The sequence below is a fragment of the Erpetoichthys calabaricus genome, chromosome 2 (genome assembly GCF_900747795.2).
Source record: "Erpetoichthys calabaricus chromosome 2, fErpCal1.3, whole genome shotgun sequence".
Lineage (NCBI taxonomy): Eukaryota > Metazoa > Chordata > Cladistia > Polypteriformes > Polypteridae > Erpetoichthys > Erpetoichthys calabaricus.
In genome coordinates this window covers 88,919,482-89,051,622 of record NC_041395.2, presented here as the reverse complement: position 1 = coordinate 89,051,622, position 132,141 = coordinate 88,919,482, and the positions used below count along the sequence as shown (strand labels likewise).

Genomic DNA, 132,141 nt, shown 5'->3' with positions numbered 1-132,141 from the left:
GGGTTTGAGAAAGGATGGAGGAACATCATAATCGTCGCGTCCCGGTTGGTTCCTGTTGTACTATGCCACCCAATCCCCCCCTTCAAAACCCAGGACGATGAACTGAATTGTGCGGGTTTAATAATGAATAATAATATCATAATCTGTCATCAATTACTCACTCCATTTTTATCTAAACTAACTCTATAAAATAAACACCTTATCGTTCAGTGGGGAATTCAGACTGCTTTTCAAAGTCTAGATCACACATTTGAGTTTTATTTGTAATGTGCACATTTGTTCATTATATTGTATTTACATAAATCTCCAGACCCCCACTTGCTTTTTCCACACTGTTTGATCATATCAGATGTAACCCAATCCAGTATCTGGGAAAGGGGGGTTAAACCGGTTCTACCCACAATGCCAAGATACCTGACCTTGTCATAATTCACCCAGAGATGTGATTGTTCTTTCAACTTAAAAAGCGTTGGACGCTGCTAAGTTTTTTCATCGTTTCCACCCTGCATTTATCGAAGCTCTGGATCATCAATGTTTCGATTCTCGGATGAGCTGTTCCTCCAATACAATGTGAGATAGCTTCTGTGGTGGTAGTGATTGCAGTGCTAACAGCTGAGAACAGGAATATTAAATATATCCCACTATATGTTTCATCCAGTAATTGAGTTTAACGCGTCTCTCTTCACAGTAGCGTACATTCTAATTGGACAGTACTAGTACGGGTCGAGTTGTGTCTTCCAGCTTTTCCATTCCGTTTTGGAAAGCCGCATGTGTGGAGTATGCCTAGTCCTCTAGGGGCATCTGTTTACTGTAACAGTTCAAAGAAATGGTTTTCAGATTAGATTACTCATTAGTCTAAATTGAACCAAGGGGTAGGAATACTCTGTTAGACTGGCATCCCTTCCAGAGAGGGTTAGTGCTGTATTAGACTCCAGCGACTTTGATCAAAAAAATGTTTTTTAAAAAGATATAGAAATGTTAATGTTGATCCAAATACATGTAACCAAAGAACTGAAAGACATTCTGTATTTCTTTATGCAATATTAGGGTCAAAGTTTAATCATGTTCCCAGATAAAATTATGTTGTGAGTAAAACTAACACACCCAACACTCAAGAGCATCATAAATTCCAGTGTACTAATTTTAGATATTAAAAAAACACATAACATTTATTGATAAAATTTACTGATGTGTTATAAAATAACAAATCATGAGCTGTTTCTGTCACATGCCTACTATGATTGTGTGTAGTGGACAATTGTGTGATGTTATTGACTTCTCAGTTATATAAAATAAACAATGAAGACCATTGCCAAGGCATCACTTTTCAAAGTACTGTATTTTTATTTTATACACTGTCTTGAATATTTCACACACTCAGGCTTAATCACCTCTTCATTTTATTTATCACATGAAAATAAATGTCTTAACAGTGTAGGCTTAAAGAGATATAACCCTATGTGGACTCTGAATACCCTAGGTAGTAGGTCTGACATAAGCAGTTTAGGCAGTTATCTAGTGCAACTCTTTGGCAGGAGTATATAGAGTGGCAATAAGGCTGTGGCACAGACAATCTGCCAATCCATAACCATTTTTGACATTCAAATGCTGTTAAAAGGGTGCCAGTGAGCACTTGATGAACGGGACATGTATTAGGGAGGACTGCTGAAGGGGGATCTGAAGTGAGCAATGCCATTCCTTTAGAGCGCATTGACTGAATTCTCTTCAAAAAAAAAAATCTTTAAAATCTCATAAGGGTAAGAAACACAGGAGTCCCAGGGAATCCAGGATCCTCTTCAGAACCTCTAAAACCCACAAAATGAAAAATTGGTGGAATACCTGAATATTACTGCCTGTTACTGGGTATAATATACTGAAGTATTACTTCAAAAGAAGCTCATTCAGTATGTTTATATGCACAGACATAGTTAAGTTAAGATGAATAACCCGGTTTTGGCAGAAACCCGGTTTATTAGATAGATAGATAGATAGATAGATAGATAGATAGATAGATAGATAGATAGATAGATAGATAGATAGATAGATAGATAGATACTTTATTAATCCCAAGGGGAAATTCACAAATCATCCACGTTTAAGTAATCTTCTGGAGTTCTCTTTTGTCAAAGCACTTTGACATCATTAAATGGTGCAAAAAAAGAGTTAAACATCATCCTCAGGCCCTGTGCATCTAAAAATAAGCATGACATCTGTAAATATGTTCTTGTTTTTTATAAATATTGTAATGGCCAGCATTGTCTAGAGATGGGCGGGTTCTGGACAGATGATTGACAGCAGGGTATTCATCTGTGTGCTGAGTTCCAGGAACTCTTGGAAGTTTCTTGTTGTAATTTTAAAGTCTGAGAAGGCAGGTGGAGACTCCCATGGCATTTTAAATACAGATTTTCAGATGAAAACAGGGAAACTGGGAAATGGGGCACAGCATGAGAGGCGATCGGGGACAGTGCAAGAGTGGATCAACCTGCCTAATGAAGTGACTGTTATTTTTACAGGGTGTTTGCGAGTTTGATTGTGCTGGAAGACTGTTGTACGTTAAACGTTTGTATAAGGTGTCCTCCTACCCATTCTAGTGTTGGGCTCCGTGGGGGAGGTTTCACTGCCATCTGTTTAGAACACAAGTACCAATTGAGTCGATTTCTGAAATATTGAGAGTATTAATCAGAGTAAGGGTTTACATGGCATTTTAGAAATCAGGGTGTGAATGATCAGCTTATTGAAGCTCATGTAAACTCATTAATTGTTGGAATGTTTCCTTTGATTTTAGCATGTTTTCCCCACAAAATGACATGTTTCTGCCTTCTGTCTTCTTTTCGGATCTGTTGCAGAGTGGTGTTAATGTCATTTTGCTTAGCCCAATTCTGCACCAAAATGAAGGAAAGAATGCAAAGTTCTCAGCTCAAAGGTTTGTATTTACTTTAAAAAAATAACTAGAAAAATGGAAATGTCTGGGCGGCACGGTGGCGCAGTGGGTAGCACTGCTGCCTCGCAGTTGGGAGACCTGGGGACCTGGGTTCGCTTCCCGGGTCCTCCCTGCGTGGAGTTTGCATGTTCTCCCCGTGTCTGTGTGGGTTTCCTCCAGGCACTCCGGTTTCCGTCCAAAGACATGCAGGTTAGGTGGATTGGCAATTCTAAATTCGCCCTAGTGTGTGGGTGTGTTTGTATGTGTCCTGCGGTGGGTTGGCACCCTGCCCGGGATTGGTTCCTGCCTTGTGCCCTGTATTGGCTGGGATTGGCTCCAGCAGACCCCCATGACCCTGTGTTCGGATTCAGCGGGTTGGAAAATGGATGGATGGATGGATGGAAATGTCCTAAATGAAGAAATTACAACAGAACAGGTTGCTGTTGTTTTGAGGTGAACATCAACGTCACTACAGCAAGTGAGTTGGCAACTTCTGCTCTGACTCACAGAAGTGTGTGTGAGTCACAAAAAGAGTCTATTCCATGTGTTGCTGGTTGAAAGGGCAAAGTGGTGTAGCTTTTCTTTGCATACTGTTTATCTACGTATGATACTATTAGTTTATTTTCAATATGCATATTTTAAGTGATAGCACCACAGTTGATGTCATTGTCCAGCTGACAAAAGAGCACAAACAGGAACCCCTGGTTACTGTGGGGTATTTCAAACACTGAACCACATAGTATGTAGCTTACTGCTTAGCTAAACTTTGTTCACTGTCCTACTTTATCATGTGGAATGGTGACCTAAACCTAAAGGCCAAGGACTTGGAGCTACAAGACATGAGCAGAAATGGATAAACTCTTGGTACTTACATTAAGCTGGGAGTCATTTTAGGGCACAAACTTCATTTGATTGTGTGTGTGTAGTGGGCTCTAACGTTTAAATAATATTTCAGAATAAGTGGCACAATGTCCCCAGGAGTCAGTTCTGAAAGCAAAATCAGAACACCAGTCTGATACTTTGGCTCAGCAGGAAGAAAAAGGCAACATCAAGCATTTGCACATTTAAGGTGTTCTACTATATTCTCATGTCCAATTAAACATTTGTCATGGACTATCATATATTCCCTAATAGCTGTGAAATTCTAGTTGGCCAATGACTCGGAAAACAGTATAAATGGATGCTTTCTCCCCAAAGACTGAGGACTGGAGGTTTCAGACATGGGTGTGCCTAATGGTTTCTCACAGAGAAATAATTGGGGGAAGATTAAGGGGGTGTGACACAGGAACTAACTACTCCGTTTCTGCCTCTACAACAGGGCTTCTTAAACTGAGGTCTGTGGACATATAGGGGGGTCCATAGATGGGTTTCAGGGGGTCCATGAGGGTCAGATAAAATTAACATTTATATTCACTATACAGCCTGGTACTGTTGATTTAGAGTAGATATAGTAGTAGTAGTAGTAATGGTAGTAGAAAACAGTAGTAGTAGATCTGTTTTAATTTGCACAAGAGGATTATACGAGGGGTGGCACAGTGGGTAGCGCTGCTGTCTCAAAGTTAGGAGACCCAGGTTTGCTTCCCAGGTCCTCCCTGCGTGGAGTTTCATTGTTCTCCCCGTATCTTTGTGAGTTTCCTCCGGGTACTCTGGTTTCCTCCCACAGTCCAATGACATGCAGGTTAGGTGCATTGGTGATTCTAAATTGTCCTTGGTGTGTGGGTGTGTGTGTGTGTGTGTGTGTGCGCCCTGCGGTGGGCTGGTGCCCTGCCCGGGGTTTGTTTCCTGCCTTGCACCCTGTGCAGGCTGGGATTGGCCCCAGCAGACCCTCGTGACCCTGTAGTTAGGATATAGCGGGTTGGATAATGGATGGATGGATTATACAAGTATTTCATAATTATAATGAATGCCCATTACTTTTTTGCATAAAAAAAGTTAGATTGTCTTGTTTAAAGTTTAATAATACTTTGTGTATGTTATATATGAATGACACAATCAAATCTCGATAAATAAGGGACATTATATTCTTTGCATGCAAAGTTGTGTTTATGCGAATATTTCTGGGGAAGGGGGTCCATAGCCTTCATCAGATTCTTAAAGGGGTCCGTGACTCAAAAAAAGGTTAAGAATCACTGCTCTAGAATGAAGGAAAGTCTGCAGGAAGACCCTCTGAAGTCACATCTAGAAGAATGACTATGACTCTGCCCCTTCTCTCTGCTCTGCCAGTGTGAATCCAGCTAAAAAAAGGGACAGACCTTAAGACAGCTACCCTGAACCTGGCAACCTTTACTTATTGTGCTTGTGATTTTGGTGCTCTTGCATCATATTTTGCTTATGTTTCTTTTTGGGACATTAAACTTCACACCCTTAAGGACCCCAACTGATCACTTTTTTCTCTATGTTGTATTCTTTTTGTGATAGGTAGTATAAATAAAGTCCATTGTAATAAGGTCCAAAAAGAGCAGTCAGGCATGAACTATTTAGTCTTAATGAATAGTGGACCCACCCTTTAATGAATTTTGATAACAAAACCCTTGGCATTTGGAGCATTTTGTGGCGTAACCTATTGCACTTCATAATTAGGATGGCACCAAAAAAAATGTCGGCATATATTTTCCTTTCTTTTCCACAAGAAGGCTTTGAAGGAATTTGAGTTTTACTTGAAGAGTATCAGCACACGCAAGTGTATTTGCAGTAGTCTATTTGCTATGTTTTAACAAGTGTTTACTTATTACACTTTGAATACTTTTTTAAAGGATCATCAATTCATGATGAATAGACGCACGTCATTCTGTGCATAAAGGACACACAGTAGAGGATTTTTTCTTACACCCAGTAGTGAAAATATTTCCTTTTTTAATCACCACTTGGAGACCACAATGTTCCCAGGGGGTGGAGGAGTGTTTCAACATCCACATGTACTACAAAAGACACTGGGTTTATTTACCTGGACAACTAAGAGACCACAAAAGCTATGTAATTAATAAAATGAACAAATCTATCCTCACCGGATACTTGGACTCCTGCACCCACTCATAATATTTTTTTTTATCTGTTTTTAAGCTCAGGGCCAAAAAAGTTCTACAGAGGGTAGAGAAGTGCTTAGAATATCACTGGCACAGAGCTCCATTCTTTTCAAAACATATATAATACTCTGTTTTGAAGACCTTAGCCATCATGTAAAGACCCCATTGCCTGTTCTGATGGACTATGAAGGAAAAGAAGGGGTAGAGCACTGTAAGTAAAGGGGATGGGAAAAAGGTTCTGTCTTGCAAGGGGTGGGCACACCTCTTATGAGAAAAGTGACAGGAAAATAGAAAGAGCAGTAACAAGCAGGAGTTTTTGAGGGATGGAGAAAGACAGAACCCAAGTGGAATCAGACAAACTGACAGATAAGGAGAGCTTTCATTTCATTTATTGCTTTGAAGGTGTGTCCCATAACCCAGATAGTGGAGTGTAGGAAAGGGCACCGTTTGCTGTGAAAAGAAAATTTTTGAAACTCTGGTACCTTGAAGTTGTGTTGGCTTAACACGCTGGTCATTACACTGGTGTCAGAAGAGACATGGAAGCAGAAAAAGCCAATCAGAAGCAAGTTGCCACATCCTATTCTGGAGAGAAGTTAGAGACTAAAACCAGTGCCTGAAGGAAAGTACAGACATTACATGTGGCAGCAGCAGTACATGTGGAGAACAACAGTGGGCAGGTGTCTTCTTTAGTGAAGTCGAGCTTTAATTCACCGAATGCTTCTGGAAATGCTCAGTGCCAGACAAGAAGAGGTAGCTTTCTGGGTATGGGAAGCAAAAGTGCTGCCCCAAGGTTGCAGTGGATGCTCTGCATATCTAACCCTACTGGAAGACTACAAACTAAAAGATAAAGAAGTAAGAACACAGAGTGAAAGTGGGGGGCTAGTCCTTGAACACACTGCAGGCACCTGCATTGCTTGGACCACCATTAAAACCAGGGTACTTTATTGGAGATGAGAACTGGGAAGGTTACTACAAGCACTCCTGTATTTTGGCAATGGTGCTTAGATGGCACTCTCAGAAACAAGCAGGACATTTAGCTGCCATTTTGAAGGGTGTGCTGCCCTGATAGACCTGACAGATGTAGGAGAAGAAAAACCACTTGAAGTGGACAGGCTAGTGGCTGCCTTGGGGTGACAGTTTGGGTGAGTGGAATTGGCTCAAAGCATAAGGCAGTAGCTAAGGCAGACCTATGCTGCAATAGAGAACCTGGAAACTATATGAACCACTGTTCGTCTAGACAGGCAAAGCATTTTTCAAAATTAACAAGAAGACATGCATGAACAGGAGAAGCCAACAGCACACATGACAGTGTTATTCTCCTAACCACGAAGTTCATTATGCCCAGGGAAACTTCCCCTGTGTTGGTGATGCGGGAGAGTAGGGCACCTGCAGCACGTCTGTTCAGACAGGAAGACAGCTGAAGTGGGTCTCATGCAACAACTATAAGTAAATGGAAAGAAACCTGTGTAGCTGGAATCGCGTGGGCCATGAATTTAGTCACATCTTTAGATTGTCTACAAGGACAACTTATGCCACCTATAGTGTCTGTTATTTGTTAATTTACTGCCCTATCACTCCAAGGTGAGGAGCTCAGAAGTGTACATGGTTCTGCATGACCATGGGCCTGCAGTCAGAATAATTTATTAGATCATGGTTGATAGTATGATCCCTCATAGCAGTTTACAGAGACATGGCAAAAATAACAGGTTGGGGCTCATATGGAGCAGGTGGTTACTAATATTCTTGGACTATTTTTCCCATTGCCCCCGAGGTTACTGTTTTATCCTGGTTTCAATAGGTTACTTCATTAAGTGGCCTGAAGTTTATTCCCTACCTGACCATGAAGTGAAGACTGTGGTGGGGGCTCTCATTGAAGAATTTTTCAGAAAGTCTGGATTGTCAGCTGAACTGTTCACAGACCAGGGCAGGAAGTTTGAGAGTCATGTATTCCAACAGGTGTGCCAACAGTTGAGCATTTGAAAGACCCATACTGTCCCCCTCCACCATCAGAGTGGTGGGTTGGCAGAGTGATTTATACAGACTCCCACAACACAACTGGCCTTCACTATATGTCAGAACCAGAGAAACTGGAATCAGCAGCCAGCCTTAGTGCTGCTTGCCTGTCAGTCTGCTGTGCAGGAGTCCTCTGGGTATACACCTGTCCATGTTGATGTTGGGCACAGAGCTAAGCACCCCGCTGAGATTGCATTTGGGCTACCCTGACATGCCATCTGAGGTTTTAGGTCTTGTATATTGATGCAATTGCAGGAATGGTTAGATGCCATCGAAGGTTTTGCTAGGGATTATCTTTGGACAACAGGTGCCCACCAAAAACATCACTGATATAAAAGCCTTGCATCAGCCTTTCCAGAATGATGGGTTGGGTATTAGAGAAAGTGTGGTATTCGGTGCAGCTGCCTCCACCTGGACACCAAGTTTTCTTTCATCAAGGCTGACTGGTTCACTGATCGGGGAAAACTCTCAGCAGCAGAAAATCAAATGAAATCAGAAGAACTCTATTTGTGAGACCAACCACATTCTCCTCTCCTATCCTCAGATCTAAGTGGGCATCAAGATATCTGCCAGCACTTTCAGGGCTGTGCCACTAATGCAAAGACAAGGAGCTAAACATGGAGGCTGTATGATGTGGCGGGAACTGCCGATGGATTATGAATGAACAGAAAAGGTAGAGGACTGTAAGTAATGGGACTGGTAAAACTGGGCAGATTATGTTTAGCAAAGTTCCAAATTTGGAGGTAGTGTTGATGGAAAGTTAAAGTTGGAGTGTAATTGTTTGTAGGATGAGAAGACGTAATCTATGTGCAAATCTCTAAGTGATTTAATCCTGTATGTTTTCCAAACATTTAAAAACTGCATACGTTTGAGAGGGTGGAAAAAGGTGGTTATCGTGCAGAGGTGCCACAGATAAAAGCTTCTCTATCTTGAATTACTTCCTACATTGGTTCCATATTCTGAGTGAGTGAAGCACAATTGGGTTGTTAGTATACAGTATTGGCTATAACTCATATTTACAGGGGTGCAAAGCAAGGAATATAAATAAGTACTGCAGAATGTCATTTCTATTGTGGACCAAGCCTGTGTATGTCCATCTATTTGTGTCAATGTCCAGGTAATTATTATTAATTATTGATTTTATACTACAGCAACAGTTCATTTCTGCCTAGTGCTGGATTCTTCCAGGATAGGTACCAGTTCCTTCTGATCTTGAACTGAGTATGTTTAAAATAAACAGATGATGTTGTCAAGATATCTGAGTTTATTATAAGATAAAAATTAAAATAGACTCTGAACTTAATGTTTTGTCAATTCATTCTGGTTTGGTACCTGCCCCCGCTGGCTGCTGCCAAGCACCACACAACCTTAATCTGGACATAGTATATTTAGGTATTGGCTGAACAGGAGGGCAGAAATCTAATTTCTTATATAGATAAAAATCAAGTGCTTTTAGTAAACAATTAACTTATTTTAGTTTACTTTTGCAATCATTTAAGTGACTCTGACTTGAATAAGGGGGCTTTGATGTGTAGAATCTGGAGCATTTGATCTGTTTAAATATATATAAGAGCAATTATTTTTTTCCCTTTTTGCATTTAAATAGAATATTAAATACTTAAGTTTTTTACTCCTGGGGCAAAATCTAAATCTAATATATTCTGTTAGCGTGAGGACAACTGAAAGATTATCTGCATTGCTTTTGTTCTTAATAAAGAGAATTAATACGGTATAAGTAAAGAAAGCCCTTGTGCTCTCTCATCTGGAAAGAAGCTAAAGAAATTGAGAAAGCAATAGATTTCACAATAATGGGGAATGCATGTGTCACGATAATTGGCCTTTAGACAGTAGTCAGAACCAATGTGGTTGAAATTAGGACCTTGGGAATCTTAATTTGTCATCATGTAGAGGGAAATCTGAAAGGACCAGCACTTCACAGCCTAGTGGTGACTGCACTCTGCATAGTTATCAAAATCAGGCCTAACAGCCAATTAAGATAAAGGAGAACTCTGTGTTCTTAAAGACTATTCGGGATTTTAACTGCAAGAGGGTGCCATCACTTATATAATTTGTAAAAGGTACACTTAGTTGAGCCCTGTGTTGTTTTTTGTATGAAAATAATGGTGGGGCCATACAGACCTGGGATAGAGCTGTCAGAAGGAGTGTGTGTGTGAGTGAGAGATAGAGATGATAATGAAGCACTTAAAGAGCAGAACTTATGAGACCCACTTCATTACTTAAATCCATTGGTTTGGGTATTTGGCTGCTGGTGATCTTGGTAAGAATCCTGGTTTGGAAATGTTGATGGAGTTGGGGAAAAGTTAGTGCATATTGTGTTATCTCTGAGTCCAGGTGAGTGTTGCGAAGTGGAGCCAACAGCCTTAATATTTAGGCAGTAGAGGTGGCATAGAAAAGATAATAAGAGGTGTGTAGAAGGAGCTATGGAAGATCAGAGCAGCAGTGGTGCTGCTGGGCTGCTGAGGAAGAAGACGGCCTCCAGTAAACCTCATCTGAGAGAGCGAGAGACAAACACTATGCTTCAAAATGTATTAAGCTATCAGTGCTACTAATGATAAAATGTCAGCCAAAAAATGGCATAAAAAATCATACAAAATAAGAACATCTATCAACACATCATTTTGCCATACGGGACAGCCATTAAATGACAGTATTAAAATCTATCTTGGCATTGAATGCTGAACACTAAAAGCAGAAATGCAAATGAATATTCCAATTTTTGTATAATAGGCAAAGTGCTAAATCTTACTGAACATAAACAATCAGCATGATTCATGATAATCATAACACCTACTCCAAAATAACAAAAATGTGCAAGACTATATACTCAATAAATTGCATCGTAAAAAAATCAACCACTGTGTTGATTTTAAGGGCTCTGTCCTTCAAGTCCTAAGACAGAATTGAAACGTTCAGGCTGCACACGGCAAACACATGTGCAAATGCATCTCTAGAAAACTTCAGGAGCAAAGGACATATACCAGCCACCACAAGATAAGAAACTACATTGGGCATATCAATAGAAATTGAAAACATTTAATTATGATGACTAAGTTTAGTTTGCATAAACATTTTCATAATACTTTTATTACTATTCGGTTTGTTATTATTTTCTCTCTTCTTGTCTTTTTAACTCTTATATCTCACACTGAGTCGACTGCACCTTCAGTTTCATTGTTCCTTTGTAAAAGTGACAATGACAATAAAGATCTATCTATCTATCTATCTATCTATCTATCTATCTATCTATCTATCTATCTATCTATCTATCTATCTATCTATCTATCTATCTATCTATCGAAGTTTACTTATTTGTTTTTTCAGAACACTGCCATCTGTTGGGGAATTGTGGGATCTGTATTTCCTCACTTGCACGTAATGCACCACTGTTTGTTGCACACAGACATTCAAACTGACTAGGGGTAACACAGTGGTGAGTGTGAAAGGTTCAGTCCCTCCCGTAGTGGCTGTTAACATGTTGTTGTTTTTTTCTCCAGGTACATATGTTTTCTCTCACATCCACACATTAAATTGATGAAGTCTCAAAATTAGGCCACTTTGAGTAAGTGCAAATGTGTGACTGTGCACTGTCAAGAGTTAGCTCCTGTTGTTCACCCATGACTGTCAGGATAGGCTTTGATTCACCAACCCAAAACACTTTACAATGAAAAAAAGTGTCATTTTTGTTATATCATTATGTTCAAGAAGAGACAAAACTGAGTTGCTCTTTAAAAAGAACAATCTTCTCCTCATAATGTATTTTAATAATAACAAATGCTTCTGGGAAGAATATTTTATGTATTCAGACTTAGCTACTGGTAAACTATCAAACAGGCAGAAATAAATGTTCCTTTTGATTTGTTGACATAGATAGATAGATAGATAGATAGATAGATAGATAGATAGATAGATAGATAGATAGATAGATAGATAGATGATGCACTAAAGTGAGTGCTACAATATGTGCTGTACTTCGGTATTCCCAGTCATACCAAAAATCTATTTTAAAAAAATAGTGAGTTGAATTCATTCAGTTTTCACTTATTTTTATTACATATAATACACTGACACATACATAAATTTAACTTCTGTAAAATTAAAAAGGTTATTAATAATTTGGAATAATTTATAGAATTAATATACTAGGAGGGGAACCCAAACTGTAACTGTAAAAAAAAAAAGTTATTATACAACCTTCAGCAATTCCATTTTAGTCACCGTTCAAATACACCACTTGAGATATAATACCCTTGCCCCAGTACATTTCCTGTACTCATCTTTTGTTAGCATGTCATTTGCCTACTGTGACTTTTCCTTTATTTCTAACATGGTAGCAAACTGTCTGCCCTTCACTCTCAATTATAATTTCAGGAACAACAGAAAGTTACAGGGACCAAGATCTGGCAAAGCAACAATCACATTGTTTTTTTGGTCAATAACTCTCTGCCTGACAACACAGCGTGTGCAGGTGCCTGTCATGGTGCAAAATGCTATTTTGCACGCGCTGCTGCTCCAGATGTTCTTTCCTGATTCTTTTCCACAGATGCCTCAGCAGTTCAGTATAGTCTTACTGATTAATATTCTTTTTAACATACTTAGAAATTCTTTATTAACAAGTCTGTTAATGTTAAAAAAAAGTGATGAAAGTCTTGAGGTACAATATGACCTGACTTGCTTTTTTCAGCTTGTAGAAAGAAAATCACCCAAGTCACCTATACAATTGTAAGACAGATGTGAGAAACATGCATTGTGATCAGCTTAGCCTGATGACACTTAACAGAGTTTTTAACAAGACTATAGGCATGTGAGACCTCATGACATAGTTTATAATTACACTCTACTACTGTGCTATTGACCAATTCAAGGAATTCTTGGGCCCTTCCTTGTACTATATTGTAAAATATAAAAAATAACCCAATATTTTTATATTGTGATCCAGATATTGTAATAACTCAATAGCAGTGTTTCTTAAACCTTTTTTCTTGTGACCCAATTTTCCCTACTTTGTGTCTGTGAGACCCAGAACTGTCACCTACTGTCATTCATGGGGTGAAAAATCACTGCCACTGCACTTTATAGATAAACAAATACACAAATAAACACACAATCTTCTGAACAACCACTAGAATGACTACAAAAGGGGACAAATTAAGACTGGCTTAAAGTCTTCTTTGTTAGTGTGTCAGAGAGAGGATGTACAGCATTGTTCATAATGGCACTCAGTTTTGTTTTAATTTCTCCTTTGCTACAACCTCCAGGTGGTTAAGAGTGCATCCCATAACTGAGTCTCCCCTTTTAATCAGTGTGTTGATTCGGTTGGCCTCTCTTGAAGTGATGTTAACAGCCTCAACACACATCTGAGTAGTAACATTTCTCTAAAATAAATCTTTCAAAGAAAATGTAAGTGATTTCCATCCTACCAAACTGGCAGTGCCTTATCTCTGTTGGGTTTTTCTTGGTTATTCTTTCTTACAATATATATACATGCACAGTATATATAGAATATAACACATTCATATATATAGGGTTAGGCTACTCGTATATATGATTAAACAAAACAAATGCATTGCTGCCTTGACAACCCGGTTGTAGGCTGTGTAAAGGTTAGTGTTCTTCACTTCATTTGTCTGCACTGATTTGACACTCCTACATTGTGCCTGAATGTGTGTGTGTGTGTGTGTGTGTGTGTGCGTGTGGGTATAGTTGTGCTTGTAAGTGAACCCGGGGATGAACTAGTATCCCATCCATGGTGGGTTCTCATGTGCACAATGCTTTAGGACAGGCACTGATCCAAAATAACCTTGTGTTGCATTAATTAGATTTGAGAGTGTTATATTATTTGTATATGTATATGTGGAACTCTCTTTTAGAAAGAGAACTCAGACGAATGTAATTGAAATGGAACTTGATATACTTGACATTATGTTTAGAAAAAACATGAAAATGTATTGTTTTACAGCCAGGGTTCACAATGTTATGGTTCAGCCAGTTTCAACCCCAACTCTAGTTTCTTTTCTTTTTGTTCATTTATTTTGTTGTCTTCTAATTATTCTCTTGTAATTTATGTTATTGAACATGTTTTTTTGTTTTCTGTTTTATTTCACTTTTTCTTTGCGAGTAATGTCTTGGTTATATATTATGTTGTCTCAGTTCTTTGCTGAGGCATTGGCACCTGCTTCTGTTGTTTGACTTCCTTTTCTTAGAATCTCTTTTGTGATTTTATAAGTTCTCTCTGATTCTTTTCATTTCTTGGATATTTTTTCTTTAGCCCTTAGATAACAATTTTGTCTTGTGGAAATGGTTTTTGTTTGCTCTTTGGTTGCAACATTAGATAACAGTTTGTTACTGTGTTTAACAATTTTTCAAATAAACTTTTGTTATCATTGCTTGGAAACTCTGTTTTTGTTCTTTCAGTCAGAAGTTTTATGCTTTCCCTCTTCCTTTGAGATTCTTACACTGTGGCCCCTTTAAAATGTGTAGGCCACAAACCTGCTTTTTGAGCTTTGGTGCCAGTCCTACATTATGCTTTATAGATCTACATCAATTTTTTAAAACAAGCATGGACTTCAAGTTTCATTTTTGTGGGCCTGGACATCATAACCCACAAGACTACAAGTTAAAGAATAAAAAACAGTAAAAGGGACAAGGAAGAAATAGTAGATAAATATCACTAAACAAAATTCCAAAGAAAAATCATGTCTGTATAAGTTCCACATAGCTGTAAAAATTCTATCTCAGCCTGAAAGCATTTCCATTGTTTTGCTTTTTTAAATATTAATTTTCATTATTCAGGATATGATAAGAAATAACTTTGAGTCATTGTTCATTCAATTTCTAAACCTGCATATTCTACAATAGTATAAAATGTAAAACCCTGATTTGAAGATGGTTCATATCTTCAGATTCAGAACAAAGGTGAGGAAAATGGATCCTTGTTACATTTAGATAACAATTTATGTTCTTAAGGGTGTATTTGGGTTCTTAAAACATCATTTGGGTTGTGCGTTGTGTAATTTCATAATAATCCTAACAAGTCAAACATAATAAAAATAGCAGGTCTAGATGTGACTAAAACATATGAGCAAAAAATGATGGCCTGCATTGGATTCATGGACTAGAAAAAGAGTTTTTCATTAGATTATGGAAAAGCCATAGTTGCACTTTCTTACTGATCCCATCATACATTTGCCATATCAACATTTTTCAAATTCAAGGAACATTCACTGTGTTATAGTTCTGTAAAGCAGTGGTATTCACTGTACAGCTATAAATACATTCTCAAAATTACTTAATGCCATTACGGATCACAGGGACTACATCAATGTGCAGTATGACAATTAAGCTAGATTTTACGAGAACTTCTTTTTATTTAAGTATTATTTTGCTGAATATATTTTAGCAGTCATCAAACATACCTTCACATTCCACAATCCAGGCACTGTTCTTCCCTCACCTGCATGGAGGTTTCCTTTGGATATTCTGGAGGTCCTTCCAAAGACATGCATATTGTGTTATTTGCAGACTCAATAAATAAACTCTAAATTTGTCCAGTAGGAGTGTGCGTGTGAGTTGTTTGGTAGTTGGGTGCCCTGTCCAGGACTGGTTCCTGCTTTATACCTGATGCAGCTCCGATAGGCTTCAATATCTATGACCCTGCATAGAGCTGCAATATTCTGATTTTTATTTTTTAGAATATAACAATGTAGTTTCTGTTGCTTTATGGGATCTAAAATACAAATAGGCCAACAGCAGACAATTAGTATTTTCATTCATCCAGCTGCTATTTTTAAAATCATTTTAACAGTCAAAAATTAGATTGGCTCAATATAAATGAAAAACATTGTTTTTAGTGGAACATGCCATCCAATGAAAAGACCTCTTTCTAGCATGTCTTAGTAATTAACAGTGGTGTGAATTTCTAAATGCTTTAGAAACATACTTAGTAGGAATCATATCCTTTAGTGGGCAGTAATTAATTGAGCTTATATTTTGTATTAGTTTGCATGACTGACAAAGCTCTCATCTTTTAATTAATTTAATTCCTTTAAACCATTCCCGATAACAAACTATTTAAATTACTTGCCCCATTAATAGCAATTATTACATTTTAATAAATCTGTCAGTGGTGTCTGTGATCAGTTGAGAGCCGAAAATGACCGAGAATGCGCCCCCTGGTGGAATCCTGTGTTGCAAATTAGTCACCAGATATGAATATTTTGCTTGAACACTGGCATTAGACAAATTCGAGAATATGGGTAGCACCCCAGTCCCCGCACTGATCAGCCCAACCCAGTTTCCCAAAACCCTACCTCAGGTTTGGTTACAAATTAGCTTTTAAGGTAGTAAGTCTCAAGTGCCGCACTATCCAGACTTCTCTTCGGACTAAAACTATAATGCACGGCATTTACATCTTAGATCAGTTCACTGCTCATCAATCGAGGAAACGAAGGAAATACGATAAAGTGAAATGAAACAGAAAAATAATTGTTAAAGAGTGAAACAGAAGATTTTGCGGGATTAATTATGTTCTGAACCCGAATGCCTTTACACCGAAATCTGCACAAATAAAAGGTAAATATAAAATAAAAAATAAACATATAGGAAGCAGTCATTTGAGTATTAAAATTGTATAGACTTAATGCGTTAAACTTCAGCAATTTGATCAATTCTTTTCAAATATGCTGTTACAGTAAATAGATTTGGGACAGAGCCAGTTTTTGTTTTTTAACTGCCCACTTATACCGTGGCGCCATCTGCTGCATTGTTTCCAGTACTTGTAATTCATTTTAAAAGCGCAGCCACGCACCACACTTAAAACTGAATCGTCTACAAACGATCAAAGAAAGAAAACGATTTGGGAAGTTAGAAACAAGCAAATGAAAAAAAAGTTAGCCAAGATGGCATGGTTTGCATTTCAGTTCCTTTTAATACAACTGAATATCATTTAATGCACGACTAAAATAACGCTAATTTATAAAACACGTATACAATAACGTCAGTAAAAGTGTCACCATATAAAATCAGACAATAAATAACTTATACAGATCTATTCAGGATGAATCAGTTATGTCTACATTCTTACTTTCTGTAACATTATCTACACTCACCTGTTATTATTTACAAAATACTACTACTACTAATAATAATAAAAATAGCAGCTAGCCTGCATTATAATATTAATAATAACTAATAGTGTGACATGGTGGTGCAGTGTTTAGCACTGGTGCCTCACAGCTGCAATGGCCTGAGCTCATTCGAGGTTTGACTACAATCTGTATAGCATTTCCATATTCTCTCAATATTTCTGTTGATGTTTCTCTGAAAAATCCAGTTTTGTACTTTATCTTTATGTGTGTTATGTTAGGTTAAATGATGACTAAATTGACCTTGTATAAGTAGGCTTGTCTCTTTGCAATAGTTTGTCATGTAACAGTCTAGCTCAGATGTGTGCCTTATTATAGATTGGTGACTTGTCTAAAGCTGATTTTGCCTTGCAACCAATGAGGCTAGGGGCTAGTTGGCTTCCAGCAATGTCTGCCCTATACCCAACCAAAACACCGACTCCCCCCAGCCCTCCTACTGCTACCTTCAACATTTCCACCACATCCACAACCATGATAAACTCAGAATAGATTTTTCAGAGCCAGTTAATCCCACATCCTTGTGGACAGCATTATAGGCCCCTGGGCAAAGTAGTAAGCTGGAGCCCCTGTTTTAATAGCAAAACAGAAACATACATAGGTATCAGAAACATTGTGGGCCCTATGCTCCTGGGGCCCCTGGCCACTGTGCCCATACATTAAGATGACCCTGCAAAGTTAATCCAATTTAAGGTCAACACTGGATACAAACAAGGAAATAGCCCTGGACAGGGCACAGTTCCGAACACTCACACTCGCACAGCACAAATTTGGAATTTTCTGTTCATTATCTCTGCATATTCAGAAAAATGAAGGATGGGAAATAGTAAGTAAATATTTGAGCACTTCACAGTTCCATGAAACTGGGTTCAAATCCTACACACACACACACACACACACCCACACACACACACCACACAAACTGGTCTTTTGTAGTATACATATTCTCCAGGAGCTGTTTCTGGGTTCTCTGGTTTACACATGTTAGGCAAACTGAGTGACCAAACATAGCTTGGCACACCATCCAGGGATGCATATTGCCTTGTGTCTAGTGATGAAGAAGTAAGTTTTGACTTTCAGGTACCAGTGGATAAAGGATGTTTAGAAAATGGATGGATCGATGTAAAATACAATGTATCAGTTTTCAGGCATAATACTTAATGAAATAAAAATTGACATAATAGTTAGTGCTGCACTCCTCACAGGTCAAGCACGCTGGATTTGAGACCCACATCCATTTGCTGTCTGTGTGGAGTTTATGAATTCACCCAGGCAGTGTCTTCATGGTTCTCACATTTTCCTTCCACATCCACAAACACATGCAGGTTGAGCGAATTGGCAATTCTCAACTGGCTGTTCCTGTCTTGCATCTGGTGCTGTTGAGACAGGCCCCATTCCCAGGAAAATGACATTGGAGTACATGATGTGTGTACACGTTTGCATGTATGTATGTAATAATTTTAAATCAGGATTCACCTTTAAAGGTCCTGTAAGTTTATTATAATGTATCAGAATTACGGATAAATTATTGTTCCATTATTTGGCAAAGTGCCTTGTCAAGTATAGTCTTAAAATTGAAGTATGTGGTTGCCAATGTTTTCTTTAAAGATTCATGCAAGCACTAAACAAATAACAATATTACATAAACAAATTGTCACAGTGTTAAATGCTATAGAACCGGATTATCTGCTATTAAAATATGTTTCACAGCCGAAGTCCTCTGTGTATGTAATCTTTTCAACTATATCTAATGATTTGTATGTTATACTGATAGCTCGTTTGGTTAAATACAGTGCAATAGTTTGTTTCATCCCTTTTGTGATTAGTATCACATACTAAGAATACATGTAAATAAATTAAAAGATCGGGAACTTTAATTTACTATCATATTCAAATGTTATCAGTTGTCATCCTGTACACTCATATATGATTCAAATGAGAAAATTATCTGCATGAGGCTTTTCGTCACCTACAAGTACAGTACAGGTAATGCTTGCTTGCTTCATGGACACTGCCATGAGAAAGTATTTAGTCTTCATTTTCAATAATTTTTTAAAATTTGAAATCATTTTAATTTACAAAGCTTTGCAAATCATGCTAAATTAGCCAGACACAATTTAATGCAATCAATAATTTATACCAAAACCAAATTATGAGATTTAAAAACTAATCATCATATTTCTTGTAAACTCTGATCAAAAGAAGAAAGTACTGGCTAGAAATCCACAACCTTCTGATGAAAAATTGTCACTGAAGTGATGGACTCTCATCAATATGCTTACAGGAAGAACCACTCCACTGCCTACGCCATCTCTTCTGTGGTTCATTTGGCTCTTTTCCACCTGGAGAGGAAGGACTCCTTTGTCAGATTACTTTTCCTGAATTTTAGCTCATCCCCCAAACACTGGTGACCAAACTGTCCCTGCTTGGATTAAACTCAGTACTTTGCAACTGGATTGTGTATTTTCTAATGAACGATCAGAATCCACAGCATTACATCTTCTACCATCATTCTCAGCACTGGCTACCCCCCTGGATGTGTTTTGAGCCCCCTGCTGTATACTCTAATGACCTATGACTGCATATCTCACTCTGAACAATCACGTAGTGAAATTTGCAGATGACACAGTGGTGGTAGGACTTGTTACTCAAAATGACGAGTCAGCATACAGGTTGGAAGTTGCTAAACTGGAGGCTTGGAGTAAGGACAACAACCTTAGCATCAAAGTCAAAAAAACTAAGAAAATGATTATGAACTTTTGCGAGACTAGTACTCTCCCTCCACTCTCCTTTTACATCAACGGAGAAGAGGTTGAAATTGTCACCTGCTTCAAATACCTATGGGTGTGTATTACAACTGACCTCTCACTGAGCTACAATACAGCTAGTCTTGTAAAGACAGCCCACCAATGCCTCTCCTTCTTGAGGAGGCTGAAGCAGGCTGATATGTACTCCTCTATTCTGACCTCTTTTTACAGATGTGTGATAGAGAGGATCCTTACCTCCTGTATTACAGTCTGTTATAGCAGTTGCTTGGACGCACACAGGAGAGCACTCCAATGTGTGGTTAAGTCTGCACAGCAGATCAGCAGCAGTAGCTGACCTGCTACCAAGGACATTTACATCAGCAGGTGCAAAAGTAAAGCCCCCTCCATTATGGAAGATGTCACTCAGCCTGCGCATGAACTGTTTGCCCTCCTCCCATCAGGCAGGAGATTGTGTAGCTTGTGGGCTAGCATTTCCAGGTTGAGGAACAGCTTCTTCTTGGATGCTGTCACACTAATGAATACATCATCACTACATATGACTGTACAGTCTCTCTGACTTATACTACACTTTGCATTTTGTTTCAGTAGTCTCATGAACTAAACTATTTGCTGCTACTAATTACAGGGCATACTACAATATTTGTTTTAGCTATAGTTATCTTACTTTATTTTATGCATTAATATGATTTCATTCTATTATTGTATTCATCTGTGATACCTTTATCATGCAGTTTATGGGGTTAAGGGGATACCTATGGGGTACTTTTTATTATAAAATTTTTATGAGGTTATTGTGGGCACTGTTTAATTACTGGGACCTGAGTCCTGAATTTCATTTCTGCATATGAATCTTGGAATGACAATAAAGATCCTTGAATTTGTATTTCAACAGGACAATGATCCAAATGGAGTGTCTTAAAACAAAGAAACCAGGTGCCTTGTATTGTCTCATTTAGAGGCCTGACATTAACTCCATACAATATTTGTGGCAAGACCCCAGCATTGCTGTCCTTCAAATCTCCCAGGTAACTTTACACAGATAGATGAATTTTGTGTGCAGAAACTAATATACTGTACATTGCTCTTTCACCATGAACAAACTTAACAGACACTTACCCAAAATCATTAATTTCTGTTTTAACTTCCAAATGAAGGTCAACTGAATGCAAACCGAGGATGATCGTTGTTTAAAAAATGATGGCAATTCAGTTTAGTTGTAAAATTCTGTTATTTTATTATTATTTTTCTCTCATTTAGAATTATATGCCATGAAAAAGAACATATTTCTCACAAATTAAATGTCATAGTCATATGCATTAACATCCCAGACTGTAGGATTTTTAAAAAAGTTAAAGTGTTGGGAATTAATATTTTCTTCAAGGCACAATATCAACTGCTGATCATTAGGTTACTCAGTGTCTCGGTAATAGATTGTTTCTACATTTTGCACTTAATTCTGTCATTTTATATCAATGGTTTTCAATTTCAGTCCCAAGGGAGCTCAGAGGCTTCAGATTTTTTTCCAGCTAGTTTCACAATAAGTGAGTTTAATTGATCTATTTTTTTTAATGGGCTGGTCTTTTTTCTTCTGTTATTTAGAAATGAGCAGTAGTGTGAGATTTTGTCAATGTCCTAGTAATTGTCTCCCCTTTGTCATTGCCTATTAATTAATCCTTTTACAGTGGAGTTAGCTCCCTTAACTGTATCCTAATAATGACAAATAATAATGAACAAGTTAGATGCCAGGGCAAATAACAAAGATTTGACACCACAAATTTCAAAACTAGGTTTGCTCAATTTTATTGGAATGCAGCAAACATTTAAATGCATTATATGTGGATAATGTGATCTTTTCCAGGTGTTTTCACTGAACAACCAATTGTTTTCAAAAGTCCTACTTCTTGAAAAATTTTTGATGATTATGATACAGCTTCAAGATAACCACAAATATGGTTTCAGTATAACTGTTTCATGTAGGAAACTGGAGAAACATGAAATTAAACACCCAAAATTCAATAATAGTTAATTGCTTAATGATGCTGACACATTGCATTACATCAGTTGAGCTAAAAATGTTTTGCTGCTGACTTTTGTTTATACTCAGCATTTGATGCTTCTTGTTTCAATGTCCAACAGCAGTCAGCCAGCATTGATGCATTCCACTTGCCCTGATACTGCTTTCTCATTGTTGCAACGTCTTGGTGAAACATTTTACCATATTTGTTACTGACTGCACTATGATTATTAGGGAAGACGTCCATGTGTGAATGCAGAAAATTAATTTTTAGAGATGTGTTCCTCCTCATGGTTTTGAATGCTTGAAGAATGTTGTCAATGACCTGGACATACTTTGGTGCTCTGCAGTTGCCAAGAAAATTCTCAACAACATCTTTGAATGCCTAACATGATTTCCTCCAGCCCCACTAGTCATCAGGTACAGCATCAATTATTTGTGGAAACATCTGTCTCGAATATTGAAATCCTTCACTTCCCTTGTTTATTGCTTTCATGAAATTTCTCATCAATCCAAGTTTAATATGAAGAGGAGGCAAAAATATCGTTGTTGGGTCAAAATGTGGTTTACTTATCCCAATTTTCTGTTCTGGAACCAAATGTTTACGGAGTGGTCAGTTCTTTTTAATCTAATGAGCTTGTTTAGCATGTCTGCCCCATTCACAAATGAAACAACATTATTTAGTATCTGAGCTGCATTCCTAGTAGCAGTGCCCCTACTTTTAGATCACCACAGATGTTCCAGTTGTTGCACTGTATATATATACTTATGAAAGGAAATCACAAAAATAAGTGATCATTGTATTAAAATCCATAATATACACCTAAACATGTGCAGGAAGCAAATTCTTTATTTCCTAGTGTTAAGCCATTATTTACTATAGTGATAAACTAGAGCGCCTGACATTTGCCCTGGTGTCCACTCCACTCACCATTAATTATCTGTATTAAGATACAATTATGGGAGCACACTCCACAAAAATATGTGAATTAATAGTAAAGGGGCAAATGAGTGTGAAGAACTTAAAACAATGGCAAATATATGAGTAATTCTTGCAGGTTTTAGCTCCAGCTACTTTCTTAATTAGCATCGATTTAACGCTGCAAATGCAGCATACTTCTTTTGCCTTAATTTCAGTTGATTTGCTTTTTAAGATTCAGAATACTTGCTTCGTTATCACTTAACCAGCAGACAAAAAATAATGAAATGCACAGTCACCCATCAGATGAATAATAACTTAGATCCCATTTGCACCTATACACCTATCATATTATTAGTTTCAATAAAATATTTTAAAAGAAAAAAGCAAAGGTCTGAGAAATACAGATCTGCTCTTATCCACAAAACATTTATTATTATTATTATTTATTTGTTTAGCAAACACCTTTATCCAAGGCAACTTAGAAAGCACATTTTTGGTTATGCTCTTAGAAAATAGTAAAAATCAATAGTTTAGGAAATGCCTGGTGTGGGAGAAGAAGAACACTATGAAGCCTTACAATTGAATAATGTGTTTACTTAAGTGCAAGAATTTGCTTCTTATTATGAAGATACTGATGCTGGAGTGAAGATGGTGGCCAAACAGTCTCCCAGAAACCCCACCATAGCTGGTCATTAGCGAAAAAATGATAATTTTACATCAGACCTATCATAGACCTCTACAACAAACAGTTTAAAAGAAGGCTAACTCAGTTGTGCCAGACAATTATCCATCCATCCATCCATTTTCCAACCCGCTGAATCCAAACACAGGGTCATGGGGGTCTGCTGGAGCCAATCCCAGCCAACACAGGGCACAAGGCAGGGAACCAATCCTGGGCAGGGTGCCAACCCACCACAGGACACACACAAACACACCCACACACCAAGCACACACTAGGGCCAATTTAGAATCACCAATCCACCTAACCTGCATGTCTTTGGACTGTGGGAGGAAACCGGAGCGCCCGGAGGAAACCCACACAGACACGGGGAGAACATGCAAACTCCACGCAGGGTGGACCCGGGAAGCGAACCCAGGTCTCCTAACTGCGAGGCAGCAGCGCTACCACTGCGCCACCGTGCCGCCCACGCCAGACAATTACCTTACTCTTTTTCCTAAACTTAAGCGGTTGTGTTCCCCAGAGGATAAAGCATCAGATTTAAAAACACTTTTATTCCTACAGCTGTAAGCCTTTTGAATTATGTTACTTGTAGAGATGCTGCTGAATCCTTAATTATTATTCTGTGCACAGTTAAAGGTAAATATTTTTCTTTTTATTTATCCTGAGTGTGTGTACTTCATGATAACACTATTTCTTAGTTGTGTTTGCCTATTTTCTTGGGGCTGTGAAACAATGCCTTATGTTTTGTTCTTTGCTGCTGCCAAAAAAAATTCCTTCTGGGATAATAAAGTCTATCTACCTACCTACCTACCTACCCACTTAAATTCTGTTGACTCACTATTCATCTCATTAGTTTTGGCGGCTAGTTAAGGAAAACGAAGGGATTTGAATCTAAAAAAATAAAACAATTCAATTAAAATTAAGGCAAAAGAAAGATGTTCCATTTGCCACAGCAACTAAAAATTTTAAAAGTGGCTGAAAGTAAGCCCTGCAGCCACTAAAAACCATTGGGATTACAGTTTGGCACCTGTGCCCAACGCGAGTGGGACAGCAAGTGCAGGAATATCGAATGTTGCATGTCGGTAAACTCTGGGCGAGTTCTAAAATATTAGCGTTCATTTACAGTTGAGCTAAATACACTTCATCTGCAGATGTATTTAAATGTAAACCGAACCAATTCAATTTTAGACAGGGACTCACACCAGCAGATCGCCTTTTACTTGTTTTTTTACTCTTTTAGATAGACAGTCCCTTTATCACTATGCAAAAACGTTTGTTTCGAGTAACGCCTCTTCACAGCTGTAGAGTATGTGCATCCAGACTCCAGTATGCGGGGGTGGATTTTGGCGGATTAGCACGGGGTGGTAAAAAGTGCAGAAAAACAGACTGCTTAAGAAGCAGCTGCGCGAGTGCGGTGTGGAGTGCGCACGCGTACAATGCGCATCTGGCTCGCTGCTTTTTTTTTTTTTTTTTAAGCTGGCATCTTCCAGGAAAGCCGCCGAACAATTGAATACGCAGCTTGGGGTGTAAACCTATGGAGTTCTGCTGCACTAATAAAAGATAATAATAAGTCAAAAACAAGAACCTTTGCACTAGACCAATTATAGCGTGGAGCCGTTATTGAGAACCTTACGTTACGCATACAGTAGTTACACGATATTGCTTACCGATATTCCGATTTGAAAATAATGTCCAAACTATACAAGTCAAACGTTAGTTAAGAATTAAGAATTTCATTTACTTAACACGCCTCCTAAAAAGGTCGCATACTTAGATGAAAAATGCAAGCTGAAAGACAAGTATGAAGTTCCGGTGCCCACGTGCATCAGGTTCAAACCTGCCATCTCCCCTCTTTAAATGTCAAATATGCTAACTCTGGGAAAGAACAGCCGCTCTCACTGCATCCGTGAGGTAAGCGCCTAACGTTCTCGTGCAGAGCCCCCTTTTAAGAACAGCGTCGTGCATGGTTCAATGAGTCCTGCAAAGTTGCCTTTTGTTTACTGTGGCAATGGAGGCGGGGTCCAGCGTCGGCCCAAGCCTGGCTATTCACGCCGGGATATGCGCTATTGTGCTTCAGAGCTGGGAAAAGCGAGGGACCCTGGCTACTCTCTGGGGAAGACATTTCGGGGCCGGAGTGATAACAGCGGGCTGTACCGAGGAGGCAACGGGGTTACTTTGCTGAATATCCGGAACCTGTTAGCCTGTACATTTGCGACCTGTTGGTGTGCAGGTTTACAATTCTATATGAAATAAACAAAAAAGTCAAGCAGATGGTTGCGCGTTGTTGTTCGTCGCGGTTCGCATTCGCGCAGTCGAGTCGGGGAGGTAAGTTGTTGACGAGCCTAACGCGACGCAAGGAGAAGCGCGACAACGAGCGCAAATCAAGGGCACGAACCACAGTGAACTTGGGATTTTTCTCGGGGTCGCGTATAAAATTTAGGGGAGCCCTTCGGTATTGCCATTGTGAAGCAGTATACTCATGCGCCAGTGGGTGTGTGACCACATAACTCGATGACAATGGTGTGGAGCCGCGTCCGTTGGGAAAACTTCATGGTAAGCGTTTTAATGTATGGAATACATCGTAAAGCGAAGCAAGTGTTGACATTTATCTACTTTAGCACGTAGGAAAAGACGTGTTCCGTTTCTGCGCGTGTTATCGCACTTATTAGGCTTTTCAAAAAGATTACAGTCCGTTGCTATGAGACAGTTGCATGGGCAACTGTTGAATGCCACCAAGTTATTCATTAGCTCAGGTTTGTTCACTTTTACAACGCACAGAAACGAAGGGAGGGAGGGGAGCTGGGGGGTTAGTTCTAGGTTAGCACTTCTGAGGGTTCAAAAATTGGGAGCGGCATCATCATGGACCGCAAGCCGTTGATTCCTTTGGAGTCAATTCGTGCTTTTATTGGAAGATGTATATTTTTCAATTGTGTTTTACGAAACTTTATTTTCTATATCTGGGACCTGTGTGCCAGTGATAGTATAAAGCATTTCAGCCTTTGACATGGCATCAAACGTTAGCCAAATTTAATTGATCGTGGCTCTATTTAAAATGTTGCCAAGTGTGAGAAATTAATCATTTCACGGGTGTTGGCGACATTAGGCGCCAATGAACCATTTGATCATCATTTAGTTAAAGGGTAGAACTCAATCTGGATTCTGATTCTGCGAAATGGGAGATCAGTGCAAGCTTCACTGTTGAGCACTGGGAAGGATTTCACCGTAACCTCACATGTTGGGCCTCTCCCTCCATAAAACAAGACAGTGATGTATGTTGTTGTTGTGCTTTATGGTTAGGTTAATTGCCCAGTCTTTCATTAATTTACTGCATGTTCTTTGAAAGTCCAATAATGGGTGAGATTGAGTGGATGTCAAAACAGTTATTACCATTTGTTTTCAAGTTATTTGTGATGACATCAGTAAATTATGGAAGTTATTTTATGTCAATATTACACAATCTCCAGAAGCATGGTAAATATCAGTTGTGCTTTGAATGGCTATCAAATTGGTAGAAGCACATTGCAAACACAAGTTTGTATGAGAGTTTTTCACAAAATATGATGTATGTAAAAACGTTTGGGTTGTAAGTTTGTTAAAAAGGCACTTTATCATTTGTTTTATTGCAGACTGTAATTATATTGGCAAGAATCCCTCAGACGTGTTGCAACCATAGACTGCATTCTAAAGGTTTTTCTTTTTATATATTGTTTTTAATGTTGCCATAATTAATATGAAACTGAATCATGAGTAATTTTTGTTTTATATCCATATTTCTGCATCCATTTGTCAAGTTTTTTTTTTAACATTATATATGATTGGGATGCCTCAAATAGAAATACTTTTTAAAATACAATGTGCAATACTGTGGCAAATCCCTGTACCTTGTAATTCAGCTGCACATGGCTGTTGCTCTTTTATTAACTGTTTACTGAATTACTTTTTAAGGATTGCTTTTTCAAATTTATTTTTTTAAATATAAATCAACCATTTAACACAACAATTTGTAAATGTTTGCTTTATTTAAGCATGTTGCATCTTTGTTTAATTTATGCAAAGTGGAAATATTTTCAAAGGTTTTATACTGTAGATAATTATTTTAACTTCAGCTTCCTGTCTGTTATTAGGTCAGTATGTGGTGTTGAGTTCATTTTTTTCTTAAATCTGTTCAGACTAACTCATTTAGCTGGCATAGCTCATGGCTACTTAGAGTAACTGTTAGGTAGGCATGCTATCAAGAGTGTTAAGGGGAATTGCATCTATTGCACCAGTGTACTGAAAAGAGGCACCCTACTAAGTGGATTGCGTGATGATTATTCACTGGTTACCTCCTACAAGTCTCCTTCGAAAAAGAGAGAATTCTTCAGGTTGATACAAAGATGTCCAACTGAGTGTGAATTTGCTCTTCTAAAGTGTTGACTTCGGTATGAGTAAAAGTGTATTTTCACCCATATGGCACCAGGTTTTTAACCGGTTTAAAATATCAGCCTTGCCAAATCATAGTTTTTCCCATGTGGATGAAGAAAGTTTTATTCTTTGTATGTAGCAAAAAATAATCAAAAGCTATGACTGGCTACAAGTGTTGGTTTCCAAGGGGCCTGTAGGTATGGGACACGAGTGCATTGTTGTAAAATACCCACTCAATATTGCACTCGTCCCGGCCTCCAGGCTACTATGGGCTTATCTGCAATAGAAGGTTCATAATATTAACAACTGCTGGATTAAGTGAAAAGCATCAGGGCACAATGTTACATTTAAAAATATAAATAAAGTATTGTTAAACACAGAAAGAGAAAAATTTGAATTAATTGCTTTGGGGAACTGCTTTTATTCAATTTCTTGGAGTCCCCTCATTCCAGCATTTTAGAAGGTTAGCCATAATTTACTGATCATTTAAATTTTTTTTTTTACTTTCATCTTATTTTTGTTTGTATTTTCATGATCCACTTAGCTAAAACTGCTTTCTTTGTTGTACTTTCAAGTTTTCAAGCACACATTATAATTGCAAAATAGTCTGATTTGTTTAAAATACTTTACATCTAAAGTAAAAATGTATCCTTGGCACTAACATTTTAATTATTTGACAACATCAAAAAGTATCAGTAAAGAAATGAGTCAAGTCTCAGTATCACCTTCATATGTTGGAATATTTGTACAAAGAGTTGTGTGCAAAATCAAATGTTTGTTATGCCATAGAAGAATATGATATCCACTATACTGTTTGCCTGACTAACCAGAAACAAAGTTTAATTGAAAAGTTCCTCTAAAACGAGGAACAAGCTTCTGGTGCACTAGACCATTATTATTTTAAATTTCTAAATGTTTAATAATGCTTAAAAAAGTTAGCATATTTTCCAGAGCAAAAGTTAACAAGATCCTGTGTAGATTAGTATCTTATTATAACTGGTGTTTTATAATGTATCTTAATGTCAAACAAGTGTGCTTTTACAGATGAATCAAAGGGATTTTCAATTTCTCAGTTATCAAGGCCTTCCTGTCATTAAATTTTAGTGGTTGCGTCAAGGTGGAAGCTGAATAAATACTTCTAGTAAACACTCAGTTGTCCCTTTTCTTAATGCTAACAAAAGGTTCTTTTTCAAACACCACCCCTGAAATTAGGGCCATGAGTGCAAAAAAAGGAGACTTTAATAGGAGACGTTAATATCTTTGTGGATTTGAAAGATTTGGCTTGTTGTGGAAATGTTTCATCTGCTTTTTTCAATCTCTTTATTTGTATAAAATAACTCATAAGTTACCCTTGACAAACAGCTTTAACAAAATGTCTGATTTATTTATTTAAATTCTAATATTTTATATTGTATTACCACTGCTTCAATTTAACAGTTTTTTTATATAAATTACTTTATGTAGGATTTTCTGAAATTTTTACCTTTTATGTAATTAGAAGAATATATAATACAATTTACACAAAAAAAGCTCTGGTACAGTATTAAATTAGCGATTGAGAAGTTGAATATGTGGAATAGCAATGGGTATAGCTGATTTTTTTAACATGTCAGTTGAAGGTGAAAGTCAAGAACCACTGAGATATTTTTGTTTGAAGTTGCATTGACCAATTTTGAAGTTTCCTCAACTTTTTATTTTTACATCTTCATTAACCAAACATGGCATTAAATAAAGGAAGTAGTTCAGAATAATGATACATAGCCATTATATTGCATTGAGTTCTACATTGTACCTAATTAATTATCTTTGACAAGTTTGTTGCTTTTTATACTGGTTTGCCACATCAAAACAAATTTTTTTAATGGCTTCTCTTCTTTTTTGTTTTGTGAGTATACTGTATTACTGTACGGTGAAAACTAACCATATTACGGCTGAAGTATTCAGAGTGCTTTGTTTAGATTATATTTATATAATAGCATACAGTATTTGAATACTTTATTAAGGTAAAATTTTGGTTCCAGCAGCAGGTACAAAGTGATTTTTTTTTGTTCTATCAAGTTATTCGGGGCAAATAGGAAAAGGTTAATGATAAGCATAACTAAACATTGTTAAACAAGTTTCTTTTTCCTTCTCTGGGTAAAATCACTAACTGCAAGCATGGTCCAAAAATAGTAGCTAGTTATAATTAGTCCCACAGCATAGCCTTGAGCAGTCCAGGACTAATTCCCTGTTATCTTTGAAGAGTAACTAGTAGTGTATTATTGTAGTAAGTTTCTGCATCTTTTGTTAGAAAATAATGAGTGAACAAGAAGAGGGTCCAGTTTATTCAATAAAATAGGGATGGGGCCAGTCATCCAGTTACAATACCCATACTTTGCCACAGTGACTGTATTTAAAGGTTGTGCCATGTGGTGTAGGATATTTATAATCCATTGTACATTTTAGGTAACAGGAATGCCCTAGCAAGGCTTCTTAATTAATTAATTGGTTAATTAATTTAGCTACTTAATTTTGTTAAGCTAAATTTACTGGTTAGGTTGGGCAGTATGTACTGGTACAGCATGTTGCCACACCCACCACACAAAGAAACAGCTCAGGATCCCGGTTGGCAACCCCCAGGCAGACCTGGTCCCACCCTCTGGAAATGACATATATTTGCCACATCCAGGTGTGATACCTGGAAGTCCCCTTGGCCTGGTCCAGCGGATTGGGTCCTCAGCAATGAGGATCCTGCAAGCCAGATCACCCAAGGGGAATTGCACCACATGTCTGTAGTGCCATAAATGACGCTCGTTCACAATGAAGGTAATGTGGCTCATTCAGGACTCTGTGAGTAACCGCTCGTTCAAACCAGCGGTACCCAAGGATTAACTACTGAGATACAGTACTGAAGGAGTTGTAAATGTTCTTTGGTAATTTAGGCAAACACTTGGGGGAAATAAGGAGAAAAATGAAAATTAACTATATTTATAGTCGGGGAACTGCAATTAAATTCTGGTACAGTCACTGTTGAGTTTGCATTTCAGTCTTTTTTCAAAGATTACAAAAATGTACGTGTTAGGTAAATTGGTCCTAGTGAGAGTAGGTGTGCATGTGAGTATGTCCTGTGTTTGGCTCTTACACTGTCCCGCACTGACTCTTGCCTTTTACCCAATTTTGCTAAAATAGCTTCCTTCAAAAGTGATACTTTATTTCTATTATGCAAGTTTAGATGATGGATTTAATATTACAATGTAGTCTTCGAGCAATGACTACTCTTATAATTGTGGAACGTTTGTGTGGCCAAGATGTTGGACTGAAAATCACATGATTTCAGGTTTATTATTAATTGCTTACTTACAATTTGACACAAAGAAAGTAACTTAATCTTCCTTTCTTTTGGTTAAGTTTTATTAAAAATGAACATGTTATGTAAACTTATTCAGCAGAGTGTTTATTAAAACACCTCAATGCATTGTTTTGTTCATTTTCCAATTCTCATTGTTTTTAAAGGACAAAGAATATTTCAGCAGGATTAGGTGCAGGGCAAATGCTAATACAGGCTGGTGTACCAGCCTATTTGGATAGCACCCTCATTCACACCTTGTCAACACTTTGTATAGCTGTTTCATTGTGTATTGTCTAAAATGCGCATGGAAATAATAATGTATAAATTTAATGTGTAAACATTGAATTTGAATAAGAAAATATGATTTACTTAACTTAAATTTACATAATATGAATGCTAAATGGATGGTTTTGGGTGATACAGCGAAACCATTGAATATAATAATAAGAAATGGCAGACCGTTTATAAAGTCCATCTGCAGGACATGGGCAAATTGATGTGAAACCTTTTGGAGCAGAGAGTAATTGATATCAAATTTTAAAAGTACAAACGTTTTTATTTAAGAAAATTCTTTTGGTTAATAGTGAATAACAAACCTAAAGTGAATCAATATTAAATATGAACTATTTATTGTGTAGTAAAATAAAACAAGTTCATAAAAAGACAAGTAAATAATGTTCTAGATGCATAAAAAAGACATAATGATGTGGTAACCAATTGTGTTAATGTTAACATTTTTATTCTATTGACTTTCAACTGTGTGCATACTTAGGATGTGCTTGTCTCCACAAAAACAAATGAACTTGTAGCAGCTTTTGAGAGGGAGTCCTAGGAATTAGATAAATATATCATTAGATAAAATATTTATCATGACTCAAAAAACGATTATTCATTCTGCCTCATATTAAAGTCGTGGCTGAACATTAAATAGTTTATTTGAGCCATTTTTGCATAGATAGGGCTGTAGGGGGAAGTGTTTTACAAAAATATGCTACTGGTTATGGAAATACTATGACCATTTTATTTATAATCAGTTAAATTTATAAGCTTTTTTTGTAGAAGGTGGCTGGAAGAACTTTCAAATATACAGTATGAAAAAGTTTGGGAACCCCTCTCAGCCTGCATAATAATTTACTCTACTTTCAAGAAAAAAAGATAACAGTGGTATGTCTTTCATGTCTTTCAGATTTTTAGTGAAGAAGTATTTAGTTGTATGAAATTAAATCAAATGTGAAAAACTGGCTGTGCAAAAATTTGGGTACCCTTGTAATTTTGCTGATTTGAATGCATGTAACTACTCAATACTGATTACTTGCAACACCAATTTGGTTGGATTAGCTCGTTAATCCTTGAACTTCATAGACAAGTGTGTCCAACCATGAGAAAAGGTATTTAAGGTGGTCAATTGGAAGTTGTGGTTCCCTTGACTCTCCTCTGAAGTGTGACAGCATGGGATCCTCAAAGCAACTCTCAAAAGATCTGACAACAAAGATTGTTCAGTATCATGGTTTAGGGGAAGGCTACAAAAAGCTGTCAGTTTCAACTGTAAGGAATGTATTCAGGAAATGGAAGGCCACAGGCACAGTTGCTGTTATACCCAAGTCTGGCAAGACAAGAAAAATACAGGAGCGGCATATGTGCAGGATTGTGAGAATGGTTACAGGCAACCCACAGATCCCCTCCAAAGACCTGCAAGAACATCTTGCTGCAGGTGGTGTATCTGTACATCGTTCTACAATTCAGCGCGATTTGCACAAAGAACAACTGTATGGCAGGGTGATGAGAAAGAAGCTCTTTCTGCACTCACACCACAAACAGAGTCACTTGTTGTATGCAAATGCACATTTAGACAAGCCAGATTCATTTTGGAACAAAGTGCTTTGGACTGATGAGACAAAAATTGAGTTATTTGGTCATAACAAAAAAGCACTTTGCATGGCGGAAGAAGAACATTGCATTCCAAGAAAAACACCTGCTACCTACTGTCAAATTTGGTGGAGGTTCCATCATGCTGTGTGGCTAGTTCAGGGACTGAGGACCTTGTTAAAGTTGAGGGTCGGATGAATTCAACCCAGTATCAACAAATTCTTCAGGATAATGTTCATGCATCAGTCACAAGGTTGAAGTTACGCAGGGGTTGGATATTCCAACAAGACAATGACCCAAAACACAGTCCGAAATCTACAAAGGCATTCTTGCAGAGGGAGAAGTACAATGTTCTGGAATGGCCGTCACAGTCCCCTGACTTGAATATCATCGAAAATGTATGGGATGATTTTCGGCAGCCATCAAATTGAACTAAACTCGAGAGATTTTTGTATGGAAGAATGGTCAAAAATACCTCCATCCATAATCCAGACACTCATCAAAGGCTATAGGAGGTGTCTAGTGCTGTTATATTTGCAAAAGGAGGCTCAACTAAGTATTGATGTAATATCTCTGTTGGGGTGCCCAAATTTATGCACCTGTCTAATTTTGTTATGATACATATTGCATATTTTCTGTTAATCCGATAAACTAAATGTCACTGCTGAAATACTACTTTCCATTAGGCATGTCATATATTAAAAGGAAGTTGCTAGTTTGAAAGCTCAGCCAATGATAAACAAAAATCCAAAGAATTAAGAGGGGTTCCCAAACTTTTTAATATGGCTGTAAGTCAATAAGAAGTTAATTGTTTTAATAACAGTTTATGGTTAAGAAAGGCCAGTTTAAAGAAGGTGAGGATGTGGCACATGTATGTAAGCCTTTCCAGTTTACGGCAAGGCAGAAGGAGAAATGCACTAGAACAGTTGTGATAAATAGAAAAAAAAAACTATTCTAGTTACCCAAGCCCCCAAGGAATGATTTTTTTTTCTAACACCCAAAGAGAGAAAAGTTTAACCATAGTTTGTAATCTGGATTTTCTTTCCCTGAGTATTTGTCATAAGATTAAAATGGTGGGGGATCAAAGCGATGTGCATATTCTTTGAATGTGCATCTAGAAAATTTTCCAATTGCTTAATTAGCTGGTTTGTTCCATATTGTGCTCACAAGCTATTGTAACAAATTTTAGAACAGAACAAATTTTAACTGTATTAATGAATACAGATCTTTAACCAATTGAATAGAACTATTTTTGTGTTTTTCAGTTAAAAAAAAACCTTGTATGACTGTTGAAGAACAAGATATTAACTCTTCTTTTGCTCTCTGCTTTTGTACTCAGCTGTATTACAAACACATATCTTAATCTTTATGTAACTGCCCTGCTGCATGAAACCTGGCAGTCCAATCACACCCAGTCCAGTGTTCTTTGTTGGTTTTTAGGAGGTTTGAACAGATGATTGTTTAAGTCTCTTTAAGTTTGTAGGTTTTTGTCTTGCGTGTCAGTGGCTGTAGTTCAGCTGCAGTTGCTTCTTGTATGGTTCAAAGTCTTCAGGGATTGTGTCTGAAATATTAAACAAAAAATATTAATTCAAATAACCACAAGACCTTCAAGACTTTAACACTGGAGATGTAATTTTATAGGTTTTCCCACAAATTAACTGATTGTACAAAAACCCAAATAGAAGAACATACAAATTTTGCTCTGTATAGTAAGGATGGTTTTGTAAGAAGCTCTAAAGCAGCTTAAGAATGGTCCACTTTGTCCATGTCAGTTTTTTAGCCTGTACTGAAGCGTGCTCCTAACCCTCCTCCTCCTCCTATACTGAAGTCAAAACATATTATAAAGAAAGTACCAGGTTATATCCTTCTTTTAAATGAACTGGTGTAATATACAGTAAATGTAATATAAATATAAGTAATGTAAATAACTTCAAACACAGAGTACTGAGAAATCAGGATATGCAAATGAAGAGACATGCTGCTTAAAATGCCCTTTTTAAGTTGACTTTGGTCTTTAAGTAGGATAGTCTCTGTCTTTAGAGAGAGACTGTTGAACCAGCTGAAGGATAAATCATGCATAAAGTTACTTGAACTTTTAAACTGACTAGTATATTAAAGTTTTGTGATTTTTCAAACTGACTTCTAGCAAATGTTCATGAAATTTTAACAAAACTACATTAACATGCAATAAAAGGAATATTTTGATTACCATTGCAGCGGTAGCGTAGATTGGACCAGATAATATTTTCTTGAGAAAAGCAGAAAACACCTAACCGTCCTCCTCTCATTGTGGTATCAATAATCACACCTGAATCAGCAACGAGTCCAGGACCCTCATAAAGTTTCACTCTGAATTAAATTAAACAAATGTCAACACACCACAAGTAAGAGCAAGCATTGATTAAAAACTAGAATATTTATACCATAAAGGGATGTAATAATATTGAACAAAGTATAAGCACCCTAAACTACCCAGGTAAATCGTGTAGTCACTTGACTCTTTTCAACAATGTGTCAGTTTTTCAAACCTGGTTAATGACATCCTCTGTACATCAGGGCATGTATTTAGAAGTTACTGTTCTAGCAACTGGTATCTCTCACATAATTTGTAACTCTTAATTTTCTATTAATAATTTATTAATTATTATAACTATAATAATTATAATTTATTATTCAGATAAAATATTTGAAAAAAATTGGTGCCTTACATAAAATACATTAGCATCATGATAAAAACATTTTATAACTTGTGCTTATTAATAACCTACACATAGTCTGGATTAAGGAGGCTAATTTATAACTGTTGTTAGTTAATGTGTCCTGTAAACATTTTTGTAAAGGCAGAGTAAGATTAGAATTATATTATTGGTTTCCATTCAGCACGTATTTGATGTTGACAGTCAGCTGAAAATTCTTGATGATTTTTAGGAGAAATCTGATGAAAGTATGTTACAGTATAATTTTTATGTAATCATTTACTACAAAAAGTTTAGTAGTGTAATGTTTCTATGAAGTGTTTATGTCATGCTTAATGTCAATAGCTTATAAAGTTAATTTTATATTTATACTCTATTGTATCTGACACAGAATAAAAAAAATAAGTGGACTTAGAGATGCATGCACAAATAATAAAAATGTACAGACATATTCTTTTTTTTTATAAAACTCAAATGGTACCTGAAATAGTGGGTTTTGCTGTCTTTTTCTCTTTTTTTAATCCTAGTGTTTTATTCATTGAGTGAAATAGGCAGCCCGTTACTTAATATTGTACTTTCCATGTGATTTCCCTCATTACTCTTTACTAAATTACAAATGATTTATTAGAGTGGATGGTAAAAATTGAGTCTGTGCAGTTCTTTTCTCTACAGCAAGAACATTAATCAAGAATCACTTAGTATTTGCGAGTTGAAAAGAAGGCTTCATTAAAGCAAAAGTGGATGGCAGATACTTTATCCCCTACAGCCCCTTAACACACATATTTGGTCTGCAACTTTCCTAGAGTTTCCCACACTCTTAAACTCCCTTTCGTTTCTGCATTTTCCCCTTTTCCTGCCTCCTTCCCTGTTTGATGATGTCATCCTCTTTAAAGAACACTAGTGAAAGACTGAAGGGGGAAAGAAAACATTTTGCAGGAATATTGCCAAAATGTTCATTCTTCTTCATTCACTGGCACTTAGCTTTTAACTCCCTGGTTGTTTTCTCAGTCCAGTCTACCACTATGCTACTGAATACAAAATAAAATTAATGTGATTGCCACACAGTAAGGTAGTGGAATATTTTAAAAAGAATACAAAAGTGCACTTATCTTACAGTCTTATAGGCATATATTTAAATAATGATTAACAGGTTCATTTTTTTCAGGTTCTGTGACTTTGTGTTTTTAATAATGTGTAGCCCTTGTAATCACTAACTTTAAAAATAAATCAGCTTTAGTGTAAATTACTAAAATTTGAAAATGCAGTTAATGTGTATTTAAATTTTGTTTTGCAATGGCAAGCACATATATGCTTTATTTTTGTCTTGTATTTTGTTTCTGCTTAGTTTTCTAGTTTTGATTTGAATTTCTGAAATGTGGGCTTGCATCCCAACTTGCTTCTTTCACCTCTTAATTTACTCCTTCTTCTTTACTCCTGTCTTATGCTTGCCATATTTTGAAAGTGTCTGTATACTGATGCAACCAAGCCAGCCAACAGTAATTTGCAAGGGGAAGCCACATTTTGAATTGGAGGGCAAAATGTGGTCTGCTCAGAAGCTTTGTTTGTGTGTTTGTGTGTCACACTGCCCTCCAAAATCCTCTTTTTTTATCATGCTGTCCAATCACTGAGTCTATCTATGGTTCTCTCTCTATGCCCCCCCCCCCCCAGACCCCCCACTCTGGTGAAGGCCTACATTTTTGCATGTGAAAGAGTTCTCTGAGCCGCAAAATTCCTGCCAAGGATTTGATCACTATGACAACTAGGACAATGCTCGTTTGGGGCCTAGCATCTCTTTGAAGTTGCCTGCAAGTTGTCAAAAGAAGACCAAGTTGTTGTTCCTCCTTCCTTCTGCATGGATGTTTCTAGAAACTAGCATTGCCCTCTAGTGTTCATCATTATAATGGCTGTTCAACATGCCTACTAACTTCAACTTCTGCATTTCCCACAAGGTACCAATTAATGTATCAAACAGTGCCAATCTATTAGAATTTATTTTGCTGATTTTTCCTTTAGCCTTCATCAATCTGATATCCATCTAAAGTTAATTTTTAAACACTACTACTCTGTCCTGATTTACTGCCTACTCTTTGTCTAACCCGGTTAGGCAATTATGTATAAAATTTTACAAAAGATTGTCAACTTCACTAATAAAGCAATACAAACACAGTATTCTTTAGCTTGGAAAATGATTTTATAACATGCTTCATAAAGAAACTGGCATTGTATTTTATAATAAACACTCATTCATTATTGTAAACACATTTCCAATTCGGTAATAGTTCAAAAACTGGGTTTGGGATAAAACTTAAAGTTTCAATGTTGTAATTTCATGAATTACTTTATTATGGTGTTCACTGTAGGAAGGCACTATACATCAGTATACTATACATTTCTTAGCATATCTTTAATATGCCTCCATTTCTTTGTTTCCTATTATGGCAACGTTGCACTTGTACTAATATGTACACCTAGTTTTAGACCTACCTAATGTAGCCAACTTGAGGCCGATGGCTCAGTTGCCAGCGATATGATGTTTTATCCTTCCAGCCCACATTACGGGGGTCCTTCCACAGAAGTGTCACTTCATCCAATGTATTGCCCGTGTTCCACAGTGCATTCCGCAGGTACTCCCCAGGACCTGTTTTTGATTTTACTGCCTTGGAGAGAAAGTGTGATATTGACAAAATGAGAAAAGAATGCTGATGAAACTACAACCTAGTTCTGCCTATTCAGTGGCTTTGTACTGTGCTAAACTTGTTTTTGTCCATTTTTCCTGGCATGATAGGCAGCTCTGGCCTAAAGTAAGAAATAATTGTGGAAGTATTCTGTTATATACTATTTAATATTTATAAAAATCTATTTCCATACTCAATATCATTTTCTGTACTTAAAACAGTATACCTCAGACAAACTAGTTTCAAAGCAGGAAAGAAAGTTAATTAGACGGTACCCTCAAACAGTCAGATTTAAACCTGCACAGTGGCATTGGTTAGTCCATTGTGAGAAATATGAAATTCTTATGTGAAACCCACAATAGCATGGAAGACCATTCAACCCCAAACGAATGCATACCTGCAGTATGTGTATATGGAAATGAATGGTAGTAGTTTGCAAACAATGAGGCAAGTTGGTATTGTGGTAATGCTACTGTTAGTGGCTGGGTCAGCTTGCATCTGCTATAAAAAATGGCGAAAGTTAATTGTGTTCAAAAAGTAAAAGAAATAAACAACTAATATTTTGGCTGCTCCCTGCTTTAATTTATCAGTAGCCATATATGCATATTGTATTCCATGAGACCAAAATTAAAATAAAAGTACTGTACAACACATGACTTAAAAATCAGAGATATGGAGACCTATTGATTTACTGTATAATTTTGTTTAAATGTGTAACCTGCTGAATTTGAGTAAACTGAGATCATTCAGGGTTCCTACAAGCATACAAATAAAAGTGAGGTAATGTAATAACTTGAATGGAGCTACCTGGTAACACCAGAAAAACTGGATTCCAGAATCTAAGAAATATTTCTGAGATAATTGAATTACACTGACACAATTCAACAGATTACAATTAAGCTGCAAACAGCATTAAAGTAACCACCACTTGCACTGACTGCTTTACCAAATCCCTTCAGATGTGCAATGACAGAACCTCTAAAAAGACAACTTTTAAAAAATAATTTTAATTGTCATTTCAGACAATAAAATTAATACATTGCAGACAACTGTGATACAGCTGCATTAAATACAAATTAAGACAGACAAAGCCTATTCCAGTAGAATTTTCAGCTTACCAGTATTTCACATCCTTTAAAATGCCCATTTATATACTGTAACAGCTATGAACAGTTTTTAATTATCCATGCCCTATTATAAAACAGAAATTACTGGATACTGATTTAGTCATGTGAGCCAGTCACCATTGTATTTTTTTCCCTAGTGCCACTGAATGTTTCAAATGCAGCAGTCTTGGACTCTGTATTGCACTTTTGGTATCTGAGCACTTTAGACTGCATCTGTGACGTCTTCCCTCTTCGATGATTTTTGCCTGTTAGTTGTGGCTGTTTGGTTTGCATACTATTTTGTACCTTTTTTCTTTTCTCTAAATCACAGTCAAATTACATCTCCTAGTAACTAATTCCCAGTTTGTGTTCTTTCCTCTGCCTTTTCTTACAGCCACTTGCAGGGTTTGCCTCACATTACTTGTTAACATTTCTTCTTTTTTGTAAACTAGAATTCCAGTTTGCTAAAATCTAATACTACACATAGACTCGTGGCTAATATGCACAATTGCTTGACAGAAGTATGGAAAATGTTGGTATAGTACATCAATTGAGCAACACTTTGTGTCCATAGAATGAGAAGGGGAAGAAAAATTTGTAACCAGAACTACTGTAGCAAAATGTACCTCAGACCTCAAAAATGAAATAAGAACTTGAAGGAAAATAACGGGAGGATGAGGCAGTTTGTATCCTTTTATAGATGAATGGTAATGGAGTAACCTGGGGCCACATGTATAAATGGTGCGTACGCACAGAAATGTTGCGTACTCCGGTTTCCACTCTCAAATCGCGATGTATAAAACCTAAACTTGGCGTAAAGCCACGCACATTTCCACGGTAACTCATACCCTGGTGTACGCAATTTCTCCACTCGGTTTTGCAGACTGGCGGCACCCAGCGTCAAAGCAGTGCTACTGTTCCTGTGTGGACACCCTTTCTTTCTTAGCTCCACATTCCTGACGTGGCTTTATAAATACACTGAAACTAACTGCATATTGTTTATTAGTGTAATGCATCTGATTGTAATTAACCTGCAGCAATATAATGGTCCAGGGAATAGCCATAGTATTCCAAATACCATAACTGCTTTAGCGTTGTTACTCTCACTGCATCTTCTTCTTCTTTCAGCTGCTCCCGTTAAGGGTTGCCACAGCAGATCATCTTTTTCCATATTACTCTCACTGTACCACTCGGAGTATTTATATCACTGTATCTGAGTGAGGAATCACAGCAGCAGCTGATCGAAAAGAGAAATATCGGTATACAGCATGAAGCAGACGCTGCCTGAGCCACGGCAAAATGCTTTAGAGACTTCCCAGTACGGACTTCGCGGTTTAGAAAAGGTTTCATCCCAAGAACTATAAACGCACTCAATCAGTCCATCAAGTGCTCCTTGTAGAACTGTTTACTTATAAGTACAATTACCTCACTGTAAACTTGCACTACAGTTATAATATTGCACAACCTGCGCCACTTTATAAAGCGCGTATTTACATATGATGACGGTATTCATTTTTAAGATGAAATGCAGCAAAATATGTTGATTATATTATACAGATAAAACTTTAACTTCATTTAAATAATCTGTATTGTTAATAATTAAACATGTGAGGACACAGTGCCGCAGTGCTAGCTAGTTTAGGGATTGTTCCTGCATTGCGTTGTATTCTTGCTGGTGCTGACGCGACACTGGAATGCTAGACGGATAGAATTATTAAACATGTACTACGAAGATATTTCAATGTTCCTTAAAAGTTTTGAAGAATCGGCATTTTAAGCTTACAGATGGCTTCACGTCTATATAGCTGATTGTGTGGCGATTGGGTTTTTGGAGAAAGAAAAGTAAGGACAGGAATTGGAGGTTAGTACGTTTGAAAGAGACAGTACTGCTGTGATAAATTATTTCATTGAAGGTCGTGCATGGCGCAGCAAGCCTCTTGCGTGAGATATGAACAAGCACTGCGCCACCGTGTCCCCATGTTTAATAACATGCTTTCATTCCTATCATCATGAAAAAGATATCATGTATACATCTCAGTATTTTAATTATTCAGAGAGCTGTAATATCACGAATGTAATGGAGTAAGTGTCCTGTCGGAGAAAGAGAAAGCCCGTTTAAGAAGCAGGTAGTGATTCACACATGTAGAGCACATAGAAGATCAAATACAGAACAAAGCATTTAATGTGCCACTTTAGTTACAATGGGATTTGAGAAACTAGTAAATTAAACGATTTTAAGATGAAGTTTATGATGTTCTACTTTAATGGCAAAATAAACTACGTGATTAAAGTGGAAATTTCGAGATTAAAGTTGACATTTCGTGCTTTTTTCCCCACTGTGTGCCTATTTTTTTTGTCTGTACCCTAATAAGCTTTCATATGACACTCAGACGCTGGGCTACAACTCACCTTTTAACGGCGACTTTGACATGTGATTTCTTTTTTATTTCGGGCACTGTACGACTTTGTGAATTTGAGTCTTCGAGTTTCTCCGACACTCTGTCACTCGATCAACTTCCTTTTGTTGATTACAGTAATCCCTCCTCCATCGCGGGGGTTGCGTTCCAGAGCCACCCGCGAAATAGGAAAATCCGCGAAGTAGAAACCATATGTTTATATGGTTATTTTTAGAATGTCATGCTTGGGTCACAGATTTGCGCAGAAACACAGGAGGTTGTAGAGAGACAGGAACGTTATTCAAACACTGCAAACAAACATTTGTCTCTTTTTCAAAAGTTTAAACTGTGCTCCATGACAAGACAGAGATGACAGTTCTGTCTCACAATTAAAAGAATGCAAACATATCTTCCTTTTCAAAGGAGTGCAAAGCAAGCAGTCAAAAAAAAAATCAATAGGGCTTTTTGGCTTTTAAGTATGCGAAGCACCGCCGGTACAAAGCTGTTGAAGGCGGAAGCTCACACCCCCTCTGTCAGGAGCAGGAAGAGAGAGAGAGAGAGCCACAGAAAAACAAAGTCAAAAATCAATACGTGCCCTTTGAGCTTTTAAGTATGCGAAGCACCGTGCAGCATGTCCTTCAGGAAGCAGCTGCACACAGCCCCCCTGCTCACACCCCCCTACGTCAGCGCAAGAGAGAGAAAGTAAGTTGGGTAGCTTCTCAGCCATCTGCCAATAGCGTCCCTTGTATGAAATCAACTGAGGAAGCATGTTCCAGAAATTAAAAGACCCATTGTCCGCAGAAACCCGCGAAGCAGCGGAAAATCCGCGATATATATTTAAATATGCTTACATATAAAATCCGCGATGGAGTGAAGCCGCGAAAGGCGAAGCGCGATATAGTGAGGGATCACTGTATACCACTGTTTAAACCAACAAATAGTACGTTTTTCCTTTTATCTCCACTTGGTATTCACTGAAATTCTTATATTTCCCCCTGTGCTTTTCCCATTGTCTTTTCACAGAAGGCTATTTATATTGATTTGCATATTCAAAGAGGCGTAATTCTGGGAGGAGTTGGGGCGGGACAGAAGGCGCGTGCACGTACGTTACTTTTCATGCTGATCGGGATTTATGTAGTGGAAGAACGTGAAAGTTTGCGTGCATACAGATTCCTGCATCTGGATTTTTCTGTGCGTACGCACATTCCCGCTTTTGTGCTTACGCCATGTTATAGTGTGAGTTCTACGCACGGCGTTATACATGAGGCCAGGTCCTCTTATTACTGTATTGTGTAACACATTTTAATGTGGACAGGCAAATGACACCACGGAAATGTACTACATTTATAAAGGGAAACTCTTAAATTATTTGTTTTAAACAAAATTAATGTTCAGAATGATGTCTTTTAACATTAACTGATAGTTGACAACAGATCATTACAGTGTGACACATTCATGCAATAATTCCTAGTCAAACCACATTATACGGTATATTAACTAGTCCAGCATTGAAGTATGAGTATTATTAGTTAAAACAGATAAGTATGGTAGGTTCAGTTGAATAGTGCCTTTTTTTAGTTTAGCATGTCTTAAAATAATATTAATCTAACCTCAAGTGACAAACAGGTCTGGTCAGGTTGGGGAGCATGCACTGGCACAGAGCGTTGCTGCACCCACCACACGAAGAAACAGCTTGGGGTTCTGGTTGGCAACCTCCCAGGCAGCATGAGGTCCAGTCCAATAATAGGGGAAATGACCATCTATCTGCTGCAGCCAAGTGTTATGTGGGTGGCCCCTTGGCCTGATCCAGTGACTTGGACCCTCAGCAATGAGAATCCTACGAGCCAGATCAACCTCGGGTAATCATGCCACATGGCTGTAGTGCCATAACTGACAGTCCCTCAGAATGCAGGCAAAGTGTCTCATTTGGGACTCTGTGAGGAACCGCTCATTCGACACAAAGTCAAACCAACGGTACCCAAGGATTCTTTGAAGAGACAGAGTACTGAAGGAGTCCAGTCTTCATCTTGTGTCACTGGATAGCGTACATGTCTCGCAACAATATAGTAAAAAAGTAAGCTTCAGGACTCTAAAAGACTTGGACCTTCGTCCTTTTGCAAAGTTATTGGGAGTGCCACAAACCCCTTTCTAGTGAATTTCTGACCCCACATGCTTTCCCAGTCGGTCTACTGACTTCATAGGAAGGGTCACCAGAGACATGAATGTCACTACCAAGGTAAGTAAACCATTTGACAGGGTCGACATTCTCATCGCGGACAGACACACTGCCAATGGCTGTGCCCAAGAGGTCATTAAAGACCTGGATCTTGGTTTTTATCTAGGACACTCAGAAGCCCAGACACTCTGACTCCTTGCTCAGTCTCTCGAAAGCCCTGATTGGAGCCTCCAATATCACAGCATCATCAGCAAAGTCAAGATCAGTGAATCTTTCTTCAGCAACAGATGCCCCACAGCGGCTGGACTGTCCTTGCCAAACACCCAGTCCATGCAAGCACTGAATAGAGTAGGAGCAAGAATACACTCCTGACAAACCCCAGAATCAACTGGGGAAAATGCAGGGGTTCTGCCTGGACTCACAGTACTAGTGTACAGGCCACCCATGATGTCAATCAACTTTGGGGGTATCCCACAAAGTCTCAGGATGTCCCACAGGACAGCTTGATCAAGGAGTCGAACGCTTTAAGAAAATCGACAAAGAAATTCTGCCGATATTTGTCTCTGCGCTGCATGAGAACCCTCAGTGCCAGGATGCAGTCAATGGTAGACTTCTTAGGCGTAAAAACCAGACTCTAGTTGCTGGTAGGTGAGCATCATCTTATCGAGGATGACCCTAGCAAGGATCTTACCCAGCACCAAGATTAGTGTTATCCCCTTGTAATTGCTGCAGTCCAGACAATCAACCTTCCCTTTCCCAATAGGGATGACAAGTCCTGTTTTCCAGTCAATTGGAATGATGTCTGTCTCCCAAATGGAAGCAATGATTGCCTGAAATGCAAGGAGGGCAGCCTTACCACCAGCCTGGAGAAGTTCACCCCAGATACGACAGATCCCTGCAACCTTACCCACCTTCAGCTAGTTCACCACTTGTGCAATCTCAGTGAGATTGGGTGGCTCACAGCTAATTGGAGGATCGGCGTCAAGAAATGTGGACTTGGAGACGTCCAACATCCTAGCTGGAAGATCAAAGTAGCCAGCCCAGCAGGTCAAAATTTCAGAGTCTTCTATAAGGACCATTCCATCAGCCACCCTGACTGTGACTCTCCGAGGAACAGATTTGGATAAGTGTAATGCTTCAATTCCTGTGCAAGCAGGACCTAGGTCACTAGACCATAGATGGTGTGCCACTTGCTCACAGATTCCTCTAATAAACACCTCCTTATCTTCCCTCAGAGCCTTCGCAGCTGTCCTTCTTACTTCCCTGTAGAGACCCGAGTTGCCATCAAGCCGTGCACTGCGACTCCTCTCAATGATATCCAGGGTGTCTTGAGAGATGGAATATCTCCTTCTGGGAACACCAGCATCACCAACACAACCCTTAGCAACCTTCAGGGTCTTGTTAAGGAAGGTCTCTCACATCACATTAGGAACAGCAGTTGCACCCATGTCTGCATGTTCCTCTCACAAACTGCATGAAAACTCATTAGAAACAGCCAGATCTTGGAGTCTGGCCAGGTTCAGCCTCATTCTGTTAGTAGGTGGTAGCCTAATTGACCTAACTGGATTTTCAGAGTAGCAACAACAAATCTGTGGTCAGAATTTACAAAATGGGCACTTCTGTATGAGCCTCCAGCGTCTGTCCACAAGGATGTGATCAATCTCCTTCATCGCACCACTAGTATTGGAGTACCAAGTCCAGTGATTTGGCTCAGGGCGCTGGAATCATGTTTTAATCCTTCATTTTGGTGACTGTCTTATGTGACTCCATGTGAGATTTTTGGAAAAAGTGTGAGTCCAGTCTTTGTATAAAGGTACATTACCATGTTTAAACTATGGAGAAAGCATTATAATATACAGTAGTTATGATACACAGAAGGTGAAACTTAGTATGTTTTTAAATACAGTAAGTATTGATTACCTTATAGAGGAGGAGGCGGATGGGAGCATGCGCTGATAGCACGTTGCTGCACCCACCACACGACAAACCACCTGGATTGGGACTCGAGTGCAGCATTACCTTATACAAGTAAGATTTTCACTGTACACCTCACAATAATGACCCTGTAAACCTTTTCATTGCCTACCCTTAAATGGATGATATAAAGGGTTTATAATTGGTAAATTGATTCGTGTTAACGCCTAACCCAGTCAGAATGACTGATCTGTTCTTTCTAACCTACTGCCTAATGAAGCCTGTGTATGCATACAGTACATATGCTTTGGTAGTTTTTGTTCTTTCTTTATTTCTGTTCTAGTGTTATTGGAAGTTATAAGCAACCAGAACATTGTTCAAATTGTGCCATTCTTAATATATAGTGTAGGTAAATAATACCTATGGCTCCTAATAGTACAGTGTAGTAAAAAAATCTAAAGCCTATAGCATCTCTAGTGTCACTTCCTGACAGATTTTGTTTGACTGTGACATTTTTGTTAAAACTGACCATTGACGCAGCTTTCTTTGTGTGCAGTCTGCTGTAGCCTGAGAACCACAACGTGCATTAGATGCACATTTTAAATTACTACATCTATATATAATAAGGTGATCGTTTGTCCTGGTTAAATAACTACCTTCATTTTCATAATTTCCAAACCAATCTGATAGATTTGTTTTAGTACAGTTTACAATTACACATTGCAGTTGGTCAGAATTTGTGTTTTTTTGAAGTTGTTTTATTAAAGTACATGTTACAGGCATAACCTCTCTAGTGTGCTTCCTGATAGACTTTGTGACATTTTTTGTTAAAACTGACCATTGGACAAATGGATGTTTGTTTTCTCAAAAAATGCTATTAAATGGGATTTATGTCTACCATTTTTCCATTGCCAACTGGTCTAATCTCAATGATAATATTAATGAACTTGCAATTTCATGACATATGCTGATCAATTTGATATTGTTCTCTTTTTACGGAGTATGTAACCTAATTTACAGTATGTGTTGTAAATTTTGCATGCTTTAACCAAATTTATGTTACTATATTATGCCTGTAAATAGCCAGTGCTCTGAGCTCGTACCAGCTGAAGAGTGCAATTCTAAAATAAAATGGAGTTGGATTGAATACTGAAAATTAAAATTAAAACTGAAATTCTGACTTTGGTTCTCAACTGATTTACATAGTTTAGGCAACTCTACACTCAATTTGAATATTTCAGACATGCTTATCTGTGACATGCATAACTTGTGACCAGTTCAATGCACCAGTGTCAAATTTGGAACCCTTATTACAATCCTGAGATACCTGAACCCAATTAACATTGAAAAAAATTTGATCATGAATATTTGGTAAAAAATTAAGTACAATTTCCATGTATTTTGCCTGATGGACAATAACTAAAAGCATTTAATGATATTTCTGCCTTTTAATGATGTTCTGCCTTTCTTTTACGGCTACTTTCAGGAAAGTGTTTGCACCTGTGTGGTAAAAGTTAAAATATGTAAAGCATATGTTAGATTATTTTAAATTCATCTAACACGTTTTGGACAATAAAGGAAAAAGAAAGGTGGCCGAAAGCAAGGTGACTGGACATGTCCATTTAGTACAGTACGTAATCTATCTTTAGTGTCATGAACTTGACCAATATAAACACAGCCTGAACATTTTATGTCGATTTTCCATCCATCTTCCAACCCGAACACAGTGTCACGGGGGTCTGCTGGAGCCAATCCCAGCCAACACAGGGCACAAGGCAGGAACCAATCCTGGGCAGGGTGCCAACCCACTGCAGGACGCACACACAAACACACCCACACTAGGGCCAATTTAGAATCGCCAATCCACTTAACCTGCATGTCTTTGGACTATGGGAGGAAACCCACGCAGGCACGGGGAGAACATGCAAACTCCACGTAGGGAGGACCCGGGAAGTGAACCCAGGTCTCCCAACTGCGAGGCAGCAGCGCTACCCACTGCGCCACCGTGCCACCCCTTATGTCGATTTTGATTTTTTAAATGTGTGGCACACAGTATAGATGTGCTGCTAAAGAGAGCCTGTAGAAAGGTTTTTAAGCAATTTGGCAGGCTTTCTCTCTCACAAACAAAAGGTATTTTAAATAACCAATAACAAGTACATTGTTTAGAATGTGCCAGTCATTTCTAGTTTATTTTATTTTTCCCTAGTTCATAGTCATCAAATAGGCACTAGGAATGCTATAGTGGCTTGAGGTTTGTTACTTCAAGTTAAATGCCTATCTTTAACCTAAAATCCTTGTGCAGTTAAACTTTTCCTGCATCTGTATATATATAGGGGTATCACAATTAATGAATATTTACATTTTTGCTTCTTGATCATTATGGGTATGTTTTCTGTGGCCCAATAATGATAAAAGTGGACTCAGAAATTTGTTGTTTATGTCCATTACTCTAAATAATTTTCTTGCTGGATCTGCCTTTGATACTCTTTTAATTTATAAAGTTCAAGCCACACCAAACAAATCAAACTTTTGAACTTGAACTTCAATGTGAATGGTGTAATACTGTGAATTTAAGCCAGCACATCTGAAAACCATTCTCATACTGTCAGCATTGATCTGTAATTTATGTTTGGTTGAATAACCTCATAATCTGTCTGGATATTTTGTGTTGCTTTGTTGCTCTTTGCTGTAGAAACTGTCTTGTATGCTGTTTGCAATGAAAATTCATAAATGTGTTACTACCGTGCCTTTTATAGAATAACAATATAAGGAGAAAATTTCAGATAAAAACAGGACATTCTATCTAATGTAGCATTATTTTGGAAAGTTGCAAAGCTGAGTCAAGATTTCAGAGATCTCAAGGTGCTATCTGGCAGGACATGTCAAGATAAAATATTCCATTCATCTAAAATTCGATGTGGAACCTTTTGTGTAAAACTTAGTTGTACTTCTCTTTCATCTTTGTCCCTGTGTTCTGAAGGAAAAAATTATTTTAAGGTAACAATTGCCTTCAGTCTGACCTGTTCTGTAATAACTCTCGAGTACTTGGTCCATGTCACCTGTTAATATGGAGGTCAAAGAATTCACATGGGAATCCAGAGGTGAACAACCAAATGTACTTTAAAGGCTAAGCTTTGTCTGTCTTCATTTGTCATAAGTACAGCAAGCTATACAACCGAGTATCCCCTCCGCCTTTTGAATCACTTCAGTACTTTTTCTTTGTGGACAGCAGCAACTCCACTAGGATTTATACAGGTATATATATAAATACTGTGTGGGATATGGCCCTGACACTGACAGGTGGACACCATTGGTTCCAAAACCAGCACACGTTTATTCATATTTACAGTGAAACACACCACACAACCCACTTGCACCCCAAAGAACAGGCCTCTCAATAATGCCTTTTCTCTCTAGGTCTGCCTCCACTCCTCTCCCCCTGAGCTCTGTCCTTCTTCCTCCTGACTACCTACCAGGTAATGCATGTGGTTGGTCTGCCATTCGGCAAACATCCGCCACGGGGTCATGCATTACCTGGTAGGTAACCACCCATACAATCAGGTCAGGACTCAGACTTCGAATGCAATGAATGTAATTACTCTGATCTACAGGCTGTCAAATAAACGAACTACACACCGTGGCGCAGCGTAAAGGGACTTCGTCTCTGACGCTGACGTCCGAGGTTCAATCCCCGCAAAGGGAGCAGTAGAGTGTGTACGCCTGATGATCCCAAATAAGGGCGAAACACGTGTCGCGTACTCTGCATTATTTGACAGTAAACTATGCAACATATATATTACGGCCAAACCCCGAAGTTCAGCCAGTTCCCGAATTGGCCGGCCGCGAGGTGTGGCCAAAGTCAGAATTACTAGAAATGACCAGCATATATGCTATTTTGGCTGGCCATTTTGCGAAGTGGTGAGAACTCCCTGACAAAAATCCGATGCGCTGATGTAAGACTGTCCGCTAATTGTGCAAAGATGCATAAAAACTTTCAGATGCAGATTCAGAAGTGAGTTTTCCATTCTGCATGAGAAACTGCTCAAGGCGGGTCTTGTCAGAAAGCGGATGCCACTTGAGACAACCAAGCCGCCAAAGCTACACTCGATGCAATTGCACTACTAAGTGCGCAACAAATCACTGCTCATGCCTTTTTTTTCTGACTTTGGCTGACTGCCTCATGCCATTTCACAAGTTGGCTGGCCAAATCCCAAATTCGAGGAAAAGATCGGACATTGGCCGGTCAATTTACAGCAAAATTGGCCATTTTCCGATTTGGCCGGGCACTTCCCGCTTTGGCTGATTTTTGGGTTTTGGCCGTAACATATATATGTTTTGGATAAAGTGTACTTTTAGTGATGTTTATTATGTAATTATAATCCTACTGGCACAGCTTTATTACCATTAATTTGCCACAAACTACAGGTCAAGTCAGGCTGGGAAGCATCCAGTGATACAGAATGTTGCAGCGCCCATGACAAAACAGCTCGGGATCTAGGTACAGTCTCATAATCAGGAAATGACCATCTATTTGGCGCAGTCAGGTGTTATGTGGGTGTCCCCTTGGTCTGGTCCAGCTACTCAGGTCTTCAACAATGAGGATCCTGCGGGCCAGATCACCCGTGGGGAATTACGCCACATGGCCGTGGTTCTGTAACTGATTCTTCCTCAAAATGCAGGCAAAGTGCCTCATTTGGTACTCCTTGAGCAACCGCTCATTGGACACAAAGTCAAACCAGCGGTACCCAAGGATTCTCTGAAGAGACACAGTACTAATGGAGTCCAGTCTTCATCTCCGGTCACTGGATAGTGTCCATGTCTGACAACAATATAGCAAAACAGGAAGCACCAATACTCTTAAGTTGAACCTTAGTCCTTTTGCAAAGATATCAGGAGTGCCACACACCCCTTTCCAACGACCTCATGACCCCCGATGCTCTTCACAAAATGTCCTCACAAATTACCCTACTTTTTAATTTTAAGTAAATTCACTTCTAGGGATTTTTCTGATAATGATGCATATGCCAACCCATGGAATTTAGTGTCACCTAAATATGTAAACAGCTTTTATCAAAAACATTTTTAGAAATTAAAAAGAACAGCAGCCCTGGACTTACTCTTTCCAGAACCCAGTTTTATATCCGCTAATCTGGAAAGATACCCTCTCTTTACTGTATATAAACCCATCATTTAATTTAAGCAGTGATTTGCATGCCAATTTTGTAGTATCTTGTAGTTTAATGATTCGTTTTTTTCATTAGGAACCTTATCAAATCTTCCGTCGGCTGCTCCCATTAGGGGTTCCCACAGAGGATCATCTTTTTCCATATCTTCCTGTCCTTTGCATCTTGCTCTGTTACACCCATCACCTGCATGTCCTCTCTCACCACATCCATAAACCATCTCTTGGGCCATCCTCTTTTCCTCTTGCCTGGCACATCTTAACATTCTTTTCCCAATATACCCAGCATCTCTCCTCTCCACATGTCCAAACCAACTCAATCTTGTCTCTGACTTTGTCTCCCAACCGTCCAACCTGAGTTGACTCTCTAATGTATTCATTTTTAATCCTGTCCATCGTCGTCACACCCAATGCAAATCTTACCATCTTTAACTCTGCCACCTCCAGCTTTCTGTCCTGCATCCTCACCATTCCACTGACCTCCCTGTCATTTACACACGTGTATTCTGTCATGTTCCTATTGACCTTCATTCCTCTCCTCTCTAAAGCATATCTCTGCCTCTCCAGGGTCTCCTCGAACTTCTCCCTAGTCTTGTTACTGATCACAATGTCATCAGCAAGTATGACTCCTGTCTAATCTAGTCTGCCAACCTGTCCATCACCATTGTAAACAAGAAAGGGCTCAGAGCCGATCCCTGATGTAATCCCACCTCCATGCTGAATGCATCCATCACTCCTACCGCAGACCTCACCACTATCACACTTCCCTCGTACATATCCTGTACAACTCTTGCATATTTCTTTGCCACTCCCGACTTCCTCATACAATACCACAACTCCTCTCGAGGCACCCTGTCATACATATGCTTTCTTCAGGTCCACAAAGACACAATGCAACTTCTTCTAGACTTCTCTATACTTTTCCATCAACACCTGCATCTGTGGTGCTCTTCATAGCTGTCCTTACTTTCTCCTTTTTAATCTATTCCACTTCTTGATGTACTATCTCCATATCATCCATCCTTCTCTCTCTCTCATTCTCTTCATTCATTAGCCTCTCCTAAAGTATTCTTTCCATCTGCTCAACACATCCTCCTCGCATGTGAGTATATTTCCATCTTTATCCTTTATCACCCTAACCTGCTTCACATCTCTCCCAGCTCAGTTCCTCTGTCTAGCCAATCGGTACAGGTCCTTTTCTCCCTCCTTAGTGTCCAGACTCTCATTTAACTCACCATATGCCTTCTCTTTAGCCTTCGCCACCCTTCTCTTCACCTTTCACCATATCTCCTTGTACTCTTGTCTACTTTCTGCATCTCTCTGACTATCCCACTTCTTCTTCGCCATCCTCTTCCTCCGTATACTCTTCTGTACTTCCCCTTTCCACCACCAGGTTTCCTTTTCCTCCTTCCTCTGTCCAGATGTCACGCCAAGCACCCTTCTTGTTGCCACCCTTGCTACTTTTGCTGTAGTTGCCCAGCTGTCTGTTAACTCTTCACTGCAACCCAGTGGCTGTCTTACCTCCTCCCTTAACTCAACCTTGCAGTCTACCTTTTTCAACTTCCAACATTTGATCCTTGGCCCTGCTTTCACTCTCCTCCTCTTCTTGATCTCCAACTTCATCCTACAAACCACCATCCTGTGCTGCCTAACAAAACTTTCCCCTGCCACCACTTTGCAGTCTTCAGTCTCCTTCAGCTTGACCCTCCTACATAGGATATAATCTACCTGTGTGCATCTTTATCCACTCTTTTACGTCACCCTATGTTCCTCTCTCTTCTTAAAACACGTACTCACCACAGCCATGTCCATCCTTTTCACAAAAGCCACTATCTGACCTCTCTATCACTCCTCTCCTTGACCCCATTCCTCGTCTCCTCTGTTCCCTTCACCAACATGTCCATTGAAATCCACTCCAATCACCACTTTCTGTCCCTTGGGTACACTGTCCAGAATATCAATTGTCCAAAAACTATGCTGTCTGTTAACATTTCTATTGTATACTGGCTAACTTCATTTCTGTTTTGTATGTTGTAATTATTTAAATAATTTCAATGGTAAATAACTTAAGTTAACTGATTGATTGTTGCTCAGTTATCAACATTCAACAACTAACTTTAATTTCTCATTTAACTGTAGCTTTCTTGTGTTCTTATGCCTCATGAATAAAGTTGCAATTTTTCCTTTAAATGGTTTTCTTTATTTGCATGTTTATTTTATTATGAATTGCAGGAGTGATCTTTCCTACTTCAAACGTTTAATATGAAATCATCTTCCACTGACTAAAATATTACTTTAAATCTGCCCTGTTGAACTTCATACATTAATACAGTTGTAAATTTGTCCCAGCATAGTTAGTAAGCTTTTTCAGAATTTAATTGAAATACTGGTTTTATTCATGCTGCCAAAAGAGTTTGAAATCTATTATTTCATAAACATTGAATTGTGCCTTTTTAACTGTCTCTGCGTTCAGTATTCCATCTTAATAATTACAGAGCCAGTAACGGCACACTGCACGATAACGTGCAGTGAATACACTTAAATTGAGCATATATCTGTTTAAGTTGGGTTTGTTGATGGATAGTGAAAGTGTAGTTTGTAGTTTTTGTTTTTGTTTTTTTTTAGTTTATTATTTTTCTGTGTGAACTGTTCCCCTCCTTGTATGGATGTAGAACAGAAAACCATTAAACTGTATTTCTATTAAAACTGAAAGTATGTTATCTAATGTAGCACTTTGGATAATATTAAACTACAGTAGATGACCTCTCAGCAGAGTTTGTGTGTGATTGAAAAAACAGGACATGTTTTAAAGATTGTTTCTTAATTTGAGTTCTGCTTAAAACTGGATTTATTCTTTTGTTGTATATCAGTCCCTAGTCTTTACATTTACTGTCTGTGGGTGACTATGTATTATTATACAGTTTTTCTAAAGTTAAAATGCATGGTGAATCTTTGTTATTAAAATAGTTTAGATTAGAACATCCTTGTCCTTTGAGTGAATAACATCTGTTGAATCTTTCCTTAGAGAATTTGTGGTTTTGGTCTCTTTTATTTGAAGATTAATCTATCTGGCATAGAGTTTATTTTCTACTTCCCTTCTCTAAATGCATTAGTCACATTTAGGCATGGCTAAACACATACAAGATGCCAGTACTATATTGAGAAGTATCCACTTTTAAAATTGTTTCATACATAACATGAAATAATCTAGAATTTCTGCTTGTCATTAGTGACATCTATGAAAACTGAATTGACTGAAAAACTGAAAAAAAACTGAACTGATGTACAGCAAGTCATCTCAATCACAGATTTATTATACTTTAGGCATATAACACGTAAACCTGAACATCTGGGATAATGTACAGAAAAAAGTACTTCTGATTCCTGATTGCAGATTCCACAGTCATAGTTGGTAACTGTATGTAAACGATGAAATCTCTCAGCTAGTGAAATAAATTGCATTTAAACTCAGCCATATTTTTTATCTTGGGTCATTTTATTACTTTGTGATTCTAAGAAAATTTGAACACATTTCCATCCATCTGTCTCTTTTGCTAATCTGCCTATTCCAGTTCAGGGTTGTTGAGAGCTGAAAACCATCACAGAAGCATTGGGTGCAAGACATGAACCAACAGTGAATGGGGACCCAGTACATCATTAACTTCATTGCATGCCCATACTAACTTACACTCAGACAATTTAAAGCTTGCAAGTAACCTAACCAGCTTCTCTTTAGAATGTGGTGAGAAAGCTTCTTAGAAAATTCCAGAAAAGATGCTTTCATTTGGTGAGAATCTGTGAACTAACGGGACAAGATCAGGCCAGGATTCAAACCCAGCCTCTTCCCCACTGTGTTACCTTAACGCCCTGTGAGTTCCGGGTTCGACAGATAGGAGTTCCAGCCAGGATGGAGGTTGATTTACAGCCAGAATAGGGAAACCACCGTGGCGGGACAAGAGCCGTCTGCTGTCCAAAGTTATGTTCTCCCCCTGCACACATGGTGGCAGAGTCCCATTGGTGGGACACCCATAGGAATATCCGCAGTGCAGGCTGGGAATTGCAGTCCCATGAGACAGCCCTGTTGGAGATCTTTGGTTCTACCAGGGGAGCTGCAGGGGATCATTATGCCCTTTTTATAGACTAAAGCCTAAACCTGAAGTGCTTGCAGTGTGCAGTGCTGTGGAGGCTGAAGTACTCCTGTCTCTTTTATAAAAGAAGCTGAGTTTTTGTAAGGGCAGTCAAAGTCGGGAGGAGTGTGGGTGAAGCTTCAAGGGAAGTGTGGAAGGAAGGAAGAGATCTATTATTATTGTATTATTGCAGAAGAGAATTTGGAGACTGGGGGAAGATAAAAAAAATAAAGAAGATCTCATGTTTGTACCCAAGACTGTGTTGTGTGGTGTCTGGGGGATTTGGAGCGCTACTACAACCCCTGGTGGTCACAGCTCTTAAACACATCTTTTAGTAAATAATGTATAAGACAAGGGCGGCATGGTGGCGCAGTGGGTAGCGCTGCTGCCTCGCAGTTAGGAGACCCAGGTTTGCTTCCCGGGTCCACCCTGCATGGAGTTTGCATGTTCTCCCCGTGTCTGCGTGGGTTTCCTCCCACAGTACAAAGACATGCTGGTTAGGTGCATTGGCGATCCTAAATTGACCCTAGTGTGTGCTTGGTGTGTGGGTGTGTGTGTGTGCGCGCCCTGCGGTGGTGCCCTGCCCAGGGTTTGTTTCCTGCCTTGCGCCCTGTGTTGGCTGGGATTGGCTCCAGTAGACCCCCGTGACCCTATAGTTAGGATATAGCGGGTTGGATAATGGATGGATGGATGTATAAGACAAAAAATATGCATAAAATTTCATATAGGACACTGTTTATGAATTCTAAAAACCACAAGCCTCTACGTTCGCTTCGCTTTGCAACTTCTGTTTAGGAAATTGTTGGTAACGCAAAAATCTTATGAAGCTGTTGTGGCATGTGGCTGGGGGTGGTACCCAGCCGGGACGCCCAGGAGGACTGGAGGAGGGCTTGCGCCTCCTCCAGACCACGAGGGGGCGACTGCCTGATTGCTTTGGGGAAGCTCAGCCCTGTAGGGGCCCGTGGTCACCACCAGGGGGTGCCCCGATGCCTTGGGAGCCCTGGACCTCAGCACTTCCGCCACACCCGGAAGTGCTGAGAGGAAGAGGATCGGGGACACCCAGAGTGCTTCTGGGTACGTAGCCGACACTTCCGCCACACTGGGGAGTGCTGGCGGAAGATTGTCGGGAGGCACCTGGAGCACATCCGGGTGGCTATAAAAGGTGCCGCCTCCCTCCATTCGAGGGCTGGAGTAGGGTGGAAGAGGACGGAGCTCGGAGGAGAGGAGTGGAGGTGGTCAGGACCTGAAGAAAGGCATTGTGTAGAGGGTGTGGACTTTGGGGTGATTGGCGCTGCGGCACTGGGTTTGTGTGTGTCATACTTGTATATAGTCTGTAAATAAACGTGTGTTGGGTGACAAAACGATGTCTGTGTCTGGCCTGTGCCCCACACTGTATATTTATGTATGCATAAAACCATAAATAGATTTTACTTTTTACCAAGTTTCTCTCCTAAGTGATGGTTGGCTTAGGTGAAATAGACTTTGACTTGCCCCTTCCTATGACTATGGCATCCACAGACTTCTATTTTCTGGGATCTGTGTAGACTGGAGTTTTCATCCCTTGGCAGCTAGATGAGTACACATCACCATTTAAATGTTATTGTTCCCTTTGCGTGGCTTAACAGTGACTAAAAAAATGTTTACAGAAATATAGTGTAGATAAAATGAATGTATTAATAAAAGTGAGAAAGCAAGGTTAACAAACATCAGGGTTCATGGGAACTGCACAAGGCAGACAAAGGTCCAGCATGAGACTAATTAGGGCACAGAGACACACTGGCAGCTGGAGAGATTCTGCACACAGAGGAAATATGAAGAAAGTACTCTCTCTTTATATGTCCCAGTCTAACATGATGCTAAAAAGCAGGCAGTATGGTAATTGCAATGGTCTCTTGGCACTGTCCTTAAAGAAGTAGTGTTATGTCCTAGGTACCAAAAAATGTTAAAAGAGAGTGATGCTATAACAGTATTTGTATTCAATAATGTAGGCAACAACAGGGGATGCAAAGGAGTTCCATCTTCTTTATTGAATTACCTCATACTACTGCTAGTCATTGGCACCTCAATTTCCCCTAAATTGCTAACATATAAATCTTGTCTTAGATTTGCTGAAAAACAATCTTACATTAACAGATTAACAGAATTTGGCTTACCACCACTTTTAAAGTCTCAGGAACTCGCCATGTGCGGGCAGCCAATTAACATGCTGCCTTAAGCGCCGGTGCCTGTATGAAGGTATGGCAAGTTCAAATACAATCTCAGACCTTTTTTTCTATTCTGTTTTGGGATGATGAAACATGACACATCAGATAGATAAGCCTCTGTTCTGTTTGTGCAGTCCAAAATACCTGTGTTTCTTATTAATTGTGGCTGCATTTTATACATTATACTTTAGGGAGACTGCTCATTGGTTGTCAACTCTCACACACAGGACAAAAACAAACCCATTTGATTTATACCGGTGTGAGTTTCAAACCAGTCTGAATGAGTCACTGGGGATGTCAAACCACATGACTGATGGTCACATTGAGTGTACCATGACAGCTTCTGACTTGGCTGAAGTCATGTAAATTAACACTGTGTCTGAAGACTGCGTTTTAAGCAAACATGGGCATAAAGTGAAAACATCTGACCAATACTGGCTAATCTGCTGAAACGAACTGCAGAAGAGCTGATAAAGAAGATCTTGCCAAGTAGCTAGCTAGGGTGTCAACTTGCTCCAAACGAGCAACACCCACAAAAACACCAGAACACTAACCAGTACAAAGGCAGCAAGTTCTGTTCCAACTTCTACTCATGACAAAGGTGGATTAAGAGAGTGTGTGGTCACTGTAAAAGAGATGTGGAACTCTTGTTACTTTTATTATTGTTATTGGGATATTAATTTCTAAGTTAAACTACCGTTGTTTCTGGGGACCTGGGTTCGCTTCCCGGGTCCTCCCTGCGTGGAGTTTGCATGTTCTCCCCGTGTCTGCGTGGGTTTCCTCCGGGCGCTCCGGTTTCTTCCCACAGTCCAAAGACATGCAGGTTAGGTGGACTGGCGATTCTAAATTGGCCCCTAGTGTGTGCTTGGTGTGCGGGTGTGTTTGTGTGTGTCCTGCAGTGGGTTGGCACCCTGCCCGGGATTGGTTCCTGCCTTGTGCCCTGTGTTGGCTGGGATTGGCTCCAGCAGACCCCCGTGACCCTGTAGTTAGGACTATAGCGGGTTGGAAACTGGATGGATGGACTACCGTTGTTACAGCAAGTGGTCTTAAAGTGAATATTCCATTCAAAATTGGTTCAGAAGCATATAACATAAGCATGAGTATTGAAGGCCATACACTAAAAATAAACTATATATAGCATTTTCTGTCAGCTGTTTTATAAATTGATAAGCAAGTTTGAATGCTGCGAGTTAACGTAAATGTCTTCATCAGGACATGTACAGGATTGATTGATTCATTCAGTCATTTTCTAAACCAGGAATTATTTTTTCATTTGTAGTTTGGCAGTATCATTTGGTAAATCTGTACTGTAGAACAGCAGACCAAAGGTAGTACTAAATCGTGGATTCATAAACTTTGCTTGCTTCAGTAAGTATATGTGATTAACATAAATGTTACATTTAGCCAAAAAATAAGAACAATCAAAGGACTTATAGTAAAAAAGCCTTTTTAAAATTGTTTTCTACTTTTCTACTTTAAGGTAGGACATAAGAGGACAAGAAATTTTGCAAATAATAAGTAACCTTAAGTGTTTTGTAAAGCCTGTTAATAATAATCATTTCATAAAAGTGTTTCCAATATTTAAAAAGAGCTATTTTATGGTAGAGCAGCACAGTGATGCTCTGGTTAGTCTTGCCACTTTGCAGCTCCAAGAGACTGGGTTTGAAATCTGGTCCATTCACTAACTGTTTGGAGTTTGGAAGTTCTCTATTCTTCTGCACAGATTGTTCTCCCATAATTTAGATTAACTGACTTTATATTGGGCCAGTATGAATAAGTGAATGTGGCCTGTGACAAACTCATGCCCTATCCGGAGTTGGTCCCTGTTTTGCACCAGTGCTGCCAAGATGAGCTGTGGTGCCCCCTTAACGCTAAACTGGAACATGATTGTTCAAAAATGCACGGACAGATTTTTTTGTGGTGATTTAAAAGAATGTTTGAACATGTTTCATCAGTACTTGCCTTGGGAAAGCTTAGGGTTCACTGTCTGTTTACTCACAGGCTATGACCTATTTTCTACCAAGGTTTAAAAGAGAGAAAACTGATATCTCACCTTGAGTTGTAAGCCAGGTTCTGCCACAGCTCTGAATGGAACTGACTGCCAGTATGCCTGTTCTGTTTGCTTCCACATGACCACATAGAAACTGGAACTGTCCTGGTAGCCGAAGATGAACCCAGCATAGTCATCATCGGTCATGGTGTTTACATGAAATGTGCCTTCAAAATCTACACCATTGAATGCTGTGTAGCCTAGGAAAGGGGGACACAGTCAGAATTTGTCATTACAATTAGTTTTTAGGAATTTCACCGTGCTTGGATTTTTGTTTAATACACTCTCTGTTACTGTTGCCATTTTTCACTGTCCAATCAAAACATAACAAACAAAATGTCTCTTTTGAACAAAGAAGGAGATAGTAGCGAAGGGTGGTTTCTAAAGTTTTTGGAATGTTCTTCCCACATTCTATTTATCTGGGTGCAAGAATGGCTGAGTGCATAAATGGGACACCTTTCCGGGGCTGGTGTCTTCTATCCAATGCTTTCAAGACAGACTTCTGATAATATCACATTACAGTATGCTGTCTTAGTTATTTTAAAAAATAAAGGTAATGTAGTTAAACAAATGATACAAACTAAAGTGTACATTGTCATATTTTATAGAATATGTTGTTTAATTGTTCAGTGTCAGGGTAGACCACTTGAGAATGTAAGTAATTGGAGGTAAGTATTTGAAAATTAATGAACTAACATTCAAGTGTAAATCTGAGATGCCTTACCTTATTAAAAAATGACAAACTTTTTGTTCTCTCTTTACAACAGAGATCTGTTCAAGCACAACATAGCCAATACAAAAATGATTTCAGAAGTCATTGGTTGTTTAAGCTCATAGTGTCGGATAGGGCTTCCAAAAGCATTTCTAAAGGTTGGACCTCAATTAGTCCAGTCAGGTAAATAGAGTACAAAAGGAGGAATTCCTTTAGCATTGATTCTCTCTTCCTAGACGTGGATGCTCTACAAAGAACACTGCCAGAGCAAAGTTGATAGTGAATGCTTGGGTGACAGCTCTCTGCATGTAACTCTTATGTATATTTGCATATGGTAAATTACTGCTTTTCTAAAAAAATGCAAAACAGCTCAGCTGTGATGTGGAAAAATGAAACAAAGGCTTTTAATGAAAGTAGATAGTGTAATGACTACACTCTGAAGCATGGTGGGTGAAGCATCATGGGGTGGGACTTCATTTTTGCCTCAATGGTTGAATGTCTTGAAAACATTATGGAAACAATTAATTTCAAGCAGCATCTGGTAATTCTTCAGGGGAATATCAGGACACTTGCTTATGTTAGGAAATTAGAGCCAAATGGAAAATCCAAAAATGGTCAAAAAATATTGTGGGTCAAAGATAAATAAGTTGATGTAATCTTGCAAACAAAAGCAAAATGCTGATCAAAACTCAGGAGTCAAAATGCAGAAGGAAAATGATTCTAACTATGACTAATATTATTTTCCCTAATTTATACGAAGATCTCACAAAGGTTTCCATTTTATCAAAAAACTTAGATGCCCGCTGCCATCTTAAACAGGAGAGATGTAATGAGGTAACACATCACATGATTTTGTCATGTTACTGGCAATGACTGTAGCAACTGCAACCATGACCACTTGCCATGAAACAGGAACCCAAGATGGCAGCAATGTTAAGAGAAAATGAAAACAAAATAGCACAGTAAAAACAGGAGAGGAAATAACATTAAATATTAAAAATATATATGATAATGAAAATTGAAAATATTAAAAATGCACAAAAAATAAAACCCAAATCTGACCTTACAACAATGGCAAAGTGGCTTTAAAGAAATTCTGCTTTTCAGAATAACCAAGTCGGAGTCCTAGCCACAGTCCTATTGGTCCGAACCAAGCTTTTCATTTAAGATACCCATAAGACAAAGTAAACTAAAGCAATTTGCTAAAAAGGAATAGGCTGAAATTTTGTTCTGGTCTGATCAGCAGGTATAGTATAGGGTTATTCCTCCCGAAGGAAGTTTTACCAGTTACTAAATCTAAGGTTCCACATAATTTCTCCACTCTTGACCTTGAAGATTGAAACAGTATTTTCAATAAACCTATGACAGTGTACATTTTTGTGTGTGCAATTTGTTTAATTAGACTACATTAATTTATTATGATTCTAAATTTCAAATCACATTTTAGGAGATATTCATGCAGGATTCCATAAAATGTCAGTGTTTTTTTCCATAACTGTAGTCAAGACTCTTAATTAATTTAGAGAGATAAAACACATACCAACTGCCAATCCTGGGTCACTATTCATGGTCTGCACAATTTCCATACCCTGCAAACAGATATTGGACAACATAATGCTTTAACTAGTACTAATGAATTTAAGAAACATAATTATTTGAATCACTAGACAGAGGATTAAACTTAGGATGCAAAACAGCAACTAACTGAAGGAGATAAAATGAAATGATCTGACACACTTAGTCCCTAGTGAAACAACAGATGTGCATTTTCAGTACCCCCAGTATTTTAATCAATGGTTTATTTGTGCAAGGTCTAATTTAAACAAATTCCCTGTTTACAAATTTCTGGCTTGAAAAATATACACTAGGGGGAGTTGTATTTTTCTAGCTAATATTATTTGACTTTTATATTGCTTTGAAGCATTTTTGGTGTGTTGCAGTGATTAGAACTGTTGCCTCACAGTTCTATAAAGCTTGGTTTGATTCTACTTTGGGTTACTGTCTGTGTGGAGTTTGAACACTGAACTTGCATCTGTGTGAGGATTTTTACTGGTGTGTCTGAATTTTATCCATATCCAAAAGTGTTACACATTAGGGTAATTGGTGACTCAAAATTTAGTCGGTACAAGTAAATGTAGGCATGTGATTGATGGACAGGTGTCTTTTTTGCTGTTGGGTTCTGCCTTGTACCTGAAACTGCTAGGATAGGCCGCAACTCCCTGTCACCTTGTAATGGAAAAAACTGGTTAAAAAAATGAATGAATGGGTACAAGTAACTTTACACTGTATAGACTGAAATGGTGAATTGCATTCAATACTCAAAAGCCGTATAATTTATTTTATTATACTACAATATGTATGCTATTATAAATATACTTAATTCTACTCTTAAGTTAATTGCAAAATATTTCATAAAGTTTTCACTAAACTGAATGGTTAGAACTGACTATTAAAGTATCCATTTTAACTTTACTCTCCAAATAATTCCCCATAAGATATACTGTAATAAGAAATTGTACTGTGATTTTTTTTAAACCTGTGTGGACTAATATATTCAGATATCCTGATATTAATATAACAACATTTATTTCGATAGCACATTTTCATACACAATGTAGCTCAAAGTACTTACAAGAAGTCAAAGACACAGTTTCCTTTCAAGAAAGGAAAAACAAGCTAAATTAGGCAAGAATAACAATAAGTAAAAAAAAAATAAATCAATACAAGCTTACATAATATACTGTAAATATATATTAGTAGAAAACTCCTTATATATAATATAATATTCTAAGTCGTTAATGGTGATTATGATGATAAGGTAAGATGGCTGGGAGGACAGAAAAAAAAAAAAAATAAAATCTTCAGGGGTTCCAAGTCGAAAAAACACCACCCTAACATACATGTTGCCAAGTCACTCATTGTTTTCAGGTTTTGTCGTAGAGGATTCGATGTTGTATGTTTTGTGGACAGCTGGGATACCCACCTTTTTTCAAGCACTACAGGTGGCTAACAGTGCCACGATCAGGTGGAGTTTATGCAAAACACTACCACAGAAAGACAGGAAAAGAAAGCAGAGAGAAAAAAATCTCCCAATACTGTACTATGGCTTATATTAGAGTATGGTTTCAAGGACATTCCTACCTGATTCAGGACTACCCAGTTAGGATCAATCTGTGCATCCCCTTCAGGATCCAGAACCACAGTTTGATAGGCTCGGAAATCAGTCAGTGTAACCTCTGCACTCTCTGGGCACACATCATTCAAATCCATTACTGTATCATTGTCAAAATCATTTTCACAGACATCACCAACTCCATTACCTAAAAACAGGGGAACATTTAAGCTTTGACAAATGATTTGAATTAACCAGTATAGTCTTACTCATCAGTCTATGTTTAGTACCTGACCATTTCTTTCTAGTACTAGGGGGCTCTGCCCCCTGCTCGCTTCGCTCGCCAACCCCCGGGTTGGTCCTGTGGAAATACAATTTAAAGTGTTTTTTTTTTCATGGGAATTGTTACATATGCATTATGTTCACTTTTTACTTTAAAACTTCAGTAAAAACAATATTTGGAATTAACTTTTCTTCAAGATCGCATTGAATTTTGATTCCTTGTTTGGTCTTACAGTGTGATAATGCAACGTATAACTGTTATAAATAAAAGGACTTTTTCAAATGTTTGTCCTTGTGATTTGTTAATTGTCATTGCAAAATCTATTCTCACGGGAAACTGTAAACATTTTAATATGAATGGCATCATTCAATAAAAATAAGACTTTCTGATAAAACAATCTACTTTCAAAAGTGGGAATATCCAAAGCCGATGTAGCCAGTGGCATTGTTCTCAAGAAGCTGCGGATTTCTGGCCATTGTGGATTGCACGTCATTGTAAGAAATAAATATGGTTGACCAATAGTTCTGGATATTGTCATTGCATAATGATATAACTGTTGCAATGCTCTTGGACTACCTTGATATGATGATGGTAATATTACTGCTTTACCTATTTTGAATTTGTCTAAACTATTGATATTTGGATTTTGAACGTGATCAATGAGCCCTTGCATATGTTCTGTTCTAAGTTTAGCTTGATTGGATTTAATAAAGAAGAGACGATTAGCTGCGACCTTTACATACGTATTAATAATGTAATGTTGCGATAGACGTTGAGATGATAGAAGTGGGTTAAATACATGGGAACGTATCGCAAATTTTGACCCGAAATATTGTGTGGGTGTTATTCGTTTTTCTGAATGTTTGTTTCATATTGTACGACCATCCTGTTTCGCCATCTGGGAAAAGCAAAGGAAATAGTAAAGGGTCAGCTTGTGGTGATGTATTTGACAGAAATGACGAATCATGCTTTGCCTTTGGATATACAGTGATCCCTCGCTATATCGCGCTTCGCCTTTCGCGGCTTCACTCTATCGCGGATTTTATATGTAAGCATATTTAAATATATATCGCGGATTTTTTGCTGGTTCGCGGATTTCTGAGGACAATGGGTCTTTTAATTTCTGGTACATGCTTCCTCAGTTGGTTTGCCCAGTTGATTTCATACAAGGGACGCTATTGGCAGATGGCTGAGAAGCTACCCAACTTACTTTTCTTTCTCTCTCTCTTGCGCTGACTATCTGTGATCCTGACGTAGGGGGTGTGAGCAGGGGGGCTGTTTGCATACCTAGACGTCTAAAAATGCTGAAAGATTATCTTCACGTTGCTACCTTCTGTGTGCAACTTTTAAGTATGCTGCAAGGTGCTTCGCATATTTAAAAGCTCAAAGGGCACGTATTGATTTTTGACTTTGTTTTTCTCTCTCTCTCTCTCTCTCTCTCTCTCTCTGCTCCTGACGGAGGGGGTGTGAGCTGCCGCCTTCAACAGCTTTGTACCGGCGGTGCTTCGCATACTTAAGCCAAACAGCCCTATTGATTTGTTTGCTTTCCTCTCTGTTTCCTTTGAAGAGGAAGATATGTTTGCATTCTTTTAATTGTGAGACAGAACTGTCATCTCTGTCTTGTCATGGAGCACAGTTTAAACTTTTGAAAAAGAGACAAATGTTTGTTTGCAGTGTTTGAATAACGTTCCTGTCTCTCTACAACCTCCTGTGTTTCTGCGCAAATCTGTGACCCAAGTGTGACAATATAAAAATAACCATATAAACATATGGTTTCTACTTCGCGGATTTTCTTATTTCACGGGTGGCTCTGGAACGCAACCCCCGCGATGGAGGAGGGATTACTGTAGACAAATATCTACTCTGTCTTTGATATCTCCGTCTTTTGAAAAATAATTATTGCTGACAATTGGTCACATGTGGGTTTATTATAAATGCGATTGTGATCTTTCAGATTCATATAGAAATCCAAGAAAATTTCTTTGTCCGTGTTTTGCTGATAAATTTTGTGTAGAGTGTGATACTTTTGGACGTATGGATTTGTATCCATTATTGGCTGTATAATTTCTATTACGTCGGCTTGTTTAACTGTTTCGAGTCTATGTTGCATCGCTTCTCTGTGATCCTAAAGATACACATATGTTGTGTTTTCCTCGAAATTAAAGTTGTTGTAGTTGTATATTTTGCCTGTAGTGTTTGTGGATTTCACTTTCACAAACAACAAATTTTTGAATTCTTGCGGAAACATCTCTTCATTGGGAAACAGCAGTGCTTTTCCCTGATGGCAGCACGAATGAGACGATGTACAAGTCTCCGACTTAAACTTTAAAGCCTTACAATATCTACCTAATTCCGACATATCACCTATGTCCATATATTCAATCTCTTTTTGCTGTTTGGTTATTTCAACGAGTAATAATTTCTGTTTGTTTGCGTGAATGTGATCTGTTTTTTTTTTTTTTTTGACACTTTCAAATTTTAGTACGGTCGTATTTTTGAACTTGTTCTGCATGTGTGCACTCAGGTCCAAACCAGGGATCCTGAGTTGGTTTGTCATGTGATGGGTGAGGCAATCTGCTGTATCACTGCGTGCTCCTAACCTCTCTCTCTCTCTGTCTGCGTGTGTATCGCGCCAAGGTTTTTTTTTTTGAGCCTTTCGAATTCCACTGCTTTCATAATCTGTAACCTGCTCTTCATGTGTATTTATCCAACGTTTTTGAACGTCTTTATGAAGTTCTACTGTGTCTTTTACTCATTGTCTTTCATTTCTGACCCCGTTTGGATCTGCAAGGTTTTCAATTCCACTTGTTCCATGCTGATTATTACTTTCCTTGCCTATAGGTCACCATCTCACAGGAACATGCTCCCAATGGATGTCAGTATGATGCGAGTTGACCATGTCGCACGAAGTGAAAGTGTCTCTGCCTCTCTGAAGTGTCTGTCTTCAGAAGATCACGTCTTGTTGCAAGATTTTTTTTATAATAGAGAGATATACTGTATGTACTGTGACTATTAAAAGATCTGGTGAAGCTGTACATAATGTTTTTAATAAATGCATAAATAACTGTCATCAGGTGTTATTGTGCACAGTATTTTCTATTCTTTTTTATTTCTCCTGTCCCTCGCCAGTGTTAACACTTTGAATAAATTATTCTCTGCAGTACTTGGAATATAAAGAGAAGAGGTGACATGAGTGACACATCATTGCTTTTCAATAATCTTATGCCTGATTTGCTTTCAAGATTCCTTTGTCTTCATGAAGTAGTTTTTATGTGGAACTGCACTAAATGCAACACTACGTATATTTAATCTAAACTCATGGGGGGCCCTTTAATTGTAGGTGAACTACATTTAACTAATTGTGGGACCTTAAGAAAATTGTTGCAACAGAGTCCATTTAAATGCTTAGTAACAAAGTTGTTGAAAACTTAAGAACTCAGTCTGTCAACGCATTTTTATTGATAAAATTCTGTGCTCAATTTTGTTATTCTAGAGTTCTAGTATTGATCAATGGCAAGAATTGCTTATCTGCATAATACACAAATTTCCATTCAACATTGCTGAAATTCGAAAGCCACTGTATGTACAGAAAAAGGCAACATAAAGTAGAATCTTTAGAACACTGATAACTACAAGCGTATAATACAGGAAAGGAAAAGCAATTAATTTTAAACTCAGAGTAAAATGTGTAATATTCTGTTTCATCCACAGTGCTTGTAAATAAAGCACAATGATAATGCTTATTATTAGTGGGAAAACTGCTAGATGAGCAGCTGTGGTTAGGTACTGGATATAATTAAAATATTGACAACTAATTCAATATTTTCAATGATGTTTTTAGCATAGGTCTGATAGTTACAAATGCAAAATCAAACTTAATTGATTCAGAAAATAAAGATTAAACAACACTGATAATACTTTTTATTTTAACATATGGGAGGTTTTTCAGTAGGCTTGAATACTGTATATGAACTGTCAGCCACAAACATCAACACCTACTGCATGGGGTGGGTAGGTGTTTAAAATATTATTTTGGACAAATTAAAACTTGTCTTTATAGATGGCTTCTCCCTAATGTCACATGTTTTATGTCTTAACAGTCAGTGTGATGTGGACCTTCAGCCATAAAACTGATGTGGTTCAATTCCTCCCTCTGAACCACTGTATTACCCAAAGCAAGTCATTTAACCTGCCTGTACTGAAACAGTACAAATATTTGTGAACTATTGCATTGTATTTGTAAAGTGTTACAAGATGATGTTTGCTATATAAGGAAGTATATACTATAATATAAAAGTCAGCACAGTAGGTACAATAATTAATTTAACGATAGAGTGAAAGAAAAAATTCTGTTACCTAGCTGACTACTTCATTGCCATTTTAATTGGAAGAAGAGTTGAAAACTCACGTGAGTAATTTTCCATGAATGTTTTAAAGAACTCAGCCAAATTAGCCTGAAAGGTGATAGTAAAATGCCTTCTGTCCTGCAAAAACAGTACCTAACTACAAACAGGCAGGTTTAAAAAAATGGCAAAACCTCAAAAATGTAATGCAGTTTTTAGATTTGTTGATCTTGCTCTTAACATTATTAATCCATCTTTATTTTAAGTACAGAATATTTAATGTACATTTCCCCAGTTACAGTTTTAGACCTGGAGATACTGTTGTATGTGTTTCTACTGATATTGCAGGATGTTTACCAAACTGTATATCAATTCATTACGGAGGTATAAGACCACATACAGCAAATTCCACTTTGCATAGCAAGCGGCACTTGAGTGGCCCATTTTCCAACAGTAGGACCCATCTTGCAAATTTTATGAGTGTGAAGCATTTAATAGATTGCTGGTTTGTACCATCTCTTTGTAACCAGTTTTTAGGGATATATCTTCCCAAAGTACCACAGAGATTGTTATGCTAGGGAAGTATGAATTCAGCTAAGTTTAAATATCTTCCCTGGCATATTACAAAACTGACATAGGGACAGACCTTACACTGTATTAGATAGTCAGGTAGTCATAAAGCATACAGTGGTAACTTAAGTTACGGATAGCAAGCAAAAGTTTTAATAACCAATATTCTGTTTATATTAACACACTGGAGAGTTTGAATGATATGCCTCAACAAACCTGAAAGTGGTTAGTGTAAACAGGTCTTGAATTTAAAAGGGAAAAAAATCAAACCAAAAAGGGATCATTTGCAGCATGCATGTCCCTCTAATGTAATCAAATTTTTTGGAAGGATAATTGACAATATAATCTATATCTATTGAAAAAAGAAAATACACAAAATTACAGCATTACATACTTACACATTTAGGAGATGCCTTTAAGGCAAATATTATAAATCATAGTAAGTACTTTAAAGTTTCTTTACAGAGATAGCTGTGGCTGACAAAGTAAGAAAAATTCCAGCTATATGTTTTTTACATTAATATAGAGATAAATAAATGGGCCAAGACAGTTATATTTCTGGCAGTCTATATAATGACATCTCTTAGAAATGTCTCCCAGTTATAGTTAAGATTAAATCTATTTCACAAGAATTCTTAGGGCCTTACCATCACTATCCTTCTGGTTTGGATTTGGAATGAGCCGACAGTTGTCTGGCCCAGGTGCTCCAAAGTCTGGAATACCATCATTGTCGTCATCATCATCACAATCATCTCCAATTCCGTCATTGTCAGAGTCAAGTTGGGAGCTGTTTGGAATTTCGGGACAGTTATCCTTAGTGTCCTGGTGGCCATCTCCATCACTGAAAACCGAACAGCCAAGAAGAGGATGTAAGCATTCAGTTACTTAGGTAAGAAGGAGTGAAGAACAGCACTGACAATCGTCCTGAGCTGTGAATCTCATCTGTACATTGGCATTTCTAAATCCAAGGAACTCATTATGACACATGAGGCTATGTGTAGCCTGTTGTTGCTAGTGTACATTTATCCTTCCTTACAATACCTACAGACTAATAGCTGAAAAACACTACTGGAGAATTACTGTGTATGATTAGAGACCTTTACGTTCTTCCTAGTCCAGGATTTTACAACCTCAGATTTAGTTAATAAAACTAAATGTTTAAGGTGGATATGTATATAGCAAAAATAGACAACCAACTGTAAACAAAGTGCAGGCATTGCAAATATATGTCAAAATTGAATTGGTATCTTATCCATGGTTGCTTCCAGCCATGTGTCCATACCTGTTCAGAGAAAATCTGGCCTTCAAAAGCCTGAATTGGATTAGCTGGGCTACACCATGTAATGTTAAGTAGACAGTACAGAAGTACTGAACACTGTATGTATGCATGTATCCATCTCTTTCAGAACTTTTCCTGTTATTCTAAATGCCTGTAAGGCACATGTTCCACATACATCCCAGTAATGCCTTTCAGCTAAGCTAAACACATAATAAGACATTAGACCAAGAGTCAGGTGTTATGCAAATCAGGCAAGAGTCAGGTGTTATGCAAATCAGGCAACTAAGTGTGAGTTGTCCTGGTCAAGTAATTTTTAAGTTATTAGATATGGGAGCTGATTGATTCATATACTTAGGAGTCAAACACAGTGATAAGCACATTGAACTAATGTAATTCATAGTGGTTTAATATACTCGGCAAATATCACTGAAGACATGCTTCTCTTGTTTTGGATCCTTTTGGTTATCACTCACCATTACAACAACTAAAGAGGTGTCTAAATTCCTGTCTAACTTTTACTTAAGTGTTTAGCCCTTTAAGTGATAAACCTGGGCCTCATGAGAATGAAGAACTGAACTTAGAAGTTTTTGCAAATGCGAAAATATAGCCATCAGTCACTGTAAGTTTATAATAATAATAATAATAATAATTCATTACATTAAGTGTAGAAAAGGTATCATAGCACTTCAGTATAATACAGTATATAATATCTGTCAGATAAAGTTAAACTGATGCTTTTACAATGCAGTCTGAAGAAATTATGGCTGGTGCCTTGCAACAGGACATATTTTGTACAGTATAATGAGAAATAAAAAAGTAGAATAATTAGCTCCATCTTTTTCTGACCATGATTTTCTGTTAGTGTTATATGTGAAGTAAGTCCCCAGTGTGTAAGTTGGCTCATTTATGTACACTCCAACCCCAGAAGGCCAATTTATAAAGGCTTACTACTTAATGCGCATGTCTTTAGAATGTGGTTGGTAACCAGAAAACCCACACAAACACAGGGAAAATGCAAAAAACTTTGCAAAGAGTAACAAGACCACGGGCCTCATGCATAACGTCGTGCGTAGAATTCACACTAAAACAAGGCGTAAGGACAAAAGCGGAAATGTGTGTACACACAAAAAAATCCAGATGCATAAATCTGTGCGTTCACCAACTTCCACATTCTTACGCTCCATAAATCCCGGTCAGCGTGAAAGTAACACACATGCACGCGCCTGCTGCCGCTCCACAAACTCCTCCCAGAATTATGCCTCTTTGAATATGCAAATCAATATAAATAGCCCTTAAGCTCAGTGTTCTGTGAAAAGGCAATGGCAAAAACACGGGGGAAAACGGAAGAATTTCAGCGAATACCAAGTGGAGGCAAGGAAAAATATACCTATTTGTTGGTTTAAACAGTGGTATAAACCAGGGGTAGGCAACGTCGGTCCTGGAGTGCCACAGTATGTGCAGGTTTTTGTTCCAACCCAGTTCCTTAACGAGAACTCAATTATTGCTGATGAAGCACATATTGCTTAAGTGACATTTTAATGCTTCATTTTAGTGGTCTCGCTTGTTAAGGTTCTCCAACCTTAATTGCTTATTTCAATCTTAAACTGCTGCATTCAGTGTTTTAATTGCTCCTTATTAGCAATAAGATGTAAAAGACAAAGCAGCCAGCAGTTCTCCAGCTAGCTTTTTTCCAATTACATCTGTGTGTGTTCATCATGCACGGTTTGATTTAATAAAACACTTAATAGAAAAATGTGACAGACTGAAAATGATCTGTTTTAGGCTTCAAATCATTTGGATGATATCCTTGGAAAGGAAAAAAATCTACGATATAAAAGCCTTACATTGCACAGACTAACAAGCCATAAAATTAAATAAGGTCTGAGATTGGCAATGATTGGTTTCTAATTAAGCAATTGGGTTGAATGAAAACCTGTAGCCACTGCGGCTCACCAGGACCGACATTGCCTACCCCTGTTTTACATCTTATTGCTAATAAGGAGCAATTAAAACACTGAATGCAGCAATTTAAGATTGAAATAAGCAATTAAGGTTGGAGAACCTTAACAAGCGAGACCACTAAAATGAAGCATTAAAATGTCACTTAAGCAATATGTGCTTCATCAGCAATAATTGAGTTCTCGTTAAGGAACTGGGTTGGAACAAAAACCTGCACATACTGTGGCACTCCAGGACCGACGTTGCCTACCCCTGGTATAAACAACAAAAGGAAGTTGATTGAGTAAAATAGAGTATCGGAGAAAGCTCAAGTTCACAAAGTCGCACAGTGCCCAAAATAAAAAAAAAAGTTGCCAGATATCAAAGTCCCCATAAAAAAGGTGAGTCGTAGCCCACCGTCTGATGTGTCATATGAAAGCTTATTAGGGTACAGAGAAAAGAAAAAAAAATAGGGACACAGTGAGAAAAAAGCTCGAAATCACATAGTTTATTTTGTCATTAAAGTAGAACATCATCAACGTCATCTTTAAATTGTTTAATTTACTCGTTTCTCAAATACCATCGTAACTATAGTAGCACGTTAAATGTTTTGTTTTGTATGTGTTCTTCTATGTGGTCTGTGTGTGTGAATCACTACGTGCTTCTTAAACGGGCTTTCTCTTCCTCAGACTGGACACAGAATCCATTACATTCGTGATATTACAGCTCTCTGAATAATTAAAATACTGAGATGTATACTTGATATTTTCATGATGATAGGAGTTAAAGCATGTTATTAAACATGGGAACACGGTGGCGCAGTGATAGTCACGAGCTGGCGCCCTGTCCAGAGACTGCTTCACGCAAGGTGCTTGCTGCGCTGTGCGCGACCTTCGATGAAATAATTTATTGCAGCAGTACTATCTCTTTCAAACAAACTAACCTCCAATCCCTGTCCTTCCAATGATGTTAACATTTTATCTATATAATGTAATAAACATATTTTGCTGCATTTCATCTTAAAAATTATATCATCATCATATGTAAATACGTGCTTTATAAAGTGGCGCAGGTTTTGCAATATTATAACTATCGCAAGTTCACAGTGAGGTAATTGTACTAATAAGTACAAACAGTTGTACAAGGAGCACTTCATGGACTGATTGAGTTCGTTTATAGTTCTTGGGATGAAACTGTTTCTGAACCGCGATGTCCCTACAGGAAAGGCTCTGAAGCGTTTGCCATTTGAGAGCAGTTCAATAGACACCATGGCTAAGGCAGCATGTGTTTAATGCTGTACATCGATAATTCTCTTTCAGATTGCACACTCAGATACAGTGGGATAAATAGTCTGAGTGGTACATTAGGAAGAACAATGCTAAAGCAGCTATGGTATTTGGAATAGTTTGGCCATTCTGTGGACCATTTATATTGTTACAGGTTAATTACAATCAGATGCCTTAAACTAATAAAGAATATGTGGTTAATTTCAGTGTATATGATAAAGCCGCATCAGGGATGTGGATCTAAAAAAGAAAGGGAAACCACACTGGAACAAAAGCACTGCTTTGACGCTGGGTGTCGCCAGTTTGCAAAACGGAGCTGAGAACTTGCATACGCCAAGCATTTAGCTAGCGTGAAAATGTGCGTGGCTTTATGCCAAGTTTAGGTTTTATACATCTCGATTTGAGCATGAAAATGGGAGTATGCAACATTTTTATGCGTATGCACTGTTTATATACATGAGGCCCCAGGTATCCAAACCCTGGTTCATGGGGCTAAGAAGCAGCACTGCTAATCAAAACCCCACCATATCACTCACATTTAGATCTTCTATTACAGAATTGGAGGGAGCTGAACGCTATCTACCTAGTTTGTCACATGAACACATTTGTGCCTACTTACACTGGGGCAATATAAAGTTGCAAATCAATCTAATTTGCATTTCTTCGGTGTATTGGAGGGAAAACACAGTAGCTGAAGGGTCCCACATGAACATAAGGAGAATTCGTGAACCACATACAGGCAGCAATCGTTCCTAGGACAGATCCAAGGTCCCAGGAGCCATAAATGCTTCAGCCCTAACCACTACACTAAAGTGCCAACTGTAACTGAATTAAATACAACTTTAATTCTGGTTTGATATGTTTGACTTGATTGTATGTAATGTTATTTTCTTGAAATAAAATCAAATAAAAAAATAAAACTTTCATAAAATGCTAACATTAAAAATAGGAATTGTGTAATGTGCTCATATTTATAGTGTAGTATAATGATAATGAAATTGTGCTCAATTTTTCTTTGTTCTCAACATCTATCAGATTTACAGTTTATAATTATAAACACAGAGTAGCATGAAAATAACTGAAAGAGCTCTAAATGTTTATTTTCTGAAACATAATTTTTTTAAATGAAAGGAAAACATATTCCATTTTGTATATACCGGTACTTGGATGAAAGTGTGTATATGCAGATACTTGTGTGTGATGTCATACTAAGTCTATCATGATATTAGACTTACTGAAAATACCTAAAAAGCAATACAGACGTCACTCAAGACAGTTTTCAAGAATGCTTACAGGAGTGGAAGGACTGACATGTCATAATACACAGTCCCAAAAGCACAATCACAACACCACCAACAATCCTTTCTCCTTGACCACCACCCCTCCACAAGCTTAGTCCTCCTCCTCCCGACTCTGGCCCCTGAGTGGTGGTGGCTGGCCCGGAAGCGTTCCAGGTGCTTGACCACCTGGTCCTAATTGCACTTCTGGGTGGGGCTGAAGATTCGTCCAGCCGGGCTGTTGAAACCAGACAGCCCCCCCTGGCGGCCACCCCGGGCCCCAACCAGGCTGTGGAGGACTCCATCTCCCATGGAGCACTGCGGGAGGTTGGGGAATCCCCATCGGCCAGGGAGGCTGCCACCAAGCGTCCCGGGGGAGGTATTGGGCTGCCCATGGTTGCTCCCCCGGAACATAAGCAGCAGGGGCATCCCAGCCGGGCATGGGACCCAACCGTTCGTCACACAATGTTAACAGCAATTTCATGACAGACCTCATATTATGTACTTAGCACTGATGCTGCCTGTGCATTTATTGGAGAATGTAGTCTTTTCATCTTTACATTACGTTTCTGTTGCATTCTTACACTATAATATGCTAATTGGATATGGATTACAGAGTTGATCTTTTCAGTAATTACATTTCTACTGCTTTAATAGTAGTTGCATTTTTCCCTTGTTGGCAAATACTTACATGTCTTGATTTGTATCACAGACATCACCCACAAGATCATTGTCTATGTCAGTCTGAAATTAAATGAGAGGAAATTTATGGAACAACTCATTCATTTTAAAGGTAAAGTAACATAACATGCGTAATAATCTTGAAACTGCTTAATCCAGTTCAAGGCTTGGGTTGTGGGTAGTGAGGCTGGGGTGGAGCCTATCCCGACAGCTAGTCTGTTACAGAGCCCAAGAACAAGCACACAACCTGTGGTTACAATGAGGACAATTTTTAATAACTAAACTAATTTGCACATTTTAGGGATGCTAAATGAAAACTTTCATTACCTAAGAAAATCCATGTGGACTCCACATAATGACTGGATGTGGGATTCAGATTGAATACAGTGAAACCATGAGGCTGTAACGTAAACTGCTTAATTACTGAGACATTTTCTGTTTTAAGAATTGTGTACAATCTGCTTAAAAATATTTTTCTTTAATGCCAAAGAATGTTAATTTAGAATATTAAATTATAAAGTTTAGAATACTATAAAATACCATGTATGACGAACAACAAAGACAAGTAATATTAAGCGTGCATTTATTTAGAAGAAATTGTACACACTAAACCTCATAAATCTAATCAAAGCCCTTATAGTTCCAAACAGGTTTACATTAAGCAACTTCTTTGCTCATAATTAAAATGACATTCATTCTCAACCATCATACCACACAACTAGTGCAGCAAAGAGAGTTCCTCCCAACACCATTACACCAGATGTCTCTGCCCTGAGCCCTTCAGTACCACCCATCCTTCATCTCCAACTGTCAACAAGATGTTTCCAGCTTTAATATTCTGGCCTTTTAGTTTCATGCCAGCTTTATATTTCTGTACCTTCTACTTCAGGTCTCATTTGTTTATGCCTTTAGTATAAGTCTGATGCCAAACTGCACAAAAACTCCCAGATGTCAGGCTCATATCTGATAGTTGCTAAAACCTGATGTTCTTTTCGGACCTTTCAATATGTGCCTGCTTGTGCTATCCTGTCCATGTTTTTCTCGTAATTCTACTTCATTTAAAACTATAGCCATTCAATTACTTGTGACTTTCTTGATGCCCATCTCATTACCTCTTGTAGTGCTCCATTACTTTCACAGAACTACAGATACATAATGTTCTTTTCATGAAATGCCATGAAGAAAAGGCAGGGATTTCTCAATAACATCCATATACAGTGCATCCGGAAAGTATTCACAGTGTATCACTTTATCCACATTTTGTTATGTTACAGCCTTATACCAAAATGGATTAAATTCATTTTTTTCCTCAGAATTCTACACACAACACCCCATAATGACAACGTGAAAAAAGTTTACTTGAGGTTTTTGCAAATTTATTAAAAATAAAAAAACTGAGAAATCACATGTACATAAGTATTCACAGCCTTTGCTCAATACTTTGTCGATGCACCTTTGGCAGCAATTACAGCCTCAAGTCTTTTTGAATATGATGCCACAAGCTTGGCACACCTATCCTTGGCCAGTTTCGCCCATTCCTCTTTGCAGCACCTCTCAAGCTCCATCAGATTGGATGGGAAGCGTCGGTGCACAGCCATTTTAAGATCTCTCCAGAGATGTTCAATTGGATTCAAGTCTGGGCTCTGGCTGGGCCACTCAAGGACATTCACAGAGTTGTCCTGAAGCCACTCCTTTGATATCTTGGCTGTGTGCTTAGGGTCGTTGTCCTGCTGAAAGATGAACCGTCGCCCCAGTCTGAGGTCAAGAGCGCTCTGGAGCAGGTTTTCATCCAGGATGTCTCTGTACATTGCTGCAGTCATCTTTCCCTTTATCCTGACTAGTCTCCCAGTCCCTGCCACTGAAAAACATCCCCACAGCATGATTCTGCCACCACCATGCTTTACTGTAGGGATGGTATTGACCTGGTGATGAGCGGTGCCTGGTTTCCTCCAAACGTGATGCCTGGCATTCACACCAAAGAGTTCAATCTTTGTCTCATCAGACCAGAGAATTTTCTTTCTTATGGTCTGAGAGTCCTTCAGGTACCTTTTGGCAAACTCCAGGCAGGCTGCCATGTGCCTTTTACTAAGGAGTGGCTTCCGTCTGGCCACTCTACCATACAGGCCTGATTGGTGGATTGCTGCAGAGATGGTTGTCCTTCTGGAAGGTTCTCCTCTCTCCACAGAGGACCTCTGGAGCTCTTACAGAGTAACCATCGGGTTCTTGGTCACCTCCCTGACTAAGGCCCTTCTCCCCCGATCGCTCAGTTTAGGTGGCTGGCCAGCTCTAGGAAGAGTCCTGGTGGTTTTGAACTTCTTCCACTTACAGATGATGGAGGCCACTGTGCTCATTGGGACCTTCAAAGCAGCAGAAATTTTTCTGTAACCTTTCCTAGATTTGTGCCTCGAGACAATCCTGTCTCGGAGGTCTACAGACAATTCCTTTGACTTTATGCTTGGTTTGTGCTCTGACATGAACTGTCAACTGTGGGACCTTATATAGACAGGTGTGTGCCTTTCCAAATCATGTCCAATCAACTGAATTTACCACAGGTGGACTCCAATTAAGCTGCAGAAACATCTCAAGGATGATCCGAGAAAACAGGATGCACCTGAGCTCAATTTTGAGCGTAATGGCAAAGGCTGTGAATACTTATGTACATGTGCTTTCTCATTTTTTTTATTTTTAATAAATTTGAAAAAACCTCAAGTAAATTTTTTTCATGTTGTCATTATGGGGTGTTGTGTGTAGAATTCTGAGGAAAAAAATGAATTTAATCCATTTTGTGAATACTTTCCAGATGCACTGTACCTACCTACTCCTTCTTTTGAGCAAATTTCTTATCGTAAGTTCTCCCTTTTCTTGGTGTCCAATTATAAAGGTCTATCAAGCTATTCAGCTCAGAGGCCTTTTGCTGTTGCAACATTTTAAACATCAGTCCACTTGGGCATGCTGGTGTCTTTTGTTTTGGCACAGATTTAGAATAAGGTTCCTTCCTCTGTGCCTGCCTTAAAAACAGTCACTTGCAACAACTCTATAATAACATAACATTCTCAAACCTGCTCAATTCAATTTAGGGTTAAGGGGGACTTTCAAAATAAATGATACAAAATATTATGAATGGGTGTGCCTAAAAGTACTTCAAAGGTACTCCCTTCATCCATTGACATGCAAGAAGTTGGAAAGCCAGGTGGTCAGGTGGAATGTAAAATTAGTTCACTTTGATAAGGATGATTTGTGGCAAGAGAGAGAAAGGAGAGATGATGAGTAAGAGAAAGTATAAAAATTGTGCAAGTATGACTTGGGACATTGGCAGTATGGTGGCAAAATTATGTGTTGTGTTTAAGATGTTTAGAAGAAGGATAAATGCTGATGGAGAGAAAAGTATGATAATGCTTAGTGTTGGTAGTACAAAGTACACAAGTATGAAATTGTGGTCAGGAAAACACATTTAGGTTGGTATGCTTGTAGCTAGCAGAAGCTGTTAAAGGTGAAGGGGTTAAATGAAAATGTAGTAGTTTTTGTAGTAAGTTCCTAACAATAATGAGAAGCAAACCACTTGGAACAACATGGGGCAGTTGAAAAGTGTGCAGAAGGAAATGGAATAACAATGGTGGTCATAAGTAAAGGGGGGGTGGGGGTGGGGATTAGCTAGTGTCTTTAAAAAGCAGAGTCTAGATTTAAAAGCCAGTCCAAGTTCCCTAAATATGTTACATAGGTTATGTAAGATAATGTTAATATTTTTAATGTGTAATCTATCTCTATCTATCTATCTACCTTGAGATTAAATTGCCGCTGAAGCAAGAGAATCATTATGTTTTCAGTCAACATATCAAACATAGTTCCAGCCTTTCACCTCAGTGGTAGTGAAATCAACTCACTTGAGTGGGATTGCTGATTTCAGGGCAACTGTCACAAGCATCGCCCACTCCATCACCATCACGATCTGTCTGCAAAGGGTTTGGGACTTTGGGGCAGTTGTCCAGCACATTTGGTATACCTAACAACAGGAATTATAGATGTAAGGTGTAAAAGTTAGATTTCTAAAAAGTTAACACATTAATATAGGAGAAAATAATAATGTTTTTAAACCTAAAAGATGTACTGCATTATAGGCAACTGGCCCAAAGTTAAAATGAAGCAATTCTGCATGTTTATTGACCTGACCACCCCTAAAGATTCTTAGTGGTATTTCAAGAACAGTTAAGCATTGGCAGACATAGTATAGTTAAAAATTAAGATGACTTAATTAACCCTTTCTCACCATCTCCATCAATATCATTGTCACAGGCATCCCCTTCACCATTGTTGTCAGTGTCTCGCTGGTTGATATTTGGGACATTAGGGCAGTTGTCACAAGCATCTCCAAAAGAATCAGTGTCAGAATTCTGTTGGTCTTTGTTTGGCACTAGTCGACAGTTATCCTGTATAAAAATAATACAGTAAATTTTATTGAAAAAAAAAGAAAAAGAGAAAACGAATTTAATAAGAACAGAAAATTATGAGATGTTATATGACCCTTATTTGAAAGAAACTGTAGTAGTTTTTTGCATAAAATTATTCTTTCGTTTGCTCAAAGGATTTCAAGTTCACAAAAGGTGCAAGGCTAGAACTTTGACTAGACAAGATGCCAGTTCACTGCACAGAACACACTAAAACAGCAATGTTTGCAGTAATATTGGAACCAAAGGATGCAATGCAACTTGCTGACCTTTGAACTATGCATTCATCCAGTCATCCAATCTAATTTTGGCCTTAGTGCATCTATTCTGGCAAAATTAGGTGAAAAAGATGAACCAACCAGGTATTAAAGAGTAATCCATCACAGTGCTACCTTACAAATGTAAAACTATAAAATTGTCTTTTCAGCCCAAAGCAGCTGAATAACTCATCAATCCGTGTTTACCTAAAATATCATTAAGTTGAGATCTGAAAGTCACCAAAGCATTAAACTGTCAACTACACTACTTAGTAACCATAGATACATTGTATGGAGTAAGTTATGTATGAGAAGAAATACTTTAACATGTTTGTGCAGAGCGCATAACATCGAGATAAGGCCTCACTTAGTGCAATGTACAGCTTAAGACCTGTGCTCAATATATTGTTCAATGTAGCACAATACTCTTTTAACTGTCTTAACACTTGAATAATCCCTGAAGCCTATGAAAAAAACTTGTTATCCTGGGCCACCTTAAATCCCTTCACACCTCTCAATAGCGTCTTTTGTTTTGCAAATGTGTCGATCAGCACAAGCAGCAAGTAGACTGCTATCCCATCCCCCCACTGCCGCAGCATAACTTGGGCAAAAAGTTCTCCCAGCTCAAGTCTGTTTATCTGGGTGTGAGGTGCCTTGAGTTGTTTAGGGTAAATAATATATTGTTATTTGGAACACATACATTTCATCTGTGTTCCATGTCTACAACGATCTGGGTAAATGTAGGATGACAGGAAATGTAGAACACATACCTAAAACAGAAAACTTTTTTCATGTTATAGTACTAATGACAAAATTTTGACATGATGTGTATAATGTGTCAAGACTTAAATCCAAATATCAAATAAACACTTTCACAAAAGGTACAAGTATAACAAAGGAAGTGCGCTTTTATTCAAAAATATAACCGAAGAAAATAGAAATTGTGTTAGGGTATGATACTTACACAACCGCTTGGGTGGTGTAGCGGTAAGAACTGCTGACTCATAATCAAGAGTTTGCTGGTTTGATTCTGGGCGCTTCTCAGAATTAGTTTTGAGTAGTGAGCTGCTCTTATTGTTACTATTATAGAATAAAAACATACATTTAATTTGAGTCTGTAACAACCGGTGTAAATTTATGGTACTTGTAAAGGTTGTTGTTTTTTTTTTTTTTTTGTTTTTTTTATTCAGTTTTATTCTTTCAGTCATGTTCATGCTCCCCCCGATCTGGCACTGGTGTTTTCTAATAAAGACGTGCTGTAACACAGGTGTACTCAGATGAGGATGAAGGTTCTACATTGGAGAAAGAGAACTGAAGCCCTCCCCACAAGAAACATCCAGTCACATATTAGAACAGCGCAACTGAATCAGGTGTAAAGACAAAAGATGGCACAGTTTGGATGGAGCAACTGGTTGGGCGTTATCTTGCCAGTCAATCTACCACACACCTGTCCTTCAACGAAACAGCAGGGCTTATAGAGCTCACCAAGGTACTTTGTCAGCATGCCTATGCCGATCAAACACAGGAAGCTCTGCAGTCTACTTTGACTTTATGCAGTAGGAAGATAAGGAAATGCATATAGGTAAACAACATTCGATGTGGCTTTTATAGAAATAACATGACTCACTGACTCACTCATCACTAATTCTCCAACACTCATCACTAATTCTCCAAGGTAGAAGGCTGAAATTTGGCAGGCTCATTTCTTACAGCTTACTTACAAAAGTTAAGCAGGTTTCATTTCGAAATTCTACACATAACGGTCGACAACATCCGCCATGTTAAACTTTCTTATTCATGGCCCCATCTTCATGAAATTGGGTAGGCGGCTTCCCTGTGCTAACCGAAACCGATGTACGTACTTATTTTGGGGGTCCCCCATCCCCATGCCTTCCACATAGTTGGCTGCCTGCCTATATAAGGCCGGCCGTCGCTCCGGTCTCTTCATTCCCTTCCTTGCTTCGCCACGGTATTCACGTCTCCCTGCTGAAAACTGCAGCCTTTTTATTTAATACACGGTTTCTCCGCTGTTTTATTGTTCGTTTATTATGATTATAGTTATTGTGTAGGTATTTTAGACTTAGTTTACATTGTTCAGGTACCCATTTCCTTTATCGTTCCAACCGTACCCCCATTTAACATGTCTGTCGAGGTGATCACCATCGATCAAAGAACTGTCACTTACCGAGTGGTTTCCATGCCCGGAGATGGCGCCTGCCTTTTAAATTCTCTGTGTTACATATTGCACGGCCATATCAGGCTCACTCTTGATATCCGGAAGAACATTGTGTCTTATGTATTGAATGACTGGGACCGGTTCAAGGTGTGGACTGATGACGGTACAGGAGATAATTATACTACACAGGAGCACTATAAGAGTGAAATGCTTAAGCCCTTCACCTATGGTTCTGCATGTGAGTTGATGGCTGCCGCTGAATTGTTCAGTTGTCGCTTTCAAGTGTAACGAAATGGCCAAATATTTTACACCTTTGGACACCCGCCAATGCCTCTTACAAAGCCTTCTTCAAAATGTTTACCCCCAATCTACGAAATCTCCACGAAAATGACGTGTCATGGTTGAGGGAGAGAGCTATCCTGACACCAAGAAATTACATGACTACGACTATAAACCACATTTTACTTCAAGAACTACCTTCACAACTGAAAACATATCAGTCTGTGGATTCAGTTGTAGAAGTGGAAGAAGCGGTGCACTATCTGGTAGAGTTTCTCCACACTCTGAATCCTCCAGGCACTCCTGAGCATAATCTAATTTTGAAGGTTGGGGCACCAATAATGTTACTAAGAAACTTACAGCCACCAAAACTTTGCAATGGCACGAGACTTCAGGTCACGTGTCTGCAAAAGAACCTAATTGAGTCAACTATTTTTACTGGTAGTGGCTCAGGGGAGAGAGGTTTTTATTCCTTGCATCCCCGTTATACCCTCTGATCTCCCATTACAATTCAGACACCTCCAATTTCCAGTAAGGCTCTGCTTCACAATGACAATTAATAAGTCTCAGGGACAGACCCTACAAAAGGTTGGCATTGATTTGAGGCAAGATTGCTTTTCACATGGCCAACTGTACGTTGCATGCTCAAGAGTAAGCTCAGCGCACAGCTCGGTCATATTACAACCGGAGGGCCGAACTGACAACGTGGTATACAAACAGATCCTTAACAAATAATTATTGGTATATTTTCCCTCAGTTTAAAAAGGTTTACTTTTCTTCTTAATAAAAATTTTAAGGCAGTACTTCGCCACTGCGAAGCGCAGGTATTTTGCTAGTGTTTTTCATATAAAGACCATCACAAAACATAATCACAAACAGAACTTTGCACGATACCTACTCAAAACAGTAATTCTGGGAAGCGCCCGGAATCGAATCTACAACCTCTTGATTATGAGTCAGCAGTTCTTACCACTACACCACCAAAGCAGTCATGTCAGCATCATACCCTAACCCAAGTTCTTTTTCTTTGGTTATATTCTTGAATAAAAGCGCACTTGTTTTGTTATTTGTGTACCTTTTGTGAAAGTGTTTATTTGATATTTGGACTTCGGTTTTGACATTTTATACACTTCATGTCAAAATTTTGTCATTAGTACTATAACATGAAAAATGTTTCTGTTTTAGGTTTTAACAAAGGCGCTATATAGGCGCCCGACCCAACACAGATGGACACAGAGGCACTATAAACTAATACAGACTTTTATTTTCTTCACCGGTGGGCGCACGTCTTCCCCGTGACCCACAGGCAATACACAGTCCAAAAGCACTTGTCACACACACCAACAGTTTCTCCCTTTTACCACCACTCCTCCTCAAGCTTGGTCTCCTTCCTCCCAACTCTGGCTCCTCGATTGGTGGTGGCTGGCCCTTTTTATATCCCACCCGGAAGCGTTCCAGGTGCTTGACCACCTGGTCCTAATTGCACGTCCTAATTGATTCGTTCAGCCAGGCTGTTGGAAGGAGACAGCCCCCCCCCAGCGGCCACCCTGGGCCCCAACCAAGCTGTGGAGGACTCCATCTCCCATGGAGCCCTGCGGGAGTTTGGCGAATCAGCGTCGGCCAGGGAGGCTGCCACCAAGCGCCCCGGGGGAGATATTGAGCTGTCCATGGCTGCTCCCCCGGAACATACACAGCAGGGGTGTGTATGCCCTTAACGTGCAATTTGCTTCATAGGTGGTACAATGGCTGCTGACCCTGCACTTTGACCCCCAAAGGTAATGCGAACAGACGGTATATCAAATCAAAATCAAAAATTTGAGGCATACTTTTTAGGACAGAATAAAGGCATCATAACAAAAATATAGAGTTTTACCTCAACATTTTTGATTCCATCACCATCTGCATCCTCATCACACTGGTCTCCAATACCATCATTATCTGCATCCTCCTGACCTGAATTTGGGGTAAACCGACAGTTGTCCTTGTGAAACAAAGAAGAAATATAAATAATTTATCACTGACAGAGCAAATATCTTTGAAGCAACATGAAATAATGTACCAGGAAAAAGAGATGGTGAGCCGTGATTCATAGCTATTAAGATATCAAAACTAAGATGAAATGAGATCTTAAATATGGGTTACTTGCAGTCAGTATGCTGTAAAATAGAATTAAAGATAAGCTATCACTGGAAGCACTTTCAATGAAAATAACGGGCTTAAAGACAGATTAAACATATGGTAACAGTACTTTGTGTAAACCTGTTTCTGATATTTGAAGAAAATTCTATTCTAGTTGTGCCACCACCGCCTTAGAAGCAGCCACTGTCATCAACATTATTACAAGTTCAGGTACTGAAGCCACAGGCAACCAAATGGTTCTCTAGTGGTTGTTATTTTTAGCACTGCATTTTAAAGTTACTCGTTTAAGCCAGTCTGAGCTATTGCCCATAATCTCTGTCAGTTAGGGCCATGCAATATGGACTTATGTTAATATTGCAGTAAATTTAACCTGAAATGTGATACAGTATTCAGTATTTCCGTGTATTTTAACAAAACAGACTGAAGATTGAAGACTCACTCCATATAGACTTAAACATGTTTTCCATACAGAGAGCAAAACCTAATGTATTTTCAAATATTGATATTATGAAATATTAAAGAAGGAAACATGTTTATTTCTTCAAAATGTAACAATTTAATGAATAGCTGTGTGGTATCCCCACCATGCAACCTTCAGTTCTATTTAAATCTATTTAAGAATGTCACAAGGGTTGAGCCTTTGAGTTTTCATTCAACTAGGGGGCTTCGCCCCTGCTCGCTTTGCTTGCCAACCCCTTCCCCCCCCTGTGCTGTTGTGACGAGGGGGGCTGAACGCACCCGAAGGAGACACGGCCGCTCCTCCGAAACCCCTCTTAAACGGTGATACAATGGGAAACAAATACTTTTTTTTTTTTTTACCTCCTCTTAGCTTGATCAGCTGCTAGCTTGCTGCTGCTGCCTTGCTGCGTGATCTACACTTCGATTGCCTGCCCCTCCCACTCCCCCCCTGCCAGCACGACGCACCGTTGTGAAGTGAGGGACTGAACACACTCCAAGGAGACGCAGTTGCTACTCTGAAACCCCTCTTAACACTAGAATTACCAGAGCCAACGAAAAAACTCGTAAATCTGGCCCACCTTAAATCCCTTCACACCTCTCCATCAGCCTCTTTTGTCTTGTAAATGTGTTGATAAGCCCAAGCAGCAAGCAGCCTGCTATACCATCCCCCCACCGCCTCAGAATGGGCAGGAAGTTCTCCCAGTTCCAGCCTTGATTGATTACCTGGGAGTGAGCTACCCAGAATTGTAAGGGGAAATAATTTGATGTGTGTTTTGTGTCTACAACAATCTATGTAGAGACATCATTAAAACAGAAACTTTTATTCTCTTTATCACGAAAACATTGTCGCACTAATGCAATATTATTTGAAAATGATATTTAACAGAGAGATGTATTTTGTTCATCACTTTGCCTGTATTGCTGCCATACCATCATAGTAAGTAATGCAATTGTGGCCAGGAAACCTGCATATTTGTGTCCAGTATTAACAGTTTCTTGAATCCTTCTTTCTCTACAGTATAAATAGGTATTGTAAAAGGCCAGCACCAGGGAAAAATCTGAGGAGAGTAATGATATTTCAGTGGACATAGATACCCTGCAACCACCCACTGACGCTTTACTTTCACTTTCAATCCTAATTAACACTGAAGTAACATCTCACTGTTACAATTTACCATTATAAAATCACACAGATTTTATTTCTTTAATTGATACTCAATTATCCTATTACTAAACTCAAATCTGAAAAGTAATATGGTTATTTATCTGACTTACTTTAATTTACAGTAACCTTAAGAGACTTTAACAAACTTAGAAATCACCAAGACAAGGTATTTATAAATGTTAATGCATGTTAATGCAAAATGAACACTTAGAAAAAGCAGTGAAGCCTTTGCAGATTTTATTTAACTTTAGTTATCAAAAATTAAAAATACTGAACATCAGATATTGGTTCTAGCATATTAATTTTTGTTAAATATCAAATCACAAATTCAATATATTGCCCAGACATATTATCAGTTCTTCTCAAATTCAGTCCTGGGACTACATGTTTTTGTTCCAGTCAGTTTCATAATCAGTGAGTCATTTTCTGACTAATTGACATCATTATTTAATTAGCTGGCCTTTTTATTTTTTCTTCTTCTTCTTCTGATTTTCTTCATTCAAAAATTACAGTAGTGTCAGATTTCTTAAAAAAAACAGAAATATTTGTATTTTTGCAATTGCTTTAAAAGCTTGAATCTCTTTTGTTGTTTTCCTATGAATGTACCTATTTTGGAATGGAATAAGAATCTGAAAATCAAACAACATCACGTTAAAGTTAAACAAATTCTGAAATGAATGATACCAAACACATATATGTAGGTTTTAAAATAAGCCTGATTTAAAGCGTGACAAAAAACATGACATAAAAACGTCACATAAAATCGTTGCACAAAATTGTTGCACTTTTAGGCTTAGAATTTTATATATATAGAGTAGATAACATTTGTACTTGGCAAAGAACCTTATTAGACTTTTTTATACAATGAAGAGAAATTAAACAAGGTGGAAAAGTGAATAACTATATAGATCAATGAATGCCCAATGTTCGCTTTACCAAATTTTTTTTGTGCTACATTCTCCCACTTAATCCAAGTCACAGTCACACAGTCTCATGCACTAGATACAAGGCAAGAAACAGCTCAGGACAGAGCACCAGACCAGCCATGTGCCCAGTCACATACACACTGAGGCCAATTTAGAGTCACCAATTAACCTAATCTGTATGTCTATTGGGTGTGGGAGGAAACCCTTACAGACACTGAGAAAATATGCAAACTCAACAAAGACAACACTCCTGGCTTGGCAATCGGTTATTGGATCTACAACTGAATAGTGCTACCCACTTTGCTACTCAACCACTGTCCAATAGGTATGCTGCCAAATATTTATTATGAGTAAATGAGTTTACTGACCTGTCTGCAATGCTTGTCATTATCAATACAGGGAAGAGGATCATCTGGATAGCCATCAATGTCAGTGTCTGGACCACATGTATGACCATTACCTGCCCACCCGACATTACACTGTTAAAAAGAAAAAAAAAACACACATATATTGTCACAGGAGGCTGGGGGTGGTTCACAGCCGGGACGCCCAGGAGGACCGGAGAAGGGCTTACGCCTCCCCCAGACCACGTGGGGGCGACCACCCTGGTGGCTTTGGGGACCACAGGAACAGAGAGCTCAACCCTATAGGGGCCCGTGGTCACTGCCAGGGGTCGCCCCAATGCCTATGGTGTGGCGGAAGTGCTGAGGGGAAGAAGACCAGGGACACCCGGAGTGCTTCCGGGTGCGCAGCCGGTATTTCCGCCACACTGGGGAGTGCCGGCGGAAGCTAATCGGGAGGCACCTGGAGCACATCCGGGTGTGTATAAAAGGGGCCACCTCCCTCCATTCGGGTGGAAGAGGACGGAAGTCAGAGGAGAGGAATGGAGGCGCTCAGAAGATGAAAGGCATTATGAAAAGAGGCCTGGACGTTGGGGTTTTTGGCGCTGTGGCACTGGGTTTGTGCGTGTTCATCATTGTATATATTTGTAAATGAATGTTTGTCCGGCCTCTTCACCACTATATATATATATATATATATATATATATATATATATATATATAAAATACATATAAAACATAATTTTACACTCAGAAGCCTCTTTATTAGATACACTCCCTGACACTGCTTACTCACTAACAGCAGCAGGGAGCGCACCACAGTTTTCACATGACAGTATCAAGAATGGGTAACCACTTACAAAATATCCAACCAGTGCAGTCCTGTGGTCATTAACTGAAATGTGATGATGAAAGGTCCTGACAGAGGCTGATACAACTTGTGCAGGGCAATTTATAAGCTACAGTTAATACAGTGTACAGTATATCTTGTCATATATTGATGATATTGGTGACAAAACAAGATATATTGGTTAAATAATACTAGCTGTCTTTGAATTATAAGAATAAATCCTCCTATTCTTGCTCATTTATGTTGATGGAAGAACCATAAAATGGAGGAAGCTATATGGCCCTATCTATTATTCAGGTGTGAATGGTTTCCCCTAGAGATATATGCCAATGTGCTGAAGTTAATTTTTAAATGCTACATGATATTTTAACATCATTTCAGATAAGGTTCACCGCCTTCATAGAGGCAGTATACCCATAGGTGAAAAGGTCCTTTTCACTGGGATAACACTTCATGCCTTTCATGCAAAGAAATGTTTGGAAATTGTTTCACAAAAACAGTAAACCAGCTTGATGCAAAAGGTCTCCCAGTCAATAAATCTCACATCAGTTAATCATCTGTGGGTGAACTTGAAACAAGCAATTTGGGATAGAGATTCGCAACAGCTATTGGACACATTGCAGCTGTCTTGGGCTAGATTCACTCTGCTGCATTTTTGCTAGTTTGGTGATTCCAAGCCGTAAGTAATTTAAGTTGTTTTGACAAAAATGGGGTACTAGCTTTCTATTCCTTTAGTATACCTAATATGATGGCACCGGAGCATATAATGTGTACCATGTTTTCAGTTAACTATTTTTCATTCAGGGTTATAAATTAACTGTTAAAAAGTATGATAGCATAAGACCACCTTAGGAAATAAAAAATGTTTGTATTTACCGCACATGACACATCTCCATTCCTCTCAATGGCACAGTGTGCATTGACATGGCAGGGGTTGAAGGTCAATGTGTTGCAGGATTTCCGAGGGAAACAACCAACTGTCTGATTGCCAATGAAACCCACTTTACACTGTCCACATTTAAAAGAACCCTGGAAGAAATAAAGAGCATTACTCATAGAGAGTAAAAGAAAATATATTTAACTTCCTTCTTATTACTTTGTAATAAACTGTATCATTCATTTCCAGAAACATTGCTTGCTGATTTTATTTGCAGCATATATAATCAAACAAACAGCTTCTGTGTTATGTAGCGCATTTTTTTAGAGAATAACATTCCAAGGTTATTTAGCTTTATACACCACTATAATGTCTTCTGCTTCTTTTTTATTTATCTGCTTACAAATTATTTTTGTGATCACAACAACTGGCTGAAGCCTGATATTCTGGTTACAAGGCTTGTAGTTATGGGGGTTATCATTGTGTAGTCCTGATTTTTGTTTATTTTGAATTGTGAGAACCCTGGTACCAGATGGGAAATGGGACTGATTGGATGTGAACAAGGGAGGGCTGTTATAGAAATTGAGAAGGTACCTGGTCTGCAGGACACTTTATTCAGAGGAATGGCTGATAAGAGATGGGCCACAGGCATGCAGTGCAACTTAAATGAGATGGATCAACAAAGCAGAAATTGTAGGGTAATCAGAAAAGTAGTGAGGAGTGACAGTTAGGCTTCTTGCATTAAATGTTTTACAATGTTCTTGAAACTTTCTTGGGCTATTTGTTTCAAAGTGACCAGTGCTTGTGCATTTTTGGTATGACTTCCCTCACCTTTTAACCTTCAATTTTATTTTAAACTGGCTGAATCTGTTTCATCGTCATAGAGGGGCTAGCCCTTGCCCAGCAACAGAAAGCAGCCCTGGTTCAGGCACTGCTTCGTTAAACCAGTAAAGATATTTTTACTAAGAAACCAAACTTTCTGTGGTTTCTTTATTTTGTCTTTACTGTTGTTCTCCAAATTTAACAATACTGTATAAAGATACAAAGCCAAAGAATGCAAGAAGACATTTTTAATTTTAAGTAAAATGTAAACTGGCACTATGCAATTTCCAAGTATATATCAATAACTGTAAAAGTAAGTGTAATGACCTAACTAATAACAAATGACATCTCTTATACTGTATATATTTCTCTTCTGGTTCGTCCTGCTTCATCTTCGAAAGCGGTCCCGCCTACACGCAGCCGATACAGCATTTCTCGATTCCTATTCGTCCTCTTCCAAACCCTTCCCCACGCTGCCTGCAGCTCCTCTTCAAAACCGGTCTCGCCCACATGCAGCCGACACGGCATTTCTCGATTCCTATTCATCCTCTTCGAAATCCTTCCCCACGCTGCCTGCGGCTCCTCTTCAAAATCGGTCCCACCCACACGCAGCCGACACGGCATTTCGCAATTCCTATTCCTGCTCTTCAAAACCCTTCTCCATGCTACCTGAGGCCTCCCATGCACCCCCACGCCACTTTTCTTGATTTCTATTCCTCTTTCGGACTACCACATTCCCCGCTCCTCTCTCATGACCCCATTGGTGTCAGGTCACCGCCCTATATCTAGCATGACCGCGTGACCTTTCACTTCAGCCGTGTGTGCGCCTGGGAGTCTTTTCCGTAGCCTGCTGCAGGAAGGTACTCTGTCGACCATTGGCATTGGTTTCGCTCCCTGCTATTCGTTTCGCTCCTTCCTATTTTCGTTATACTGTGACGATTGTTTCCTAAGCCTTTGTTATAAAATGAATGACAGTATTCCTAATTTCTGCCAAATACTGCCTGTTATCTTCCGTGGTTCTCGAGCCCTCACAGTTGCCTCTTCCATCAACAAACACAGACTGTGGAACGAAATGAAAGTCCTAAAACTCACAAAAAATATGAGAGCTCTAGAAAGTGAAAGCTACAAGACCAATACTGAATGTCACAAACGACGATTCTCTACATATTAACAACAAAGTTCTTGATCTTATACAGGGTGAAAAAGTGACCTTCAAGAGTGTAGATACAGTAGTCAGTGACGATCCTAATGATCAACTAACGTTCTCACAGGAGTTTTTACACACCCTCACACCAACTGGCATGCCTTCCCATATCCTTCATCTGAAGGTGGGAGTTGTAGTTATGCTCCTCCGAAATATTATGCCATCAAAAGGTCTTTGCAACGGAGCAAGACTCATCGTTTCCCGAATACATACAAATATTATTGAATGCAAACTGATCGCTATCCAAAATTCGGAGACAATCTTCATTCCCAGAATCTCTCTCCTTCCTTCCGACACCAATCTCCCTTTTAAATTTAAATGCACACAATTCCCACTCAGACATGCCTTCTCCATGACTATCAACAAGTCCCAAGGACAAACGTTTGCAAAGATTTGCATTAATCTACAACAACCATACTTCAGCCATGGTCAGTTGTACGTGGCTTTTTCTAGGGTTAGATGTTTCGAATCATTATCTGTCGTCTCCACCAAAACACCTATTCACAACTCCATCTTTCAAGAAGTATTTATTTGTTCTTGATTTTTGAATTCCTTTCTCACCATTATCCGTTCCCATTCTTACACTGCCGTATGCTATGGCGGGCATCGGCTAGTTATTTATGACCTGTCTATTGCAGTTTCTTTACTGACATTTATTCCCACTAAAACTGCTCTAAACACTCTGACTTGACATCTCTAAGCTGTACTTAATTAGTAATTACAAGAAGTTAGGATTATGAATCATACTTTTCTGTTGCACTTGTTTTTTTTTTTTTCATGCTTATTATTAACAAAGACATTTGCCTTTTTCGACTACTTCACGTGTGCTACTGAAGTGCTTTCAATTCAGTCCAGTAATAAGGAATAGAATGAAGACTTGCATCGATGAAGGGAATAAAATTCTGCTGGCATTTTTCTAGATGTTTAAGATAACTTTACAGCTGATGCTGCAAAACTCATTACATAAACTGTAAAACAAAGACAAACAAGATGATACAGGACATATGGACAGGAACAACTTTATTTAACAGGCATTACAGTTTTTTCCTTTGCTAAACATTTACATTACAGTAACTGAAAAAAGCACAACATAGTTCACTTATGCACACATACACAACTTCACTTATTCTTTCATCATTTTTTTTAACTCTACTTATTCCAGTACAGGATGGAGGGATGGAACCTATTACTACAGCACTGATTGTAAAGCAGAACCTAATTCCAAATAGTATGTCTGTTATAGCAGGACACTCTCATGCACATAGCCACTTCCAAATAGATCAAATTTACAGCTGCAAATTAACCTAACATCCATCCATCCATTTTCCAACCCGCTGAATCCGAACACAGGGTCACGGGGGTCTGCTGGAGCCAATCCCAGCCAACACAGGGCACAAGGCAGGGAACCAATCCAGGGCAGAGTGCCAACCCACCGCAGTTAACCTAACATGTATAACATATTTTTGTGGGATGAAATTTGATCCTTAAAGAAAGCCCACATGAACACAGAGGAAAATATAAAAACTCCACATACTGTACGTAGAGTCAGTATTTGATCCAAGATCACTTGTATTGTAAGACTGCAACTTTAAGCATTGGCACCACTGTGCTGTTAATTCATATAAGAATGTATGAGAAAATTGATACCAATGGGGCCATATTGTTACAAACAGCAATACTACAATCATTATTTTTTGTATCCTTAATGTTTTCTTATATTGCCTGGTCCTCATTTAACACTGATTGAAATGATAGGATATATACTATTGACCTCATAGATCACACTAGATATCTCCAAATAATATTACACAGGAACAAAGTACTGAAACTGGTGACACTTTTACTTACCACTGTGTTCATGCACACAGAGTTTGGAACACAGCCTCCATTATTGCTTTCATTACACTCATCAATATCCACACATTCCTAGAGAAAGAACATTAAAAATACAAACGGAGTAAGAGATGTAGTAAAAAGTAAAACAATGACACTAGATTCAGATTGTCGTTTATTTTACTAAGACAAAGACTGACACAAAGGTCATGCACTATAAGGCAGCAGCACTAGATGTTGCATCAAACAAATGCCGCCTGACAATTCTTAAGGCATGTAGTCATTGGCCATAGTGGCTAAGGATCTTGGGTTTATGAGGTTAAGTATCCATCACTTTAGGCATAGGTGTAGCCATGGGACTGGATTTTGGGTTTGAACCACCTGACCTGAAATATATTTTATTTCAGCTCCAAGTGATTGATTATAGTGGAAATTTTGATTTATATATTTTCTCTTCACCCCTTAAGTTAATTCCTTATTATACTACTCACATACTCGCTTTGTACTTGCTTCTTTGTTACTTACTCAATTTTGGGACACTTAGGAAATCACTTCATTTGCTTGTACTCAAATAATCATTAAAAAAACTTTATTAATTGAATGATATGGTTACGTGTATGTTAAAATGGTAACAGAATATCAGAGAAACTGCTTTTTCGAAAGAGGGTCAAATAAATTCTAGACAATTTAGTATTAAATTGTGTGAGCATTTCAAAGAAAACCTTGCAGTTTTTAAAGTATTAATAGTAAACATATACACATCTTTCTAATTAGAGAAAAGAATTTGAATACCTGATGTTGTAGAAGTTGACATAACATTTATTTGCTTTTATTTATATTTCTCTATTCTATACATGCTTTTTTCATTGTAACACAGAGTGTGTCAAAGGTGAATTGGGACCTTGTGAAGACCCAGCCCTTGATTGGGCACCTACCTTTCACAGGGCACACATCTACACACATTCACAGAGAACCATTTTAAGAATTGCCATTATCTATCTGGGATCCTGGAGGAAGCTGGTATACCCACAGTAAAACTACATGGACAACTGGAAACCATGTAAACCACAAATAGGAATTGAACCCTGAATTGAATGCCTGCAGCAGTCAAGCAGCAACAATAACTATTGTGCTCTCACCATTTTTTTTTACTTGTTTATGAAACACTTAAAAAAAACGCTTTTCATTAAAATAACATTTTTAAGTGAGATGAGTTTTATATATCACTTAAATGAGAATACTTTTATCTGTCATAATTATTACACATTAGACATGTCAGTCATAGCAGTGACCTAGAAGAATAAGGTCCTGTGCAAGTTAAACAGGTTGTGAATGTGACTAACATTAGGTTTCCTCTCCTTACCTGTTTGTGTGATTTGGCATAGTCCACACCCACTCCACTTACAGTCTTGCCCCAGTAACCTGGTGGACAAGCTTCACATTGGAAGCCAGCTGCAGTGTTTACACAACGAGCACCTGGGAAACATGGCTGAGCAAGCAGACACTGGAAAGAGAGTGAGAAAACACAGAAACTTATAATGAGTTAGAAGTGGAACTCTTAACAGCAGAAGAAGAAATAGAAAAGTAAGGTCAGTGTAAAATATATAAAGCAATGAACACCCATTATGTCTTACAAAGAGCAAGAACAAAAAAGAAGAAATGAAGACAATGGAAAAAATTACTAATGGAAGGAAATAAAACAAGAAAGCAAAACATAAAGGAGGAAGGGCCACAGACTCAAATGTGAGGACACTAAGAACAGCAAGCAACAAAATTAAATAATCCTAAAATATTTAGGAACATTAGGGAATCAGAATAAGACTAAAAGAGTCCATGAAAACCAGTAAGTGACAAAAGTGGAAAAAAACAGAAAGCCATTGTGTAAACAAAAATGAAAAAAGAATGAGTCAAAAATGAAAATCCATAAAAGCATACATGTTTATTTCAATGTTATTAATTAATCCACTTAAAATTGCAGCTTTAGACAGAAAGTACATTTTAGCAGGATACATTAAGAAGTATATTTAATAAATACATTTTATTTTGTATACTTTTAATTTTGTTAATTTCAAAATAATAGAATATACAGTACATGCAGATTAGAAAACCCACTTAATCCAGATGAGATTCATTTGGGAGCCTAGAGCCCATCTTGGTAGTATAGGGAGCAAGGTGGGAAACAACCCTGAACATACACCTATAGTCATACCCAAAATGGGGCCAATTTAAAACTGGCAGTTACCTAAATCAGTTTCCTTTGAGGATGTGGGAAAATAAACTGGAGGAAAACCTATGTAAACAATTGAGAATTTGCATTCTCCTTACAGGTAAGGACCAGGCATGACATTTGAACATAGGATGCAGGATCTATGTGGCAGCAGTGCTACAAAATAACTGAAATACATGATATAGCAAAAGGAAAAAAAAAAACAAAGAGAAAAGTATTCAAATAAATGATCTTATAGATATGATTGCTCCAGGAAGGGATAAGTGAAAACTAGAGACCTTATGGTGAAGCCATATAGAGAGCACAGGAACACCAGAGCTCAGGTGCTTGTATAAAGAATTGATGGAAGGGAAACAATAAATTTACAAATATAGCATCTTTGGGGCAATTTATTTAATGTTCTATTGTATTTGGGATGCCAAATAAATAAATAAAAGTGCCTGGAGAATTTTCAGGAAAGAAAATGCATAAATCCCTCCCAGACAACAGCTAGATCAAACACTAAAACTAAGTCCACAAAGCTGTCAGATGGTAGCATCAACTGCTGTGCTTCCCTAAAAATCTAAGTAACTGTGAAAGAAGACTGAATTAGCACCATTGTTGCAAGAATTTTTACAAGGTGGAGTATACAAGTCCAGCTATAAACTATACTCTTGAAGAACACACTGGCAGTAATTACCTGTAAAGATGTGTCTATGTAGTTGATCCATCACCAAATGGGGTAGGTAAATTGGTGGAAGGACAGTGGAGCATTGTTGTAAATACAATAGAAGTCCAGTGCAATTTGTGGCAGGAGGGGGTCTTGCTATGATACCCATTGCATCCTGCTACTCATTATAATCAATCCCAATGTTCACCCCAAAAGTTGCTCCTGGGGTGATACTAGATGTTCTGTAATTGTTGGTCAAGCCCTAAAGGGTTCACTTCAGCCATCGCCCACTTGGAGTCTGGTGGGTAGGGGAAGTAAAAATTCGATGTGTGGGAGGAGGTGAGGACAAAGCTTTGTGACACACGTAAGAACTGTGAGCAAGAAGACTGTTATGGTTGCATGTGATGCTTGGCTTGCCAACAACTGGCATACTCTTCCTTGAACCCAGGACATCAATAGTCATAGACTGAGATGGACTAGGGTGAATGAGGACACAGAATTAGTCAAAAAAAAAAAATGTGCAAAATATTCTCAATAAATAAACAAGCCATGATTAAAACAGTCTTCTGGTGGTGGTTAAAATCCCAAAAATAAATCCAAAAAAATTAAAAAATGAAGGGTAGAAACAATCGGGATATGTCCCTTTAAAAAACACTCATGAGCCTCTGTGCCTCCTAAAACTGACATCTTCTCTGCTAACTTACTACGGTCTCCTCTGGGAGGAGAGATGTCCTCTGGCAAGCCCAGTCGACCTTCATCTGACTTCTCACCACCATCTCTCGGTGTCTGCCACCACAAGCCTTTTTCCTTCATTTAGCACCATACCTCTGAGTGCTGTGGGACTCTCTTTAGAGCAATTGTCAACTCCTACTCCCTGGGTGCTCAGCAGAAGTGAACCTATCACATGAGCACCGTCTGCTCACTCCAGCCGGGGCATTGTTCCTGATCACTTGCCTCCATTTTGCAGCACTGACTCTTCTTCACCTTTTCTTTTCCTCTTCATTTAACTTCTGGATACCTTGTCCTTCTTGTCTCCATTTTCTCCTAATGAGTTTTCTCCTCATTACTATCCTCAGAGTGTCTGTGTGAAACAGCTGAGCTGATTCCACCTCCACACCAAACACCACACAGCTGCAACCACAGAATCCAAGATGCACTGTTACATTAAAAATCCACATATTTCCATGGACCCCTAACTCATATCAGGTAGCAAAGTGGCCCCCTGCCAGACAAACATTAAATTAAAGTTTGTTTACTTTGGCCGGGTGGAGTTGTTGGAATTAATTTTATTAGTTTTGATTTGAAAATTTATTTTATTCCTTGTGTAATTCCCTTTCCTGTTGTTATTTTATCTAATAAAAACACCCTTTGTTATACTTTTTGCTTCATTAGTATGCTTTCTGGGAACTAATTAAATGAAGTAAATATGAAACTGCGCAAAATACCAGGAAATGCAGAGAAACTAATGGAAATGTACAAAAATGTACAATATGTAGTTCATCAAGTGAATTATTTGACAAAACAAGTTTTATTGTATAGCACTCAGAAATTGAAAGTACTTTTTGTTTATATTTCATAATTAAAGTACTTTTTTAGTTTACTTTTCAGTTTTAATGTAAACATTAGCTTACTAGTTCAGACCTTTTTCTTCCAAATGCATGTATATAAATTCACATCTGTGCATACTATAAGAAACCTGCATGGATTTGTGTGCCTTTTTTCATTTAAATGCAGTCAGACGATATATTAACGAGTTGCACAAAAAAGCCTGATTGTAAAAGCAAGAAAACATTGACTCTCTAGCTAGACATTATAGCTTGGAATTGCTTGTTACTCTCTGGCTCTCTGAAATGCCAGTGACATTCATCAAGGTTATATGTTTGACCTTGAATGGTTCAGGAGTCCACTCATTAACCTGGGGAATTGGGGAAAGAAGCTTCTGCAAATCTGGTTTCTCCTTCGCTTTACTTCCATTTCTCTCAAAGACATTGTTTATCTTTGCCATAGACTAACTAATGCTTCTGTTGTAAATAACAGTGTTCCAGTATTATTAAACGGAATAAAGTTCACTTAAAGTAAGATGAGGGGTAATTATAAAAATTTACACTGCTCAAAAAAATTAAAAATCTCCTAGAGTAACTGCCTGTCTCCTGGAATCTCTTCCATGCCCTTGAGACTGTGCTGGGAGACACAGCAAACCTTCTGGCAATGGCACATATTGATGTGCCATCCTGGAGAAGTTGGACTACCTGTGCAACCTCTGTAGGCTCCAGGTATCACCTCATGCTACCAGTAGTGACACTGACCGTAGCCAAATGCAAAACTAGTGAAAAACAGAAAAGATGAGGAGGGAAAAATGTAAGTGGCCTCCACCTGTTAAACTATTCCTATTTTGGGGGTCGTCTCATTAACACCAAAGCAGCTGAAACTGATTAACAACCCTCTCTGCTACTTAACTGACCAGATCAATATCCGTGATGCTATACTTTGATTAAAAGGTGTTCCTTTAATTTTTATGAGCAGTATATATTACCTAAACCACCTAAGTTGTGAGCAGAATAGTTTAAATGATTTCTGCATGGAGACTGCAGCACTAGTACCTCATCAATGTCCTGGCAATGTGTTCCATTTCCTGACATCCCTTCTGGGCATGGACCACAACGGTAGCCTGGGTATTCGTATGTCTCCATGCAGGAAACGCCTTTAAAGCAGGGGTTTGGGAAACATCTGGATCTGGGCTCATGGAAACCTAGAGAATCAGAAACAGAAATTAGAGATGTCTGAACTTGCTCACAAGATAGGGTTCTTCCTTCACACTGGCTTGAACCTGCTTTGTGATTATCTTTAGGAGGCAGAAATTACACTAAACTAATAACTGAACCAGATGAGAAGAATGAGGAAAACCTCATTAAAGAATGACGTTCAAGGATGTGAGTGCACAATAAAGATGTCTGGCAAACCCCAATATCTGCTAGCAAAACTCCCTCTCACCAAACTTAAGATAACCAGCCAAATTCAAAACACAAATATTTTTGAAAGAAATACTCACATTAGCAAACGGATGAACCCTTATAGCCATTTTGCTCTGTGTTCTAGCAGTCTTTGTTGCGTTTCAGTAGCCCAGCATGTTTTGTAGTATACCAACATGCATTACATATATCTTTGCACTCACACGATCCTCTGATCTCCGATCAAATGTATGTATCCTTTTATCTTTTCACACTGAAAACTCCGATCTAATTTTAATTAATATCAGTCCAAGTAATACCTCTTTGAATCTATAGATAGTTAAGGAGGGATCCCATATTAAAAAGACTCTTAAATGGAGAGTATCGGCACATATGTGTCTCCACTTCAGGCATTGCTTACAGCTTAATGGTGGTCTAGAAGAATTTTAATTTACTGGAGGTCCTTCTTTGTTTCTAAAAGCTGGTCTAATAAGAATCTTACTGTATAAATTGGACAGAATTTACTTTAACTTTAAATTTTAATGAAAGAAAGCACAGTACATTTATCTTTTTATCTATTCTTTTCTATGTTCAAAAATTCTGTATTTCTGTTTTCATTTACAGCATTTATTCCATTTATATCCATTCATTTACTGAATCTGCTTAGTCTATTAAAGGGTTGTGGGTGCCTGACCCATTCCCAGAAGTATTTTTGATGCAAGGTCATCAAAAGGCACATCAGTCATAGCGGTCCAATATCAACTCTCCATTCATCCAAACCTGCATGGCTTTGAGATGTGGGGAAAAGTATGTGGCAAAACTAGGGAGAATATGCTAACTCCACAGTGAAGGAGCAGGAAGTTAGACATAGGCTGTGCCACTGTGCAAACCGTTATACATCCAGCATATATTAAAGTGTATCTGCAAGTGAACTTTGAGGCACAGAATATATTAATAAATTGAAAAGGTAAATTCCTGAATAATGTTAAAGTAATGGACTGGTGTTTTTTTCTGTCATGAACATGATTATGCATTACAATATTTTTACTAAAATCATAAATCCGGCATAAAGATTTATATGACACAAAAAAAAATCTCAAGACAATTAAGTCTTGCTAAAGTATATTTTACATAGTGCTTCATCACACAAGGTTCATTTGCGATAGTATGCACAACTCCTAGAAATACCTACCACACACTTGACATTCCAAAATGGTGTTTCTTATCAATGCCATCTCCTTAACCTGTTGAAAGGATAAGAAAACAGTTTCAGAAGTATAGTACTTAACAAGCCTATTTGCTTCAATTAAGTTATGACAAGGCTCACAGCAATGCATTTTGAGTTGACAATATGGAGACATATAAGAAATTCAGGTACAAGCTGAGGAAAGCAATTAAAGTTGCTAAACATCAATAAGGGGATAAGATGGAATAGTATAATAGTACTTGTGATGTATATAAACTTTGGCAGGTCTTTTCACGGTATTCAGGTCTTTTTCCAGCAAGCAGGGTCCATCACAAGACACATAAAGTCGGTTAGGGTTGTCAAATAACCAGGCAAGACACTGGAGTAAACTAAGGAAAACCTAAAAGAGTACCAGAAGAATGTATAAGCTACAGAAAGAGAGTGACTGGGCCAGAATTTATACCCAAGGAAATATAAATGTAAGGTAGCAGCACTAAACAACTTGTCATTATAAATCATAATACTGTATGGATCAGTTTAGTGCTGTCCAATTTTATAACTTGAGAATGTCCATTTATTTAATTCTTAGACAGTGAATCCTCCTGTTGTTGCCTTTTAGAAAATATAATTTCTTTAGATTGAGGGAAAATTTCACAATAGAATCAAACAGAAGACCCTTGTGAAACAAATGTGCTGTGATTATTCATTTCCAATACATATTGTATGCTGTGTGTCTTTCTACATTATTGGATTGAAGTTACTAAAATAAACATAAACATGTATGGCAAGAAGACACAGCGATGTTGAGTGTGCAAAATCTCATTTTTATCTAAAATTACAAAAAATGGGCCCAGTTACAGAAAAATTGACACCTGGTGAAAGGCAACCATTCTAGATATTCATTTGAGCAACAGGATAGAAATGTGTGGCAGTAGTTTTGTTAATAAGCCTTTCTTCTGTTCGAAAACGCAGAAATAGTTTCATAGGGGCCATGCATGAGGTACTGCCTTCTTTCTTTGGGTTTCATAGGTGACATCCATAAGAAGTGTATAAAGGAGACCAGAAAAACAAATGAATTAGTTTGGTGTCCCAGTAGTTCAATTGAGGTTTCTGGTTATGAGTGCAGTAGTAAACTGAGCCACCAGGTGGTGGAATCTTAAAGCAACTTCAGATATGTAAAAAGTCATGAGCTACAACATGTTTCCCAAATCATAGCAGCAGCTCTTATCCCCTGTAAAAAATACATAGAATTGGAACAAAAGATTAATGATTTCGAGAAATGGCAGTCACAATCAAAGAGTTCCAGGGTTTGAGAGAAGGTTAATGAAAAGTGTTACTTTTGAATGTTTAGTAAGTCAAACTCAAGTGACAACATGTGCACAAGTGGACCACCTTCCTAGCTCAGGTGAGAGAACATTATCTTCACCCCCAGAGAAAACTTGGTCCCTTCCAGTACCAGCCCTGTAAAGCCAGCCTGCTCCCAAAAAGTGTCAGATGTCAAAAGTGGCACCTGAGAACTACAGAGCCCCAAATTATTAGCTAACTCGCTATTAAGAACAAGTTGCTTTGGTTTGAGCTGTTTGCCTGCTGTCATTTTTGTTCTTATTATTTTCTGGCTGTATACAGTAGTCTGGTTTACCAGCCACAATTACATAAGGCTCACTGGGTCCAGAGTCAGCAATGTCAAGATGGTTTTTAAATTGGAGGAGCATTTAGGATTAATTTGCGTTTCAAAGCTTCTTGCTTTTTTGCTATTCATCTTGTTAATCTGTGTGTGAAAACGAATATTTCTGCACTCTACACCACCCTGAGAAAGGTGTCTTTGCCTAAAGAACACAGTTCAAACTATAGTGAAATCAAATTCATGTAATCTCCGATCAAAAAAAAAATCCTTTTTCTGCTAAAGATTACTGAGTCTATTTGTCCCTACACTGGTTAGACAGGAATGTTTAAGTAACTGAATCCTTATTTGTGTAACCAGTTTTACATGAGGTAATAGTCACCTGGATTGTTTATACCCTGTGTGACCTCGTCAGAACAGTTGAGCAAAGAAGATTCTTAATGAAGTTCTGGCCTGAATTCTATGTCTTGCAGATCACGAGACTGGTACAAACACTTGAACATATGACTCTACATAAGTATAAATTTCTTTCCATACTCAATCAAAAGTTTTTTATTTTAAAAATTCACAGTTTTCTAACTGCAGAAAACAATTTCAGTTCATCCATCTAATTTCTCCACCCATTTATTCTGATACAGAACCAAGAGGCTGCAGTTTTATCTGTAGTAGATGTGAGAGGAAATGGCGAAGTGAACTGTTGTCAGATCTTTTTATAGTTTGTTGACAATACCCTATTTTGTGGTACTTTGCATGATGGAAGGTGTCAGTTTGTAATGAGCAAAATTATCAGAAGGCTTTGATCAAAGGCAGATTAGTTTGTGTAGCTACAATGAGGTATGGATGTTTAATTTATACCATCAGCAGTTATCTTGTGCCACTGCTTGTTGTGAAAAGTCCTAAATATATTAAGGGCTAACTGATTTTACCTGTTCTCGGATGTCTTCTCTCAGTTCACCCAGGATTTGGTTGAAAAGCATCAACTGTCCAATAAGAGCCTTTGTGTGATCACCTAGAAAAAGAGAAAGAACTCAGAAGACATAATTCAGTCATCATGTCCTCTCTAGGATGGGTTTCTGCCTTGTAGCCACATGACCATTTTGTGGAAGACAAGTTCAAAAAACGAATTTTCTTTTTAATTAAACGCATCATAATCATTAACAAGGCCAATTTATTAATCCAGGCTATGGGGTAGCTGGGCGAAAAACCATGCTTCCCATGTCTGTTTCATATTAAACCTCCTTTAAAATAAAAAATTAGGCATTGACATCTTGCATGTCCTGAATTTTTTTGTAATTATATTTCTAATAGATTAATTAGTAAACTAGATCATTCCCTCTGTTAGTCACAAAGAAGTATTTAAAATGTTGCTAAAAAATAAAAATAATTGGAGTTTGGCTGAAGTGATATAAAACCAATACTATAGACTAAACATTTTCAATGACATCTTATCCCTTTTTTTCCAGATGAAGGGCAATTACCACTTTAAGCTATATTCTTTGCCATTAAAATTCCACATTTATTTTTCACTCAAATAATAATTTTTGAAAATTAATAAAGCAACTTAAATGTTTCTATTTAGCATGCTAAAGATTATTATTATTATTATTATTATTATTATTATTATTATTATTATTATTACATATCTGGCAGATGGCTTTATCTAAGAGAACTTGCAAGATCAGAAATACCCTACAATGGTTGACATTGATTTTTTATAACTGGAGCAAAGTTAGGTTAAGAGTTATTATTATGACTCAGATGGAAAACTACAGTCCATTCTCAGAAGACAAAAGGAGAGCATTTACCAGAAGATGAAAAAGCCTGAGGGGCTAGCCAAACAGATTGGTAAGAAAACAGGCACAAGTCAAAAACAGAAGTTAAAAAGGATACCAAAAAAAAATGTGAGGCAAAATTCATTGTGAAGAAATGGAATAAGTTACTAACCTTCACTAATATTACTTTCCCTAACAAAGCTAATTCATAGAATTTTGTGCACTGTTATCTTTTCAAAGCTTTGTAGAGATGACATCTCATATGCAAAGCAGTGTCAGGTCACATGACACATAACAACCAGCCTGTTGCTAAAATAATATGACTGTAGCCAAGAAACAGAAAACACAATGGCATCATGATAAGAAATAAAAAAGATCAGTAATAATAAAAGTAATAACAGAAAAAATATAAGGTTACAACATGCCCAAATCACAAACGTCACACAGTTAGTTGCAGGAGGGAAGTGACCCAGAAATTACAACACAACATTGTCTGACACAAACAGCAATTATTATACTAGTGAAACACGTGGACCCACTGTGCTAATGTAAAATGCAAATAAAAAGCAAGTTAAAGATAAGGAGCTGCCAATACTTATGTTTTCTAAATAGTTACTTGTTTCAGTTCTTCTAGAAGTGAAAATGAGTTTTATTCCTACTGGAACATCTACAGCAAACAGAGCTTTTCTGTTTTGGTAACATATTCTTTTATTTTCAACATCAAAAAATACAGCATGCCATTAATGTAAAAGTAAGGTACCCTTCACATTAGGGAGCAGGTTGTGTGACACAACAAAGCTTTCCCTCAGTACTTTGCACACATAAGAATTCACACCTAATTATGGATTCTGAACATGTATTTGACAATTACATGCATTGCTCCGTCTTGTTATTCTTTTTTTCTGTATCATGCACTTGATGCTGCACTTTTCATATTTCCTTTAGGGAATTGGCCTCTGAGATTTCCTTGATGTTAAGTAGATGTTCCTGCACTTCTGTTGTGCCATGTCACTTAGTGGGGAGATCACTTTACTATAATAAATACTCAACCGCAGACCACTTTGACAAGGTTGCCACTACCTAAAATTTTTTGAATTTCCGGAAAGCATCAGGTTATAAGCTTGTGATTAAGACCAAGATCAAGGTTATGGCCCCAGACCTTTGTGAGTAATCATGTGACAGACTGATTGACCTTAGCATATTATATTTATATTTTTATAGTATAAAGAAAATGCCAACAATCTCTGTCTTGAGGTTTGTTTGCTTTATTTTCTTTTAATCATATTTGATACTGAATTAGTTTGTGTTAGCCATTTCTCATTTGTTTCTTTTTAGTTCGTTGATTTTGTACTTGTCAATTCCTTGGTCCTTGTTGGACATTCTCTTTTTAATAGAATTATTGTTTGTATTTGACAGTATAGTTTTTTTACCATTTTATTCTGGGATTTTTTCTTTTTGTAGTACTAGGGTGTGTACCGTGTTAGCCATTATGAATGTAGAGAAAAGCCATGCAAAATGACACCTTTTATTGGCTAACTAATCTTTTTAGATAGCCAATAAAAGGTGTCATTTTGCTTGGCTTTTCTCTATTTTTTTTTTTTGTTAACATAATTTCGCAATTTCTTTTGTTGGACCTTTTGTTTGTATGCACAACCTTGATTAAGTGATTACTGAATTTAATAAATTATCTCTTGAAATCTTTAAATATTCTACTTTAGTTGTTGGGACCACACAGTCTTTTTCTTTCAAAGACTGTTAGATTGTAACAGCAATTGATGAAATTCAGTATGTGAGGTCTGTATATATTCCACCATATGCTCAGTAGATGGCAGTGTGCTACAAAAAATTTTGCCAAGTGATGTCAAACTAATGCAGCTTGTTTGATGTTGAGAAAGTAAGCAATGCTAAAAAAAACCATTCAAGTCAAGAAAAAAAGATGTTACTTACCTAGTATGGAGTTCAAACCACCATTAACTATAACAATAAACATAAATAATAAACCATTAACTGCAAAACAAACAATAAAATATTATCTGCAGAAATAAAAAAACTATCAATTTTAATACAAGATTAAACAAAAATGTGAACACTCACGACAATAATAAAACAAACAAAAAAAAACACAATTACTTGAGAAAGATAATAAAACTAAAGTCTATGAAAAATATGTGGCAAATGTCATTCATGCTGTTCATGGGAAGCCAAGGGTGTGACAATGGTATTAACATGAGCTTAGAAGAACCTGCAGACTGTAGCAGAGTTGGTGAGTAAAGTAAAATCTGGAGGGCATATTGAACAAGTTGTGTAGATAGCTATGTAAGAATGTCAAATATGTGTAAGATATGTATACATCATTAAGACTGCAGTGTCACTATTGTGTACCTATAAATATGACTATAAAATGTGTGATTCATTTGTCTTTATGATTAAGTTGAAATATAATTATTATATTGGAAAAAATGTTAACCATATCATCTGATTTGGACAGAGAATGATGAGTAATACTTCCTTGTTCTTGTGTATGTACAATTATGAGTGATGTGCCAGTGTGAAGTAAAGGGAAGGAAGTCATTATACCACATCTAAGAAGCAGAGCTACATGCTGTACCTGTATTATAGAGAGATGAATCCCCTTGAAATGGACACTCAATTAAAGCACCAGCTTTGGACACAGTGCCACCCAGCACAAGTTTCAGTGTTTCTATTGCACCCTTTGAACAGAGGTGGAAAGATGGCAAAATTAGAGCACTGAAGTAGAACCCAAGAAGCCCATGTAACAATATTGGAGGGGAGCAGGGGATGGGGTTGTAGCAATATTTCAGCAGTGTGAAACAATCTGAACACTGAGGGAGACAAAGGCAATCTCCACTCAACAGGCAGAACAAGAGACCATGTTCTGCTGGCTTTTGAGTGGACTAGTGGGATTTGAGTCCACTTAGTAGAGGAGGGGTCTTCAGCTGTTGTTGTGGAGTGCTGCTGTGGGTGCAGATTTTCAATCTAACCCTTAATTCTAACCCTTCTTAATTAGTGACCAGTTTTTGCTGCTGATTAACTTCTTTTGCTTTCATTTTAATTGACTTGCTATTTAATACTCAGACCTCTTAATTATTATTTTTTTTGTTCTTAATTAGTAGGCAAATGATAATGAGACACAAAATTAACCAACAAATGACCAGCAACCTGAGTCCACTATGCAATTTCTGAAGAAAAGTGAAGGTCTCAGTAATGTTGATCTCCACTGGTCCACAAATTATTTGAACGGTGTACTTAGAAAAAGAGAATCAACAGCCTTGAAAATGTCTGCTGTGGCAGAGAGAGAGAGAAACAATAAACCATGGAATTAAATGACAGGTTTAATTAACAACAGAAACAATATGCCTCCATATTTCTAATTAAGAATCTGGCAGAAGTGAAATTAATTGGTGTTTGAGACCCCAACTTAGCTGGTCATCTATTGGCTCACTTCACATCACATTTGTGTTTGGGTGCTATTTTATCAAAAAAAATCAATTCAGAGGAGTGAATTTTAAAATTAACAATTCAATAAAAATGAAGGGAAAAGAAGTTAATTAGCAGAAAAAATTAAATTAGTCAATAAGAAAAGGGTTTGAATGAAAACCTGCAGACATAGTAGCGCTCCAGGACTGGAGTTGGAGACCGCAGTAGTAGACTGATAAGCTTTGAACGCTGAGTAGCACGCAGTTGTTCTGCTCTGAGATCTTCCCATCTGCAGTTAATAGGTGGTCTTGCTCACACTTTGTGACATTTGTAAAGAAGACATTGAATTCTAGGGCTCAGCGAATAATGGGGGGAGGGGTTTAAATAAACTACACCATTCAAAGTAATAAACTGCGTGAACCACAGAAGGCAAGGGTCAAGCAGTGCATGACAATGCCTCCATATTTCTACATGACTTTAAAAGGAAACAATAAAAGGTCATTATTCATGTCACAGGCCATGGCGTTCCATTGAATGAGGGTTCCTTTCAAAAGGAGGGCCAGAGATGGCTCATTGTGTATCCACCATCGGATCAATCTGGCTTTCTTGCTTTGCTGGATCACAGGGCAAGAGTCAGGTAGAATAAAGACTGTGCCTTGAATGATATACTAATTCAGAATTGTCACTGGCAGGTTAGCTTACTTCATCCACCTGAAAATAGGACAAAGGTTTGCTGAAGGAACATACACAAATATACATACACATGCGCACATGCATAATACTCTCCTCCAGGACTGCTCATATTATGGTCATAGTTAATCTGTCTCCTCAACCACCTTGCACAACTAATGTCTTTTTCTAAAAAGGTGACACTGTATTTTACTAATGTTTTCTAATCTACATGGCACTTCACCGTAACTCAGTCATAGCAGCACTACATAAATACAGAAAACAGCAGAATGTGTCACAAAGAGGCCCTTATAGGTTCAAGAATAACTTAGTGAGTTACTGGACAAAATGCATTACACACTGCTGGGAGAAGGGCAGGCATGTCTCACCAAAGGGGATTGCAGAGGTGATGGAATGATATAGATGAGGTTTAGCATTTCGGCCTAAAAAACAGTCGGAATCACCTGAGCCTTATCTGAGGGGTCATGTTGCATCCTGCATTTGTCAACTAGTGACCCTCATGCCCTAGTTATCTTTAAATCCACAGGTTTTAAAGAGATTTAATCTAAAGAAAAGTCACTTGCTATGGATCTGAAGATCATCTGAGCTGTACTGTGACAATACCTGTGGAAGCTTGCAGATAACCAGTTTGCCAGAACCGGTAAATAGAGATGAGAAGCAGGTCTTAACCTTGGGACTTGACTGTGTGGTTCAGTTTCGTCTCTCTAATAATACATTGTATCTTATTGAGATGACTTCCATGTCAGAGGAACTTAGAAGACCACCTAACAACCCCCGGGGCAGCTGAATAGGAGTGAATAAGCTCAGCCAGACAAAGCAGATTGCTCACCTCACCTTTTTTCTTATGTTGGTATACTAAAGTCAGATGGAACAAGGAGTCTGATTCATGAAAACTCACAACAGTATCTTTCAAAGAAAGAGAAGGAGATTTGGTGAGGCTTTAAGAAACCACACCATCTATCATAATTCAGTATAAAGTGTATTATTCATCAACCTGTTGGCACTATAGTTGGCTAATAAAGCTGCAATGCTGTGTGAAAAAACAATTCATGAAAAAAGCAATATAGCCAATGCATAAACTACAAAATGAAGGCAGTCATTCTAGCTTTATTTTATATTGTGGTTGTATTGTACAGTTTGAAATGGTGAAGTGGTCCTCCAGACACAATTTAAGTAAACATATTTTTTAAGACTGATTATGAAAACCAAAATACTAACCAGAATTCAAAGTCAAAAAACAAAACACAAGTCTTAACCAGATGGTTCCCTACATGCTTTCATTTTTGATAGTAGAAAGTTATATCTATAGGTGTTGTTAAATTTTGGATGCTTTCTTAATGTGAGTCAGCATCCTGCATATCATGACTGCCATGAAGGCACATACCAAATAGTACATGCATCATGTGCCTAGCAACACGTCAGTATTATAGGGACCAGATGAACAAAATGGCAGAGCCAATGAAATGTAAATACAATATATAAAAAGTGTCGCTCATGAAAAAACAAATGTTCAATATGGTAAACCAATGACAGTGATAAAACATATAAACAAATTATAATAAATTCCAACAGTGCCATGAGCAATCCGCAGAAACTCAAGGAAACAAGCATGGAAAAGAGTAGCAATACAGAATAATGTAATAGAATCTGATACATTTGGCTTCTTGTTAGCATTCGTTGTTGAACCCGTGAAGCCCAAAATTCAGGAACTAACCCTGAATTGGATACTAGGCTACCACGTGTGACACTAATACTCATGCACACAATTTAGAGTTGTCAACCAACTTAGTGTTTGGGATGTGGGATGAAAACCCATGCAGAAACAAGTAGAGTGTTTACACCTTGACACTGTGTCTAAAATGGGATCTGAATTCTGGAGCTGAGAAATAACAGTTCTAACTGCTGCAGCAACATTTCACCATGTCTTGTTAACTCTACAGAAGAACAGAGCAACAAAATAATTTCTGACAACAGTGGCCCCTCTGGTGGCAGGTCAGTATGCCCTAGTTTTTGTGCTGACCAGCCAATCAGAAAGGTGCCCATTAGGTCACTTTCTGGTTAAAATAGGTTTGCTATATTTAGTTCTAATAAATTAAAAAGTACACATTAGTGATAACATTTAAACACTTTTAAGGCAGTTATTATATTAATATTACTAAGGCAGCAGCATTTTCTAAACATTTTAAGAAAGGTCTTACCTGCATTCTGACATATGCCTTCTGACCTGTCCGGATATCCACTGTTTCTATTTCTAATGGCAGTTTGACTAGTGCTGGGTGTCCCTGGCTGGTGTCCACTTGTCGACAGTCCACATACATCTCCATCGAGAGGGTGTCACGCCGAAGGCCCCCAATGCGCAATATCAATGAGTGGGTTCGTCCATCTGCGATGTTGGCATTTTGCATGTTGATGGTGTGCAGTTTCCCATCCTCTCGCACATAGCGCACTAGAGCTGTGGGGTGGAGGCAGTTCATTTATCTGCAAAGGGTAGTTTCAAATCAAGCCATTTTCTAAGCTGGCCTTTGAGAAGCCACCTATCCATGCAAAGGCACATGCACACACAGCATGACAAGTCTAAATTACTAGGTGGTAGGCAGCTTGATCACTTTTAGACTGAAAACGCTGTTAGCATATCTTAAAGCACATATTATGAGATCACATTTAAACTGATGTGTTTAAATTATAACCATTGTTTTTATTGTAATGAAAAGCATAATATCAGTTGTATAGTATAGGCTTATTTCTATGTAGAATTACTGGTCAGCACAAGTCCCGGTGGATCACATATAATTATAAGGTTATATAAGGTTTCAGTTGTGTTCTGTTAGATTTGAAAAACAACAGCCACAAAAATATTTGACACAATATCCAGGAGAAAAAAAAAGAATAATTTTCTGAAATGGGCCATGGCCAAAAGCCAGGAAAGCCAAAAATCAAAATCAAGTAACACATGCAAAGTCCTAGCTCTCTCTTTATCATATAGACTGGCTTTGGGCCGAGTGACAATAAATAGTACTGCTGTGGCCATACAAAAACACATAACTGTCTCACTGATGAAACAGCAACAATTATTGATCTCAGTAATTCTACAGCTCTTTCAAAATGAATTATAAATATGAAGCAAAAATAAAAGATTCTTATTCATACCTAGTTGAGATGTTGTTTAGTAGAGAGATCTTCAGCAGCTATGTGTATTCTAGCCATGAGTATTTTAGAGTCGAATTGTTAGTATCTTTGCACATATCAACATGATTATTTCCATTCTATTTTTCAAAAACTGCTCATCTTTCCAAATACTTTCAGAACATCAGTGAACAGCAATTTTGGACTCATTCTACACATTAAGGTGCCTGCTTTGACTAGCCTACTCTAAATTATAGATCTTATTTTCTTCCTATTCTTGAGTTCATTTTACTGTGTGAAGAATAAACCTCAGATTACTGATCTTTCTTGTAGGTTTTCCCCTGGATTTTAAGTAGAACACTGCACTAACTTTATTGTTCATCTTCACAAGTCCTTCAGACAATGGTACTCCCTTATGCTAGGAGCACTATGATTCCACAGGAAGAATAGTGTTTGGGATTAATGTGTGGTGTTCTGTTTCCACAAAATATAGCACAAAGTTGAATATGGTCAATTCAGGTCTCATCTAAACATTTAAATTTCTTCCAACTAGGGCTCAGAGTTTCCAAGGTGCCTTTTAAAACATTGTAGCTGAGATGTGAGATTTCAACTACAACTCTCACTTTTGGATTTTTTTGCCTTGAAGCTCAGATCTGCATATTCATTTATTAATTTTCTATCCCATTTATCCCATTCATAGTCAAGAATAGTCAAGGATCCAACCCACAGTTTTGTCCCCCTCAGCTGTAGAGGACTATAATTTCATTAGATCTGCTAGGTCTAGTGCCCTCCTTGTCCAGATTCTCAGGTTTAGAGGATGCACTTTCCATGCATTTCTTTGAAATGGGATATTCTTTTTAGGGATATTCACTGACTTGGAAGTTTTTCTACCCTTTTTCTAATTGTTCAATTGCAATAACTATCAATCAATTTTCAATGCTATTTAATCCAGTTCAGGGTTGTGTGTGAATGGAACCTGTTCTGACAGTTCTGATAGAATTGGACTTAATGTAGAAGCCAATCCTAAATGGGGTTCCAGGTCATTGCAGAGTATCCTTACAAGTACACTGACTCTCATCAGGCTGATTAAGAAATGCTGATTAACCTGAAGTTTGCATGTTTGGGATGTGTGTGAAAATATTCATGCAGACACAGGAAGGCAGTACAAAATTCATACAGAAGGAGACCAGGCAAGGATTTAAACTCAGGACTCTGGGACAATGAGTGATAGTGTAAGTACCACCAGGCCAACCCTTTTAATCAACAGTATGTTAACATGTGCTTCCGTAACCCAACTGTTCACAGATACCTGATTTCTAAAACGACAAATAAACCCTTATTTTTGTTAGATAAATTAGCCTCTGAGAAACCTGGTTAACAGAGATGGATGTCTTTGCAAATAATCCAACTATGTGGCCATGTAAACCCTTACCTTGATTACTGTTAAGGATTTTGTAGTCTGCACATATCCATTGCACTTTGACAGCCTGCGCATGTATTTGTTTTACCGACGCTTTCAGCAGCCACAGGTAGAAGCATCCACAAAACACATTTTCACAGGCAAATTTTCAGGCAATCCCATGATTCCTTCTCTTGTTTGAAATAATCTGTCTCAGTATTTCAGAAATTGCTAAATTTGTGTTGATGAGCTGGATGTACAGTGCTAAGCACAGCAGCACAATCATGAGAGCAGGGTAACACATTAAAAGTAACATGCATTACGTAGTTCAATTACTTTTTGAAGTAATGAGTAACCTAACGTAATGCTTGCCTTATTGAAGTAAAAATAAATGCATTATTATTATTCCAAAAGCACTGGATTGTAAAGTTGCACACTTATCAGGTTCTTTACAGAGCTCAATAATACAGCCAAGCAATCCAGTAACAGAAACATACAAAGCATCAGTATGACAAAACACATTTATAAAACACAAAAAAATGATTGCTAGCGTCATACTTTTTTCAGATTCACAATGGCCGATGATGACGTTTTAAGTTTTTTTTTTTTTTTGCGCAGTTTAATGACATCAGAGCATTTTAACACAGGAGAACTCCAGAAGATTAATTGCGCATGTAAATACGAATTAATAAGAAAGCAGGTTTCTGTTTTAACTGGGTTATCCACCTTAACCTGATTATGTGTGTGCATGTAAATGAAATGATTGTTACAGAATTACTTTGAAAGTTCCTTTATCCTAACGGTATCCTTTTTATCAGGCACTGTGGGGTGTAATTAATGTGAAATTACGTGTGACCCCTTCATTGTGCATTCAAAGTCTATTTTAGTGTGTCTCAGCAAAGCAAGTGAATGTTTATGGAATCTTTCACTTACTTTTTTGTAATTAGAATTCATATAGAAGGATCTATAGAACTTGATTTCAATTGTAACATCATTAGAAGCAAGTCACTTTATAATAAAATATTACAGTACAATAAAAATGTATAAAAATGTTCACAGCTACATAAAGGATCTGAGGACCCCCACAGACATGAATAAGACTTGTCTTAGTAGGGCTTCCCTTGAGGTGGTAGCAGGACGGCTGTTGCTAACTCTAGCTGAGGCCATGGAATTCCACATTTAAATATGGTGGCTTGGCTGGAATAAACTGAAAGCTGAAACGGCCTACAAGCAACACAGAATGATGACTCTGGCCACCTCTGATGGCACGTGACCTCAGAACAACAGCAAAACAGAAGAAGGGGACTTTACCAGATGGCACCATGCTACATTATTGTAAACAAAGCAAAAAGTAATGTTAGGAGAGAAAAGAGTTTCTCAAAATTGTTGCATTAAAATGAAAAAATATTAATTTGTACAAAAATATGAAATTAGACCAGCTAGAACAATCCTGAAAAAGGGCCAGGAGAGACGGCAGGTTGGTTTCACCTTTGTTGATCTTGCCCATGACTGCCACCTCCAGGAACTTGCTGTTATCTTTTTTTTGAGTAAAGACCAAACAACACTCCACCCAGTTTAGGTGGAAGGCGGAACGAGGATACCACATAGATGTCACTGACAGTTTCCATGTCCGCAGACACCTTTTCTACTGCTGCTGCCATCTCCTTGGGGTCTTGGATCATGAGTAGGTCAAGAACTGGAAAGGGAAACAGAGAGAAGGTGAAAGATCCATTGGGTGTCCCAACACCCACAAGCTAAGGAAAAATTAGGAGTTAAACTAAAGAGGCACAAGCCCATTCTACTTTACCTGGGATCATATAAATTTTGTTATTTAGTTCCTTTTCTTTGCTATCACTCTATGTTGGTGAGAATAAATCATTTCTGATTTTTGTAATATATTACAAAGCAAAGAAGAAAACCAAAATATTTCCAGAATTTTTATTTTTCAAAAGTTACCCACTCTGTTGATGCTAACATTCCTTTTTGTTTTACTTTACCTGTAAGACAAACTTCAAACTAATATTGGGGTGAAAAGTTTATCATCTATTAAAGAAGTAATCATGCTTAAATATTCTTGTAATTCAAATGATTTTATTTATGTCTAAAGTTTGGAACAAAAAACAACTAAATTAAAGAGTTAGGTAAGCTTCTACCAGAACATACAGCAAGTCTTCAGATTATAGCAATGTTGCATCCGTGAGTTAACGTATATTATCTTTTTCAAAATGACCAAGTTTATCTTACAGCTAAAATCTGAAGGAGAGGAGACTAAGCGAACACAGGTGAGATACCCAGGATTATTACAATGAAGAGCACAGTAAAGGTGTCAAATATGATTTTCCTTTAAAGAACATGTTTAATTTTATTCTTTTCTAAAGTATTAATATCTTTTTTTTTATTTTTCTTTTATGTTTGAATGACATATTTTCATTGATCTATCCTTTTTCTAAGCCCCCTTAATCCAGTTATAAGGTCTGAGGGGAAAAGATCTTATCCCTGTAACAACAGGCACAAACCAGCCTTACCCAGGACTCCAGTCCAGCACAGGCCACACTCACTCACCCATGTACATGCCCAAAGTCACCCATTCAGGTACAATTTATCATAAGTCATAAAATAAGCATAAGCTATAGTTCTATGGCATGTGGGAGGACAACCAGAGCACCTGTAGAAAAGACCACACAGACACTATCAGAACCCAGAACTATGACACAGCAGCACTAACCAATGTACGACCTAATTTTCTGGAAAAGAGTATTATACAACAAATCTACAAAATTTCAAAAAAATGTTTTCTGTAGATACTGGACACAAAAAGTGGAAATGATAAAACATTTTCTTGTGTGGCATAGTGATGGCACAACTACCTCACTGTAAGGAGACCAAGGTTCACATCCCAGCTCCTACCCCATGTGGAGTTTGCATCTTCTCCCCACTTCTCTGTGGTTTTCTTCCAGATGCTCTGGTTTCCTCCCACAGTCCAAAGACATGAAGGTTAGGTGAATTGGTGGTCCTAAATTGTCCCTAGTGTGTGGATGGGCTGTGTTAGTGTGTGTTTTCCCTGTGATGGACTGGTGCCCAGGACTAAGAGGGTTAGAAAATGAGTGACTGATTTTCTTGTGTCTATGTAGTGTTCCATTACACACATTATCACTTAATGATAAAGTTAATGTCCAGCATCAGTTGGCAATTTAGGTAGTGCAATCTAAGTAGATAAAAAGTTTTTATGCTAAATAACTAAATAAATTAACAATGCATGGTGGCATAGAAGTTAGCACTACTCCATGAGCGTAAGTTTGAATCCCAGCCCTGAGGTCAGATTTATCAAACCTAAGTATGCACAAAAAGAGGCCAAAATGTCTGTCAGCAACTTTCCATACAAAAGTCAGATTTATAAAAGAAAACTTGATGGGAGAACTTGTGTATATTTACGGCTGCTCTGAGCCATGCGTATGCAACATTTCAGGGAAGCAGGGAGATGACAACACCCATGATCAAGCATGGAAATGCAGAAATACCAGCTAAATGACAACTTACACAAATAATAATTCATATTACCAAGCCGATATTATAATGTGCATTGACATGACAAACATTAAACCATAAAGGTAATTAGTATGATGTTCAGACTGTATTTTAATTTCCTTTTTAAGAGGGCTAATTCTAAGTATTTACACTGAAGCAATTTTTTGGTTTCCCGTCAGTTTGTATAGGCTACCTGTTAACACATCTCAAGGAGCTGTAGTCTGAAGTCAGAAATATCTCAGCTTCACTCCATCATGCCCACTGTGCTGGAAGCCATTAACTAACTGACAGAGTGCTACATTCATGTTTTTTCCTACATAAAATGACAGTTTGCAGCAGTATCCAGTTTTGCTAATGTTGCTGGAGCACTTTACTGAACTCACTGAAATATGGGCACAAAGTGAGAATGAAGCTGCTTTTGTTAACCATAAGCAGATACATTCCATTAACACACAAGTCATCTGTGATGCCAAGATGTGACTGGCAAAAGGCTCAGTGGTCTGTGTCAACCTGGAACTCATTTATTTTGAGGCAAAGTAGTGTTGGCAGACATGATAGTACTATACATGATGAGTGGCTTGTTGGTAAGGTTTCTGCAGAAGACTGCAGAGTGCACCATAGGACTCAAATCATCAGGAGGGAGCCAAAGACAACCTGCAGCATCGTCACTGCATATGTACAAGGATGATTTGCATAATCCATATATTGTTTCAGGGTGGCAACCAGGAGGGGATTGAGGTACACTCACGTAAAAACGTTTATAAGATGATTGTGATTTATAAAGGTAAATGGCATAAAAATGTGCATATACATTAAACTGGATTTTGTTTAAGCTGTATACATATTTTTACACTCCAATCCACACAAAAGTTTATAAAGGAAACCCCTGGTCACCATCTCTGTGGAGTTTCCCTTGTCTGCATAGTTGGTTTCTCAAGTTAATCCACTTTCCTCACACATTCCAAAGACGAACATGTTAGATAAACTGAATCCTTCAACGATGCCCCATCCATAGTTGGTTCCTGCCTTGTACCCCATGCAGTCAGGATAGGTTAGATCGTCTCATGGTTTGGATTAAGCAGGTTTATAAATTTATTGAAGGATGGATGGATTTATATTTACTGTATAAATTGTATTACTCTAGTTAGAAATCATAATCTTGTCTTTATAAACAAAATGCAGTTGTATTTTTGGTTGGTTTGCTTGTTTTCACAGCTTTTATGGTGGGAACACTATATACACATTTTGTTACTGCAGTATCCCAACAAAGATGCTTTCAGATTCTGTATGTAATGCTCTTGTAATAATAATAATAGTGAATCATGAACTCTACCACATGCTGGCCTTCCACTTTAACACCACATGCTTGCTATTGAGGTCTAGGGGTCATATGCATGTAGTACATTAACATTAGGAGAATGGAATTAGCAGGAATCAGTTACTCTGCACCTTTATGCTGATTGTACTTTTGCAATTCAGTGATTCTGAGGTTTTAAAATGCCACAATATCTGTTCTATTCTGAGGGTTACTCATGTAAAAAAATGTGAACAGCTGCTCACTTGAGTCCGACATGTCTTGTTGAGAGGTTCAACACCAATGATGTAACATTCAATTCAGGTCAGGTCCAGTTGGGGAGCATGCACTGGTATAGCACGTTGCCACAACCACCACGCAATGAAACAGCTCGGGATCCTGGTTGGCAACCCACCAGGCTGACACACGGTCCAGTCCCACCCTCCGGAAATGACCATCTATCTGCTGCAGCCAGGTGTTACATGGGCATTCCCTTGGCCTGGTCCAGCCACTCGGGTTCTCAACAATGAGGATCCTGCGAGCCAGATCACCCTCGGGGAATCACGCCACATGGTTGTACTGCCATAACTGACGCTCTCTCACAATGCAGGTAATGTTCCTCATTCGGGACTCCATGAGCAACCACTCATTCAACACAAAGTCAAACCGGCGGTACCCAAGGATTCTCCGAAGAGACATAGTAGCAAAGGATTCCAGTCTTCATCTCAGGTCACTGGATAGCGTCCATGTCTCGCAACCATATAGCAAAACAGGAAGCATCAGGACTCTAAAGACTTGGACCTTCCTCCTTTTGCAAAGACATTGGGAGCGCCCCACATCCCTTTCCAGCGACCTCACGACCCCCCATGCTCTCCCAGAGCCTCCATTGACTCTGCGAAGATCACAGCATTGTCAGCAAAGTCAAGATCAGTGAATCTTTCTTCACCAACAGATGCCCATCAGCTGCTGGATCCCATGACCTTGCCCAACACCCAGTCCATGCAAGCATTGAACAGAGTAGGAGCAAGAATATACCCCTGACAAACCCCAGAATCAACTGGGAAAAATGCAGATGTTCTGCCTCCATTCTGCATAGCACTCACAATACCAGTGTACAGCCCAACCATGATATCCAGCAACCTTGAGGGGATCCCGCAAAGCCTCAAGATGTCCCACAGGGCAGCTCAATAAACCAAGAAGAACGCTTTACAAAAATCAACAAAGGCTGTAATGAAACTCTGCCGATAGTCACATTTACTCTCCATGAGAACCCTCAGTGCCAGGATGTGGTTGATGGTAGACTTCTTAGGCGTAAAACCAGACTACTCCAGTCACTGGTAGATGTGATCTAGGATCCTGTTGTGGACAACCCAGGCAAGGACCTTACCCAGCACCGAGAGCAGTATTATCTCCCTGTAGTTGCCGCAATCCAGGCGATCACGCTTCTCTTTCCTGATAGGGATGAAAAGTCCCATTTTCCATTCAGTTGGGATAATGCCAGTCTCCCAATTGGAAGCAAAGATTGCTTGCAATGCCAGGAGGGCAGCCGTACCACCAGCCTGGAGAAGTTCACCTCAGTGAGATTGGGTGGTTCACAGCTAATAGGAGGATCACCCTCAAGAACTGTGGACCCAGAGATATCCAACGTCCTAGCCGGAGGGTCAGCTTTAAATAGCTGCTCAAAGTAGCCAGCCCAGTGGGTCACAACTGCAGTGTCATCCTTGAAGACTGTACCATAACTTGCCCTGACTGCAACTCTCCGAAAAACAGATTTGTATATGTGTAATGCTTCGATTCTTCTGTAAGCAGGATGTGGGTCACTAGACCATAGATGGTGTGTCACTTGCTCACAGATTTCTCTAACAAACACTTCCTTATCTGCCCTCAGAGCCCTCGCAGCCATCCTTCATTCAAGCAATGAATACAAATTGTTACATCACATGTACTAAACAGCACTGTATACACTAGGAGTGACCACTCCTGACTCTGGAGGGCAACAGTGGCTACAGCATTTCACTTCAACCAGCTTCTTAGTTACAATCCAGTTCTTATGATTTTAGTTGCCCTGGTTGCAGCATATTATTGAAAAAATGACTAGGTGAATGGGTGTCCAGTCTTGGCCCCGGAGGACCACTATAACTAGAAGCCTTTTGCTTTCTTACTTAAAAACCAGTTCTCAATGTTTATGGAACACATTTCTTTATGTCATTTTAGGACATGATTAAAACTCCCCACTGTGGCCCTACATGGCCAAGACCGGACACATGTGGTATAGACAATAATAAAAAAGCCTGAAATAAAAATGTATGAAAATGAATATTTGTCTATATATGTTGTACTGTTACCAGTGACCACAAAACCACATCAAATGAAAATAGTCTGAACAAAGCAACACACCTATGATTAAATGGCACTTTTATCAGCTGAAGTCTTCAGTATAAGAAATTTCAGTGATCAACTATTTCTTGTCTCTTCCTCTCTCAGCAGTAACTTGAGATGGGAATGGCACCCATTAAAGTTATTTGATTGACTCTAGATAGCTGAGGAGTCCAATATTCAAGCCATAGATCATGTAACCATGCGGCAAGAGATTCCATTTGGCAGCTGTCTCTGTAAATCTGGGTTTTCCTCCCTCTTCTTTCATTATTGTCTTTTGTTCAGCTCATCAAAGGGGCAGTTGGTCTCACAGTAAATTGCTGCCTGACAAATCAGGCATCACCACAGGGTATGTACTGTGGCTGTCAGTAACATCAAATGTTTTCTGATACTGAGTTAGTTGGGCTTTATGAACTGGCCTCAGATAAAGGAAGTGGGCATTCATATGCTGTAGCCCATCCAGCATACTTGTTTCTGTGGGATCATAGCTTAAATACTGATCATCTTTGACTTATATCAGTGTGACTGTAGCAGCAATCATCCCAACTGATATAGAGAGACTTAAAGGAGAAAGTGCTGATAGTGAGGCAAACATCCTTATACTGTAGTGTAAATCATTAGTTTGGTTTCCTTTTTGAGGTCAAGGTTTTTATTGACCCATCAGTGTAGTTTTCTGAATGAGGTACTGGAACAGCTAATGCAGTGTTGAACTTCTGTTTCTTTCTATTGAAACAGCTGGATGCAAACATATGGAAGGCAATCCAGAGTTTCCGCAGAGATGGTAATTTATGAAGCTCAAGTTACCTGACAAATGACTTACAGGTATAAAATTCTTCATTCTTAGTATCAAAGGACAAACATGGACTCTTGCTTGCCTTGGCAAAGAGGCTCACAGTAATCTGGAATTATTCTAAAGAGTGGGAAAAACAGCAGAGTCACCTATATACAGAATATCAATAATTATCATTTTAGTTGGTTTTGTCTTAGACTTAGGCAATGTTGTTAGAAAGGCTTTGTGGCCAACTGATTTTTTATTGCAATCACTTTTACCATAACAACAACAGCTATTCAGAATATAGCCAAGCATACAGGTGACAACATAGAATGGCAATTGCTAAAATGGTCGTTGAATAACGGACATTCCTTCTTTCACTCATTTACTGAACCTTAGTGCAGGATGGAGGAGACTGTTCAGTCCCTAAAATAAATACCCTACACTCAGCAACTGTGAACAATTTGAAGGCTGTCTTCTCATTTTGCATTCTTGCAATTTCATTCTGGCCAGTGTAGCTTAAGTGTTGATACAAAATATACAAGCGACAGTCCTTACGATGCCATGTCTTGTACTGAATGAATTGATAGTATTTATGTATTTAATGCATTTGTATCCATTGTTTGACTTGGAATGTAACTTATTCAATAGCTTTTCTATAGTATCTTAACACTTGTGCATACAATGATTAAAGTTCCTATTCTTTGCACGGTTTACCCATTTTTCTGTGCTCATGGAAGGTACTTTAGATAAAATGATCCGCTAAATTAAAAAATGTAAAACAATTAAATAAATGTAAACATATTTTCAATTTACTCCCGGAATGAATGAAGTACTACCTACCAATACTATATATCCTTCTGTTTATAATAAAGCGCCTTCCATATCTATGTCTTTCTGCCTATGCGAGGTCAGATTATGTTTCAGTAATTGACTCTTTTAAACACATGGCATATCTTGGGAGACTAAAGCATGCCCATTTTCCAGTAGTGCCATTTGTTTCTGATTTTCAAATGGAATTAGAGATTGGAACCCCATTTCTTATTCCAGGTAATTCCACCTTCCAGTTTTGTTATGCATTTTTTACATGGTGCCAGTCATAAGCATACAGAGTGAGCTATCCCTTCTATGCAGAAGGGGACATCAAATGTGGTTTTCACTTTAAGTAATAATAGGTTATGTTTTTATCTCTCCTGTCATTACAGTACTGTAGTACTGAGGTTCAGGGATGATCAGGTCTAGCAGACTAGATTCAAAACCCAAGTCAGATGAGTATCAGTGTGGAATCTTTTTCTACAGGTACTCAAGTGGCCATCCCACAATTCCACAAACACATGTGGGTTACTGACCTTGTTTGTGTGAGTGCTGATATGTGCCATACAATGGAGTAATGTCCTGTCTACAACTGGTACCCGCTTTGAGTCAATTACTAGTATGATCTACTTCCTACTGACCTCAAAATTTATGTGGGTTCAGTAAGTGAATGGTTGAAATCAGTGAATGAAAGCATATGTGCATTGTCTCATTTCTTCACATTCATATGTTCTGTTCTTGGCCTGTTCTCTGAGTGCGTATTTTCACAGTGTCCTCTAGGGCATCTTGCTTTTCTGCCACCTCACCAAGACCCTAAACACATTAATTTAGCCCTCTGTGCATATGTGTCAGTTTGGCTTATAATGGACTGTGACTCTTTTCATTGAGTTTTTGCAGCCTTATGCCTATCAATTCTGCTTCTGGCTGTATAAAGATAAAATGCACATTTACTATATAAATGGATGGATGTCCAGCAAACGTGCTGAGGAAAAAACGGGTTTTCGAGATGAATGGATGGAATCAATACATGTGCATGTGAGAAGTAGAAAAAATGTCTGTTACATACTCTGAACAATTTACATAACACAACATTCTCAAACCACTTAATCCGATTCAAAATGGGTGTAGTCTATCCTGAAAGCAATGGGCATACGGGGCACCAGTCTTTCATAGGGCCTGCCTCACACATAGCCACTCTCACACTCACACAGGACTAATTTGGAGTTGTCACTCAACCTAAACAGCACATCTTTGGGGGTGGGGGAGGAAAAACAGAGACCTCTGAGTAAATACCACACATAACACAAGGAAAATGTGCAGACTCCACACTGACAACATTTAGGCACAGCATTAAAACTCAACATGTTGGAACCATGAGGCAGCAGTGCTAGCAGCATCACCACCATGCTGCCCTTTTATGATCATTCATACCACAAACATTTTCCAAATGTCTACCAACCACCCATGTAACCAGCGTGCTTTAGTTAATTTAATATGTTGCAAATAAAAGCACCAGGAAACATATTGAAATTGACTTATAACAAAAAAAAATTATGGAATAGTATTGGTTTATTGCAGTTTTTCCTTAAAATGTAATGATGTATAATATTTTCCATTTTACATTCTTACTAGATAAATGTACTAAAACAAAGTATGTTACAACATTTATAAGCATCATTAGTCTGGCATTTTTCACATAACAAAACTAAACAGCATGGCTTTTGTGTCACTGAGTTATACATACTGGGCACATTCATTTGCCAGACAAGCCAACACCATTGCCTTTTAGGTGGGAACCTTGGCAAGTTTTGAAAAAAGGACCAGATTCATTTTAAAAGGGCTAACAATGTTGTAGAAATAGGAAAAGAAAACTTTATAAAAATCAGATTTCATTTACTCAGATAAATGGGTCAATCATGCTATTAGAACACTCTTTTATGTGAGACGAGTTTATTGATTATGATAACTTATGAGAGTTTTCCTTTGACATCTATGTTATATTGGTGTCTGCTACTTTATTTGAATTTTTTTGCATGTTCTTACTTAGGTTTTCATTCTAAAAAGTTGGAAGTTATCAGTAACATTTGATTTTTAAAAACCTCACCAATTAACAAGCCAGTTCAGGATATGCACAATTATGGCTATACTATTTCTGCCATCCAAATCTCCAAACATCACAAGAGGTCAAAATATTTGTTAATAAATACAAATGATTTGCACTTTACTGGCTCACTTCTTTCATTCTTTGCAAACAGAAGGGGCTTATTTAGTCAACCAGCATCCTTTCATCCCTAAAGATACAATGCACTGTCAGCCTTTTCAAGACCATTAAGGATAGACCACCATGCTGGCAATTCTGTTAGACATGGGTATTGTGAACCATATCCTACTGAAGTCATAATTCATTGGTTTCAAATTTCAGTTCTCCAGATGCTTTGGCTCTTATATTGTCTATACTAAAGATGTACATGACATTTATAGTCATTTGTAAATACTGAGGACGGACAATAAAAACAATTTTGGAAACTTTAGAATGGATATATATTTTGTGTTATAGGCAGTATATTTTATACACAATGGCAATTAATAAAATTATCCTGCCTTGAAATTGTATTTTTTGGTATATATTGGCAGATGTCTCTGTTCATGTTTCCACATAATGTTTTGTGTTCACATTGAAAGACTTTAGGTATATTACATTTGTAATTATTACATAGAGTACAGAGCTGTTGTTTGGAAGTTTGCTTAACAATGAGATAAACTGAATTATCTTACAGTGTGTTGTAGGTTTTATACACTTACTGTGGCAAATTTGAAAAACTATGCTTATTACTCTGGCAACTGTTAATTCAAGAGGTCAGTTTTAATTGTGGAATAATAAACTTAGGTCACAGAGAGATTTTTTTTTTCCACAGGGCTTATGACTAATGTAAACTTATGAATAATTTTAATTATCTCTTTCATTACATACATTCATATAAGTCCATTAAATTAAAATTAACATAACATTTTCAAACCTGCTTATTCCAAATCAGTGTTACAGGGGCCCATCCTGGCAATACTGAGTGCAAGCCAGGAAACTGCCCTGGACAGGGCATTAGTGCATTACAGGACACACACTTAAACACAAACATGGCCAATTAGGAGCCACCATTTGACTCAATATGTATGACATTAGGGATGTGGACGGACAACTGCAGTAGCAGGAGAAAAAGCCATGCAGAATGCAACAGCTAACCACGGTGTTCCTAATTATGCAGTAATGGCTCTATATACAACCATGTGTAACAAAGAAGGCTTTCATGGTAAACGCATAAAGATCACTGTGATTTGTTTTACCAAACCTATGATTGCAGGGTGTTTTAGAATGATTGACTAAAAAACGTGTTAATCATGTTTAAGCATGTTTTCTTTATTTTTTTCTTTAACACAGTGCATCTGCTTGCAGGATGCAGTTACCACATTTACAGATTCAGTTTTATAAAGCCATATTAAAGGTGCATTTCACTCTAAAGAAAAAAAAAATATTGTTTTAAAATTAAATGCTTTCTTCCTCTCTCACGATTTTCTAGAGAAAATTCCAAAGAAATGCTTTTTGATTTTAAATATTTTCTGGTTGTAACCTTTTTCTGTGAAACTTTAAGTTGTCCTGAATATGCAACGCTGGTCGCTGCTTTGATTCCGTCGCAGCGAAGATAGGCTTCGAACCTAAGGATTTGATTATTGATGGATGGGCGGATCTACTCAAAAGAATACTTTTCTCGTTGAATGGTTGTAAGTGTTCTGACTCAGTAGCATTGGTCTTGCTCATTAGGAAAATGAAATTACCATTAGGTATCATTTTTCCAGATATGGAAACGGCTAAAATATTTTCATATGCAAGCCTGTGTACCACAATATATACATTGACTGAAGCTTTCGTTCCAAAATATACAGAGGCGCACGCAGCGCTCCGCTTCACACTCTGACAGACAGCAGTGCGCTTATTCAGTTTGACAAGTGGGCGGCAATGGTTAAAGAAATTAGGCGGACCACCAGCAGAAAACAGAACATCGTCTTTCTTTCTTTCTTTCTTTCTTTCTTTCTTTCTTTCTTTCTTTCTTTCTTTCTTTCTTTCTTGTGTCTTTTATTTATGCACAGATTGCATATAAAACGCCATAAAAGTTTTAAAGGGCCAACATATCGAGTCACAGAACAGATTTCAAGCTGCAACATTCTGTTCGCCAGCGTCTGCATTCCAGATGTGCATCTTGAACCTCTGGCCAAAAATGCAGTCCTATCTGACCACGTCACTCTTTTTCGTTCATTTTTCCTTTCTAATAAATTACCTGTAAAAGAAATCCGCATTCATTGGAGGGATTTAAAGTTTGTCAAAATGTAAAACATATATCCTTTCCGACACTGCAGTGTTGTTAACATTATCAATCAAATAACATTCCGAAAGAAACGCAAATAAACAGATAGGACAAATTCACGTCTGTGCCAGCTGTAGCCACGCACGCTCACTCGCACACACTCACAAACGGACGAGGGATGCTATGAAACTTGCACCGGGCATTGCTTGTCAGGTGAGTGCAACCAGTAAATGTGAGGTGAACCGAAGGAGGGGGCACTCCAGGGGCTGCGCGGAGCTCACTTACCGTGCATGTCTTGGATGTCTATATCGCATATTCCGGCTCCAATTACTGCGGCTAACAAAAACAAAACTGGCAACCAACTCTTTTCTTCCATGGTCCAAGGTAAGAAGTGAAGGACACCTAAACTGGATTTCAGGAACAGCAGAAGGCGTTTCAAGTAAAGCACTGTTCTGAAATGGACGGAAACTTTTTTTCTACAGTCTTTGGAGATTCCCGAAGTTTACTAATCGCACCTCGCCTCTGGCGTCGAGTCCCGACTACTACAGCTGCCACTCCTGCAGCGCACTGTCACTAACCAGCGGCGAGAGAAAGGCAGACACAAAGGAGTGTCAATCACACACGTCCACCACACACAGCCTTCCCATTCAGGAATCTGCGACTTCTTTGAAAGTCTGATTTTTAAAGGGACAGAAGCTGAACTTCCGAAAGTCGAAGTGGCTGACTCCAGCGATGATTGAATGAAGGGAGGAGCTGCGAATATCCTCCGCGTGTTTTCAGTTTCGTTTTATACACACATACCCTTTCTCTGTATTATTATCAATAAATCTTCATTTCATATAACGTCTTTTATATGGCACAACAGCATAAGTGGCTCTTTGTAGGTGGAAGTGACACGGAAGACGAACAAATTGTGGTGGAGAATAACGAGTTACTGAACTGCAAAATGACGGACAGCAGGCGGCAAAAGGACCTGCTTGAATAAATTACAGTGTTGTGGCTTAGATCCTTCAATGACACAGACACAACTGACCTACCTTTAAAATCGTTGATGAAAATATCAGAAACAAAACGTTGCATACAAAACATACATCAGTAATGTGGTACAATAAGCAGAATAAACAGCCCAGTGTGTGTGAGTATGTGCAAGTGAGCCCTGCAATGGACTGACATCCTGGCCTGCGCCTAATGCTGCTGGAATAGAGCTAGCACAACTGAGTTAGAGAGCTTGAAGTGGGAGTTAGGTCTACCTTAAAAGCATTCACTTCCAGAATGTAAAAACCACAACAGAAGCAATGGACTTCTGCATTGAACTGTGAGTACAATATGAACATTGTACTCCCTCACTGGCCTTCACCTTTGTAACTTTCAAGTTATCCTTCTCAGAGGTAATAATGAATTTATTTATTTATTTTACGGAGTGGTATATATACAGGCCCGGACTAGCCATCAGAAGGCTTGGAAGAATTCCCAATGGCATGGCCTTTCTTTCAACTGATTTGGCCTGTTCCATGAGCGATTGGGGAGATGGAGAGAAAACGGTGACAAGGAAATGTAGGACAGTGAGAAAAAAAGCAGAAAGCCCTGCTTGTCATTACTGCAAGATGAAACAAAATCACAGATTGATTTAAATCTGCAACAGTGTTAAGTGCAGGTATTGAAATATACTGACTCTCCCGAGAATAAGCTTTTTCTCCAAGACTCCCACACATGATTCTCAAACTCAATGCAAAGAAAAAAAAGCACTAGCACACACACACACACACACATACAGTATATATATATATATATATATATATATATATATATATATATATAATATAGTGGAAGATGACCCGGACACAGACAGGCAGACACGTTGAACTCACCCAATATGTGTTTATTATAGTGCTCCATATTTAGAGCAGTGCCACACAAACCCCTAAAGTCTCCAAAAGTCCTGGCCACTCTTCAGGCCGCCTCCTTGCCTCTCCTCCAAGACCTTATCTACTCGTCCTCCCGACTCCAGCCAACGAACGGAGGGAGGCGGCCCCTTTTATAATCACCCGGATGTGCTCCAGGTGATTCCCAGCAATCTTCCACCGGCCTCTTCCAATCCCCAGTGTGGCAGAACTGCCAGCTGCGCACCCGGAAGCACTCTGGGTGTCTCCGCTTCTCTTCCCCCCAGCACTTCCGGGTGTGGCAGAAGTTCTGCGGTCCAGGGCTCCATAGGCATTTGGGGCGCCCCCTGGCGGTGACCACGGGCCCCTACAGGGTTGAGCTTCCAAGCTCTGTACCCATGGTCCTCATAGCCGCCAGGGCGGTCGCCCCCACGTGGTCTGGGGAAGGTGTAAGCCCTCTTCCGGTCCTCCGGGGCGTCCCGGCCGGGTCGCCCCCCCAGCCCCTGCGACAATATATATATATATATATATATATATATAAATGAAATCAAATTTGTGCTAAAGTAATCATTAACAGAATTGGAAGAAATAACAATTGCTAAATGCCATTTATCAGTTTTTAGCCATTACTTTTTTATGAATAAAAACTGCAGTACAATTTTATAAAATGCATAAATATTTTGTATTTCTTCCCGGAGCACATCATGTTGGGAAGAAAGGCATGGACATTACAATATGTTTTCATAACAACACAGCAACAGGAATATCTGAAAGAAACAGTGACCAGCGCTGAGGTGCAGTTTACATCTTTTATTGTAGAGCCTTTCAGATAAAGACAGAATTCAGTGTTCAGCTCACTCTTGTGAATTTGCAAAATGAATAAATTCATCAATACACACTGCTATAATTTTGAGGTATGTGAGGATTTGTTAATCAACTAGGTATGCTGTATGTAGTTGTAAAGTTTAAAATAAAGTGTGCTAATTGGAGTAGTGAAGCAGCAATGATTTATGTAATTATATACCCAGAATTGATCTGAAGGTGCGATGCCCCTTCCTCTCCAAATCAATACAAGACCCTAAGACCCCTAACAAACAAGCATTGTTTCTTCGAGGTTGGGATGTCTGGGTAATGACAACATGTCACATTTTACATTTCCTAATTACACTCACATGTATAGCCTAACCGTAGTTTCACTTGCTAAGCACAATGTGTTCTGGATGTCAGTGAATATTTACAAGATAGTCACTCAGAACATTTGTATGTCTGTATGAAGACAAATCCTTTTTGTAAGCAGTAATAGGTCTATCTTAAATGTTGTCACTATATTAGATGGCAGGCTCATTGCAGCTTTACAATACCTTCCCAAGGGACACTTTTAAGAGATGACTTATACTAACAATGTTTTATAGCTTTTACATAAACACTTCACTTTTATCTGTTTTATGTATGGACACAGTGCTGCAATATATTTGCACTTTTTTGAATTTGTGGTTCATTCCTGTAAAACCTATATGCTGATGTTTTTTATTCATGTTATACAAGTAGGTGGCATGGATGGGATTGTATGGATGTCTGATTTTATTATCTTGTAATCAATTTTAATCTAGAAATCACTTGAAATGTATTATATAAATAAAATTAATATTATTATTGTTGTCATCATAGCTCAAACAGGGCTATACATCTGAAAATTAGGGCCTTACCATGCCTACCCATTTGTAAGTTATAAAACACTTTAATTGTGTGAGGTCAGTGAAGGAGTGCTCAGGATCAAATGACAATCCTTGGGAATCTGAGGAGACCCTGGAGTTGGTAAGCAGAAATTGTTCATCTTGCAAAATTGGTGCCATATGCTGCCATGTCCTCCTGTCTCACTAACACCTGTTGAGTACTGCCTTCCATGTCTTTGGCTTTAGTTACAAGTTCCTGCTGATCTTGTCTGTTACATAAGTGACCTGTGAACAAAGCTTCTCTGCACTGAAGCTTGTGAAGAACAGGCTGAGGACCTTTGTTCCACAGAAGCACCTTGAGGCTTTTATGCTGATGCCATTAGAGAAGGAGATTGTTTTTGGACTTGACACTGAGATCAGAATTAACAAGGCTGCAGAAAGCAGTGAACTCTTGTGCTACCTGCTGATTACCTAGGCAAGGGTAAAAGACCTTGGTGGGTGTGAGATTACCATTTTAAATTTTAATCCCAGTCTGGCCCTGTATATTTATAAATATAGTAGACCTTGACACTGCTTTCCAGTGGTAACACAACTGGCTCTCACTCTTTCCATAACTCTTTTGGGATCATTAGCTATCCTTAGAAGGAAGGCTTGCAAAGTAACAATAAGAATGGAAATTGTGTGACTTTAGCAGGCTTTCCCTTTTTTTAGGCTCTCCCCTATAGTTGGCACTGAAGCTGTTCATTTCAATGATTGAACAGCAGTTTTTTGTTCTTCTCAATTGGCATCCTTGGCTGATGCAAGACTAAGCATCATTACAACATATAAATAAATATATATATATATATATATATATATATATATATATATATATATATATATATATATATATATATATATATATGGTTGAAATAGTTTTACTGTCAAATAAATGCAAAGAGTACACGACATGTGTTTCGCCCTCATTATGGGCTCATCAGGCGTACACACTCCACTGCACTCCCTCTCGGGAATCGAATCTCAGATGTCAGCGCCAGAGGCAATGCCCCTAACGTTGCGCCACGGCGTCTGGTTCGTTTATTTGACAGCATGTAGATTGGGGTAATTACATTCACGGCATTCGTAGTCTGTGTCACAATCTGATTGTATGGGTGGTTACCTACCAGGTAATGCTTGTGGTTGGCCAGCAATCTGCTAACATCCGCCACGGTGCCCTCAGTTTGTGAGGAGCAGATCATAGAATGGTTGAAATAGTTTACTGTCAAATAAATGCAAAGAGTACGCGACACGTGTTTCGCCCTCATTATGGGCTCATCAGGCGTACACACTCCACTGCACTCCCTCTCGGGAATCGAATCTCAGATGTCAGCGCCAGAGGCGATGCCCCTAACGTTGCGCCACGGCGTGTGGTTCGTTTATTTGACAGCATGTAGATCGGGGTAATTACATTCACGGCATTCGTAGTCTGTGTCACAATCTGATTGTATGGGTGGTTACCTTCCAGGTAACGCTTGTGGTTGGCCAGCAATCTGCTAACATCCGCCACGGTGCCCTCAGTTTGTGAGGAGCAGATCATAGAATGGTTGAAATAGTTTACTGTCAAATAAATGCAAAGAGTACGCGACACGTGTTTCGCCCTCATTATGGGCTCATCAGGCGTACACACTCCACTGCACTCCCTCTCGGGAATCGAACCATATATATATATATATATACAGTATATATATATATATATATATATATATATATATATATATATATATATATATATATAAAAAGGCTATTTTATTTACATTAAACTAGAAAGAGTAAAAAAAAGAATCAGGCTTACTTAAAACCTAACTCTTTATATACACCCACTGTAACTGGCCAAGGTGGACACCTTGCATCAATGTTTGTCATAGTGGCTCTAGAACACACCATACATTCACAACTAAAGCAGTCCAACTTGCGCTAAAGTTGTCCTTGTGTCATGGCCCCAAAGCATGCTGTACTCACACACTACAGCAAGTCCACTTGCCAAAATCTTTTCATTGTTGTAACATGCCACTCTAACTTCTTTCCTCTTCAGGATGTCTGTATTAATGGTCCACAAGCGCTCCAAATCCCTTCTGTTTTTGCCTTTCCTGGGAGTCCTGCCTGCTAGCTCTCTAGCTCCTTTAGCTGCTAATTCGCATGATGAGTTTTCCCCTGGCCAGATTTGTAACTCTGATCGATGCATTACCATTCACAGCTCAGGTAGCTAATCTAGCACATTCAACAGTGCTCCCATGTGGCAGGTATGCTATTCTTTCCATGTTTTGTTTATAGCTTAATTAGTTACCATCCGTACCAAACTTATTTTCTGACAGTTTGTTACAATATATATACTGTACATACTCACACTGGACAGTCTGTCTTTGTAATACACATGCTGTGAATCAAACCAATACTTCTACCAAGTTGTCCAAGGTGGTGTAGTCTATCAGTAGGCTATAGACAATCCACTGACAATCCTGGATCAACATCCTTTCCTTGCCTGCCATAAGGCAGTTCCTGGCACGCTACACAGCGTTCATTACGTAGCACATGAGGCACCCAGCATCAGGGACTATCTGGTGTGAGTGGATGGCAGAAAATAAACCAAACCTCTTTAGTATGATGCACCATGAAAAATGTCTGTATTTACATGATTGTCCAGAAGAGCAAGCATCCCTGGATGGTCATCCACAAAAGGCCCTTATCTCTGTTGGTGGCAGAATGTGCTCCAGCAGGTTCCTTAGAGACTTTGCTGTTTGCTTTTTCAACAGATTTTGTTTTACTTCTTCCAGATGGTGTTCTTTAAAAATTTTTAATATTGTGATTTAAGTACAGCATGATGAGGATTTCTGGAATATATTTTCACCTATGTACATAACTGTTTGCTTTACTCTGTCCATCTTATAGTTCCAAATGGAGTAAAACACTGCCCTTGTGATGGTCCTGCAGACTTTTATGAGTTAAGGCCACATCTTGTACATATGCTGCAAAATTATTTTTTGGCTGGGGCTAGTGTTTTCCCTGACCTTTGCCAGTCTCTCATCCATAAATGCCAGGGCAGTAACATACCAATGTATTGATGAAGTCCAGTCTAATGATGTTGGGGAGGAAGGAGTGGATGACAGATGGCTCTGCCTGAAGAGCATTACCTCTGACTTTCAACAGCTGACCTTTGCCGCCTTAAGCTTAGCTAAATTCTTCACAAGTCTCTATGAGTGCCATCACTGTTAGCTTGTCTGTGCAGCTTATGGTGATGTCATCCATACTGAATAAATAATTGGCCACTAGTCTGTTTAGTTCTGTTGAGGTGATCATTCTGCCTGATACATTTGGCATGGATCTCTGCACAACAGAGGAAAAAAAGAAGTGAGAGAATGCAGCCTTCCCTGACTCTGGTGAACACAAGTAAAGGTCAAATCTCCATAAATTCACCATTATCACGGTCAATTTGTCAAAGTACACCAGGCTGACATATGAAAAGAACTTACCTCTGATCCCAAACCTACA

The 132,141-nt window shown here is 38.4% G+C and overlaps 1 protein-coding gene across 1 annotated transcript; it reads right to left on the bottom strand.

Annotated features, from left to right (window-relative positions):
• Positions 1-33,956: 33,956 nt before the first annotated feature.
• On the bottom strand, positions 33,957-125,765 carry thbs3a (thrombospondin 3a). The gene is given in 24 exon segments (XM_028794075.2): positions 33,957-34,659; positions 35,308-35,447; positions 38,279-38,451; positions 59,628-59,824; positions 61,877-61,925; positions 63,478-63,656; positions 69,292-69,485; positions 75,116-75,168; positions 78,987-79,105; positions 79,370-79,529; positions 84,133-84,240; positions 87,317-87,427; positions 89,016-89,168; positions 92,891-92,968; positions 94,239-94,379; positions 98,352-98,500; positions 99,892-99,943; positions 102,433-102,515; positions 105,226-105,252; positions 105,887-105,989; positions 109,605-109,858; positions 113,417-113,471; positions 113,473-113,624; positions 125,349-125,765. Coding segments are annotated over 24 exon segments (2,883 nt in total). The 5' UTR covers positions 125,440-125,765; the 3' UTR covers positions 33,957-34,597.
• Between the last annotated feature and the right edge of the window lie 6,376 nt (positions 125,766-132,141).